Source organism: Capra hircus, chromosome 5 (genome assembly GCF_001704415.2).
Source record: "Capra hircus breed San Clemente chromosome 5, ASM170441v1, whole genome shotgun sequence".
Lineage (NCBI taxonomy): Eukaryota > Metazoa > Chordata > Mammalia > Artiodactyla > Bovidae > Capra > Capra hircus.
In genome coordinates, this window is record NC_030812.1 from 100,250,254 (window position 1) to 100,369,547 (window position 119,294).

Below are 119,294 nucleotides of genomic sequence, written 5' to 3' on the forward strand. Positions count from 1 at the left end.
TCCATGGATTATAGCCTGTTAGTCTCCTCTATGTGTGGAATTTTCCAGGCAAGAGTACTGGCATGGGTTGCCATTTCCTACTTCAGAGGATCCTCCCGATCCAGGGATTGAACCCATATCTCTTGTGTCTCCTGAACTGGTAGGCAGATTCTTTACAACTAGTACCACTTGGGAGTCCTGCCTTACACCCTGGTTGCCTGTTCAGTTGTTCAGTCATGTCCAACTCTTGGTGACGCCATGGACGGCAGCACGCCAGGCTTCCCTGTCCTTTACCATCTCTTGGAGTTTGCTCAAACTCATGTCCATTGAATCAGTGATCCGTCCAACCATCTCATCCTCTGTCAACCCATTCTCCTCCTCCCCTCAATCTTTCCCAGAATCAGGGTCTTTTCTAATGAGTGAGCTCTTTGCATCAGGTAGCCAAAGTATTGGAGCTTCAGCTTCAGTTTTTCCAATGAATGTTCAGGATTGATTTCCTTAAGGATTGACTGACTTGGCCTCCTTGCAGTCCAAGGGACTCTCAAGAGTCTTCTTCAGCAGCACAATTCAAAAGCAGCAGTTCTTTGGTGATCAGCCTTCTTTATGGTCCAATTCACATATAGCTACATGACTACAAGAAAAACCTTAGCTTGGACTGTATGGTCCTTTGTCAGCAATGTAATCAACTCTAATTGATAATTAATAATAAAATAACAATCAATATTTTTGGATACTTACCAAGGACAATCAATGGGCTGAATGAATACTATGCATTACCTAATTTTCACAACAATCCTGCAAGGTTGGTAGACCCCCCTCATTCTACAGATAAGGAGACTAAGACTCACAGTGGTTGTATTACATGCCCAGGACCATGTAAGTGACAGAACTAGCAGAACCAGGATCCAAACCCAGATCTCAGAGTTCATGCCCTCAACCACAGACTTAATATGTATACCTGACTTTATTTCCTAATTATATTGTTATTTGAAAATGAATGAATATTCTTATCCATTTTAATACATCAATAACATCTAGCACAATGCCTTAAATGAAGTAAATAATTAAATCACAGGAAATATTTACTAATTCTTTAAAGGGTGTTATGTTTGTGTAAAGAATTTTAGATTCAGGTATGTGAATTCAGGGTTTATAAGTGAGACATCTGAAGATTATTAGAATATGCCACTACAGGAAATTCCCTGGCAGTCCAGCTGGTTATGACTTGGTAACTGTGGCCCAGGTTCAATCCCTGGTCAGGGAACTAAGATCCCATGAGGTGTGTGGTGCAGCCAATAAAGAGAAAAAAGCAACACTATCAAAAGTGTGTCTTCTGTTGATAGTAATTATCTTTCTGTGGGAGTATAGCTTAATTTTAGTTAACTAGTGTCCACAGGAGATATGGTTTTTGTGTGTGTGTGGAAGTGAGTGGGATTGGTGGGTGTGTGTATGGAGGGTTAGAAAGGCAGAGAGAAAGAGAAAAAATTTAAAAGATAGGAAAAGAACTATAAAACTGCAAGGCTTAGATAAGAAGTCATCTAAAACTGAGGGCTTTTTTTAAAAAAAATCATTTTTCTACTTTACCATGAATAAGAGATGACATTTTACATGCCATCCTTGCACTTACTCATCTCTGTTAGGAGACCTAAGGTTATCTTTACTTCTGGCTTTCAGAATTAATCAATCCACTTAGCAAAATACGAGTGCAACCTCCATGGATAGCAATTTTGCTATAGTTACTAAAATATAAAATATGCATACAGTTTGACCTAACAACTGCACTTTAAGAAATTAATCTTAAAAAAGAAAGAAAGAAATTCATCTTAGGGACTTTCCTGGTGGTCCAGTGGCTGACTCCATACTCCCAATGCCAGGGGCTCGGGTTCAATCCCTGGTCAGGGAACTAGATCCCACATGCCACAACTAAGAGTTTGCCACAGCTACAGATTCCACACGCTGCAACTAAAAAAAAAAACAAAAAAACTCACATGCAGCAACCAAGATGGAAGATTCTACATGCTGCAAGATCAGCCAAATAAACAAATATATATTAAAAGAAGAAAAAAATTCATTTTACAGTTATGCTTATATCTATGTGTACTGATACATGTTTAAGGAAATTATTACAAATAGCAAAAATGTCTATGAAAATATTACAAGTAGCAAAAATGTCTATCAATGTGTCTATATTATAGAATGACAAAGATGTCTATTCAATGTAGCGACACAAGGGAATACAATGCAATCATTAAGGAAGAATATGGCAGCTCCATGCAGGCTGTTATAGAATAACCTCCAAGGTCTATTCTTAGGCCCCAAACCTTGGAGGTGCCTTTGTTTCTTTTTTTTTTCTCACATCCAACATCCATTACATCAGTAAATCCTACTGGCTCTAGCTTCAAAATATATCTGATACAGGAGCACTTTTCATCATTTTTACTCTTGTTACTCTAGTCTACTGCAAATTCCTCCTCACTGATCCTCATCCTTGTATCTCAAGCCTGCTCTTATCCTGGCAGCCAGAGCCATCCTGTTAAAAACATAAACCAGGGAATTCCCTGATGGTCCAGTGGTTAGGAACCCCCTCTGTCACTGCCAGAGGCCCAGGTTCAATCTCTGGTTGGGGAACTAAGAACCCACAAGCCTCGAAGCACGGCCAAAAAAAAAAAAGTAAGTCAGATCATATTACTCCTCTACTAAATCCTTCCAACATTTCTCAGCCAGAGTAAAAGCAGATCAGGTTTTACAATCATTACTTGTTTCCTCTCTCCCTCCCTCCCTCCTCCCCTGGCACGCTCACGCTTCTTTACACCTCTAACCCCATCTCCCATTCCTTTCCTCCTGCCTCACTCTGGTCCAGACACACTGTGCTTGCTATTCCTGTATCTGAGGAAAAAGCCTCCTGGCTGGATCTGAAAATTAAAATGACAAAGATAGGTTAACAGAAGAAAGTGTCAGTCACTCAGTCCTATACGACTCTTTGGGACCCCATAGACTGTAGCCTACCAGGCTCCTCTTTCCATGAGGATTCTCCAGGCAAGAATACTGGAGTGGGTTGCCATTTCCTAATCCAAAGCATACACATTTATTGAATATAATTTTGATGTGACCAGGGAGCCTTCATAAGGAAATGGAGACCTGTAGAAATGGTTAAACTCAAGTACTTTTATGCTAGGTGTGATGAAGAATGACTAGTCAAGGAGATCTGAAAGAAATCTGACAGGTCAAAGAGTATGAGAAGAATGTTGTCAACAGGGGGAAACTCAACAAGACCTGTACGTTAGGCTGTTTCTGGCCTCCCTGATTTCAGAGGTAAGGATGCCCCTTTCCTCCAGGTATAGGGAGAGGACCTCTCAGGTAAGAGTTTATAACTTGTTTCAAGGGAGAAGCGTGGGGAGAAGGTCACTCTGACCTTCTTGCTTCTGCTGTTTTCTCAGAAGCCTTCAGCTTAAAAGATTCAATATGCCAAGGTGTCTGGAGCCAATGGTAAAGAATCTGCCTGCCAATGCAGGAGATTTAAGAGACAAGGGTTTGATCCCTAAGTTGGGGAGATCCCCTGGAGTAGGAAATGGCAACCCACTCCAGTATTCTTACCTGGAAAATTCCATGGACAGAGGAGCCTGGCAGTTACAGTCCATGGGGTGGCAAAGAGTTGGACACGACTGAGCACGCATGCTCACAAGGTGCCATATTTTGGAGTATCGTGTCTGCCTCATTCTGTAACGCACTGGCACATGATGCCTCTGATGGGAGCAGATATACACATGGCTGCCTCTCTTCCTTCCTTCATCTCTCTCTCTCTTCTTTTTTTTCAGTTCAGTTCAGTTCAGTTGCTTAGTCATGTCCGACTCTTTGCAGCCCCATGGACTGCAGCACGCCAGGCCTCCCTGTCCACTCCCAACTCCCAGAGTTTATTTATTTAGCTGCACCAGGTCTTAGTTGTGGGATTCGGGCATGCATTTTAGTTGTGGGCATGTGAACTCTTAGTTGCTGCATGTGGGATCTAGTTCCCTGACTAGGAATCAAACTCAGACCCCCTGTACTGAGCCTGTTGCCACTGGAACACCAAGAAAGTCCCATCTCTATTCTCAAGTACCGCCTTCCCTGTGAAGTCTTCCCAGTCAACTGTATTTAGATTCTATCCCCATCTCCAAGTTCTCCCAACTTCTTTCCATTTAAGATTTTTTCTCTATTGTGTTTGTCATCATTAACATTCCATATATTTTAGATTTGGTTTCTTGTTTTCCTCCCCCACCAGAAAGCAAACTCCATGAAAGTAAGGATTCTTGTCTCTTTTGTCTACTAATAGACAAGCATGAGAGAAAAAAGTGACTGTCTAACGGTAGGTCCTCAAACTATTTTTGAATACCAAATATATTAGAGGTATTAGATGTAGGCTATGAACTAAAGAGAAGACCTGAGGTCGATTCCAAGGTGTCTTTGCTAGACATCAGGGATTGCTGTTTCCTGAGCTGAGGAAGTCTGAGAGAGGAACAGGCTTGCTGCACTTGTTGGGTGGTCTTCCATCCCCATCTCTAAAATGCAGGGAGGAAAACTCAGGCAGGGAGCTTAGGTGAGGAGAGCTATTCTCCCTGACTTTGCCAACTCTAACAGTTTCTTTTTCTTTCATTATTAAAAAAATTTTTTTCTTAAATTGTGGAAAAGTCACATGATATGAAGCATACTGTGTACAACTGTACCCTTGAGTGGCACTAAGTACATTCACACAGCTGTGCAACTCTTACCATCACCCATCTCCCCTGGCAGCTACCACTTTTGTAAAAAATTATTTTTAATTGAAGGATAATTACTTTACAATATTGTGTTGGTTTCTGCCATATATACATCAAAATGAATTAGCCATAGGTATACATATGTGAACCATGAACTTCCTGATGTTCAAGCTGGTTTTAGAAAAGGCAGAGGAACCAGAGATCAAATTGCCAACATCCGCTGGATCATGGAAAAAGCAAGAGAGTTCCAGAAAAACATCTATTTCTGCTTTATTGACTATGCCAAAGCCTTTGACTGTGTGGATCACAATAAACTGTGGAAAATTCTGAAAGAGATGGGAATACCAGACCACCTGACCTGCCTCTTGAGAAATCTGTATGCAGGTCAGGAAGCAACAGTTAGAACTGGACATGGAACAACAGACTGGTTCCAAATAGGAAAAGGAGTACGTCAAGGCTGTATATTGTCACCCTGCTTATTTAACTTCTATGCAGAGTACATCATGAGAAACGCTGGACTGGAAGAAACACAAGCTGGAATCAAGATTGCCGGGAGAAATACTAATAACCTCAGATATGCAGATGACATCACCCTTATGGCAGAAAGTAAAGAGGAAGTAAAGAGCCTCTTGATGAAAGTGAAAGAGGAGAGTGAAAAAGTTGTCTTTAAGCTCAACATTCAGAAAACTAAGATCATGGCATCCGGTCCCATTACTTCATGGAGAATAGTTGGGGAAACAGTGGAAACAGTTTCAGCCTTTATTTTTTTGGGCTCCAGAATCACTGCAGATGGTGATTGCAGCCATGAAATTAAAAGACGCTTACTCTTTGGAAGAAAAGTTATGACCAACCTAGATAGCATATTCAAAAGCAGAGACATTACTTTGCCGACTAAGGTCCGTCTAGTCAAGGCTATGGTTTTTCCTGTGGTCATGTATGGATGTGAGAGTTGGACTGTGAAGAAAGCTGAGCGCCGAAGAATTGATGCTTTTGAACTGTGGTGTTGGAGAAGACTCTCGAGGGTCCCTTGGACTGCAAGGAGAGGCAACCAGTCCATTCTGAATGAGATCAGCCCTGGGATTTCTTTGGAAGGAATGATGCTAAAGCTGAAACTCCAGTACTTTGGCCACCTCATGCAAAGAGTTGACTCATTGGAAAAGACTCTGATGCTGGGAGGGATTGGGGACAGGAAGAGAAGGGGATGACAGAAGATGAGATGGCTGGATGGCATCACTGACTCAATGGATGTGAGTCTGAGTGAACTCTGGGAGTTGGTGATGGACAGGGAGGCCTGGCGTGCTGCGATTCATGGGGTCGCAAAGAGTTCGACACGACTGAGTGACTGAACTGAACTGAGCTGATACATATGTCCCCGACTTCTTGAACCTCCCTCCCATCCCATCCCACCCCTCTAGGTTGTTACAGAGCCCTAGTTTGAGCTCCCCGAGTCATACAGCAAATTCCCATACCAATGCTCTTTCTGATTCTATGAATTTGACTATTCTAGGTGTCTTGTATAAATGGAATTAAACAGTATTTGTCTGCATCTAATGAATACTGAAATGCATTTTTAAGATTATATGTCTTACAAACAGATTGCACCTTTTTTTTTCCTTTATTCAGATTTATAGACTTCCTTGGTAGCTCAGATGGTAAAGCGTCTGTCTACAATGAGGGAGACCCAGGTTCGATCCCTGGGTAGGGAAGATCCCCTGGAAAAGGAAATGGCAACCCATTCCAGTACTTTTGCCTGGAAAATCCCATGGATGGAGGAGCCTGGTAGGCTATAGTCCGTGGGGTCGCAAAGAGTTAGATAAGACTGAGCAACATCACTTTCACTTTCACAGTTGTCAAAAAAAAAAAAAAAATCCAAAAACTAGAAATAGCAGGAAGAGGTTCCTAGGTGTTCTTTCAGTTTGATACTGAACTTGTGCCTTGCAATGATTACCTGTTGATTGAGTTACTTTACAGCCCTGAAGAGGCAGAGATGAACTCAAACCTCAAATAGTTCCTGTCCAGTAGTGAAAAAGATAATCTTTAAGGTATGGTTTATGGTCGGATATGACATTAACCAATTTTACATCCAACTCAGCAATCTTCTCTAACATTCCTTTATCAAGTTACCTTTAAACATCCAATTTCTCAAATTTACTTTTCAAGAGAAAATTTTTTTTGATGTGGACCATTTTTACAGTCTTTATTGAATCTGTTACAATATTTCATCTGTTTTATGTTTTGTTTTTTTGATTGTGAGGCATGTGGGATCTTAGCCCCCTGACCAGGGAATGAACCCATATCTGCTGTGTTGGAAGGCAGTCTTAACCAACGGACTGCCAGGGAAGTCCCTCAAATGTATTTTGAACTGATTTTAGCATCTCATCGATTCTTTCATCAATTAACGAGTTATATACAATCTTTGACACATGTTCATTTTATTTTTGTATGAGAGTTATGATTCTACTTCTTTTGAAAATATACTTGAATGGCATTTTCACAGAACTGAAAAGCTGCCACTCTAAATAATTCCTGAGCACTTTCTCATTGATTAGCTCAAGCATGTGATACGATAAAATTTTCAGTTGTTAGCAAACAAATAGTAAAGAAGTTGGCAACTGGCTGGACTTTTAGGCAGCAGGAAAGGTAGAAGATTAGCTTCTGCTTTTTGAAATAACAATTAGCTTATGTGTTCACGTTCCATTGCTGCTGTAACAACAATTTGTCACAAGCTTAGTGGTTGCAAATAATACAAATTTATTATATTATAGTTCTGTAGATCAGAAGTGGGGCATGCATCTCACTAGGTGAAAACCAAGGTGTTATCAGGAGGCTTTTCAGTATGCTATAGGGAAGAACCCATCCCCTTGTTTTTTTTTTTTTTTTTCAGCTTCTAGAGGCTTCCTGCATTGCTCAGCACATGGTACCCTTCCATCTTCAAAGCCGCCAATGGCAGGATGCATCTTTCTCCCATCATATGTCTCAACCTGTCTCTTCTCCCTCCCACTTATCATTTTAAAGAACTCATAATTACAATGGGCTCTTCCAGATAACGTAGGAGAATCTTCCTATGTTAAGGTCAGGTGATTAGACACTGTCAATCAATAAAATAATGTAGGAGGCTACAAATAAAAGTTCATTTGGGGGCTTCCCTGGTGGTCTAGTGGTTAAGAATCCGCCTTGCAATGCAAGGGACACCGGTTCAATCTCTGGCTTGGGATGATCCCATTTGCTCTGGGGCAACTAAGTCTGTGTGCCACAACTACTGAGACTGTGAACCTCCAGCCTGTGCTCTGCAACGAGAAGCCACCACAAGGAAAGGCTTGTGCACCGCGACTAGAGAGTGCCCCCAATTTACCACTTAAAAAATCTAGGGGCTTGAGTAAGTCTCTGTGTGTGTGTGCGCGCACTTGCTTTAGAAATACTTTATTGTTCAGTTGCTAAGTTGTGTCAGACTCTTTGTGACCCATGGACTGCAGCACACCAGGCTTCCCTGTCCTTCACTCTCTCCCAGAGTTTGCTCAGATTCATGTCCATTGAGTCAGTGATGCCATCCAGCCATCTCATTTTCTGCTGCCTTCTTCTCCTTTTGCCTTTAATCTTTCCCAGCATCAGGGTCTTTTCCAATGAGTTGGCTCTTCACATCAGGTGGCCAAAGTACTGGAGCTTCAGCTTCAGCATCAGTCCTTCCAATGAATATTCAGGGTTGATTTCCTTTAAGATTGACTGGTTTTGTTGTAGGAAAGGGGCTCCCCCCGCCTGGGCCCCAAGAGCAGGCTTTTGTCTAACACTGGGAAAAGAATTGTTCAAGGAGACACGTGCTGACAAAGCAAGAGACTTTATTGGAAGAAGGCACCTGGGCGGAGAGCAGCAGGGTAAGTGAACCCAGGAGAACTGCTCTACCACATGGCTCGAAGTCTCGGGTTTTATGGTGATGGGATTAGTTTCTGGTTGTCTTTGGCCAATCATTCTGACTCAGAGTCCTTCCTGGTGGCACATGCATCGCTCGGCCAAGATGGACGCTAGCGAGAGGGATTCTCGGAAGTGAATCAAAAGGTCTCCTTTTGACCTTTCCCGAACTCTTCAGGTTGGTGGTGGTTTATTAGTTCCATATTCCTTATCAGGACCTCCTGTTGTAAAACAACTCACTCGAATGGTTACTAGAGAGCCTGGCCAGGTGGGCGGTTTCAGTCAGTATGCTTCCCCTAACAGTTTGATATCCTTGCAATCCAAGGGGCTCTAAAGAGTCTTCTCCAGCGTCACAATTTGAAAGCAGCAATTCTTCGGCACTCAGCCTTCCTTATGGTCTAACCCTCATAACCGTACATGTCTACTGGAAAAAACATACTTCTGACTATACTTTCTCAGTAAAGTGATGTCCTTGCTTTTTAATATGCTGTCTAGGTTTGTCATAGCTTTCCTTCTAAGGAGCAAGTGTCTTTTAATTTCATAGCTGCAGTCACCATCTGCAGTCATTTTGGAGCCCAAGAAATCAAATCTGTCACTGCTTCCCCTTTTACCCCCATCTATATGCCATGAAGTGATGGGACCAGATGTTATTTTAGTTATATGAATGTTGAGTTTTAAGCAAATATAGGAGTCTATAAATCTTCTTAATCTTCATTTTCTCCCAACTAGGAGAATCCCAGGGACGGGGAAGCCTGGTGGGCTGCCGTCTATGGGGTCGTACAGAGTCAGACACGACTGAAGCGACTTAGCAGCAACAGACCTTGAAGTGGCATATAGAATCATGGTGGAATAAAATTGGTTAAAGCACAGGTTATGGGAGGGAGGTGGGAGGGGGGTTCAGGATGGGGAACACACGTACACCTGTGGTGGATTCATGTCAATGTATGGCAAAACCACTACAATACTGTAATTAGCCTCCAATTAAATAAATTTATATTAAAAAAATAAATCAAAACACTCAAAAAGTAAAGGTTATGTTTTTTCCCCCTACTTCTCTCCCATCCACATTTGCATAAAAATGTGATCACACATGCTTGCTTACTTACTTCGTTATTTGTAAATACTTGACACTAACACCTCTCTTGCTTCACAATTTATTGCACATTGCTGGGTTTAGAAGAGAAGCCTGATGAATTCAGTAGCTATGCAAAATCATATTCCTTTCTATTTGTTTTAGTTGCTGCCAAATGGTTGATTTCCTTCAAATCCTGATCTTTCTTTATTCAGACAAGTTTTGCAGGGGGAGGGCTTCAATTTCTACACACCAGGTAGAATGCATTTCCTTTTCACCCGTTTAGGTTAATGGCCTTCAGTGTTATGCAGAATAAAGAAATTATTTGGCCTCTATTCAGAAGACTATTTGGTTTGAAAAAGAAAAGGCTAATTTCAGCATAATCATTAAATGAAAATGAGACACTTTAGCACAAATTCAAAAAGACAAAAGGAAAGAAAGGAGTCAGTTGAGGATTTTCTAGGGATCACAGAGTGTTTTGCTCTGTTGAGGTTGAGGTAAGCATTTCAGTAGCAGTTCCCAAGCTGATTGAGCCTTTGATGAGGATTTTATCGGTGGAGGTTTCTCTAATACTTCACTTTGCTGTTAATACATCTCTTCTTTTAAGCGGAATTTGTCTTTGGAAAATTTGCTAGGCTTATGACCCTGGAAGTCTGGTCTGTCTTGGAGAGAGAAATGAACTTGAAAATAATTACTGTGACGTGCAGGATACAAGCCTTTAACATATGAAAATTAAACTAAAGGCCCATAATCAATATGGCATGCCCTGTGATGAGTATCTGTAGCCTAGATTTATACCAGAAATTCAACAAAATTATATAACATCACTACCTTATTCCCTAACGTTATCTAAATGTATAACTTTTAAATATATAACTGATATAGAGGGGTCCATGAGCCAGGAAAAAGAAAAAAAAATCTTTAGGGATGGAATAAAATTATATAAAAAGGTAGTGATTCTGTTCTATTTCTGTGTGTGCGTGCTAAGTCACTTCAGTCATGTCCAACTCTGTGCGACCCCATGGACTGTAGCCTGCCAGGCTCCTCTGTCCATGGGAGTCTCCTGGTAAGAATACTGGAGTGGATTGCCATGCCCTCCTCCAGGGGATCTGATGGCTTTGGAATAGCCAGGTACCCTCTAAGTACGAAATCCCACAGGTTATTGGAAAAATGAGTGCATGCACTCTGGCATCTGCATTCCTCTCCTTGGGATATATTACAGGCCTTCTTTAAACACTTCACAGTGATAATTCTGCCATGGAAACATGAATAACGTTTCTTGACCTGAATGCCTTAGAATCTAAAAACTGTCTATAGATAGAACTTTTTCATTGGTGCCAGGAAATTCAGCTTAGGCTCAATCTATTCATTCTAGGCCTCCGCAAGAGGCTTTTAAACTTCTTAGGCATGCCAAAAATCTAGGTTTGAATTAAATGACTAACGCTTTACCTAGTTTCTACCACCAGTTCTTTGCCAGAATCTTTTCAATTCATCCTCAGCCAAAGCTGTTACCCATCCTGACAACATAGCCTTTCACCTCCTCACACCTCCTGTCTTTGCTTTTCCGGTCCTTTGGCTGCCCTCCTTTTTCTTCCCTCACATACTTGTCTGACTGGTTCCTAGAAGCTTGGCTGAGATTTTTCTCTGACATAAGTCTGGCTACCACAAATTAAGCACCCCCCCCCCGCCCCCCAAACACTTCTCAATGCAAATCTAAATAGATCTAATTTATAAACAAAGAGAACACTTCTATTTTCTTTACAAAAATAAATCACGTCTTGGCTTTTAAAGGAGAATGAAGAGCTAGTTGACAGAACGGTGATTAGGAAAAGATAGGAGGTTAAAAAAAATAGCTACCCAACTATGATAACATCAGAAAAAGCATCAACTTCGTTATTTATCCACAGGGCAGCCTTGGCCCCATCCGTACAGGTTAATGAGTTATCTTTGTTCTGTGCTCCGATGTAATTTAAGCCTCCAAAACCGGACTGCACTTAGTCGGTGCTCTAGAAATGTGTTGAATGTTCAAAGGCTGAGAATTAAAAGCTGATTTTTAAAAAAGTGACAAAAGCCACAGCTTCATCAAATGTTTAGCCTTCGCAAACACAGCCCCATTGTTCTACTCTCTTTATACTCCTTGCCTTCTCCCTTGTTTTTGTCGTTCTTTCACACACACATTTAAATCTAAGAATAGAGACGAACACCAAACCCTGAAATAACAGACTTAAACATGTAATTCAAAGCAAGTTATATTAGGCGGAAGCTTTTGAAGGAATGTCAACTCCTAACGGGTTCACTGTTTGCCGTACAGCTTTTCCCGCCTTCTCCGAGTAGAGGTGAGGGGTGCGGAATTAAACCATCAACATTCTCTCTCCTTTGCCTCAATCGTTTTTTTTTCTTTTTTTCCTGTCCTTTTCTCTCCTTCCCCCGTCTACCGTTTCTCTATGGTCCTTGCTTGGCTTTCTCCCGCTCAGCCTGTTGGTCCCTTTGATCCTTTCTATCCCTTATTCCCAGAAGCTCCAGAAAATACCTTTTCCCCCCTTCTTCACGTCACTTCCCTCCCTTCTCCCATCTCCCTCTCCTTTTCTGAGAGGTGAGTTTTCCCCGCTAGAGGCCACCACTTTCTCGGTTTCTTCCCTCCCACCGACGAGCAGCGCTCAGAGAGAAAGAAGGGAAAAAAAGAGGAGAAAGAGCGAGAGAGGGAAAAAAAAACCCCGAGGCCTAGAGCGCGGAGGCCCGGCAGCGGCGTCGTCATGGCAACGGGCGCCGGCAGGAAACGAGGGACGCGCGGGAGGGAGGGGGGAGGCCACGGAGGGGAGGGGGAGGGACGGGGGAGGGGTCCGGCTGCCCCGGAAGCACCTCCCCGCCAGCCCCCTCCTCCAGCCGGGCCCGCAGCCCCCGGCCTGCCGCCCCCACCCTCTCCGCCCGGCAGGAAGTGACAGGCCCCGGAGCGAGCCCCGGAGGCCTGGCGGAGCCGCGGCCGGCCCGCACCCGGAGCGGCGGGAGGGGCGGGGAGCCGCGGCCGCGCCGGGCGCCTCCCACCCCGCCCTCGGCGCCCCCGCCCCTCCAGGAAGGGGAGGAGGCGAGGGGAGCCCGCCGCGGAGGCCGAGCGCGCCCCCCACCCGGCCCGGCGCCCGGGGACCCCGGCACGTGAGGTGGACGCCCCCCACCCCCTATCCCGGGAGCGCCCGGGTGCGGAGCCAGGCGCGGAGGTAAGCGGGCGGCCGCGGCGGGGCAGGGGCAGGACCTCCGGGGGCTTGGCCGCGCGGGGATGTTTCTGCAGCCGCCGCGGGCTGTGGAACGCCCCAGGTACCTCCCCCGGCGTCTTTCCCTGCCTACCTCTGGCGCTCGCCCTGCGGTCCTTCGCTCCGCCGCCCGAGCCTCTCACTCTTCTATTCATTTTCGCTGTGCTCACTGCTGTCCGTCCGTCACCCTAGTTGCTCCTAGCCGCTCCTTCTCTCATTCATTTTCCCTCCTCTGACTTTGACTCTCCCATCCAAGCGTGCGGTCTAGTTCTCTCCCTGCTTTTTTCTGGTCCCCTTGGTTCCTTAAGCCTCCCAATTCCTCGATTTCTGTCTCCCTCCTGCCTGTCTCCCCGCTATCAGTAAGCACACTTCTCTGCTCACTTGGGGTCAGTTCACTCCTGGCACCACCGCTCCGTGAGCCCCCCTTCTCCCGGTGGGGTTGATTTCCTTTTGGGAACTCGTTCTCATCAAGGTTCTAGATAGAGGGACCCCTGGGGGCGTCTACTCTCCTATTCTTCAGATGGCTTCGATTTCTGTGGCACAGTCTCCCCCGAACCCACCCCCTTCTCCTGCCCCCTTCCTATCTATGCCCCATCTTTTCTGGGAGGCAAGAGTTTCATGCTTGGGGAAATTGATTTCCTCCAACTCTTGGCTCAGGAGGCCCGGTACCTGGTCCACTTCATTATCTTCCTCTAGCTCCTTTCCAAAGATCTGCTCCAATCCAGCCACACACCCCCAAATACTATCTTTCAGAATGACCCCAGTTTAGTGATTCAGGGGACCTCTATGGTTCAGCTTTTCATGCTTTCTCTTCCAGTTAAATTCTGAAAATTTAAATTGACTGTGCCTCCCAGACTTTCTGTTGTCTTCATTTTCTGTATTTGATTTTACAGTCCCCACTCTGAGCACAAATGAATAGATTTATGTGCTTGGGATCCAGGAATCCTGGTTTTGATGACAGTTTCTCCTGGTTTTAAGACTTTAAACTGGTCTCTTTCCTCCTCTTTTCTATTTCACAGCCTGAAAAATTATTAAGACTTCCATTTTAGGGGGAGATGGGGATCATATAGTTTATTAGCCTTTTCATCTACGAAGGGAATTCATGTCCCCTCTAGCTAGTAAAGGGTGGGGGGGTCACCTCTCTCTCAGTCCAGTGAACTAGGTCCGGTTGTCTATACAGCTATGCTGTGCTGCCTCTAATGCTTACTCACTTTTTTTCCTCCGCATGCTGATAATGAGGATTCATGGGTCTGTATCTGTTTAGTGCTTTGATATTTTGGCAAAAGATGTGGGGTGAAGATAGACTAGACTTGAAGCCAGTGTGATTTCTCCTGTATACTTCATGAGTTGTATCCATGTTTGCAATGACATTTGCTCTTCCTGGACAACTGAATTCTTGGAGGATAAAGAGGCAATCAGATTATAACTGGGAATGGACCCATAAGAAATCTCCCCAACTCTAATTTCCAGGGCCAAGCAGTTTGATTTTATTTAGTTTCTTTGTTTTGGATGGTATCATTAAAATGGATTCACCTGAGTGAAACTATTGACACACCTTAGCAGATATTCTGATTTGATGTTTACATTCCTAAACCAAATTGTGCTGTGCTGACTTGGTATTTACAATGGCTCCTCCATGCCTCAAAAGTAGAGAGAAAATAGCAAAAGAAGGGGACAAAAAAAAAAAGTAAGAACCAAAGAAACTTATTGTCATTTAATGCTGCTTGGATGGCATGTTTCTTCTTACTTCTCATCTGTCTCTTTGCTGTGTTATTAGCAATGTTTTCATGTGTTCTTTGCAAATTTTAGAGTAGACCCCAGAGGATAAATTCTGGTTACTAAGTGGATGAAAACGTTGAATCTTACTTTCTTGAAGCTTTGATTGCTGTCTTTACTATGTTTAATACCTGTAAGTCATTTGTTACAATGATGTGTTACATTTACTTGGGAATCCTCTGCATCCAGAGGAACTGAGGTATAAGAAGATAAAGTAACATGGCCAAGGTGTTACTAGTAGCCCCAGCTCCAGCCAGGCAGCTCTTTGGGTGAGATGGGCTATAGGCTAGTTCTTCTACCTCCCAGTTTTGTGACTTTCTATGTTGCTTTGGTCCTTTCTGTAGCATAAGCCCCTCCTTCATAGAATGAAGACAATGGGTACTCAAAGTGAGTGACATGGCCTTAACCACAGATTGTTTTTGGTTTGAAGACCTGTGTCCTAGTGTAAAGATTTGATACTTAACTAGGACTACTTCCTTAACCTCTGAAAACCTCATTTCCACAATTGTAAAGTGAAGATAATTATATTTACCATAAATCACTGATAAATAATGGAGGTGAAGGGCCTAGCCCAGTGAGAGGAGGCCCCTAATGACTTCTCAGTACATGGTGGCCATTGTTAAAGTGAGGCTGATAATGATGTTGCATGTGCAGATAAAAATGAAGAAACAGTAAGTTTTAAATGGGATGATTTTAAACTGTTTAAAAGTGTGATGGGGATATAAAATAGCCTTACTCTTATAAGGAACCATCTTACATTTGGGCCATTTTCTGTTTAATAACAGCCAGGAGGGAATATGTAAAAGTTGTGTTTTTAGAGACATCGCTTAGTTTCAAAAGATGGTGTGGGGAAGATATGGTTATAAGTGTATTGAAGATTTGGTGATTATTAAAACAGAGCAATCATGGCTTCTGGAAGAAAAGGAAGGTTCTTAGGTAACTTGAATAAATAGTAACATGAAATAGTCATTGGAGATCAGGTGCACATTTTAACCCGTTGCTACTTCCATCTAGGTCTGGAGTCAGAGCGCCAGCTGTGGGGACCCTGGACCTCTATCATGGAGACTGAGAGTGAACAGAACTCCAACTCCACTAATGGGAGTTCTGGCTCTGGGGGCAGCTCTCGGCCCCAGATCGCTCAAATGTCACTGTATGAACGGCAGGCCGTGCAGGTGAGGCTCAGCACTGAGGGGCTGTGAGCATTGGCTTGGGGTGTGCAAAGATGCAGGAAGATAATCACTCTTGGTTTCTTTACAGCAAACTGGGCAAGTATGATCAGGTGATGACAAAGGTCCCTTGCAGGTCTGAGAACCTTTGGAGTTTACAACAGTTTGAGCAAGCAGGCAGAACAAGATATCAATCTTTAAGGTTTTTATATCATTCAGTTCATGTTGCTAGATTCTCACTAACCATTTCTCTTCAAGGATTGTCAGGTTTTTATTTTTGGGTCTTTCTTGAAAATCACCCTGGGTAGTGGAAGTTAAGAACCTCAACTATTTCGGCTCCTGGAAAGGAAAAAAAGAAATGTAGTTTTGGCTTTGAAGTTAATGCCAAAACTGAATTACTGATACTGTCTTTATAAACACCTGTTAGCATTATACTGTAGATGCTTAAAAATTCCAGTTACTTGAAAATTTTACCTGATACAGCCTTTCATAGTCACTGTTTATTTTATTTTTCATTATTTTCAACCCTTTAAGGCCCTGTCGGGCTTCCTAGGTGGCTCAGTGATAAAGAATCAGCCTTCCAGTGTAAGAGATGAAAGAGACCTGGGTTTGATCCCTGGGTTGATCCCCTGGAGAAAGAAATAGCAGCCCACTCCAGTATTCTTGCCTGGAGAATTCCATGGACAGGGGAGCCTGGAAGGTTGTAGTCCATGGGGTCGAAAAGAGTTGAATACGACTGAGCATGCACACAGGCAGGGCTCTATCACCTTTACTGTTCCCTAGAATATGGTCTTTTATTTTCTTCTCTTTACATTGATCAACATTGCATTTATTTTCAGCCAGTTTAGTCCTGCTTCTTCGTTATATCAGATATTTCCAGATTCCATTTTGGGAGATACAAGTTTATGTGAGATTATACTGATGTATTTTTCAATTAATTGTGTCCCTACTTTTTAAGGACTACATGAACTCACTGGTTCTAATATAAAAATGGACATATCAGATGTCGACGGGCTAACCAGATACCCATCTTTTCCTTTGTTTCTCTCCTCCCCATGTGTCCCTTTCCCAGGATCCCAGTGATTTCCATAGCATAGGAGTTAGGAGTGGTTCATCCCAAGTGGATTGATTGCCTTCTGTTTCTCCCTAGGCTCTGCAGGCACTGCAGCGTCAACCCAACGCGGCTCAGTATTTCCACCAGTTCATGCTCCAGCAGCAGCTCAGCAATGCCCAGCTGCATAGCCTGGCTGCCGTCCAGCAGGTGAGAGGTCAGCAGCCAGCTGGCCCAGGAGGGAGGGGACAGGCAGTACAGGTGGGTCGGGACACACCACACCCTCCACTGAGCCACGCTGGGAACAGTGTCCCATGCCTCCTGTCCTCCTGCAAGAGGATGAGTGGACCTCGGCGTGTGGGCTCACAGTAAGAACCGTGGGAGAACTGCCTTTTAGAGGTAGCAAGGCTGTGTGCTAGCCCTGCACTGTCCAGTGTAGTAGCTGTTAGCCACAGGCAGCTGTTGAGCACTTAAAGTACAGCTAGGACTTCCCTGGTGGTGTAGTGGTTGAGAATCTGCCTTGTAGTGCAAGAGACGAGGGTTCAGTCCCTGGTCGGGGAAGTAAGATATCATACCCCTTGCAGCAGCTAAGCCCATGCTGTAGTTTACTGATACCACATGCCACCACTAGAGAGTCTGGGCTGCAACGAAAGATCCCACGTGACACAATGAGGACTATGAGTACCGCACCTAAGACGGGACCCAGCCAAATATTTTAGAAAATCCATCTCCTTAAAAAACAGCAACAACAACAACAAATGCAGCTAGTCCAGATGGAGGTATGGGAGAAGATTTTGGATTTCAGAGACTTTTTACTTTGAAAAAGCTCAGTAGTTCGTTTATGTTGGCATGTATTAAAATGAGACAGATCAGCTTGAATAAAGTAAATTTTTAAAGTTTACTTCTCCTGTTTCTTTTTACTCTTTGAAAAATGTTCATATTAGAAAATGATATAGGTGGCTCACCTTACATTTGTATCGATAGGGCAGCTCTGGGCTGGACTTAGCAGTGACTTCTGATGTGACCTGACCAAAGGTTCTTCCAGCTAAAAGAACGCAGGAGAAGGAGCACGGGCTGCCAGCTGCCCTGGGCGGGTTATATGGGAATCGTGGGGTTAGCATATGTAGCAATATGAGGGTGATTGACATGGTGAACACACTTGTCCTTGCTCCATAGTAGAGGCTCACTGCTCTTACCTGAAATCTCAGTTATATTTTGTGCCTGTGATTTGTCCCTGGAAGATTCAGAGCCTTTGCCTTCGTTGTCTCTGCTCTCCCTTGTCTTCTTTGCCCCCTAACAGGCCACAATTGCTGCCAGTCGGCAGGCCAGCTCCCCAAACACCAGCACTGCACAGCAGCAGACCACCACCACCCAGGCCTCTGTGAGTACTGCCTGTCCCCACTGAGGGGCTTTCCTCCCTGGGTCTGGGTCTTTCAGTTAAATTCTTGGCTTTGCCAACATTCAGATTTTTCTGTAAGATATTTCAGGAAACCTGAGTGCACTTTTTAGCCAACCCAATATTTTGTGCCATTGATCTGAGAGTGTTTATTTCACCATTGATGATATTTACTGATTGTGTGTAGAGAATATCAGTAAAAGGAGAATAACCAGCGTGGATCTGTAGAGGTGTCTTAAGGAGGAAGAAAATCCTGGGCAGGAGGAATCAAAGGGTCCCAAGGGCTAATCGCTGGATCCTTGACTGAGAAGTAGAATCTATTCCATTTCGTCCTTTGCTCCTCAGCTCTTACACTGGTGATTAGGGCCTGGTTTCTGTACTTTGCTGATAGCCTTCAGAGGCCAGGATGACAGGTGTGGATGGTAAGGTGTTCATTTCCTCCTGACTCTGTGAAAGTGAGATACTCTGCTTTTGCTGGTGTCACTCTGAGTTTGTCAGTCATGTGTATTTCCTTGTGTCTCTTCCCCCATCCTTAAGTCCTGGTTCCCTTCTGTACCACACAGATCAATCTGGCCACCACATCGGCTGCCCAGCTCATCAGCCGGTCCCAGAGCGTGAGCTCTCCCACTGCTACCACTTTGACCCAGTCTGTGCTACTGGGGAACACCACCTCCCCACCCCTCAACCAGTCCCAGGCCCAGATGTATCTACGGGTAAGCCACAGCCACCATTGTCCCAGGGACATAATTGTTCTCTGACTTATTGAGTGAAAGCCTTTTTTTTTTTTCCTGGCTGCACCGTGCACCTTTTGGGGTGTTAGTTCCCCAACTAGGGATTGAACCCAGGCTCAAGTCTTAACCACTGGACCACCAGGGAATTTCCCAAAGTGAAAGCTGTTTTACGTCATCATGGTTGAAAGTGAAAGTTGCTCAGTTGTGTCCGACTCTTTGTGATACCGTGGGCTCTACAGTCCATGGAATTCTCCAGGCCAGAATACTGGAGCGGGTAGCCTTTCCCTTCTCCAGGGCATCTCCCCAGCCCAGGGATCAAACCCAAGTCTCTGGCACTGCAGGCGGATTCTTTACCAGCTGAGCCGCAAGGGAAGCCTGTGTCATCATGGTTACCCAGATGTTTTAGGACAAGCTGATCTGCTTCCTGTGCCTGACTTACCTCTAGATGCGATGCTCAGTGTTCACAGGTAGCTTACAAACAATTGAGATCCTAAGTTAGAAGATTTCACCTCAGTTTTAAAGAAATTTGCACCAGATATAGTCTAATCTTTAAAGCCATGGCTCACGTGCACAAATCCTAAGTGTTACCTCTTGGCCTGTCTGCTTAATATATATAAACCCTTGTTCCCAACTCATTGTCTCAGGCTCATTGATGTTTGACTCTTTGTTGTCAGCGTGTAGTTTATACACGTTCCAGGTTTTCTTCGGACGGTTCATCGCACGTGGAGGATGAGGGTCTCCTGGGTTGGTGTGGAAAGGGGCAGGGCCTAGTGGTTTCGTATCTTCTGTTTATTTTGTCTTGTGGTCCTTTCCTTCCGTTTCTTCTGTCTCTCTCCCCTTTCTCTTGTTCTGTTTCCTCTGCTCTTCCTCCTCTCCTTGCCAGCCACAGCTGGGAAACCTATTGCAGGTAAACCGGACCCTGGGCCGGAATGTGCCTCTAGCCTCCCAACTCATCCTGATGCCTAACGGGGCAGTGGCTGCAGTCCAGCAGGAGGCGCCATCTGCTCAGTCTCCTGGAGTCCACACAGATGCCGATCAGGTCAGTGGTGACCACTTGACCTGCGGACGGGCCCTGGGGAGGGCGAATGGAGTGGCCTTGGACCAGGGATCACCCTTCCACCCCATTACCACTTTTCAGAATCCTTCCCCCCTCAGCCCCCCTCAATTTCTGTAGAACTTGAATCCCTTACACCTTTTTAGCTGTTTGAATTAGGAAGGGAAGTAGACTTAACTGAAAACAGCCCTGGGGATATGGGAAGCCACCTCCTTTTTTTAAAAAAAAAACTTTTTATTTTATATTGGAGTATAGCTGATAATGGTGTGGTAATTTCAGGTGGACAGCAGAGGGACTCAGCCATACATATATGTGTATCCATTTACCCTCCAAACTCCCCTTATCCAGGGAAGCCTTATTCTTAATACAGGACTGGTGTTGCTGCCCTCCTTTTAGCCCTCCGTAGCTCAGTTTTATTCAGGAAGTCCTAGTTCCCTGTCCTTGCAGTACTCTCTGGAAGATAAGGGATGGTGGAGGGAATTCTGGTTAGACAGACATCAAGCTGAGTTGCTGGCAGAACACTTGATTTCTTCTCTATGAGTTACTATAGCTTTCAACCTTCAGCAGCCTGTTGCTGCTCAAAGGTGTTCCAGTATAATCTTTCTCACCAGTGTGTTTTCTGTGCCTTATCTGAAACAAAAAAATATAGAGAGCAATGTTTTAGCTTCTTTTGCATGGCATACAAACTGGAGTCTCATGGTACTTCTTTCATTCTTCTAGTTTTTATCAGTCAGCAAGTAAATATTGAGCTCTGCATTTCAGTGAACTTGAGCAGATTCTGAAAGGATGGGTGGCATTTGATTTGGAGTAGCATGAACACTAGAGAGAGAGAATAGCATGTGTCAAAGCCTGACTACTCAGCTATGTGACTGAATTGGAGATGAGTGAATAAAGTGGAGACAAGCCTGTGGCAGGAAAGGGCATTGTTAAGGACAAATCTGAAAGCCACGTGACTTCGTAGGTAGCAGTGGCACTGCTGACTTGAACAGCAGATTAAGAGGGTCAGGAAACTACTTGAGAAAGACTGATTTCGGGGCCTGTGCCTGGAGAAGGAAGAGAAATGAGGGAACTTGCTGAGAAACTGTTGGGGTCAGTTACAGATACGGCCTTTGGTTTAGACTACAGTAGGAGTGGTGGGGTCAGGATGAGGCAGAACCTGCTTCCATAGCAGTTCTTTCACTTATACGTCTATTCATCAGATGTTTGCGTGTTGGTCTGTGGACGGACAGAGTAGTGGTTGAAAGTGTGAATCTTCGTTAGGGTCAATTCCAACTCTGTGACTTACTGTGACCTCTGCAAATGGCCCAGCATCTTCTTGCCACAATTTCTTTGTCTATTAAATAGCCGTTATAAAATACTTGTCCCAGGGCATGTTGTGAGGACTCAGTGAGTTGATGTGTGTAAGTGTTTGAACAGTGCCTGGACACAGTGAGTGTTTGAGTTTGACTCTCTTTGTGATCAGACAGGCGACATTCCTCAGCCTTGAATGTAGGAACAGGAGAGGAGGGTGAAGCTGGGCCTGGGGAGGGGGTTCAGGCTTGGCGTTAGGAGGGAGCCAGCAGAGGAGAGGTGAATGAAGGGACAGGAAAGAATTGAGGAGGAGGGAACGAGATCCTGAGTCTAGTGAGCCTTTGGTAGGAGAAAGGAGAGAAGGCGGCCGGGGTGAGGGGAGAACGATGGAGGCTGATGGAGGTACAAGGCCAGGTTTGCGGTGGGACCAGGGTTGGTGTTATCATTTCTGGGAGTGAACAGTGAGAGGGGAAAGAGGAAGTGGTTCAGAGGTACAGGGAGAGAAGGAAAGTTTTAAACAGCTATAACGGGAAGGAAGCTGTTAGGAAGAATCTTCATGATTGCCAGGTAATACGTAAGTGGCCCAGTACCCAGTCCTGATGATTTTTGTAAATCTCTCCCAAAAGCTATTATCTGAATTTGGGTTCTTTTTATTTTTCACCTGAATTACTCTACTAGTTTCCTAACTGGCCTCTTAATTTCAGCCTTATTTGCTTCTGCCTCTAATCCTCTCCCATATTGCTATCAGGATAAGTTTTTTTAATAAGAAAATATGCATTGTTACTTAAAAAAAATTTTTATATTTTGTATCGGAGTACAGCCTGTTAACATCTGTTGTGATAATTCCAGGTGAGCAGCAGAGGGACTCAGGCATTCACTTACATATATTCATTCTCTCACAAACTTCCCTAACATTTTAATTACACCTCTGGCCTACAGAATTTGATGAATCATAATAATCCTTGGCTCATGGCATCCTCTCATCAATGGTTCATTCATGGTTCACTTTTTAAAACATTTACTCTGTAAGCTTTAATCATGTAATAAGCCACCCCCAGCTCCAGATGGAGCTCCCCTGCCTGCCCCTGCTCATCCATGGTGACGTTCATTCTGATTCATTCTTCCCTGTAACCCTTTTTGTATAGCTTTACTGCCTTTACTATATTTCTGAAATGTTCTTTTTAATATGGAACATTTCAAACAGATATAAAAACAGAAAGAAATATGGATCTGTAAGTGCTTAACCGTCCAGCTTTAGCATTTATTGACATGTGGTCAATTTCTCCAGGCCCTTTCCCTTCATCTGTGGATTATTTAGAAGCAAGTTCCAGATACTGTGTGGATATATATATATATATATATATATATATATAAAACACATATAAATTTGTATTTAAATCTGTAAGGTACTTACATTGTCTATAATCCTTTGGGGAGTGCCTTCATTAAACGACTTATTGTCAGAATCCATCTGTATTGTTGCATGTACCATTGTACTTGGTTTTGATTTCCATGTAATATTCCATTGTGTGAATATACTACAGTTCATTCATTCTCTCTTCTGGCGGTGGCCGTTTGGTTGGTTTTTAGGCTTTTGTTAGGATGACTAGTGCTGCTGTGACCGTTCTTACACATGCACTTCTCTTGTGGGGCTCCTGGGTTAGAGCATGTGTGAATATTTCAACTTTAGGACAAAATGCCAACTGTTTTCCAGAGTGGCTGCACTCAAAGAATGGTTTCGACGATAGAGTTGATCGTGGTCTTTCTGATGAATATTCTTTAGTGACTTCCTGTGATTTATTAAGAGCTCGTCATCCCTTCTCTCCATTGATACACTGGACTACTTGCGGTCTGTCAGGCACTGTGCTCGGTGCTGGGAATTTCTCATTTTAACATTCCAAGCCCTTCAAGATCTGGCCTCTTTCTAGCCTCCACCTACCTGCCCAGCTTCATTTCTTGCCACTCCCTCCAGCCTGCCCCAAGCTTAATGAAATATTTATCATTTCCAAAAACACGTTGCTCTTCCTTGGCTTGGTGGTCCTGCACTGTTGTTACCTGTGTCTTCACACCCTGTTGGTTCTCAGCTCAGACATCGCCTGTGTTAGAATGTCTTCCCTCACGCGCTTTGTGTGAGTTACTACTGTTCCTCCTCTGCACTCCCCTAGCACTGGGTGCATATCTGTGCATGGTGTAACTTGGTTTTCTTGTCTTCTCGAGTAGAAAGTACTCATTAAAAGCAGGGGCTTGTGTCTTTCATCTCTGCATTCCCAGTATCCAGTGCGGTACCTGCAGCATAGTTGGTAGTTGGTAGATGTTGAATGAATTAATGGGGAAGAAAGGGAAAGTCTGAGACATTTGGAAGGAATAAAATTACCAAACTTGATGACAGATTTTATACACAATGAAGGAGACTGAGAATCAGATATGACTTGAGAGCTCCTGTCTGGGAAGGCCTTCTCTGTGTTTGTACAGGTGAGGGTACAGCTGAGGGGGGCCGTGGAGTATCTGTAGCTGTCGTCACTGATTCTGACTCAGTAGTCTTTCGCTTTAGTGGCCCTTGCTCCCCCGGTTTCTCAATCTGCCTTTTGCTTCATATCTTTCAGGTGCAGAATTTGGCCGTCAGGAACCAGCAGGCCTCCGCCCAAGGACCCCAAATGCAAGGCTCTGCTCAGAAGGCCATCCCTCCTGGGGCCTCCTCTGTCTCCAGCCTCTCCCAGGCCTCTAGCCAGGCCCTTGCGGTGGCTCAGGCTTCCTCTGGGGCCTCAGGCCAGTCCCTCAACCTCAGTCAAGCTGGTGGAGGCAGTGGGACTAACATCCCAGGGTCCATGGGTCCTGGAGGAGGTGGCCAGGCTCCTGGGGGATTGGGGCAGTTGCCTTCCTCAGGAATGGGTGGTGGTGGGAGCTGCCCCAGGAAGGGCACCGGAGTGGTGCAGCCCTTGCCTGCAGCCCAGGCAGTGACTGTGAGTCAGGGCAGCCAGACAGAAGCAGAAAGCGCAGCAGCCAAGAAAGCAGAAGCAGACGGAACTGGTCAGCAGAACGTGGGCATGAACCTCACCCGGACTGCCACTCCTGCTCCCAGCCAGACCCTCATTAGCTCAGGTACTCTGTCTCCCATAATGTTCTTATTCCCTCAGGGCTAGCTTGAAGTCTTCAGGGTATGTGTCTTTGCCCTTGCTCGTTTTGGTCCTGAAATAGTGGAAGGAAAGAATCACATAAACCTTGTTCGTATTAGTCCAGGAGATAGGATGACAGGTAGCAGAGAGGGATCCTGTCTGTTTCTGCCAGGCAGCAGTCAGTTTACAAGTTGCCTTGTCTCCTTCTTAGGTCCTGACTTCTTCAATTTACTCCCTCTACACGTTCATTCACTAGGGTCTTTTCTTTCTTTTTTTAAAATTTGGTTGTTCTGCGTCTTAGTTGTAGCGCACAACTAAGCGCTACAGTCTTCGTTGTAGCATTTGGTTCTTCACTGCTGTGCACCGGCTTCTCTAGTTGTGGTGCAGTCTTAATTGTCCCAGGCATGTGGGATGTTAGTTCCCCGATCAGGGATCAGACCCCTGTTCCCTGCATTGGAAGGTGGGATCTTAACTACTAGACCACCAGGGAAGTTCCCACTCAGTTCTTTTTGAATAACTTGCTGTGTTCTAGGGATGGTACTGGAATACATCATTGAAAAACAGACTCTTCTGCTTATGGAGCTTGCAATGTATCATAAGGGATGACTTCTCTCCTCACACATTTACTGTTGGTCAGTTGGCAGTGTAGAGCAAAGACTGTGCCTTCGAGTGCTCAGGGTAAGCAGATAGAGCCCTGCTTAAATATGGTCCAACTTGTGATCGTCTCTATGATGGTAAGGACTTCCCTGGTGGCTCAGACGGTAAAGCGTCTGTCTAAAATGTGGGAGACCCGGGTTCAGTCCCTGGGTTGGGAAGATCCCCTGGAGAAGGAAATGGCAATCCACTCCAGTACTATTGCCTGGAAAATCCCATGGACAGAGGAGCCTGGTAGGCTACAGTCCCTGGGGTCGCAAAGAGTTGGACATGACTGAGCAACTTCACTCACTCACTCACTCAAAGGATGGTAAGGATTAAAAAAAATAATAGTAATAACCCAGGGTAGTGCTTGCTTTTAGGCTGTGGATAGAGTTAGATGTGTGAACCCTATCTGGTGGTGTTTATTTTTGCTTCCTTGTTTCTAGTACTTTTAAGTGTTACATGTTTGAATAATGTACTCCCCAAATTTATAAAGAATCTGCTTGCAGTGTGGGAGACCTGGGCTCAATCCCTGAGTTGGGAATGTCCCCTGGAGAAGGGAAAGGCTACCCACTCCAGTATTCTGACTTGGAGAATTCCATGGACTTTATATAGTCCATGGGGTCACAAAGAGTCAGATATGACTGAATGACTTAAAAAAAAAAAAAAAAAAGTGGACTTCCCTGGTGGCTCAGACGGTAAAGCATCTGCCTACAGTGCGGGAGACCTGGGTTCAAGCCCTGGATTGGGAAGATCCCCTGGAGAAGGAAATGGCAATCCACCCCAGGACTATTGCCTGGAAAATCCCATGGACAGAGGAGCCTGGTAGGCTACAGTCCCTGGGGTCGCAAAGAGTTGGACACGACTGAGCGACTTCACTACTATCAGTTGTTTTACTAACACCTAGTATGGCACTTTACAAACTGTGGCACTTATAATACCAAAGTGCTTTCATGTCACATACAGTCTCTGGGCACTCTGGTAGGGTGTGAAGCAGGGGAGATCACATCTCCAGTTTACAGTGGAGGGAACTGGGTCATGTCTGAGCCCACAGTGGCTGACTCTTTAAATTTCTCATGGGTGGTGACCTAAACTGATGAATCATGGAGACCCGAGGCAATCATGGGAAGATGTTGGTATCTTTACCTCTGTGGATATTTAGTCTTTCAGTGACAGCCTGTTAAGTGTTTCTCGTGTATCAGGCCCTGGGCTGAGTTCTAGGGATGCAAAAACGAATGAAATGTGGACTTTGTGCTTGAGGAGCAGAATCTAATCATGAATATGAGATTGGGCCCACCATTGTCCTTGCTAAGTGCCAAGTAACAGGATTTAAGTAAAGGAAAAAAAAAAAGTGTTAGATAAATGCAAGAAATTACTGAGGACTGTTACATGCTTGAGCAAAGGTGGTCTTTCTCTGACATCTTTATGGCTCGAGATGGTTGTTAACGTCCGACTCAGAGGAGAGAGTGTAAACCAGGCAGCCTGTTAGGCCCCTCCAGCTCGCTTTCCATTTGTAGTTTGAGTCTACAACTAGGTACACCATGGAAGGCTGCTTTGACTGGCGCCTTTGATGATGATGCTCACGTCTGCTCTTCCTTCCCTTTGTGCCTCCGGGGGCTCGTTCCTGCAGCTACCTACACGCAGATCCAGCCCCACTCCCTGATTCAGCAGCAGCAGCAGATCCACCTCCAGCAGAAGCAGGTGGTGATCCAGCAGCAGATTGCTATCCACCACCAGCAGCAGTTCCCGCACCGCCAGTCCCAGCTTCTACACACGGCCACGCACCTCCAGCTGGCCCAGCAGCAGCAGCAGCAGCAGCAGCAACAGCAGGCCACCACCCTCACTGCCCCGCAGCCTCCGCCGGGTCCCCCGACCCAGCCGGTTCCGCCGTCCCCGTCCCAGCAGCCAGCCCAGACCCTGGTTGTCCAGCCCATGCTGCAGTCTTCACCCCTGTCCCTGCCGCCAGACCCCGCCCCCAAGCCCCCCATCCCTATCCAGTCCAAACCGCCGGCAGCCCCTCTCAAGCCCCCTCAGCTAGGGGCTGCCAAGATGTCTGCCGCCCAGCAGCCCCCACCCCACATCCCTGTGCAGGTGGTGGGCACCCGGCAGCCGGGTACAGCCCAGGCCCAGGCTTTGGGGCTGGCCCAGCTGGCAGCTGCCGTCCCTACTTCCCGGGGGATGCCAGGCACAGTGCCGCCGGGCCAGGCCCACTTGGCCTCCTCGCCGCCTTCATCCCAGGCCCCGGGTGCGCTGCAGGAGTGCCCGCCCACGTTGGCCTCAGGGATGACCCTGGCCCCCGTGCAGGGGACGGCGCATGTGGTGAAGGGAGGGGCAACCACCTCCTCACCGGTGGTCGCGCAGGTCCCTGCCGCCTTCTACATGCAGTCTGTGCACCTGCCGGTGAGTGTTGCCCCGTGATTGTGAGCGCATGTCATTCTCAAGAGGACCTGAGCTAAATTTCGGAAGGGAATAAAGGGTTGAGAACGATAGGATATTAGTGCTTCTTTTGTAAGAGAGTTTAATGGAAAGTTAAGATCCTGGCATGTATTCATTCAGTCTTTCATAAGAGACATCAACGTATATAATACCTGAATCTTGTACTCCTACATGAAATTCTGTATTTTTGGATCTATACTAAGTTATATTAAGATACAGCTTTAACCATCAAAATCAATCTTTGAAAAAACAATTCTTGGTTGGGCTGTGATGAACCTGGGTCTCCAGGTCTAGGTCAGGACTAAATAATGTTGTATGTTCTTTTGTCTTGATGTAGAAATTACACTTGTTGGTAACAACCAGAAATTTTACTGTACCATGGGACATATACACACTGGGGAATCTAGAACTAAGAAAATTTTCTTGGACAGTGTGGAAGTAATTGCGTTTCCTCATTATCCTTTGCTCATAAATCTTGTTTTCCTTCCTATTCTTCACTTTATAGGGCAAACCCCAGACACTGGCTGCAAAGCGCAAAGCTGAGTCTGAGGAGGAGCGAGATGACGTCTCCACACTCAGTTCAATGATTCCCGCGAAGACATCTCCAGTGGTAGAGAGCCCGAAGGCCATGGAGGAGAAGGGCGGTCTTGGAGGTGAGGAACGGACTTCTGCAGGACTGCTGAGTGCACAGAAATGAGATGAAAGCTCTGAGTGAGCTAAGAGTTTAGTCTGATTCATTAGAATGTGGGCCTGAATTTGGTGGAGGAGAGCTGGACACAGGGAAGCCAGGATGACCGATCAGAGAGGAACATGTGTTACTGTGGAGGATCAGGCTGGCTTGGCTCATCGTTGGATCTCTTAGGTCATCCTCTCCCCATTCCTTAATCTCGTGTTTATTTTCTAGAGAAAGCTGAGCCAGTGACCAGCACGAACGCTAACACCCTGAGCAGTGACATTGTAGCTTTGGCTCCCGCCCCATCAGCGCCCCCTCCTTCGCTGGCCATGGTGTCCAGACAGATGGGTGACTCCAAGCCCCCCCAGGCCATTGTGAAGCCCCAGATCCTCACCCACATCATCGAAGGCTTCGTTATCCAGGAAGGAGCAGAGCCTTTCCCGGTGAGGGCAGGGCCAGAAGATGGGGTTTTCACGTGGGGACTTGGTCTGGTGGGCTGTCTTTTCAAACTCGAGACTCAGAAGGCTCAGAACTATTTAATTATTAGAGAACGGTTCAGTTCTGTTGTTTGTAGGATTAGCTTTGAAGAAGGAAGGGAAAAGAAGAAGAAAGACTATGTAGACCAGGAACTGAAAATAGTGGGGAGAGGAGAAGCAAAGGAAAGAAGTGACCTTTAAGGCTGTCATGGTGGGTCTTTGTTTGTTTTTGGGCCCCTTTGTACAGCATTCGGGCATTGTACAGCACTTGGGATCCTAGTTCCCTGACCAGGGACTAAACCTGGGCCTCCTGCATTGGGAGCTTGGAGTCTCAACCACTAGACCACCAGGGAAGTCTCTAATTAGGTTGTTTTCATAGTGAACAAAATTGTGGTGGAGAAGTTGAGAGACTTTTCTGGATACCATGAGTTGCAGAGCCAGGACTTAGAACACAGGTCTCTTGCTTCCAAGTGTGGTCCCTGCAGTTTAGGAAGGAAAAGGACAAAATAGGGAGCTGGGGTAGGAGCCCCTTCTCCAGCGGCTAATCTGAAAAGAGCAGTTAAGAGACTCTAGATTGCCATATTGAAAATGGTTCTGTCTGCGTCGGACTTGGCCATTAACTCTGAGATCCAGGCAAAGACTTGGTGGAGAAAAGTGGTGGGGAAAGCTGTAGAAAGGAGTGAGGCTAATGTAATTCACCTTTTTCTGGAACAGGTGGGTTGTTCTCAGTTATTGAAAGAGTCTGAGAAGCCCCTGCAGACTGGCCTCACCACAGGACTGAATGAGAATCAGTCAGGTGGTCCCTTGGGTGGGGACAGCCCATCTGCTGGTGAGTATTCATTTAGAGAGCCATCTAGGGACGAGGCTGCTGGAGATGTGTTTGAAGACTTAGCGTAAAATAGGAATTAGCTCTTTCAAGTTGGAATTATATGAAGTCCATCTACATCAGAATACGTAGAATTACACTGAAGTTGTTCCATAGGGTTAAGGGGAATTTTATCAAGCTGATCTGTTGGATTATTTACTATAAAGATATATTTTTCAAAGGATAATCTGAAATAGGCTGTTTCTTAATTTCCAGTTCTCCTTATTCTAGATTCTGTAATATATGTTAAGGAGTCTTGTTTATATTTCCCCTCCCCTGCTTTTGAAAACTTCTGTGTCTGTGTGTGGGGGGGCGCGGGGGAGGGAGAAATCTCGTGGCGGGGGAGGGAGAAATCTCGTATCTTTCCAGGCATTAGTAATTAGTTCCTCTCTCCTGTGGAAAAGTGCAGTCAAATCTGAGACTACGAATTATGAAGAAATTAGTCACTTAAAGTGGAGATCATCTGGCTTAAGGTTAGGAAGACTGTGACGTCTCGAGGGACAGGTCTTTATGGTTTTGGATTTTGAACTTTGTTTTCGGGATTCTCAGTTAGGCTGAGTAGGTCTTTGGGGGGAACGCTGAGAGTAATTAGAGTCCAGCGCTGGGCCTGAGGGTGGCCTGAGTGGCAGCAGGAACCCACGCAGCCCTGCCTTGTTTTCAGAGCTAGATAAGAAGGCAAACCTCCTGAAGTGCGAGTACTGTGGGAAGTACGCCCCCGCCGAGCAGTTCCGCGGCTCCAAGAGATTCTGCTCCATGACTTGCGCTAAGAGGTACAGTAGGCCCCCGTCTCGCCCTCCTCCCTCGGACACCCCTTGCCCAGGATCTGCTCGAGATAACGTCTTCGCCTTCATTCTCTTCCCCAAATTGGTCCCTAAAATCCTAGTTCACATGTAGAGCAGGGGAGAAAGGCGATTTTGCATAGCAGAACCCCTGACCTCCTGTACGTTCCCTGACCCACAGGTATAATGTGAGCTGTAGCCACCAATTCCGGCTGAAGAGGAAAAAAATGAAAGAATTTCAGGAAGCCAACTACGCCCGTGTTCGCCGGCGCGGACCCCGCCGTGGCTCCTCGGACATCGCCCGTGCCAAGATCCAGGGCAAGCGCCACCGAGTGAGCCACCAGTGTGGGGCGTGATGCTGCAAACTGGGCGTTTCCTTATGTTCCCCCGCAGGGCAGCTCCTTTCCCCAGGGAAAAAAGTGTGAGACCAGAACTCTGGTTTCACGTGGATCACATCACTCCAGATTCCGAAATCCTGATCTTTTTGTCTCTTCTGATCTGATTTACCTGTTGTTTCTGTTAATCCTTATGCCTTGTTAGAGGAGGAAAAATCTAGGGGAGTTGTTGGCAGAAGAGGGAACCAAGAGAGGGACACAGTTCACACTTGAAGGGCACTTGAGAGCAGACTCGTGACTTCGGGCATTTGCACATGAAGTACAGAGTGCTTTACTTGTGCTGGGATTAGTTTTTCCTCTGTGCCTCAAACCCAGGGTCGGGGGAGAGAGGGAGACCTCATGACGCTTACTTATGACCTCACTGTTTTTCCTGTAGGGTCAAGAGGACTCTAGCCGGGGTTCAGATAATTCCAGTTACGATGAAGCACTCTCTCCAACATCTCCCGGGCCTTTATCCGTGAGAGCAGGGCATGGAGAACGTGACCTGGGGAATCCCAACACAGCTCCACCCACCCCAGAATTACATGGCATCAACCCTGTGTTCCTATCCAGTAATCCTAGCCGCTGGAGCGTAGAGGAGGTCTATGAGTTCATTGCTTCTCTACAAGGTATCAAGGGCCTGTCCACCAGAACCTGGGTCATCTGTATTGCTTTCCTATGGTTTTTGTGAGGCCATCCCACAGGGCTTTGTAAATGGAAACGTAGAGGCTTAAGTATGGTATGATGAAGGTCCCCCAGAGAACCAGAGGCAATGCACTCCACTATTCTTGCCTGGAGAATCCCATGGACAGAGGACCCTGGTGGGCTATGGTCCATGGGGACAGATGGGACTGAACATATATATATATGCATGCATTTGACAAGGGGTAGTTTTCTCCAGAAAGGAAAACCATCCTACCCTCCTTGCTATTTTGTCTGAATTTTGGGCCCTTAAAGATGGCACGAATGCTGATTTTCTTGCCAGTGTCAAAGAAAACACTATATTTTACTCTCTCTCTTCTCTTCCCCAAGTTATCTGAATTGAACAGTTTAGTTGGTGGAACACCTTAGTTCTTTTATCTTGGCTTTAAAAAAAAAATAGTTGCTCTGGTTTCATTTTGTTTCCATGTCTTGCCATCTCGGGCCACTGTATCACTGGATTTAGGACAAGTACTTTTGGTGCTACCATGTAGCTTCTCATACATACCCCACCGTTTCCTCCTAGGTTGCCAAGAGATTGCAGAAGAGTTTCGTTCCCAGGAGATTGATGGACAGGCCCTCTTATTACTTAAAGAGGAACATCTCATGAGTGCCATGAACATCAAGCTGGGTCCTGCCCTCAAGATCTGTGCTAAGATAAATGTCCTCAAGGAGACCTAAGGTGGCCCTCTTGCACAAACTAGCCTAAGGCAGACACTCCCCACTGTCCAGGTTATAACCTGGGGCCAGCAGAGACTCCACGAGGAAGACAGAGCTGTGCTGTCTTCTGCAGGAGGGGATCAATGAGACAGGGAAGAACCGTGCAAGAACTGGTCGCTGGTGCTACATGGTGGCAGCTTTTGACGTTTCTCTGGGTTTTATTTTTAAAATCTTCACAATTCTCACCTACCCTAATCCAATCTTTGTGAAAAGAGGCAGTCTAGAGAACTAGGACTGCTCGGCCTTATCCCGGAGTGGAGTGTCTAGCAGGGTCTGAATTCTCCAGGAGGAGGAGGGATGTACAGTGTGGTGAGACAAGAAAATGGGTGGACTGTAGGTGTGCCTCGGCAGCGGTGGCGGGGGAATTTTCTAGCTGTGTGATACAAGCAAAACGTGGTCCTCCCTCTTCCCTCCGGCTCCTCCCGACTGTAGCTGTGGCCCAGACTTCTGTTGTCACTCCTGTAGTGTTGAACATTTTCTCCTGCATCCTCACTGGCCAGTGTAGGGACTGGGTTGCCATCATTCTGATTTGCTGCAGGAACTGAAAGTATTGGGTACATATGTGGCTGTCGTCATTTCTGCACCCCCTGCTCCCTTCCAATTTGTCTTCTACTCTACTCTTTTTTCCATTCCAACTCTGCTCTGTCCTATAGCTTTATAAAGCAGGAGCGCGTGGGGCTGAGGTCAGGAGTAGAAGGACCTGCCTTGGGCGCTATTCCTTATACAACAAAAATATTAAATATTTTTTTTCCTCCTCAGTAAAAGGATGAAAATTGGTCTCAGTTGTCTCTTAATCCATCATTCCAGTGTATGTTACAGGCTTCCACACAAATGACTAGGCCATTTTTTTTTAATCTTTTAAGTTTTTGTACAAAAAAATGTATATATATTTTTCGCATTTTTAAAACACCAGAGTATGCGGAGGAATGCAAACACGTAACAGAAAAATGCTTTTATAACATCATTTTCCCTGCTTAGAAAAGAAAAAATACCATTCCAATAGTATCTAAAAGTCCAAAGATGAAGTAATTTCATTTTCTTGCCTAAAGGCTAAAAAAGCCCCCTGCTTATTGATTCCGTCCTCATGTGGCCAGGGGAGCCACATTCCTCTTCAGTGCCCCAGGCTCCCTGTCTCTCAAAGATCAGGCCAGTTTTCTGGGCACGTAGCCTAAATGGAAGGGCGGAAGCATCAGAGGTTTAAGGCCCTCTCCCCACGGAGATAGGCTGGGCAAGAAGACACATCCCTGAGCCAGAAGCAAGGACAGGTGTGGCAGAAGCCTGCACCCAGGGCCGAAGATGGCAGAGCCCTGCGTGTCCCACTTCTGCTTCCATTCCCTTTTCAGGAGAAAGGAGGGCACACACACACACACACAAATGCCTGTGAAGGAAAGTTCAACATGTTTAGAAATACTGGTAGAGGGAACATTTTAGGAGTTAGAAAAGCTCTGCCAGCTTTGACTGCAAGCAGGAGAAGCAAGCCGTCAAGGATATCCCACTACAAGGTAAACAGACTTCCCGCTTCTGCAACCCTGTGGCACAGGAGGTCCATTTCAGTGTCCCTTCCAATGGACTGCACTTCTGGATTAGGTATTTTAGCTGCAGATGGACCAGTAACCCAAGATGACGACCCAGGGCCCAGTTCCAGCTGTAAGGTCACGCCAGGGCCAGCCAATGATGTTTGGTACCTCGTAATCCTGGGAAATTTCAGTTTCCATCCTGACCCGAGGTGGGAGAAGTTAAGTCTACAACCTCTCCGGCTCAGACCAAATGGCAGTCCTTGGATTGTGACCAAGTAATCACTGCAAAACAGTTCCCAGCAGCAAGTTACATCCAGACTCTCATGGAGACTACTGTAGGGCAGAGTAATAGCATGAAAGCAATCAAACCTATAAATAATGTTTCTTTTTAATTAAAGAAATCCAGTGTCTCAAAAACTTATGAAAACGTGTTTAAAAAAGAGTCAGGGAGCCTGCCACACCCTTTTGCTCACAGTAACTCCTCTACTTGTACTTTCTGGTTATGAAGACACAGTGCAACAGCCTCTGTTGTGATTGGCCCTGTTATATTATCTCTGTCCTGCAGCTGTACCTCTCAGGAGGGAAAACCAAACAGGGAACAAAGGGAAAGGCATTTCTTCTACTGACAGGTGGATGCAAACCAAAAGCAAACCAGAAAGCAAGACTGAGATTGAGGGTGAGATGAGGGACTGCTTCAGAAATCTGCCGGAGGACGCTTTGGTTTGGGGGCTGAAGAAGCTGGACATCTAAAGTGCAATCACATTGGTAACAAATGATCATCCCTTTCTTCTGACTCCTCCCCCAGCTGATCATCCCCCACACCACGATAGGCAGCAGGCACATTTCGGGGTTTAGAGCGGCATACAAAGTCACAGCCATCCTATAGAGGGAAGAGCAAAAGAAGTGATCATGTGAAATCAGCAACTTTCAGGTGGGCACAGCGTGTTTATGGTCTAAGAAGGTGGCAAGAACTTTCTCCAGGGATAATGAAGAGAAAACCCCAAAGCTCCAGTGATTGGCCTAAACTGGATTTGGGGAAACACCTTCTCCTCATGTAAGCCCCCAAATAGCTGGATCAGATTCATAAATCTAAGCAACAGTACCGTTCTTCCGGTCCGTCTGGAAGGTCAGACATTAAGGTGCTATGTTGCTTATTACCCTGTATTAGGGCAACCAATTGTCTTGGTTTGCTGGAACTTGGGATGGTTTTAGCACCCAAAAGTCCTTTCTCGCAGGAATCCCTCAAGTCTGGGCAAACCAGGACGGATGGTCAGTCATTTGTTTTGTCTCTCAGCTGCCCTGTTACTTACTGCTACCAGGTTTCCAAGATCCTGCCAGAAGGCCAAGTGAGGAAACTGCTCCATTCCTTTGGCTCCGACCACCAGTCGCTGGTACAGGAACCCCCCGATGATATAGACTGCGACCAGTGATGCAAACCTGTGAGGGAGAAAGACACCCATACTCAAAAACAGAATCAGTAAAGCTCATTCATTGTTGCCTGTTTCCTAAGCTCTGTTCCATAAAAATGGAAAAACAAAAAAGGGGTAGTCAGTTGAAAAAAAAGGGGCTGGTAGAGCCTGAGAAAACCAATTAGAGTGCTGTCTGCCTGAGAAAACCTTTGGATCAGAAAAAAGTAAGACAGTGTGTGACTCATTCAGGGTTGAGAACAGTCACCATTAGATAAACAGTCCAATTTCTTCAAAAGTTCTAATAATGGGAGAGTAAGTTGGCTTAAAGCTCAACATTCAGAAAATGAAGATCATGGCATCCGGTCCCATCACTTCATGGGAAATAGATGGGGAAGCAGTGGAAACAGTGTCAGCCTTTATTTTTTTGGGCTCCAAAATCACTGCAGATGGTGACTGCAGCCATGAAATTAAAAGACGCTTACTCCTTGGAAGAAAAGTTATGACCAACCTAGATAGCATATTCAAAAGCAGAGACATTACTTTGCCGACTAAGGTCCATCTAGTCAAGGCTATGGTTTTTCCTGTGGTCATGTATGGATGTGAGAGTTGGACTGTGAAGAAGGCAGAGCGCCGAAGAATTGTGAACTGTGTGTTGGAGAAGATTCTTGAGTCTCTTGGACTGCAAGGAGACCCAACCAGTCCATTCTGATGGAGATCAGCCCTGGGATTTCTTTGGAAGGAATGATGCTGAAGCTGAAACTCCGGTACTTTGGCCACCTCATGCGAAGAGTTGACTCACTGGAAAGGACTCTGATGCTGGGAGGGATTGGGGCCAGGAGAAGGGGACGACAGAGGATGAGATGGCTGGATGGCATCACGGACTCGATGGACGTGAGTCTGAGTGAACTCCAGGAGTTGGTGATGGACAGGGAGGCCTGGTGTGCTGCGAATCATGGGGTCGCAAAGAGTCGGACACGACTGAGTGACTGAACTGAACTGAACTGAATAAAAACTGTCTAGTACTCCAGTGGGGGAAAAACCCCATCTCCAAATGCATATATTTATTGGGAATATAACATTAAGTCTCATTTTTTTAAACTTGCAGAGTTTAAAGAGGATATTCACAGACTTCTTTCCCCTCCAATTATAATATAGCATACAAATGCACACACACTATCTGGACCCATATACTTCCAACTGATTGCTGAGTTAAAGAAAAGGTTTGAAAAAAAAAAAAAGGTTTGGACTGATAAAGGGAGGAGGACTCACGTGACAAGTAAGATAGAACCCACGCTAAGATGGGAGATCTCTGGGGAACACGCCAGGCTGCTGTCCATCTCAAAGAGGTAGAAACAATCTTGGACTTTGCCTCGCTCCTCAGACACAGGGTTAAAATTGTCCTGATGGCAAGAGGACAGACACAACATTTATGTGGTAAGGTGTTTGTTTCTGACGCCAGTCTGAAAAGGAGCACAAACCCACAAACCTCCCCCTAAACATTTGCTTCCTCCTGGTTTAAGAACTTATTTTCCATGTATGATGGAAGACGGACGCCTATGACTCAGGAAAAAACTGAACTTCTGGTTTTTTAAATTTTTTGGCTGCTACCAAATGGCATGTGGGATCCTAGTTCCCCAACCAGGGGTCGAACTCACGTCCCCTGCACTGGAAGTGGGGAGTCAACCACCGGACTGCCAGGGAAGTCCCTGAATGTCTAGTTTTCTCCCATCCACCCCAATTATCTTGTTCCCTCTGGACATTCTGTCCCACCTCAGGCCAGTCTTTTCATCTCCTCTCTAGGCTCCCAGGCCCTGGGGTGCCTCACCGCTAGAGTGTGTCGATTGCAGGAGATCATCACCACTGCCCTCCGCTGCTCCCTGCCACAGTGGTTGTCATATTCATCACCCCCTTTATAGATCAGCATGATCCAATTACCTGAGGACGGACAAGGAAAAAGGAGCTTTGGGGTGGGGGAAAAGCAGAGACAGACCTGGGCACTGTGGAAGCATGGAACCAAGTTCAATGAAGTTGGTTTTAGTTAACCCCTCAGGATAAGCTCTGGTGTACCAGAAATACCAACTAAAACCCGCCGCTTTACAACAGCTTGAGTTCTCGTGTTAAGACAACTAAGAACCAGATATGCATACAAGAATAATCTTGATTTCCCACACTAAAGGTAGGCAACCGATAGTGCAAATACAATTATGATCCACACTTAGTCATGACTCACGTTCTCTGAACACCTGCTAATATGAAGAGGCTCCATTCTATTACTGGGTGGCAAGGGAAAGCCTAAGATCTTAAATTAACCACAGATAAATTCAAAGTGGATGACTCTGAAGACTGGGGACACTTCCTTCTTCAGTATTTACTTGTTCAAATTTCTTTGCAAAATATCATTTGATTAATAATCATGTGAGGTAACCAAGCTAAGCATTATGCTTCCAATTTTGTGTATGAGAAAACAAAGTGTCAAATGATAGTTCGAAGTCACAGGCTAAGTAAATATGATCTGGATCAAAAATCTCGTCTTCTGACCCCAGCCCCAAACTCTTGACATTGTTTTTTATTATGTTATTTACAGAAACAACAATCTGCACTTATTTATTTATCTGCTTAAGGGTATAAAATAAACCATAGTTGCTCACATAGTCCTTTCCAGCAATGATTTTATGATTTTTGAGAAATATTATCAACATAACTCAAGTTGGTGGGGATTATAGACTGATTGGCTTTCAAGAAAGCTTAATCTCACTTTAACACAAACATATAAATGTCCTGCGCCCTGGCTGTGGAGGAGTGGCGGAGCTGGGTGCAGGTATCTCAGATGAGCTGAACCACACACACCCATATGACACAGCCTGGTTAGGGCTGAGACATACAGGGTTATCAGAGGGATTCAGTGAGCTGATCAACAGGGAGACTCTTACTTCCATTGAAGATCTGAGTCTCGTTGAATCTCCCAACTACTGTCTCCTTCCCGTTACTTTTGTTGATCTGCACCAGGCCTGCCCCAGAGGAGTGGTTGCCAGCTTCTCGGCACACCCGGAACACATAGCTGTACATATCTGGGCTCTGGCCCACGGTGCTCTCAAAGCTGAAAGCAGAAATGCAGAGAGGAGGAAAAGGACAGTTAGAGGGGTCAGCCTTAGAAACAGCAGCCTCTGTTCAAACAACGGTGTGTTCAACATATTTATCAAACATCATGGCTAAATGTCCTAGTGAATAGTATCTTTTGCATCATGAGGTTAACTATGACCCAGACAGACTAACTGTTGACGATGACTGATGAAAATACAGCCTCCAAGACAGATATTATTCTAGATATTTCTAGAATAATTGTTCTAGACTACGCTAAAGTATTAGCTAGTACCTCCCTGTGAATAAGGGTGTACGTTCATGATATATATCCTAGTTCCTTAAAGATTATCTTCAGATTTATATATCTGAAGATTCTTGACACTTATGATGACGTGGTGGTGTTGTTGTTTAGTCATGTTTAACCCAGGGATCAAACTCAGGTTTCCTGCATTGCAGGCAGATTCTTGACCGTCTGAGCCACCAAGAAAGCCCCCTTCACTTTCATTTTCAGCGTCCAGCTCTTTGTGACCCCATGGACTGTATTCTTCAGGCTCCTCTGTCCTGAGATTCTCCAGGCAAGAATACTGGAGTAGGTTGCCATTTCCTTCTCCAGGGGTTCTTTCCAACCCAGGGGCTGAACCCACATCTTCTGCTTGGCAGGCAGATTCTTTACCACTGAACCATCTTGGGAAGCCCTTACGATGATGCTGTAGTAGGCCTAAATATGTTCATCTGATACTTCTGAATATAAAGCTGGTCTCTTGGGTCCAATCTTACAAACAGCTACTCTTCTGTATAAAGTACCTGCACATCACTGCTGAACACTGGGCTAAGCACGTGCTCTCCATCATAGAGGAAAGAGAGACAGCATGGCCAAATAAGGCCAATATTGTTAAAGTACAGATTAGAACCATCTCTCAGAGGAGGTTATGATACATGTATCCCCTCTATATTCAGTAGTAATATATAAAAAATTAGTACAGTTAGTAAGAGAAGATTCTTTAATAAAGTTGTTTTCTCAAGGCCTTTAAGGTTCTTCTCATTTACCTTTTGTTAAATAGCGGTGTCAGCCTCTTCAGGAGAGCCAACTCTTTCTCTGATTCTTTACCCTTTTCTCCCACCAGGTCGCATGTTTTCTCTTCAGTCTGCCAAGATTCTCTGACTGCCATGGAGAAGAGCAGCAGCAGGAGCAGGCCAGTCCTCCAGGAGCTGTGGAGGGGGGACATCCTTTTGGGACAGGGAGTGTGTGTTTCGGGGGAGAGAGAGAGGATCAGGGAAAGAAACAGAGCACATCAATGTGTAATAAATGAATAGCATTTTTTTTTTAACCCGTTAGTCTTCCACTCACCACCTATTACTTTACACTGGCCAGTTTTCTTCATTATGATGATGCTGGGCTTTATTTTCTTGTCTCTGTTTCAAGTTCTTTTTTCCCCATTATCTAATATACAGAATTGGATGTTTAAGTCTCCAGGTTTCTTTTTCTTTTCAAAACTTTTATTTTTAAAAACAATTTCATTTATTTATTTTTGGCTGTGCTGGGTTTTCATTGCTGCATGGACTTCTCTCTAGTTGCAGCAAGCGGGGGTTACTCTCTAGTTGTGGTGCATAGGCTTCTCTTGTTGTGGAGCACGTGTTCTAGGGCTTGTGGGCTTCAGCAGTTGCGCCTCCTGGCCTCTAGAGCACAGGCTCAGCAGTCATGGCACATGGGATGAGCTGCTCCAGGGCATGGGACAATCTTCCTGGACCACAAATAGAACCTGTGTCTCCTGCATTGGCAAGTGGATTCTTTATCAGTGAGCAACTAGGGAAGCCTTAGAACATATTTTAAAAGACTCTTTCTATGCAACTCCCTCACCTGACACCCTAATTTCCTGTCCTTACTGTGCTCCTTTCCTGTGCAATCAACAAAGTGGACAGCAGAGTTAGTGGGGCAGTTAGTGTATACAGGCAGTTGTTGAGATTTCTGCAATGTGTGCATAAAACAAGAATATATTTTTGGTCCTAGAAATTGTCAGAAGAATCAATCAATGGTTTAGAAAATACTTAAGTGTCACCAATGAAGAGTATTTTGATCTTGCTGAACAGTAAGATTCTTTGGCACCTACGACAAATAGTACCTTTCAGTATCTCTGTGCCAAAGCACCTGTGTCAGGAAGCCCATACATCTATACACATACACACACACACATACACATACATATAACATATATAATTACCTATCACCTGTGTCAGGAAACCCATACATCTATACATATATATACACACATACATACATACATATACACATATTAATATCTATTACTTGTATCAGGAAACCCCAAAATACACACACACACTAATATCTACCTATCACCTGTGTCAGGAAACCCATACAACTACACACACACACACACACACACACACTCACACAGATATTAGTATCTACCTATCACCTGTGTCAGGAAACCCATACATCTATACATAAACACACACACATATTAATATCTGTATCAGAAAATCCATACATCTGTATATATACACACAAACATATACTAATAGTTATCTATCACCTGTGTCAAGAAACTATATAAATCAATCACTTTCAGTCTAATTCATAGGTAAGTCCTTCAGAACATAACTATAGGGCTGAGAAAAGGGAAAGTAGAGAACATAAAAGAATTACTTACGACAGCCTGATGGAGATATCCTTGCCTCCACCATTTGGTTAGAAGTTAGGTTGAGATGTCTCATTATTTAAAGTTTAATACTAGTTCATTAATACTACTTAAATCCTCAAGATAATACTTGAATTACAATGAACACTTGATAAGGGCTGAAAGTGAAAGTGAAGTCGCTCAGTCGTGTCCCATTCTTTGCGACCCCATGGACGGTAGCCTACCAGGCTCCTCTGTCCATGAGATTCTCCAGGCAAGAATACTGGAGTGGTTTGCCATTTCCTTCTCCAGGGGATCTTCCCGACCCAGGGATCGAACTTGGGTCTCCTGCATTGGAGTCAGACGCTTCCAGTTTAAAGTTATTAAGAAAGATGTAAAACAGAGAAAGAGACCTGAATACTTTGGGCCCTACATCCTTGTTTTAATATTCAGAAGCATCTAACAGTCTTTGTTCATACTTACCACAAAAATGATGAACAGAGATTAACATAACCACAGAACCTAAGATTTGACATCTATCTGTTCTGTCTCATCTCTGAAAAAATCATTCAACCATTTAAATGACAGGATGAACAAACTTCATGAGGTCCAGATCAGTGGTCTGAGTGAGTATTCTAAAACCCACTTCAAGCCATGAAATTCAACAGTTTCTTGATTTCTACTAAGTATAACTGTCTTCCTACATTCCAGTTGCTGATTACTCTTGAGAATCACCAAGTCACTTTCAATTAACGCACCCAATTCATATGATGCTTGAACTGTTTTAGGCATGGAAACATGTGGCTCTGTTTTCCAAACTCATTTTCTTTTCTCTAATCTCATTTGTACACCTATGCATGGACTGTAGTGAAACTGAAAGTCGCTCAGTCATGTCCGACTCTTTGCGACCCCACGGACTGTAGCCTGCCACTCCTCTTTCTATGGAATTCTCCAGGCCAGAATACTGGAGTGGGTAGTCTTCCCCTTCTCCAGGGGATATTCTCAACCCAGGAATTAAAACGGGGGTCTCCTTCATTGCAGGTGGATTCTTTACCAGCTGAGCTACCAGGGAAGCCCGTCAGGCTACTCTGTCCACAGGATTCTCCAACCAAGAATACTGGAATGGGTTGCCATGACCTCCTCTTGGGGAATCTTCCCGACCCAGGGATTGAACCCACGTCTCTTATGTCTCCTGCACAAGCAGGCAGGCTCTTTACCACAAGCGCCACCTGGGAAGCCCCTTTATACACCAAGATACACTGATTTACTTTGGAAGAATTCACTTTGGTATTCATTAATCATCCCTCAGGCCATTGCTACGTGTTAATTTTATAAAGTATCAACAATTTTCCTGATACAAAGATTCGATTCTTCCAACTTTTTCTCGCTTACCATAAAATATTTTCATACTAGAAGTCTAGACTTTGGCTTAAATACTCTTTCAGTTCAGTTGCTCAGTCATGTCTGACTCTTTGCGACTCCATGAACTGCAGCACGCCAGGCCTCCCTGTCCATCACCAACTCCCGGAGTTCACTCAAACTCATGTCCATCAAGTCCGTGATGCCATCCAGCCATCTCATCCTCTGTCGTCCCCTTCTCCTCCTGCCTCCAATCCCTCCCAGCATCAGAGTCTTTTCCATTGAGTTAACTCTTCGCATGAGGTAGCCAAAGTATTGGAGTTTCAGCTTTAGCATCATTCCTTCCAAAGAACACCCAGGACTGATCTCCTTTAGAATGGATTGGTTGGATCTCCTTGCAGTCCAAGGGACTCTCAAGAGTCTTCTCCAATACCACAGTTCAAAAGCATCAATTCTTTGGCAAGTCCTCTAATTCTTCTTCATGCTGGTCCACTGATTCCATTGATTCTATTTAAAACTTAAAATAAGCAGAATTTAATAGGTACTAATAGGTACCTGAATAAATTTTGTCCACTACCCTAAACATAGTTTTCTTTTTGATGTCTGATCTTACTTATTTGTTACTCTGAGACCATTTCTTTTTTTTTTTTTAAGAACATCTGATTTTTGACTGGACTCAAGACTCAGAGATAGAAGCTCTAAGAGAGGACAGCTTTTATCTCTTAGCAATCTGTTCCTGGAGTCTTTCTTTGGCCCACTTCATTCTCTTGGCCAAAAGTTGAGCATCTTCTGGAGCCTGTTCTTCATTTTTCTTAGTATGCTGTTTCTTCTGACAATACATTGACATTTGTGTTGCACAATACTGGAATAACGAGATGCTGAATCTTGGGAGCTCTGGTCCTAGGTTTCTCACTTTCTTTGTTTAGGGGCTATCTCACAGCATACTGGCGGCCACACAGAGAGACCACAGTGGATTCTGCTAGCTCTTCTGCTAACCCCAAGTGATGAGCCACAGTTGTATCAGTGAGGCCAGGCATATCCTTTTCTCTCTTTTATGATGACCAAATTGAGAACACTCAGACTGGCATCCATGTATAGATTTGTACTTTCTCCAGTCCTCCTTGGTCTGTAACAGAAATGCCCCTTACTCAGTAGCAGGTGCAGGCTCTGCCTTGGGTCCAGACATCTCCTTCATGGGGAAACCTTGTTTGCTGGTCCCACCACTGATTTGGACCACAAAACTCTTCTAGTCTTCACCCAGAGTGTCAATAGCAACTTCTGTGTCCATACGCTTCTCAGAAAAGATAGGAAGTTTTTGTTCATCGTCCATTTCAATGAGTTTCTGACAACCAGTGGCTGGGAAAGAGATGTTCAGCTTCATCATGAAGTGGGTCACCATACCTCCAAGGCACCACAAGAAAGAGTTATACAAAATTACACTTGATGTTCTGTTTCCCACATTCACTAGGGCAACCAATACTTGGGAAGTCATCTCCCTGACTTGGTGTTATCCAAACATCAATTCATTGTAGTAATATTAAAGTGTCTGCAGAGAGTAAGTATAGCTAACCCCAAAGTCTGAGCATGCATGTGTCCTAAGTCGCTTCAGTCTTGTCCAACTCTGTGACCCTATGGATGGTGGCCCGCCAGGCTCCTCTGTCCATGGAAGTCTCTGGGCAAGAGTACTGTAGTCGTTGCCATGCCATTCTCCAGGGGAACTTCTCAACCCAGCAATTGAACCCAAGTCTCTTATTAAGTCTCCTGCATTGGTAGGCAGGTTCTCTACCACTAGTACCACCTGAGAAGCCCCTCAAATTTAAGACTCTCATAAACACATTTAATTCTCATAAACACATTTAAAGCATCAATAGAAAATACTTAACAGAGTGCTTGCTTTTTGCTAGGAATTTAACATACATTAACCAGTTAAGCCTTACCAAAACCCTATGCAGCACATACAATTATTCTTATTTTACAGATGAGAAAACTAGACATAGTAAGCGAGCAGTGTGAACCAGGTAGTCAGGCTCTGAGCTCACTGTCTACACTTAACCACTATATGTACATCTTCTTTCACATTAATTTTTTGGGATGATCAGAGCAGGCAGCCAAAGTCTTGCTTTTTTTTTGACAAAGCAAGAAGGGGAAGTGACCTCTCACAATTCACAGAATAGAAGGCAGAATGAAGAACCCAGACCTCCAATTCCTATCTTCCCTAAATTAACTCACTGCTCAACTCGCAACACAACGTGACCAACTGACTAAAATGCAATGAGGCTCCTTTATTAGATTGATATTCTTTTTTTCTAGGACCAGTTTTCTGGAGGGATGCTCACACAGAAGGCTGTGTTGTTTGGCTTCAAAGTTAGTTCCTAATCTGTTAACAGTTGAGGATTTCTTTTCCCAAATTAGAACAAAGACTCTCACACAACTAGGAAAAGATGAAGAGCTAAACACCCTGCAGTCAGCATTAGGTGAGTTGATCTATCTTTTATTTGCTCATTGGTTCAAAAAGATAGGATAAGAACAAACTTATAGTCTTCTCTTTCTTGCTTAAGGTTTGGCTACATTTGAGCTGCTTCTCTTTGGTTCCGTGGTGTATGCACTAAGAGCTTTATCTAGATTATGTTTTATCTTCACAACCCAGAAAATCAGGTATAATTTCCCCCACTTTACAGATGAGGAAACTGATTCTTATAGAGCTGAAGTTACTTGCTTTAGGTTATACAAGTATTAAAAGGTGTGTAAAGTTATTAGTAAGGCAACTGGAATGAATCATGGCATAAAGATATTTTCTGAAAACTTCCTGATAAAAAAAGGAGTGCAACAATGTATCAGTAAGGGGATGAATTAGAGAAGGAAATCGCAAGCCACTCCAGTATTCCTGCTAGGAAAACCCCATGGACAGAGGAGCCCCGCAGGCTACAGCCCAAAGGGTCGCACGCGACTGAGCATTTAAGCAAGCACACACAAGGAAATGAAATTCAAGGGCTGGGTAGTCTCTTTTTGCTGCTGCTGCTAAGTCGCTTCAGTCGTGTCCGACTCTGTGCGACCCCAGAGACTGCAGCCCATCAGGCTCCCCGGTCCCTGGGATTCTGCAGGCAAGAACACTGGAGTGGGTTGTCATTTCCTTCTCCAATGCATGCAAGTGAAAAGTGAAAGTGAAGTCGCTCAGTCGTGTCCAACTCTTCCAGACCCCATGGACTGCAGCCTACCAGGCTCCTCCGTCCATGGGATTTTCAAGGCAAGAGTACTGGAGTGGGGTGCTATCGCTTTCTCCGAATCTCTTTTTAATGTGCTACAATTAAGATTCTCAAGGTGCGAGTTTAAGCAGCAAGGCTTAAAGATTTTGAAGCATCCCTTTCAATTTTCTTGTTCTATAATGATAGATTCATTTGGGTTAATGCTAAAAAATTCTCCTTCAATGGGATGACCAATGATGGAGCCGGGAACTGGAAAGAACTTTACATCCCTGGGCCCCTGTACCACTCACTTTCCCCAGTCCTTAAGATTAGCCATGAACATTTTCCGTTTGTAAATGGAATTTCTACTTTCTTCTCTTTGGCTCATTTTTGATACGGCGGCCTTATCTCCAGTCTCTAGCAGCTCACACTTTTGGAAGAGTAGCCCTAACTAGCTGAACCGCTCAACGTTGAAAAGCCTTAGAAAATCAGCTTTATGGACCAAGGGCGGAAGCTCCCTACAAAGAGGAACACAATTCATCTCCCTCAATTCATCTCCCTCAAACTTCTTCGAGGGCTCCAGACAATCGCGTTGCGTCTAGTCTCCCGACTTTCCAACTGCTGAGGGCCATACCCTTTACAAATGATGCCCCTTGACCTCCCTCCACGATGCGGGCCAAAACCCAGTCTACGGGTATGCGGTAACACCTAGAGCGGACTCCAGACTCCAGCGATCTTCCTTTCCCTGCCTTCCAAACACTTAAATCCCCTCACCAGTCTTGGAGATCCTTTCTCCCTCACACCCTTGGGCACGCTGTGACTCCCCAACCTCACGCCTCCGTTTTTCCGCCCTCGGGCTCCTTATATGGAGTTTTGGGCTAAAACCCGGTCAAGCGAGACTTAAGAGATCCCGGACCCCGTCACAGCCACGAGGGGTGAGCACTCTCCAGCCCCTCCTCCTCCACGCCCCTCATACTCACATGTCACGTGCAAAGACAGTAGGCAAAGCTCAGAATCCCCGGCCCAGTAGCTGCCCGTCGCTGGGAGACAGGGCCAGCGAGGGGCCGGCCACAGACCCGGGTCCCAGAGCTCGTGGCGGAGCCAGCGTCCCTCCTAGCGACTAGCTGAGCGCCACTCTGGGAACCGGAAACAGGAAGCTCTGGGCGGCCGCTGGGCAACTGCTCCTCCCACTAGACCCCCGCGGCATGTGACCGCAGAACCATTTGGCCCCTTTCCCCTTTCCGGCCTTGCAGATCATCCCGGACGCTGATTGGCCACGGTCGTGGGCGTTAGGCTCCCCCTCCACCGTAACAACTCCAATCCCTATCGAGAGTTGCAAGTTTAGTTCCACCTTTTCGGGTTGCCTTTCTACTAACGGGGGTCCCAGAGTCCCACCTCCAGGCTTCTTCGGCTCGGGCCCCCAGTCACGCGGGGTCACGCGCGGTCACGCTCCCTGGTAGGTTGGACGGAGGGGGCACGTGAGAGCGGTGGCGGCACTAGAGGGCGGTGGCGGAAGCGGAAGTGCGGGGCGGGGCCTGCCCCCCAGGCCGCGGCGGGAGCTGTAGTTTTCGCGCGCGACCGCTTCTCTCTGGTGCTGGCTCAGAGCGTCTGCCGCCTGAAGGGGACGCTGGTTCGCCGTGTGCCAGCCGCTAGTCGCTTGGTGTCCCACGTCGGCATCTAGACGATAGTGGAGAGCAGTGACTGGGTCGTCATCCTGACTTTCTTAACGTCACTTTACGTCCTGTCTACGGTTTAGTACTCTGAAGTGTGACGGTTGTTATTATTCGACTTAACCTTGTCACCCCTGTGGCATTTTGTGTGATGAACACTGTAACCAGTTCTGACCCGAGCAATTCCGTTTCGGTTTTTGCGCCTTGGCCGAGAGCCTTTGCGGTGTCTCTCACGTCTGACGTCTTAGCCGCGTGTTGAAGTCCTACCCGTTGTGAGAACTCGGTTCGGATCCCCAGTGACTCTGGGACTCACCTTCTTGAGAAGGAATCCCGTCGTCCCTGGGTTAGGAAGATCCCCTGGAGAAGGAAATGGTAACCCACTCCAGTACTCTTGCCTGGAAAATCCCATGGACAGAGAAGTCTAGTAGACTGCAGTCCATGGGATCGCAAAGAGTCGGACACGACTGAGCGACTTCACTTTCGAGTGCCCGCTGGTTGCTCCGATCAGCTTCAGGCTGGCTTCCTTCTGCTCGGATTCCTCCGTTGCATTTGCCTCCCTCCGTCTTGGCGGATGGGGACTAGATTTTGAGTTCTTATACTCACCGGAGCTTGAACAGCATTTGGAATGAAATAAAAGAAGCCAACACTTGCGTAGCCCCGCGGTGCCTGGCACTCTTGGAAGTGCTTTAGACGAGAATGAATTCACCTCCAAGCTCACCTTAATGAGGAAGTACCTTATCCCAAGCTTACAGATGAGTAAATTAAAGGCGATGGAGGTTAACTGACTTACCCTGGGCTCCCCAGCTCCTCTTAACTTGTGGAGTTAGCATTCAGTTTTCATCGTTTAGGGGTTAATTAGTTGTATAGGTGTATAGAATCCATCCTGAGTTGTTTTTTTTTTCAATTAACTGGGCATTCAGTTCAGGCTAGGTGGCATAATTGGGTTGGGTTTGGATGTGTCTTTAAAAAAAAAACAGTTGAAAGATGAGTTATTTTCTGGCAATAAAAGTGACTTGTAATCAGAAAACATAGAGAACTATATAAAATCCATAAAGTTACCACGAGGTTGTGTATTTCTTTCATGAGGGTTATTCCTTTCCTTTTAAAAAAAAACACAAACCCTTAAGTCAACTATTTCTCCATATCATGAAATTTACAAATACATTTAAAAATGGTTGTATAATTAGCTGCATGGATTGCCAGTCATTTAAGTCATTTCTATTGATTTGACATTATCAATTTATTCAATAAGATATTTATTGAGCAATGATACTGTTACAAGTTTGGGGGATACAGCAGGGAAAAAAAAGCAAAAATCCCTTTTACAATGAACTTTCATTCTAAAATTGATGTTCATTTGTTGGTCATTTCAGAAGTCTTCCTCTTGGTCATTTCCCAGAGTAGTGTTGGGGTGGAGGGAGAGAAGTGTACATGTGGGAGGTGGAGAAAGGTACTGAAATGCAATTGAGTAGGGCTTCCCAGTAGAGTAAAGAATCCGCCTGCCAATGCGGAGGACATGGGTTCAATCCCTGGTCGGCAAGATCCCCTGAGAAGGAAATGGCAACCCACTCTGATATTCTTGCCTGGAAAATCCCATGGACAGAGGAGCCTGGCAGACTACAGTCTATGGGATTGCAAAAGAGCTGGACAGAACTTAGGAACTAAACAACAACAAAAGTGGAATAATTTCTTCTTCAGGAGTGGGGGCAAGGGAGAACTTCCTTTTCCATCTAGTTGCAAATGATCTGGGTCACTCCCTGCTTCTCGGGCTCAGGGCCCTTTCTGGGAGCCATCTGTCAGAACTGATCTCAAGGTTCTTGTCAGAGGTAAAAGTTGAAGTTAGAGGTTATTTTTTGCCTTCCTGTTCTGGGCCTCTAGCCTCTTCATTAGCAAGGATGCTCCCCACACTGCACCATCCATCCCCTCCTCCCACATGCAAAGTAATGGGGTCTAAACCAAAGTGGTTCTATTCACATGTACACATGACTATATATAGAATAGATTACTAATAATAATCTACTGAATAGCACAGGAAGCTCTACTCAGCACTCTGTGATTCCCTATATATGCAGATGACAACAACCTTATGGCAGAAAGGGAAGAAGAACTAAAGAGCCTCTTGATGAAAGTTGAAAGAGTGAAAAAGTTGTCTTAAAGCTCAAAATTCAGAAAACTAAGATCATGGCATCGAGTCCCATCACTTCATGGCAAATAGATGGGGAAACAGTGGAAACAGTGGCTGACTTTATTTTTTGGGCTCCAAAATCACTGCAGGTGGTGATTGCAGCCATGAAATTAAAAGACACTTGTTCCTTGGAAGGAAAGTTATGACCAACCTAGACAGCATATGAAAAAGCAGAGACATTACTTTGCCAACAAAGGTCTGTCTAGTCAAGGCTATGGTTTTTCCAGTAGTCATGTATGAATGTGAGAGCTGGACTATAAGGAAAGCTGAGTGCCAAAGAATTGATGCTTTTGAACTGTGGTGTTGGAGGAGACTCTTGAGAGTCCCTTGGACTGCAAGGAGATCCAACCAGTCCATCCTAAAGGAGATGAGTCCTGGGTGTTCATTGGAAGGACTGATGTTGAAGCTGAAACTCCAATACTTTGGCCACCTGATGCGAAGAGCTGACTCATTGGAAAAGACTCTGATGCTGGGAAAGATTGAGGGCAGGAGGAGAAGGGGACAACAGAAAATGACATGGTTGGATGGCATCACCGACTCAATGGACATGAGTTTGGGTAAACTCCGGGAGTTGGTGATGGACAGGGAGGCCTGGCATGCTGCGGTTCATAGGGCCGCAAAGAGTCGGACACGACTGAGTGACTGAACTGAAGTGAACTGAACTGAATGACCTATATGGGAAAAGAATCTAAAAAAAGTGGATATATGTGTATGTATAACTGACACTTTGCTATATAGCAGAAACTAACACATTGTAAATCAACAATACTCTGGTAAAAAATATTAAGAAAATGATTCCAGTAGGGTCTTAAAATCAAATCCTAAGGATGCCTCTTCTTTCCTATATGCAGAAAAGGGAAGGATGCTTGAAAGAGCTAGGTATTCTGAATCCTTCCTTCAATTCATTGCTTTGAGGTCGTGTGTGTATGTCAATAGAACTGCTTTCTAAACAAAGTAAATTGAGATGGGAGCTTCACTGGGAATCCCTTTTTTTAAGCTCTCAACAGCTTTGTTCTGTATGAATTCTGTGTAATGGATTTTGCTGTGGTTTCACTGTCAAATATACTCTGTTATATTTTCTGATCTGCTCAGCAATCTTTCAAAATTTGTTTGGTAGTTTCTCAGTCCCATTATACATCATGTATTTAATTTGCCATCTTGAACCAGATTTCAATCTTGAACTTTTATTGATGCTATCCTTTTAAAAGTGATCATATTTAACATATTTCAAGAACTAAATATATTTTTGTCTTTGGTAATTTTCAACTTTAATATAACTTAAAATTTTTAGAAAAGATGCAAAAATAGTACAAAGAACTCTTGCATAGACTACCAGATTCACCAAGTGTTTACATGTTGCCCCATTTGCTTTGTTAGTCTCTCTCATGCTCTTCCATCCTCCCTCACACACAGGCATACACGTTTATTTTGAATATGAGGGTAAGTTCCCCATTACCACTAAGTATTACTGCTAAGTACATCAGTGTGTATTTCCTAAGAATAAAGACATTCTTATATTACTACAGTATAATTATCAAAATTAGGATCTATAGCACTTTTTTCCCTTTCCCAACCATGGAAACCAAGTCAGAGTCACACATTGCAATTAGTTGTCATTTTTCTTTATCGTATTTGACCTTGACATTTTGAAAAGTACAGGTCACTTATTTTGTAGAATGTCTCTCATTTTGGTTTGATCTGATATTGCCTCATGATTTAGGTATGCATTGCTTGATAGGACTAAGAGAGAAATGTTGTGTCCCACTCAGGATCCAATCAGAAGACAGATACCACATAAGGGATTTTTAAGGAAGAATTTAGTATAAAGAATTGTTTCTTAGTAAAAAATAATTACTAAAAGGGGTAAGAGAGGACTCTAATAAGTTGTGCAGAAGTCAGAACTACAAAATATAGCTACAGCCTTGAGGGCTGAAATTGAGTTAACAAGAAGGTGACTTAGAAACCTAAAGTAAGTGCTACCTTGCCAACCACATGGGAGAGATTCAGACCTTTGAAGAAAGAGTGTGGTTCCTGCCACAGGAACTTGCAGGTGGCTGATGATATGACAGAAAAATTGCCAGAGGGCTTGGGTCACTAGGTGAACTGTCAGTGGGAGCCTCTTTATGATGGCTTCTTTGTCCTTTCGACTGGTCCCTGTAATTTTTTGAGCAGTTTTTTTTTTTTTTTTTTTTTTTACTTTTGGGTATGTAGATGTTCCATGTGGATCTTGAACTTTTCTTACCCTAGTATCAGTCATATCTCAAAGGGGGCCTAGTTCCTTGTAGTGGAGAAGAGTATTGAGAACTGAGATCTGATTACAGTGTATGTTTATTGTTACTTGTGATCATTGGTTTTGCCTTTCTCAGCAGACAGGAAATCTATATATTTTGCCAAAGGTGAGAAATTATCCCCAATTATATTCAGTATATTTATATGTTTGTTCATACATGAGAAAAATACAGGAAGTAGTTTTATAGCTGGTAAAGAAAGCCTGCTAATTAGAATTCAATATTTGTTTAAAGTTTTATTTTTTGTTGTTGCAGTAAAATGTATAAATCATGAAATTCACAACTGTTAAGTATATAATTCAGTGAATCTTGATAAGTGCATCATAACTATCGGTTTAGTTCAGTCGGTCAGTCGTGTCCAACTCTTTGCAGCCCCATGAATCGCAGCACGCCAGGCCTCCCTGTCCATCACCTGCTCCCGGAGTTCACTCAGAGTCAGTGATGCCATCCAACCATCTCATCCTCTGTTGTCCCCTTCTCCTCCTGCCCCCAATCCCTCCCAGCATCAGGGTTTTTTTTCCAGTGAGTCAACTCTTCTCATGATGTGGCCAAAGTACTAGAGTTTCAGCTTTAGCATCAATCCTTCCAAAGAAATCCCAGGGCTGATCTCCTTTAGGATGGATTGGTTGGATTTTCTTGCAGTCCAAGGGACTCTCAAGAATCTTCTCCAACAACACAGTTCAAAAGCATCAATTCTTCAGCGCTCAGCTTTCTTCACAGTCCAACTCTCACATCCATACATGACCACTGGAAAACTATAACACCCTCTAATCAAGATTTAGCAAAATTTCATCACTCAAGATAATTTCTTCATGCCCCTTTCCAGTCATTTCTCCTAGCGCTAGAGGCTCTGAACTTTTTACCATAGATTAATTTTGTCTATTCCAGAATTTCATATGAAATTGAATTATATAGTGGATTGGCCAAAAGTTTCATTTGTTTTTTTTTCTGTAAGATGGCCCTAGTAGCACTTCAGTTCAGTTCAGTTCAGTTTAGTCTCTCAGTCATGTCCGACTCTGCGACCCCATGAATCGCAGCATGTCAGGCCTCTCTGTCCATCACCAACTCCCGGAGTTCACTCAGACTCATGTGCATCGATTCAGTGATGCCATCCAGCCATCTCATCCTCTGTCGTCCCCTTGTCCTCCTGCCCCCAATCCCTCCCAGCATCAGGGTCTTTTCCAGTGAGTCAGCTCTTCGCCTGAGGTGGCCAAAGTATTGGAGTTTCAGCCTCAGCATCAGTCCTTCCAATAAACACCCAGGACTGGTCTTTTTTAGGATGGACTGGTTGGATCTCCTTGAGGTCCAACGGACTTGCAAGAGTCTTCTCCAGCACCACAGTTGAAAAGCACCAATTCTTCGGCACTAAGCTTTCTTCGCAGTCCAACTCTCATATCCATACATGACCATTGGAAAAACCATAGCCTTGACTAGACAGACCTGTGTTCGCAAAGTAATATCTCTGCTTTTTAATATGATGTCTAGGTTGGTCATAACTTTCCTTCCAAGGAGTAAGCATCTTTTGATTTCATGGCTGCAATCACCATCTGCAGTGATTTTGGAGCCCCCCAAAATAAAGTCTGACACTGTTTCCACTGTTTCCCCATCTATTTCCCATGAAGTGATGGGACCAGATGCCATGATCTTAGTTTTCTGAATGTTGAGCTTTAAGCCAACTTTTTCACTCTCCTCTTTCACTTTCATCAAGAGGCTTTTTAGTTCTTCCTCAGTGTCTGCCATAAGGGTGGTGTCATCTGCATATCTGAGGTTATTGATATTTCTCCCGGCAGTCTTGATTGCAGCTTGTGCTTCTTGCAGCCCAGTGTTTCTCATGATGTCCTCTGCATAGAAGTTAAATAAGCAGGGTGACAATATACAGCCTTGACACACTCATTTTCCTATTTGGAACCAGTCTGTTGTTCCATGTCCAGTTCTAACTGTTGCTTCCCGATCTGCATACAGGTTTCTCAAGAGGCAGGTCAGGTGGTCTGGTATTCCCATCTCTTTCAGAATTTTCCACAGTTTATTGTGAACCACACAGTCAAAGGCTTTGGCATAGTCAATAAAGCAGAAATAGATGTTTTTCTGGAACTCTCTTGCTTTCTCAATGATCCAGCGGATGATGGCAATTTGATCTCTGGTTCCTCTGCCTTTTCTAAAGCCAGCCTGAACATCTGGAAGTTCACGGTTCACGTATTGCTGAAGCCTGGCTTGGAGAATTTTGAGCATTACTTTACTAGCATGTGAGATGAGTGCAATTGTGCGGTAGTTTGAGCATTCTTTGGCATTGCCTTTCTTTGGGATTGGAATGAAAACTGACCTTTTCCAGTCCTGTGGCCACTGCTGAGTTTTCCAAATTTGCTGGCATACTGAGTGCAGCACTTTCATAGCATCATCTTTCAGGATTTGAAATAGCTCAACTGGAATGCCATCACCTCCACTAGCTTTGTTCGTAGTGATGCTTCCCAAGGCCCACTTGACTTCACATTCCAGGATGCTGGCTCTAGGTGAGTGATCACACCATCATGGTTATCTGGGTCATGAAGATCTTTTTTGTACAGTTCTTCTGTGTATTCTTGCCACCTTTTCTTAATATCTTCTGCTTCTGTTAGGTCCCTACTATTTCTGTCCTTTATCGAGCCCATCCTTGCATGAATTGTTCCCTTGGTATCTCTAATTTTCTTGAAGAGATCTCTGGTCTTTCCCATTCTATTGTTTCCCTCTATTTCTTTGCATTAATTGCTGAGGGAGGCGTTCTTATCTCTTCTTGCTATTCTTTGGAACTCTGCATTCAAATGGGTGTATCTTTCCTTTTCTCCTTTGGCTTTAGCTTCTCTTCTTTTCTGAGCTATTTGTAAGGCCTTGTCAGAAAACCACTTTGCCTTTTTGCATTTCTTTTTCTTGGGGATGATCTTGATCACTGCCTCCTGTATAATATCACGAACCTCCGTGTCTATCAGATCGTATCCTTTGAATCTGTCCCTTCCACTGTATAATCATAAGAGATTTGATTTGGGTTATACCTGAATGGTCTAGTGGTTTTGCCTACTTTCTTCAATTTAAGCCAATTTTAAATTAATTTTTTTTTTGTATAGTTGGGTCAAGGTTAGTTTTTTTTTTTTCCCATGTTGATATATAGGTCTTCCAGTAACATTTGTTGACTTTTCTTTCTCCTTAAGTTGCTTTGGAACTTTGTTTAAAATCAGTTCACTATATAAATGTGTTTCTATTGCTGTACTTAATTCTGTTCCATTGATCTCCTTGTTTATTATTATGCCAACAATACACTGTCTTGATTCTTCTAGTTTTATAAGTCTTGAAGTAAGTTAGTGTAAATCTTCCTTTTATTTCAAGATACAGGAATATAATAGAATTCTATATCACCAAACTACCATTTAATAGAAAAATCTGTAATCCATATGTATATCAGAATTACCTTGGAATTTTTTTGAAAAATACAAATGCCCAAGTATTATAGCTTTTTTCCTCCCAAACTCTAGATATGTTTCTAATGAGCAGCCATGTTTAAAAACAGTAGGACTATATGATGATCTTTATTTTTATCTAGCTTATTTTGCTTTTTTATTTCATATTCAGTAATCCCATTTTTGTTTATGTTTTCCAGTTTCTCCATCTATTTTTTTTTGTTTTGATGTTCTTTCTCAAGACTTTATGAAGCATAGTAGAAAAGCTTTTGTATACATATATATAAATAGTATGTATAAGATATATTTTAGAAAACTTATGAATTTTTGCCTAACTAAAAAATTTATGATATTTTGATTCCACTTATTTGACTTAGTATGAATAGAATGCTAGATTTCTAATTCAAAAAATATATGCAAGAAGCAACAAAGATTTACTATATAGTACAGGGAACTATAGTCAATCTCTTGCAATAACCTGTAGTGGAAAATGATCTTAAAAATAATATATGTGTATATGTTTAATTGAATCACCTTGCTGTGCACCTGAAGCATTATAAGTCAACCATACTTCAATAAAATATATATATTAAGGAAAAAAAGTTTATCAGTCAATAATCTTATCAAAGAACCAAATTTTGGTTTTGTTAGTTTTTCTGTTGATTGGTTTTTTAAGTTTCTATTGCTTGGTTTCTATTGCTGCTTGATTTCAGATTTAAAAATTTTGACCTTTCTTCTGCTTACTTTGGTTTTCATTTGCCCTTCTTTTTCTATTTTCTTATACTTGATTATTTATTTAAAATCTTTCTGCTCTGTATTCACTTATAGCTTTAGAATTCCCTCTAAGCCTCTGTTTTAGCTGTGAAAGTGCTACACTCAATATGCCAGCAAATTTGGAAAACTCAACAGTGACCACAGGACTGGAAAAGGTCAGTTTTCATTCCAATCCCAAAGAAAGGCAATGCCAAAGAATGCCCAAACTACCACATAATTGTACTCATCTCACACGCTAGCAAAGTAATGCTCTAAATTCTCCAAGCCAGGCTTCAGCAATACATGAACTGTGAACTTCGAGATGTTCAGGCTGGCTTTAGAAAAGGCAGAGGAACCAGAGATCAAATTGCCATCATCCGCTGGATCATTGAGAAAGCAAGAGAGTTCCAGAAAAACATCAATTTCTGCTTTATTGACTATGCCAAAGCCTTTGCCTGTGTGGATCCTGATAAACTATGGAAAATTCTGAAAGAGATGGGAATACCAGACCACCTGACCTGCCTCTTGATAAACCTGTATGCAGGTCAGGAAGCACCAGTTAGAACAGTTAGAACAGACTGGTTCCAAATAGGAAAAGGAGTATGTCAAGGCTGTATATTGTCACCCTGTTTATTTAACTTATATGCAGAGTACATGAGAAACGCTGGGCTGGAAGAAGCACAAGCTGGAATCAAGATTTCCGGGAGAAATACTAATAACCTCAGATATGCAGATGACACCACCCTTATGGCAGAAAGGGAAGAAGAACTCAAGAGCCTCTTGATGAAAGTGAAAGAAGAGAGTGAAAAAGTTGTCTTAAAACTCAGCATTCAGAAAACTAAGATCATGACATCCAGTCACATCACTTCATGGCAAATAGATGGGGAAACAGTGGAAACAGTGGCTGACTTTATTTTTCTAGGCTCCAAAATCATTGCAGTTGGTGATTGCAGCCATGAAATTAGAAGACACTTACTCCTTGGAAGGAAAGTTATGACCAACCTAGACAGCATACTAAAAAACAGAGACATTACTTTGCCAACAGAGATCCGTCTAGTCAAGGCTATGGTTTTTCCAGTAGTCATGTATGAATGTGAAAGTTGGACTATAAAGAAAGCTGAGTGCCAAAGAATTGGTGCTTTTCAACTGTGGTATTGGAGAAGACTCTTGAGAGTCTGTTGGACTGCAAGGAGATCCAACCAGTCCATCCTAAAGGAGATGAGTCCTGGGTGTTCATTGGAAGGACTGATGTTGAAGCTGAAACTCCAATACTTTGGCTAACTGATGCGAAGAGCTGACTCAGTTGAAAAGACCCTGGTGCTGGGAAAGATTGAAGGCACAAGGAGAAGGGGACAACAGAGGATGAGATGGTTGGATGGCAACACCGACTCAATGGACATGAGTTTGGGTAAACTCCGGGAGTTGGTGATGGACAGGGAGGCCTGGCATGCTGCGGTTCGTGGGGTCACAAAGAGTCAGACAGGACTGAGGGACTAAACTGAACTGAACTGAACATACATGCATGATTACATATATGTATATATAAATGTGAGACAGATATATATGTCTTATATTTTCTTTAACCATTCATTAATTGATGGACACATGTTATTTCCATATCCTAACTTAAAAATAATGCTGCAGTGAACATGGAGGCACAGTATCTCTTTGAGAATGTGGCTTTATTTCCTTTGGATATGTCCCCAGAAATGGAATTTCTGGATCATATGGTAGTTTTATGTTTGATTTTTTGAGGATCCTCCATACTGTTTTTCGTAGTGGCTGAACCAGTACTGCTATTCTGTTACCTTTCTAAAAATGTCATTCTGTTGTCTTTCTCCTTTTTGGTTTCTGATGAAAATTCAGCTACCATTCATGTCATTGTTCTCCTTTGTTAATGTGTTATTTTTGTCTGACTGCTTGCAAACTTTTCTCTTTATCCTTGGTTTTCAGCAGTTTTATCACATTATTCTTTATGTGTGATATTCCTTTTATCCTCGTTGGGATTCATTTTCTCATAGATGTTAAGTTTTGCACTATATTTGGGGATTATTTGACCATTAATTCTTCAAATTCTTGTGCTCCTCCATTTTATTTCTCCTGTATTTCTAGAACCTCATACATATAGCACTTACGTTACACTACTTGACATTATCCTACAGGTCACTAAAACTCTGTGAACTCAAGAGAAGTTCATTTCTTCCTCTTTTCTTCGTATTAGATAATTCCTAGCAATAGATTTTCACATTCACTGACTTATTCTTTTGTTCTCTCAAATTTGCTGTTAATCTCATTAAAAAAAATGTTGAAGTAAAAATTTGTGGATTTTTTTTTTCTGTTTTAGAATATTCACTTGGTTCTATTTTATAGTTTCTACTTCTCTGCTGAAATTCTTCAAAGTTTCAAAGATAGTAGAAAGCATTCCTTTATACCCTTCACCCCACTCCCCCAATGTCAACATCTTAAATAATCATGGTACATTTGTCAAAGCCAAGAAATAAACATTGCTACATTATTATTAACTAACTCCAGGTTGTCTTTGAATCTCACCAGTTTTCCATTATTATTATTTTTTTCTCTTCTAGGATGTAACCCATTTACATTTAGTTTTTTACATTTGCATTTAGTTTTCCTTATTTTGTAGTTTTCTCTGGTGTTTTATGTGTTATGAACTTGATGAATTTGAAGAGTAGTGATTAGATATTCAGAATACTTCTCTTCCTGGGAAATAGATGGGGAAACAGTGGAAACAGTGTCAGACTTTATTATTTTGGGCTCCAAAATCACTGCAGATGGTGATTGCAGCCATGAAATTGAAAGATGCTTACTCCTTGAAGGAAAGTTATGACCAACCTAGACAGCATATTGAAAAGCAGAGACATTACCTTGCCAGCAAAGGTCTGTCTAGTCTATGGTTTTTCCATTGGTCATGTATGGATGTAAAAGTTGGGCTGTGAAGAAAGCTGAGCACTGAAGAATTGATGCTTTTAAACTGTGGTGTTGGGGAAGACTTTTGAGAGTCCCTTGGACTGCAAGGAGATCCAACCGGTCCATCCTAAAAGAGATCAGTCCTGGGTGTTCATTGGAAGGACTGATGCTAAAGCTGAAACTCCAATACTTTGGCCACCTCATGCAAAGAGTTTGCTCATTGGAAAAGACTCTGATGCTGGGAGGGATTGGGGGGCAGGAGGAGAAGGGGATGACAGAGGATAAGATGGCTGGATGGCATCACCGACTTGATGGACATGAGTTTGAGTAAACTCTAGGAGTTGGTGATGGACAGGGAGGCCAGGTGTATTGCGATCATGGGGTCGCAAAGAGCTGGACATGACTGAGCGACTGAACTGAACTGAACTGAACTGAGAATGCTTCTCAGACTGGAGTTATTTGATTATTTTTCACGCTTGTCTGATGTTAAGAGTTTTGGTGAAATATACTTTAGTGATTAGGTGTCTTTCTCATTGCATCTTGTTCAGGTGCATGATATCAACAAGACATCACTAGTAGTTCACACTTTTAACCCTGTTCATGGGTTTAAGTTGTATTTGCCAGGTTTCTCTGACATAAAATTACACATCCATACCTTATTGTTCAGAAGTGAGTCACTAAGTCTTACCAACACTCAAGGGAAGAAGGAGTAAATCGCACATCATGAGGCAGGAGTATCTCCATATATTGTTTGGAATCTCTGTAAGGAAAATTTAACTTCTCCCCTCCCCCCATTTATGTATTTATTCAGTCATTTATTTAAATCAGTACAGATTTAGAGGAGTGACATCAGCATGATGGCAGAGTAGCAGAGTCCAACCTCTGTCCCTCCCACAAAGAATAACAATTAGACAGGTATCTACTAACAAAAATTGCTCTGGGAGACCTCAGGAGTTCATTTAAGAAGCATTAACAACACAATAGAGCCAAAAACTTGAGAATAACTACGAAAGAAAAAAATGGTAGGAAGAACAGTTTCATTTTGCCTGCATCATTCCTTCTTAATGTATATGAAGAAAGTCAACTTCATGTTTATTAATCAACTAATTTCTGACAAAGAAATCAAGTCTGTACAATGGAGAAAGGATAGTCTCTTAAATAAATGATATTGGGAAAACTGGATTGTTTTTGTTGTTAGCTGCTAAGTCATGTCTGACTCTTCACAACCCCATGGACTATAACCTACCAGGCTTCTCTGTCCATGGGATTTCCACATTCAAAATAATGAAATTGCCCGCCCCCCCCCCCACCTTTTTTTTACACCATGCACAAAAACAACTCAAAATGGATTAAAAAAATTAAAAGTAAGATCTGAAACCATGAAACTCCTAGTAGAAAACATAGGGGAAAACCTCCTTGACCTTGGTCTTCACAATGAGTTTTTTGGAATATACACCAAAAGCACAGACAACTAAGCCAAAATAAATATGTAGGACTACAGCAGATCTACCTGGAGAAGGAAATGGCAACTCACTCCAGTACTCTTGCCTGGAAAATTCCATGGATGGGTGAGCCTGGGAGGCTACAGTCCATGGGGTTGCAAAGAGTCAGACACGACTGAGTGACTTCACTTTATTTCTTTCTATAGTTCCTTTTGGAGATGGAAATGGTAACCCACTCCAGTGTTCTTGCCTGGAGAATCCCATGGACAGAGGGGCCTGGTGGGGCTGTGGTCTATGGGGTTGCAGAGTCGGACACGACTAAGCAAATAACACACATACACACACAGCTAATAAACTGTTTCTACAGAGCAAAGGAAAAGCCAAAATGAATGGAAGTGTAAATTTGTATAATCACTATGAGAAAGAACATTGAGGCCCCTCAAAAAATGAAAAATAGAGCCACCATATGATGCAGCAATTCCACTTCTGGGTATGTATCCAAGAAAAAGTCACTATTTCAAAGAGATACCCGCACTATTATGTTCTTTGCAGCATTACGCAGAATGACTATGATATGGAAACAGCCTTTGTGTCTGGTGACAGATGAATGAATAAAGAAAATGTGAGATGTATGTATAAAAAGCAAAATTATTCAACTTTTAGAAGGAAGGGAATTCTGCCATTTTGCCACAACATAGATAAACCCAGAGGATATTATCTAAGTGAAACTGTCTGCAGAAAGACCAATCTCACATGATCTCACTATTTGAAACAACAAAAAAGGTTGAACTCATAGTAACACAGGGTAGAAAGGTTACCAGGGATTGGTGGGTGGAGGAAAATGGGAAATATTGATCAAGGGTATAAACTTTCAGTTATAAGATGAATAAGTTCTTGAGGCCTAATGTATATCATAGTGATGACCATTTACTTGAAGTTTTCTAAGAGAGCAGATTTCAAGTGTTACCGCCAGTACATATAACACACACACACACACACACACACACACACACACACAGATGGTAACTATTGGAGGTGATGGATATTTTTATTAATTTTATTGTGGTAATTATTTCACAATGATACTTATATCAAAAATTTCACATTGTATATCTTAAATGTATACAATCTTTATTTGTTGAGAATAAATAAAAATAAGTTGCTGTGGATTCATAAATTCTTTTTTTTTTTTAATTCCTGGGTTGTAATCCAATACATCCAATACTTACAATATAATCCAATTAATTTTGTTGCTCTTAATTGTTTTATTTTGGATTTCAGGAGCTTTTCCAGCACTAAAAGACTAAAAGATGCTCCAGGCTCATCTTATGTATTTTCCATCCTGGCCCTAGAATTAGTCTTTCCTCAAGGAGCCCTGGTTCCTATGTTGCCTTCCTTTTTTCCTTCTTCCTTTTTTTAAAAAAACATCTTAACCATTTTAAAGTTTGTTGGTTCAGTAGTGTTAAGTTATTGTTATGGACTGAATATTTGTGTCGCCTCCCACCCCCAAGTTCATATGCTGAAGGCTTAACCTCCAGTGTGGCTCTATTGGAGAAGGGCCTGTGAGGAAGTAATAATTAAGGTTAATGACTTCATAACGTTGGGGTCCTAATCTGAGCAGCTTAGTGTCCTTGTCAGAAGAGACAATACAGAGCTCCCTAGCTCTCTCTCTTTTGCATACCTGCACAGAGCAAAGGCCGTGTGAGACCACAGTGAGAAGGTAGCTGCTGCAACCCAAGGTGTATGGTCTCACCAGACCCCAGTTCTTCAGGCCTGTTAATTGTGGATTTCCAGTGTCCGTAACAGTGAGAAAATAAATTTCGATTATTTATGGCATTTTGCCATGACAGCCTAGGCAGACTAATACAAGTATATTCACATTGTTATGTAGCCAATCTCCAGAAGTTTTTCATGTTGCAAAACTGAAACTCTTTAGCCATTAAACAACACCCCATTTCTCTCCCTCCCCAGTTCCTGGCCATCACCAATCTACTTTCTGTTTGTATGAATTTGAATGTTTGAGATACTTCATACAAGTGGAAAGAATCACAAAGTGTTTGTCTTTTTGCAATCAGTGTGTTTCCTTTCCCCCTGCAATGCAGGAGAGGCAGGAGGTGTGGGTTCGATCTCTGGGTCAGGAAGATCCCCCTGAGGAGGAAATGGCAACCCACTTTTCTTGCCCGGAAAAATTCCATGGACAGAGGAGCCTGGCAGGCTATATAGTCCCTGAGGTCGCAAAGAGTTGGACAAGAGTGAAGCAGAAACTAAACTAAGGCCTTCAAGGTTTATCCATGTTATGGGATCTGACAGGATTTTCTTCATTTTAAAGACTGAATATTACTTCACTGTATGTGTTTGTTGGGGCCCAGGGTAGACTACCCCCAAATGTGCCTCAGTGGCACATTGATTATTCTCAATTAAAGTTACTTAAGAAATGGCCTATTCAAGAGTGACTCTGTGGCCTTCCTCTCTGTCTCCCTGAAAGCAGGAAGTAAGCCTCTTCTGTGAAAGGAGTGCTTCCCACCTCTGGAGGTATTAATAGAAGTCCACCCTTATCACCAAAGACAGAATTTGGGGCCAAGAAGCTTGTATAAACAAACCTTGTTACTTTTTTTATTTACTACCCCAGTGCCCAACTCTGTCTATATTCTTCACTTATTGGTCGCTCAAAACCCGTTTCTTTGCCTTGTCAGCTCCTCACAAATTTATTGTTTCTTTGTCTGCAAAGTATAAAAGCTACCTGCTTTAGTCACCTCTTAGGTCCCATTTCTATGAATCCTCCATGTTCATGAATTAAAATGTGTTTCTCTTTCTCCTGTTAATCTGTCTTGTGTCAATTTTATTATTAGTCCAGCCACAAGTACTCGAGAGGGGTATGTGTGGGGGATTTCCTCCTCCCCAACATAGACCACATTTTGTTTATGTTGTCTTCCTTTTAAGGGCATCAACATTTGTTCTCGAAGGCAGCTCAAGTATTGGTGGATCTTTTTGTCAGGTTGTGCTTTGTTTCTTTGTTTGCACTGGTCAGCACTGCACCGCTGCTGGTGCACGACCACAGCAGTTCATCTCAGCAGGGACCACAGAGTCCTATCTGTGCAGCTGGCTCTCGGCCAGGGACTTAGAGGGTGAGCTCACATGATGGCTTTTGGACACCTTTCTCTGTGCCACTCTCTCATGTCAGTCACCCTGATCTGCAAATTCCAGGTATGTGAAAGACTGAAGGCAGGAGGAGAAGGGGACGACAGAGGATAAGATGGTTGGATGGCATCACCGACTCAATGGACATTGAGTTTGAGCAAGCTCCAGAAGATGGTGAAGGACCAGGAAGCCTGGTGTGCTGCAGTCCATGGGGTCACAAAGAATCAAACACGACTGAGTGACTGAACAAAAACAAGCAGCTCAAAACTTGGATCTCTGCTTCCTCAGCTTCATGAGACTCCTGCTCTATTTTAGGATTCATTTTCCTGTTTTGGGCTGGAAAGCGGTCCTAGGCAGAGTACCAGTGACCATAGCACTTACCTTTGTGCGTTGTGTTCTCTCAAGGGTCACAGTGCTGCCTGATCCATCGTCCCTGAAAACAGCTGCCTCATGTATTTTGTCATTTGGGTGTTTTGGCTGAAGGCCAAGTCCAGTATCACTCTGTCACAGCTGGAAATAGAATTTTATTAGTTTTTAATTACTATGCTCTCCCTGTTTCTCTTTCCTCTCTTCTGTCTTTATACATTCTGACTTGGTGATCTTATCTATTCCTGGAATTTCAATTCCCTTTTATTTTCTTTAATTTTTTATTTCGATTTCACCTATTTGAAATAAATTACTGATACCAGTCAATCCTAAAGGAAATCAACACTGAATATTTATTGAAGGACTGATGCTGAAGCCGAAGCTCCAATACTTTGGCCACCTGATGCAAAGAGACAACTCTTTGGAAAAAACCCTGATTTTGGGAAAGACTGAAGGCAGGAGGAGAAGAGGGTAACAGAGGATGAGATTGTTGAATGGCATCATTGACTCAGTGGACATGAGTTTAAGCAAACTCTGTGAAATAGTGTAGGACAGGGAAGGCTGGCGTGCTGCAGTCCATGGGGTTGCAAAGAGTTGAACACGACTGAGCGACTGAACAATAGCAACTGACACCTTACTATGTGTTTACTTAATTTATTCCTCTTTGTGGTTGTCTCAGCATATAAAAATAAGAGAACAAGGAGAGAAAATGAAATGAAATTTCTTGCCTCTGAAGGGTAAAGACTAAATCATAATTGAGAGAATGTTTTGGGGAACACAGAGGTATAACACACTCACAGAACATATATCTGGGCAAGAGCTCATTTCTCCCATGATTCTAGCCACATGCAAACCAACCTCCTATTTCTCTATCGTATACCACTACCCAAAGCTCCAAGGAACAATGAGATCAGTCCCATTTGGCATGCATCTGTTTTCCTTTTATTTATTTATTTTTTCATCTGTTTTCTTAAAAGGGAACAAGCGAATATAAAATGTGAGATAAATTCATAGCTAGGAACCACTCTCATATTTTTATTCCAGTTTCCATAATTGAATTACCGAATTTAAGGGCAACGTTTCCTTGGTCAATAGAAAGGTGAGATGGGGAGTCAATTTAATTTGTACTTAATGAGCATCTAGAGAGTATGGTGAGGTTAAATAAATAAAACATCAAAAACCCAGAGTTTAGAATATTAATTTCTATAGGCAGCCCCAGAGTTTGAACCATTTCCTGAAAAATTACTTCTGCTTTTGTCATACTGGCCCATTTTTTTTTTTTTAAATAAAACCTTCAAGTTTCCTGCTAGCAGTTTAGAGATTGGGCTGTTTCCTCGCTTACACCTGTCTACTCATGCTTGTATAATTTTATTCTCTCAACTGAATGTGAAAGATATTAGACGAAGATGACTGACAATGTTACTTATTCCATAATAAAGTCTCCTGCTGCACCCCAAGCTCTGAAGGACAACCGACGGCAGCAAAAAGGTGAGTTAACCAATCAAGTGTGGAAAACTGTCCATAGTCACCATAGGCTAGGTGAATGAATGAGATGGAGAATACGTTTGGAGTAGAGGGTCATTTGGAGAAACGCTTTTGGTTCATTTTGAAGTCCAGATTTGGAATATGAAAATTTTGTATGTGGCTGAGGATCTGATCTTAGGTTTCAGGTAAATTGTTTTCTAACCCTTCACTTCTATCATCTTATCTGTGAAACACAAGCTGGGGCAATTTTGTTTGTCTTTATTGCTCCTGAACTAAAGCAAGAATTTTCTTGGGAGAACTTTATCTCTTTGTGAATGTTTGGGGCAACTGTGGACCAGCTGTGCAAATTCTAGGCATCTCTGTTTTTCTGGCTATGAAATGAAGAGAAGGACACCAATAATTTTGCCACAGGGTAATATTAAGATTTTGTCAGCAAATAAGTTATTTCATATAACTAGGTCCTCCCCACACCCTTGAGCCAGAATGGTGACAAGTGTAGGAAGAAGGTATTAAGAGCATTACAGATACTAGACCCTGTGACTCTGGGAATTTGAAGATGAAACAAACCATTCTTACATAGAACCCTGAGAAAACACTTTCTGAGAAGGCAGATAACTGTGTAAGTGCCAAAATTAATATTTGATTTTATATCTTGGGGAGCAAACTTCCATGAGGTGCGTTTTTTAGTGTAGCTCCATAAGCTTTCTTTTTTGCCTCATAGTCTTATTATTACAAGTAAATTACTGCTATAATTTGCTAAATCATTCTACTATACTTAGACATTTGATTTATTTCTATTACTGTAAATTATAGAGCATTTAATATTTTATTTGTACTTATTTTTCCTTCTTTGGGGTTATATCTGTGCTAATTTCTAAGGAATAGAAATGTTAAATCAAAAAGAATGGGCATTTTAAATTTTATGTATATGATCACACAATTCATGATAAGTTGAAACGACTATAATTTTAATTTCTAGGCAAGTGGTTTTTTATTTGTATCCAGTGGACACTGCACATTCTTATTTATTGCCAGTATGTTTATTTCTACACCAGCTTTCTGGGGTGTTCTGCTTGGGAATGGGAAAATAGGTTAAGAGCATTAAAACAATATTAAAAATCTCTTTAGGAAAGTATTGGTGGTGGTTTAGTTGCTAAGTCGTGTCCGACTCTTGCGACCCCACAGATTGTAGCCCGCCAGGCTCCTCTGTCCATAGGATTCTCCAGGCAAGAATACTGGAGTGGATTGCCATTTTCTTCTCCAGGGGAAATACAAAAAGCATTACATGCTCATTACAGGAATTAGAGAAACTATGAGAGCAGATATAATAAAATAAAATCACTAATAATTTTACAACATGGTGATCATCACTATTACTATTTTGACATATTTTTGCTTTTTTATACTGATGTTACTACAAGTACTTTACTAAGAGTCTTTTAATATAAAGTACATTAAAATATTAAATTTCAGTTAGTTTTTAAAAACTGAATTGTGGTTGCACATGTACAATTTATGCAATTATGTTTTGATACTTTTTTACACTTAGTGTAATATCTAAAATCAACATTTATTTCATTAAATATTCTTTTATAGTGCAAATGTATTTTTTATGTCACTAAAAAATCAAATGCTTTTGGATTTAACAGTCGAAATAGTTAAAATACAGAACTCTCTCATTTTAAGCTATCTTCACTATGAGTTTCTTTAAGAAGTTCAAAATACATCATAGATACCTACATCTACAGTATCATTTACCTAAAATTTAAATTTGAAAGTGAGGCCCAAATAAGCAGAATTATTTTCTCCATTTCCAAATTAAAGGTTATCAAATAAAGGAGTCAAAACTAGAATTTAAATGCCTTACTTTATAAATTTTTGCCTTTCACACTATCAGTCCTACACTATCAGGCTATGGGATCACTACCATTTTAAAATAAAAAATTGGTGTGAAAAATCTGTTATTTTCCAAATGAAAATAATGCCATTCTTAGGTATACATTGTATACAACATAGTTAATATGAAGTAATGTCCCATCCTTAAACAAATGATCAACCTAAACTGATCACTCTTCCAATTATGACAGGTTCCAAGGCACTTGTGAGGTGTCATTTTATTTTCATTTGTTTTATTTATCTCAATTTTGAATAAATAATACATTATATGGTTCAAAATTTAAAAAGTACAGAAAAAAAGAAAAAGTCTTTCTCCCATCTCTGTCCCCATTGACCTGTTTCCCCTCCCCTAGGCAAGCAACCTTATCAGATGCATGCGTCTATTTTCAGAAATGCCTATTAACATACAGCGTTTCACAGACTGTTTTGTTAACTGTTTCCCTTTATATTCCTTGAAAAAAATTACTCCATATCTATAAAAAAAGCTTGTCTTTTTTTTTTTGTTAGAAATTGCATATTGACTTTATGGCTACGTCAAAATGTATTTGAGTTATCTTTTATTGATAGACAGTTAGGTTGAATTTAGTCTTTTTGTCCTACAAATATTGTTGCTATGAGTGGCCTTAAAAATATGACATTTTATACATGTGTGAATGTCTGCACGAAAAATTTCTTGAAGAGAAATTGCTGAGTCAAAAGGAAAATTAATGCCTTTGTGATTTTGGGACACAGCCAAACTACTATCCAAAGAACTTGTTCCAATTTATATTCTCACCACTAAAGCATGAGACTGTGCAAGCCACAATTTCAAAACAAAAAGTATCTTTCACTGGATAAGTAAAATATGTTCCTTGATAAAGCTGACGGTGGCCACCCTCAACTTCAGAGCATGGACCTTGACAGATCTAGGAAAGGAAACTTTAAGGCCTGGATTGCAATTCCAACCAGGCCAAATTGCTTCCAGATCCCAGCTCTCCTTCCCTGACCTTTTCTCTTTAGACTTTTATTCTGACTCAGGATATTTTTTTGGATTCTATTCTTGCAGCTTCTTCCTCGAGATGCCCTCGCTCTTACCATGTGGCGATAGCTTTGGGGCTTCTGTCCACCATTCTAGCAAGTATGCTGCTATTGCAGTGGATTCTGTACCGGGGTAAGTGCTAACTTAAACCAAAATTTGTGTATAAAAGCAATATAACGTTACGGAAACCTTGAAAAATAGTCCCAGCAAAATAAATCACCAACATACACAAGAGTATCTCCCAGGCATAGTCTTCTAGTTTTTGAGTACATGACTTTGTGTTAAGTATTTATTCTTTTAACAGGATTTCAGTTAAGTCCTCTAAAATCCCCCTTGCCTTACTTTTTTTTTTTCAATAAGGCTGGATATAGTTCTGCTCACAATATGGTTATAATTTTGTGTATTGCTTTTTGGTTTGATATTGTGTCATAAACATTTTCCTACCTACTACCATATTTAGCATGAAAATAAAATTATAATTTTAATATTGTGTTTAACTTTTCATATGAGATATACTGTAATTTAATTAAGCATATTCTAATTTTTCCCATTTAATGAGCTTTCCCATTTTCTAAAATGGACTTTGCTAGATTTAGTTCTAGGTCCTTATATATGATGATCCAGAGAGCCTTCGGTTTCTGTTTCACAATCCAGAGTTCTAACTTAGGTTTCTGTTATTTGAGCATGATTGTTAGTGACAGGCTATTGCTGTTGTTTTGTTGCTAAGTTGTGTCTGACTCTTTCTGAGACCCTGTGGGCTATAGTCTGCCAGGTTCCTCTGTCCATGGGATTTCCCAGGCAAGAGTACTAGAGTGGATAACCACTCCCTTCTCCAGGGGATCTTCCAAATCCAGGGATCGAACCCAGGTCTCCTGTATTTCAGGTGGATCTTTACTGAGCCACTAGGGAAGCCCCAAGTGACAGGTTAGACAGACTTTATTAATTGGGATACTAAGGGTTCAGTCTTAGGACCTCTACGTCACATACAAGTTCAACTTTTGACAGAAGGAGACTCCGAGGCAAGTCAGGAATTTTTCCTTCAGGCTGGATACCATCACAGTTGTATGGAAAAAGCACAAATTATAAGGTGTCGACTTCATAGCTTGATCTCCAGAACCCTATGTTGTTCCCATGCCAGGCCTTCCTACAGAAAGGTTGTCTAAAGGTTGACTACTTCCTCCACTTTTTAACTTCAAATCTGGAATAGATATATAATCTACTCTGCAATTATGTATCCACACGTATGCTCACTGGATATAATGGTTCACACATGCCTATTGTGAGATTGTGTTTATGGAGACATACAAATATGTCTTGTGGAATAGAAAATCAATAGAATTTTGGAATTTTCATTGAAATGACCTTGAAAGTGTATTCAGTTCCCTTTCATTTTCACAGATCTATGGCACAACCATTTTAAAGGAATGAGAGTGTCTGTATATGAAAGAGCTCAGCGAGGAGAATGGCATGACTTTTTGCTTTAGCAGCTGATATCCTTCTCTGTCAGAAAATCTTTTTTTTTTTTAACATCTAGAATGAATTCTTTTTGATGAAGTATGTCTTTTATCCAATTTCCAGTGAATTTTTAGTGCATTTGTGATTAAAAAAAACAAACCCCAAACAGCCTTTCGTTCTAGATAAGTTTGTTCTTTCTAGTTTCTGTCCTTTTCTTTTGCACTATTATGGAGTGTCAGACTGAGGTTGCATATTCTGAAAGATTCTACCTGAGTTAAGCAATGTGCATTATGCAGTTACACAATGCATGCTCTGAGCCTATATAAATAGCACAGAGATGCATTCATGCAGATACACTGTTATGTTACCTGTTGTGTACATGTCACACGTGCATACTGATGTCTAGCACCAGCAAGGGACTCTCCTCCCAGTCCTCAGCCAGCTTGTATCCATTTCCTTCCCTGCCCCTTCACATCCTTGCTTAACAGAATGTTCAGTAGTAGTAATAGAGTTGGACATTGTGAGGTATTTAATTTGAGACCGTGCATTGTGGTACATTTCTCTAAACCTTAATCTGAAAGGCAGAGGGCAGGAAAGACAGTTTATCCCCAATTTCATTGCCAAGACCAAGTGATCCGTAAACATGTGACCCAAACCTCTTCTTTTCCAGGCTCCAAGTTGCCCACTTGTGCCGGCTGTCCTCACTGCCCAGACCTCTGGATGGGGCATGGTGACCACTGTTATTACTTTTCAGTGGAAAAAAAGAGCTGGAATTCTAGCCTGGAATTCTGCTTAGCCAAAGACGCACATCTCCTTATGTTTAAATACAGCAAGGAAATGGTAAGTGCAAACATTTAGTAAATGTAGAAGATTTTGTTGGCGAATGCTGTTCAAATATATCAAGTATCCTCTTTTGAGGAGCAAAAGGAATATTCTTTCCTTTTCCTCCCCCACCAACCCTCATTTATATACCTAGAGCTCCAACTGGTATGTATGCATGTGTGTGTGCATGTGTTGGAAGTGGCAAGATGGTGAGTATTACGGAGAAGAATTAGACCATAAATACAGGGCTTCCATTGTGGCTCAGCCGGTGAAGAATCCACCTGCAATGCAGGAGACCTGGGTTCAATCCCTGGATTGGGAAGATTCCCTGGATAAGGGAAAGGCTACCCAATCCAATATTCTAGCATGGAGAATTCCAAGGACTGTATAGTCCATGGGGTCTCAAAGAGTTAGACACGACTGAGCAACTTTCACTTTCACTTCACTTTCACAGATCTCATAAAAGGAATCATTAGATCCAGACACATATGAGTGTAACAGTAAAGAGGCACTTTACTCACTTTACGAGTTTCACCACCTCTCTCTCACCAGTAAGAGCTGGTGGAACTTGGGATGGAGGGAAAGAGGTAGCTTGGGGACTTAATGCCTTCTTCATAATATTTTGCCTTCATTTATTTGAATTCAGAAAGGTCTAGACGAGGAATCAGTTGGGATTGTGTTGAGGGCATGAGGAAGAAGCAGTTTCAGAAACTTGAGAAAGAAGGAAGGAAAGTATTGTGTGTGAATTTATACTCCTCGCAGAGTTGAACTGCTGGGCTCCTCTTCCTACTGGCCTCTCAGATCCTTCCTGTCCACCTAACTGTCAGGAAGCGAGTTCTTTATGAATCCTGGAGCATCTGAAAGTAACACAAGGAGTTGACATCCTGAGGTTACCTGGCATGAAAATAAATCAAATTCTAACTTGTCAACTTAAATAACATATGCAAAGAAAATAAGGAATCCTCCTTAGGATTTTGTGCTAATTTCATGGTGAGTTTTGTGTTTTGATATTGTTTTACATCTTCCTTTTGGGGTAGATTCACAGAGAAGAGTTTATTAAGAATTCAACAATATTAAACATCCCTTGGGGGAAATTCTGACAGGAAATGAATTACTCTGAAGCAGTTGGAGAAAACATATGGTCTATAAAGTCTGTAACTTCCTATTTTAAGAGAAGACTAAAGCGTCTGGATTCCTGTTGTCTGTCAAAAGAATACTCATTCCTTTGAAATTCTGCATACACTCTAACTTCAAATCAGTCCACTTCTGTGATTTACTTTTCCTTTATCCTTCCATAAACTAGGTGACAGAATGCACTGGGGTGTATTCTTTAGACCTACTGAATTGTGGTTTTGTGGCACCTAGTAATAATAACCTTGCTTTCTGGACCTTTTTGCAGCAACTCCTATTCTCATTCTGATACAACTGCATCTGAGTTCTTAGGCTGGGTGAAATCAATAGCAGAAGTGAGCAGACAGCTTGAAATACTGTTGAGCAAACACTGATAAACAGAGTAGTGAATCATAATACAAGACAGTGCCTTGGAGAATCGCAGAGAGGCAGCTACCATAATTGCAGTGTGATAATGACGGCTTCAGCCCAGGATAGCTGGGAGGTGGGCGTGGTTCTGTTTCTCTGAGGTCCCCTGGAAGAATGGATGAGTGTTAAAGGATTTCATCTTTCCATTCTTTCTCTACTTACTGTAAATCCCGATCTACCATTGAGTAAGCTGAACAGAGTTAGACTGGCTGCATTTCCAAAACTGGTTTATTTCCTTTTAAGGACCCTTGATTCAGACCAGTCCTGGAAAGGATATTCTATGCTCTCAGTAGAATATTCCTGAGAGATTGCATAGCAACTACAGATAAGTCTTATATCTGACTTTCCTGTGGAATTTTGCTTGGTTCTCTGGCCCGATTCTTTTTCTTGCCCTCAGCTTTTGTAAGATCTTGTAAAACCAACTTGACTTATATCTAGTCTATTGACTTTGTTGTACCAGTGTCATTATTCTTTTATTCTCATGGCAATATTTATATACTAATTTAAGATAAATGCTTGCTTTTCCTAGGATTGCACATGACAAGTTGCTTCAGTTGTATTCTACTCTTTGTGACCCTAGGGACTGTAGCCCGCCAGGCTCCATTACCCATGGAATTCTTTGGCTAAGAATACTGCAGTGGGTTGCCATGGCCCTCCTCCAAGGGATCTTCCCAACCCAGGGATCAAACTTGCATCTCTTGGGTCTCTTGGATTGGCAGGCAGATTCTTTACCGCTAGCACTACTTAGTTCTAAACAGCTACCAAAACAGCATAAAAATCTATGAGAACCAAAGTTTTCTCACATTCCAGTGGTGGAGAATACTGCTAGGGAATTAGTTTGCTCTATGCTAGAGGCTCCAAGGCAATCAGAAGTGTCCCTCTTACACTGTTAAATAGTTATCTTTCAGTAAGATATATAACTATAGTCCCTCTATTAGATCTGTTATAGATAGCCAAGCTTATAATGAAAATAATAAAAATAGAAACTACTGTGTGTTGAGCACCTGCTATGTGATAGGAATTCACTTCTATTTTATTATTCTTAATCTTCACAGCATATTCTATGAAGTAGAATTCAACCACTCTATTTCATTGAGCGAATAAAATTCAGAAGAGTTAGTGAGCAAGTCCAAGGCTACAATTCTGACAGAGCCAAACTTTCTTTACAGAGCCAGATTTTAAAGTCCATACCAACCTACCTTTTAAAGTCTTACAGAAATATTGTGTTTGACAGCTTTCAGAATCCATCTTGTGCACACTGAAAAATGAAATCACTTTTCCAGTTATTTGTCTTCTGGTTCCTTTTCTTTGCTGTACATGTTTAGAATATTATTTGAATTTGAATGTAGGATGTGTATTTTATGGCCCTTGGGATTTAAATATTTTTAAATAGTGAGGTGTTCACTTATTTTTTTTTTTACTATCCTTAAAAATTTATTTACATGAAAATTATATGCTGATGTGTTCACTTATTATCTTTTTTTTGTGCCTTGGACTTCAAGATTTGTTTTTGAGAAAATAAAAAAATTGAAGTTGGATTGTCCTATTATTTCCTCAGTGTTCTGTTTATCTTATAGCAACTACTCTTTTTTGCTCTTCCTGTTCTTTGAATTTATCTTTCAGTTCAGTCAGTTCAGTTGCTCAGTCGTGTCTGACTCTTTGCGACCCCATGAATCACAGCACGCCAGGCCTCTTTGTCCATCACCAACTCCCGAGTTCTTTCAGACTCACATCCATCGAGTCAGTGATGCCATCCAGCCATCTCATCCTCTGTCGTCCCCTTCTCCTCCTGCCCCCAATCCCTCCCAGCGTCAGAGTCTTTTCCAATGAGTCAACTCTTTGCATGAGGTCTCCAAAGTACTGGAGTTTCAGCTTTAGCATCATTCCTTCCTAAGAAATCTCAGGGCTGATCTCCTTTAGAATGGATTGGTTGGATCTCCTTGCAGTCCAAGGGACTCTCAAGAGTCTTCTCCAGCACCACAGTTCAAAAGCATGAATTCTTTGGCACTCAGCTTTCTTCATAGTCCAACTCTCACATCCATACATGACCACTGGAAAAACCATAGCTTTGACTAGAAGGACCTTTGTTGGCAAAGTAATGTCTCTGCTTTTCAGTATGGTATCTAGGTTGGTCATAACTTTTCTTCCAAGGAGTAAGCGTCGTTTAATTTCACGGCTGCAATCATCATCTGAAGAATTGATCTTTAGATATGTTCAAATTCTTGATTTTTGTTGTTGTTTTTTCTGCATATAGATAAGTTTATTTTGATCGTTAACTTTTGTTTCTTATAGTTGTTGGTGTGTTATTTTAAAATATATATTGACTAAAGAGTTTTCCCTGTGGAAATACTTTGGTTTCTTTCAACCTATCCTGATGCTCCTTGCTGCATAATGTCTTTCTTCCTCATTATCATAATTTGAGATTATATCTTCAGACTTTATTGCTTTAACAATCTCTCGTTCAACTTGAACTATCATCCCTGTTAGAGTTTATAACTTTGCGATTGTCCCTATCTTCTCCCTGAAATTTCAGTATTGGCTTTTCTTGTATTTAGGGAAGTGAAAGTGAAAGTGAAGTCGCTCAGTCGTGTCCGACTCTGCTACCCCATGGACTGTAGCCTACCAGGCTTGTCTGTCCACGGGATTTTCCAGGCAAGAGTACCGGAGTGGGTTGCCATTTCCTTCTCCAGGGGATATTCCTGACCCAGGGACTGAACCCAGGTCTCCCACATTGCAGGCAGACTCTTTACCCTTTGAGCCACGAGGGAAGCCATCTAATTATATCGAATTTCCTTCTGTGACTACAAACACTATGATAACATGGTCACTTTCCCCCATAATGTAAAGTAGATTCAGGTAATGAAAAGAGCTTAATTTCTTTCAGACAGACATGAGTTTGTTTTTACTAAATTGCTTACTAGCTATGTGAGCTTCAGCAAGTTTCTTAACCTCTTTGACTCTCAATTTCCTCATGTACCAAGTGGAGAAATTATTTTTTTCCAGAATCGTTACAAGTATTAATTGAGAACAATCTATGTGAAATTTTTTTTTAACGTAGGAGGAATCACTTCATTTTAGTTTTCCTTCTTTCCACTTTAATTCTCCTTGACACTTGAAATAAAGCCCAGATTTGAAATAACTTTTGTTTTTCTTTTCTGTCTCCCAGAGTGTAAAATTTCAGTAAAATATGTATCACAAAGTAAATTATGATTTGTTGAATCGAGTTTTTCCCTTCTGAGGAAATCTGAAATGATGTGTTAGAAGATAGAACTAAATGGCTGGAAGCAGATGGTAGATGATAGGAGAACTGTTTTGCTTGAGGTCTTTGTAGTCTGGGTAATGTGTGTGTATTTGTCACCCTTTCTTCATAACCAGATAAAGCAACCATTATGAACTTCGCCCCAAAGCATACCTTTGGTAGGTAGGTTAGGATACTTCTCACTCCTTTTTTTTTTTAACTTAAAAAGTGTGGTAAAGCATCAATAACATACAACTTACTATTTTGACAACTTTCAAGTATATAATTAAGTGGAATTAAGTATATTCAGATCGTTTTACAACTGTGACCACTGTTCATTTCCAGAACCTTTTATATCACCCCAAATAGAAACTCCACACCCATTTAACAGTAACTCCCCATAACCCCACCCCCCAGACCCTGGTGACTACTAGTCTAATCTTTATCTCTGAATTTTCCTCTTATATCCTTTTGTATCTGACTTATTTCATTTCACTGGCTTCTTTTGTTGGGCATGTTTCCAAGGTACGTCTGTGCTGTAGCAGGTATCAGAATTTCATTCCTTCTAAAGGCTGAATACTATTCTGTTACATGGATAGGACCACATTTTGTTTATCCATTCACCTGTTGATGGACAGTGTTTTACTATTTTTTTTCTTTCATAATTGAAACTGTACTGATGGTTTTGAAGATCAGTATTTTGCTGTGTTGTTCAGTCAGTAAGTCATGTCTGACTCTTTGTGAACCCATGGACTGTAGCCTGCCAACCTTCCCTGTCCATTACTATCTCCCAGAGTTTGCTCAAACTTATGTCCATTGAGTCACTGATGCCATCCAACCATCTCATCCTCTGTCGTCCCCTTCTCCTGCCTTCAGTCTTTCCCAGCATCAGGGTCTTTTCCAGTGAGTCAGTTCTTTGCATCAGGTGGCCAAAGTATTGGAGCTTCAGCTTCAGCACCAGTCCTTCCAATGAATATTCAGGGTTGATTTTCTTTATGATTTACCGGTATACAGAAGTTTAAATTTGTGTATAATTCTTAACATTTGTACCAAAAATCTAAGAAAAACCCCATGTAATTGTGATTCTTTTCTGAACAATTATCCAAGTTACTCTCCAGTTTAAAATGTGAAGGCAAACTTGTCTTAACAGTATGTTAAGTATGAATGCCTTAAGTGTTCATACGCTGTTATATCATATGTCCCACAGATTCACAATTTGAAAATTCATTAGTAGTGTATATGACATTAATCTTTCACAGCAGATGAAGAAAGTTAACTAGGAAAATGGTACTACCTGAACAAAGATGTTACAGAGTACACAAAATTCTGACAGGGAGAGCGGAGATCAAGGCATGGTTTTTCTTTAAGAAACAATTTCACCAAAACCAACATGGGAATAAAAGTAGTTCAAAGTGTCCAAGACATGTTAAACACACAACTGACTCCAAATTGCCATTTAGTGTGCTTTGCATTGGAGGATGTAAAATCTACCCCCTCTATGCAATGTTAAGCTGACACCCAAGACAGTCAAAGCCTCTGTATTCAATATCCCTCTATTTTCTGGTTGTACCAAAAAAAAAAAAAAAAAACAAAACAAAAAACCCCACAAAAAACCGGTAAATGATTTCACCTCTTAAAGAAAAGCAGTTAGCACTTAAAAAATGGAATAAGGTTGAATTTCCTCCTTCTTAAAAATGTTTCCAGAGCTACTCACAGTTTTGCATTTACAAAGTAGTTGATAAACGTATTGCCCTGTATTGTGCAAGAAGGGAGACAGGAACCACTAAGACAGGGCGGTGATTTGAATCAGATCTGGCTTCTTTTGTCTCCTGCTTCATCAGAGGCTGGGTTCTCCTCTCTCTTAGTTTCTGTTTTCTGCAGGTAAATCTTGTCTCTTGGTTAGCCTGTTTCCCTCGTTCTCCTTTTTCCCCTTTTGTTTGTGGGTTTTTTTTTGTTTTTTTTTTTTTTGATTTGAAATTTTATCCTTTCCTGCCGCCATTTTTTGGCTTCCACTCTGATTTCCTCTTTTTTGCAGGAGCAGGTTAGCCGAGAACCTCATCTCTTGGGCTCCTCCTTTGTTGCTCCCTGGGTGGAGCCGACGTCCCTCCTGGGCGTTGCAGGGAGCAAGAACGTGCCCGTTGCTGTGGGCAGGTGCGCCCTGGAGACTTAGGGAAGCGGGAGTGCGGGTCCTCCTGCCACCCCAGTTCGTGGGACCCCAGCGTTTCACTCTTTTAAAGAGAGTGCTCGGTTTCCCGAGCAAGGCTCACTAACTTTTAGTATTGTGCACGTACACAAAATTATAGGGGAAATTCTTGTCAATATTAAATTCTAGTAATTTTGTACCCTGTCAAGTTTCCCTTAAATCTCTTAAGGTATCTGCATGTTTTTATATGCTAGTAGTCAATGCTTCGGAGAACGCAATGGCACCCCTCTCCAGTACTCTTGCCTGGAAAATCCCATGGACGGAGGAGCCTGGTAGGCTGCAGTCCATGGGGTCCCTAAGAGTTGGACACGACTGAGCGACTTCACTTTCACTTTTCACTTTCATGTATAGGAAAAGGAAATGGCAACCCACTCCAGTGTTCTTGCTTGGAGAATCCCAGGGATGGGGGAGCCTGGTGGGCTGCCTTCTATGGGGTTGCACAGAGTCGGACACGACCGAAGCGACTTAGCAGCAGCAGCAGTCAGTGCTTACATTCTATAAGATTTATTTGAAAAGTCTGGAAACAGAGGATAAAGTTATTTTTAAATAGTATATTTGTTAAACTTTCACATAATATGCTCAATGTGTGTTTATTCAGCCTTCCAGACACATTTTCAAGTGAAGTAACTCTAAATTGAAAACAATAGATTTAAATAATTTTACGGGTACACTGTATTGTACTTTTTTTTTTCAAATTAAGAACTACATGTATTGTTTTACGTACTTCACCTGAAAAAGTGTCTGGAGATTGAAGAAAAATGTAAATTATATTATTTGAAAATATAACATACCTGTTATTTAAAATTACATGTTTACCCTTTGTAAATATCTAGGCTTTTTGGATACCATATGTTTATGTTTTGCTTTTCTAACGTAGCATAATTTCAGTCCTTTTTCCACACGTTAAATCATTACAGATACTTATCTTTTAAAATTCTGTATTATTATATTTTTGCTTAACTGTTTTCCTATTTCTAGAAAATAATCTGATTTCCAATTTTTAAGTAGCTACAAACATATTTATATGAATTATTTCCTTAAGGTTAGTTATTTAGTATATAGTCCCCGAAATTAAGTTAGCCAATCAAAGATATGTCCAATTTAGTAGCTTTGGTATTTTAGTAGTTTATCTCCATATGGGCCGAAATATCTTAGCTATATCCTGTAAACCATGTTCATTTTGGCAGTGTAAGGAGTATGTTCTATACCTTAGCAGTATTTTAATTATAATTTAAAAATATTGCCTGCAAAAGCATATGTGTGCGTGTGTAAGACATAAATATTGACCTTAAAAATAAAATGAAAAGGAAAGAAAAAAATGTATCTGGTTTCATTTGTGTTCTGTCTTCATCTTGCTTTTAGGTTTTGTACTTTTTCCTCTCTAAGGTATAACCAAACATTACTAGTTCTAAAGTGACATAGCACCTCATTGCTCTAGTTCACACCTTCTCCGCAAGATAAGCCTTCTGAGGTCACACTCTTGTTTATGCTTTTATGCTGCTTCTACAGTAACGCATACACATCATTCATGAGTCCGTAGAACCCAGAGATAATCGCACTCTGGTTCCAAAAGCTCCTTTCAAGTGGGATGTTGATTTTCAAGTGAGAGTGATCCAGTAAACATTTGCCCTGTCCAGTCTCATCAGGGAGAAGTAGTAAGCTGGCAGAATCATGTGACTTTGAATTGTATGGATCTTGAGAGTAGTGATCAAGTGTAGGATTGTAGTTTGTGAGTATTATCGAATCCCAGCTCTTCAGACTCTAATTGAGGTCTGTGTTTATTTATTTATTTAATGAATGAAGTCTATTCATTTTTGCGTTTCATTAGCTGTCATTCCTCCCAATGAAATGCGAGGAAGAAAGAGACGGACAGTTATTCTTATAATCCCATTGGAAGAATGAGGATAAACTCACTTTTTTTCCTAATTTAAATAATCATTTTAAGCAAATTGTTTAAATAATGCACAAAAGGTTTCCAGCTAATCTGGAAATTAGGATGTCATTTCATTTATCCTACCCTTCCTTTACACTTCAGACTCTGTCCCCCCCACCAGCATACACAATGAAGTACTTGCTGGGAATATAGGGCCATATCCAAGGTGGTAGTTTACTTGTTGCTAAATATATTTATTACACTAGCACCAAATCCTATACAAAATTAATCTTCTGGGATTTAACCTATATTTTAGTCCATTTTATTTCTAGAGACAATTCCATTAGGATATAAACTCCTTCATTTTCCTGTCAGACTCAACAGAGCAAAGAATCTTATTTGTATTCTAGTGGGTAGCTTGGGACATGTAAAGAGTATAACCAACTTAACCTTACCATCAGCTTTTTCCTTAAGAACTGTGTTTATTTTTTCTTGCCATATGCAAGATTGATGAGGACTTGGAGAATGGGAGTTTAGTAGGGGAAAAAATAACAATGCAAATACATTGTTGCAAGTTTAATAATAACATATATGTTAAATGATGATGTGAAATATGAGTGTGTTCACAGCAGTATTTAGCTTTTCTTCTTTCAAAGTTATCTGAATATGTATTTATCTGGTATTTATCTGAATACCTATTTGGTGCTCCATCTAATTAAGGAAGAAGTTGCGTTGGAAGGTAGAGATGTAATAGCTATCTTATCTGTCATGATCTCAGAATGTAATTATAGGCATGAAGTTCAATTCTAGGAAGTATTGCACTCTGCATCCAACACATCTCTAGAACGAAGGTTTGAAAGAGAGAGTAGTTATTTGCAGTAGGTGGTTGTTTCAGTCTGCTAGGACTGCTATAAACCATAGACAGGGTGGGGGAGCTTAGGCCGCAGACATTTCTTTCTCAGAGTTCTGGAGGCCAAGTCCAAGATCAAGATGCTGGTAGACTTGGTTTCTGGTGAGAAACTTCTTTCTGGCTTGCAGACAGCTGCCCTCTCATGTGGTGGTGAGAGACTGCATGCTAAGTCGCATCAGTCATGTCTGACTTTTTGTTATCCTATGGACTGTAGCCCACAAAGCTCGTCTGTCCATGAAATTCTCCAGACAAGAATACTGGAGTGGGTTGCCATGCCCTCCTCCAGTGGATCTTCCTGATCCAGGGATCAAACCCACATATGTCTTATGTCATTGGCAGGTGGATTCTTTACCACTAAGCCACCTGGGAAGCCTTCTCCTCTTCTTTAAGAGCATTAATCCCATTTTTTTTGGGGGGGTGCTTCCCTGGTGGCTCAGAGGTTAAAGCGTTTGGCTGCAAGGCGGGAGACCCGGGTTCAATCCCTGCGTTGGGAATATCCCCTGGAGAAGGAAATGGCAACCCACTCCAGTATTCTTGCCTGGAGAATCCCATGAATGGAGGAGCCTGGTAGGTTACAGTCCATGGGGTCGCAAAGAGCCGGACACTACTGAGAGACTTCACTTTCACTTTCAATCCCATTTTTAGTGTGGGTCCCACCCTGAAGACCGCATCTAAACCTAATTACTGCCCAGGCTACTTCCAAATGCCATCACTTTGTGATATCAGAGCTTCAACATAGCGCTCTGGGGAGGGAGGGGACACACACATTCAGTTCATAAATAACAGTGATGAGAGAGGGTGTAAGGAATAATGGTGTTACCATGACCCTACATCTCTTTTTAAACTTTCTGCATTTTTTCCTACCTTTTTTCATCTTCTGCAACCTCTCATTTAGATCTGGCTCCAAAATCTCCTCAGTCAGGAATTTTACTGGATTGGTCTGAGAAACAGTTCTGGCTGGAGGTGGGAAGATGGATCAGCCTTAAATGTCTCAAGGTAAGGGGCTTCAAAAGAGTGCAGAGAGAGAGAGAGAGAGAGAGGGAGAAGAGAAAAGAAAAGGGGAAAAGAAATTATATGTCTGGGGAAATAGATCAAGGATAATGGATGGAGAGGAGAGGAAAGGAAAAGGAAACAAGGACGGAAATCAATAGTTGATAAGGGCAAGAAAAAAAGAGAGGACATTTTCAAGAGAACAATGAGTAATTTTTATTCTCCAGTTTTGGGAGCTGAGAGAAGTGAGGTCTGAATGGGAGAAAGAATTTGCTCTTTTTTTTTTTTTTTTTCTCATGCTTGAGAACTCCTTTACTGCACGTCATCTTAAGTGATTGATTTTTTTGGTTCCTTACAGAATTGCTTCAAACAGCTTGGTACAGAAGTGTGGTACCATCAGCAAAGATGGTCTCCAAGCCTCTAGCTGTGAAGTTCCTTTGCCGTGGGTCTGTAAGAAGGTCAGACGTGGATAAATGTTTATTCTGTCCTGTGGCTCCCTAAAAAGAGGGAGATGACCTCTCGTGAGTACACCTTTAGTGAATGCTGCCCTTCTAGCACATAAATTAGATGTGAAATTAATGCCGCCTCCCTGGGATTGATGGCTTCTTGCTGGACTCTCTTTGCGAGAACTTAGATGTTATCTTAACACTTTAAAGAGTGTAGGCAAATTAGTGAAATAGATAAGGTTTTTAGTATCCCTCTCTCCAGTGACTAAGGTTGTTGGCTTAGTCATCCCCATCATCTCTGTCAAAAATGTACCTTTAAAATGTTATATTCTGAGCTAAGCTGATGAAATCTGTGCAAATATGTGCTATTGCCAGTGTACTACAGGATTTTTCTGTGTGCTAGTGGGTTGACATGCTACTCCTCCCCGATAATATGTTTTTATCCTAACAGTGCCTCTTTGCAGGTAAAGCTTGAGATAAGTTGTGGAAGGTGAATGAGAGAGAGCAGGGTGGTGCTTTGTGTCTCAGCTCTTCAGACTTCCATAAATAACTGGCCTTGACTGAATTTAGTTTTTTTCGAAAATGCATAGTTGTGGCTGAATAAACCAGTGTGTGACTATATTTTCCTTGTTATGACTGTGATTTGCGTATTAATCTCATAATGTGAAATGTGGGCAGTCTGGTAAGGCATTATTTTAGAGGAAAATTTACAGAAGCAGTTTATGTGGATTGATCTCCCAATTATTTTTGGCACAAATGACTAAAAAATAATAAAAACATTATTTATCCTTAATAGGGTTGGGCATAGATGAGAAACAAGGTGTCGTTTAGAGATAGAGAAGGGATTAGTAGGACCTAATGACAAATAAAATCAAAGGGAAAGAAGGCACAGCATTGTCAATAGAATCTTAGAGATAAAACAAGTGCTTATTGTAGGTCAGTAAAGCAAAGAGAAAGAAAAGATACAGGAGGGAAAGATGAGGAGATTGTAATTCTGTACTGTTGATGATATGGATTGTGATGTTTATTAAATTTCCCTTTTGTATTATTGTTAGGACAAAGACTGTATCAAATCCGACCTTGTATCCCAAACACCTAAAATAGTGCTTGCTTGTATCGTGAATATTCAATGCTTGAATAAAAAAAAATGGAATTTAAAATTTCTTATTCTAGTTGTTTCTATTAGCTCATGAATTGATTAGAGGAATTGAGCAAGAAACATGGTACATCTGAATCCTCGCTTAATCCTACACATTTGAGCAGAGGACTAGTTTAATCTAGAAATGGTGAATGCTACATACATATATTAATATATTTGGGAATAGCACCCTTTATTTGGCACTGAACACATACTGTATAGAGACCTAGTCATCAGGAAAAAATTAGAAACTATTTAAATATCTATCAATATTAAAATGATTAAATAACCAACTTACTTCCTTTATTTTTTCTTTTGTAGGATGAACTTTTAAAAATGAGAATGTTTTTATCTTTTACCTGTACAACTTGAAAACAATAGTAATTAAGACAAAACAAACCAGTCCACACCCTCTGACACCACAGTAGAGCTCTAATGTTGGTGAGGTGGCTTGGCCTTGACAGTGCATTCAAGGGTTCGCTGGCTAGGGCTTTTCTGAGCTCATCCCAGGTGAAAGACTAGTTTGGTTCTATTGCTCTGGAAAAGGAGAGTTAGCAATAGTTGTGTAGTCCCACTTGAGCTTTGAGTGACCTGCTTAATGCACCTTCTTCTCTTTTTTCCCTCTTTTAGATCAGCTTTCAAAAGTTGCATTTTCTGAGGCTTTCTTTCCAATGCAGGGAATGTGGGTTTGATCCCTGGTTGAGGAACTAAGATCCCACGTGCCCCATAGCTAGAGCCCGAATGCTACAACTAAGACCCGATGCAGCCAAATAAATTAAAAAAAAAAAAACAAACACAAACTTTTTAAAAAGTTGCACTTTCTCTGCCCCCTCAAAACAAGTCCTACCTGTCTTCAAAAGGGCCACATCTTTGGTTACGTGGAGATAGGGTCAGTGACCTCACTGGACAAATTTTGTCATGGATGCCAAGACTGCTCTTAGAGTTTTCTTGCCTTAGCTACGGTGATGTCCCAAGATGTTATGTATGTGATGTTTCTCCAAAGATGGGCTAGAATGTGCTCTCTAGATCACCAGTAAAGATCTAAAAGTTTTTTTCCCCTTAGTTCTTTCTATTTTCTGCTTAAACAGTTTTTCATGACTTGCAAGGCCCTGCATGACTTGTAAGCAACTATTTGCATCTAAATGCTGCTAGCTGTGACAGGTATGGAATGCTCAAATGCTTTCCTGAACACTGTTAGTTACACTGGTTCCTTGTATGTGTGTGTGTGCTCAGTTGCTCAGTTGTGTCCACCTCTTTTGTAACTCCGTGGATGGAGCCCCCTAGGCTCCTCTGTCCCTAGGTTTCTCCAGGCAAGAATACTGGAGTGGGTAGCCATTTCCTTCTTCAGGGCATCTTCCTAACCCAGGGATTGAACCTGTGTCTCCCACATTACAGGTGGATTCTTTACCCCTGAGCCACTGGGGTTCCTTCTATATATTTTTCCTTAGGAAATGCCTTGTCCCCTCTTGAGAGCCGCGGGAAGGCAGTGGGAAAAGCACTGATGCTGGAATCAATAAGACCAGCTTTTTAAGGGTTTTTTTTTTTGACATAGACCATTTTAAAAATCATTATTGAATTTGTTACAATACTGCTTCTGTTTTACGTTTGGTTTCCTGGCTGTCAGGCATGTGGGAATCTTAGCTTCCTGATCAGAGATTGAACCTGCACCCCCTGCATTGAAAGGTGAAATCTTAACCTCTGGATTGCCAGGGAGGTCCCCAAGAGTAACCTTTCCTCAAATCCTTTTTCAAATAATTGCTGTGTGACTTTAGGCAAAAACGCTTAACTTCGCTGAGCTTATATTGAGGCATACTATATGACTGTTCTGTCCAAAACAGCCAGTCTCCCAGGTCTCTGTGACATCCGCTTGTTTAGTTTCTTCAAAGCTCTTGTCACAGTCTTATTTTCTTTATATGTTACTTCTATCAAATTATTATTTACCATGTTTTGAAGATGTGCATGCACACAGTAGCCCTGAAAAAAGTCTCTGCTCCACCTCTGATTGCAAGCTCACCAGTTTCTTGCCCTGGAGAAAAATACTGTTGCCTTACATTCTTTCTTAGATATAAATTGTTCACAAACAAGCATTTGTGTACACGAGTGCACACACACACAAACACACACATACGCACACACACACACACACACACACACACACACACACACACACGGGCTTCCCAGATGGCTCAGTAGTAAAGAATCTGTCTGCTAATGCAAGGGATGCAGGAGATGCGGGTTCAGTCCCTGGGATGGTAGATCCCCTGGAGTAGTAAATGGCAACCTTCTCCAGTGTTCTTGCCTGGAAACGTCCATGGACAGAAGAACCTAGCGGACTGTAGTCTATGAGGTTACAAAGAATCGGACATGACTGAGCATGCATGCTCACACACACACAAACCTCAAGTTGTAGCATAGTATACACACTGTTCTGAACTGTACTTCCCACCCCCAATTAACAATGTATCTTGAATCTATGTTTATATACTCATTAGAACTGCCTTATTCTTTTTAGTGGCAGGATAGAATTCTATGTTATGGATTTAACAATTTATGTAACTGATCTATTAATGGAAGTTTAGATCATTTCCTTTCTTTTGCCTTTACAAACAATGCTGCAATGACTATATTTCTACAGATGTAATTTCTTGCTTTTTGAGTATTTGTAGACTTCCTCAATTGTACTGCTGGTTCAGTTGGTAAAGAATCCGCCTGCAATGTGGGAGACCTGGGTTCGATCCCTGGGTTGGGAAGATCCCCTGGAGAAGGGAAAGGCTACCCACTCCAGTATTCTGCCCTGGAGAATTCCATGGACTGTATAGTCCATGGGGTCGCAAAGAGTCGGACACGACTGAGCAGTTTTCACTTTCAATTGTACATAAATCTGCAGATTTGTACTCTCTCCAGCAATGCATGACAAGTTTAATTTTCCTTTACATCTTTACCAATGTAGTTTTTCATCAAACGTTTTGATCTTTGCTAGTTAGAGAGGTGAAAAATGGTTTCTCACTGTGGTTTTAATTTGTATTTCTCTTACTAAGCGTTATCTTTTTACATGCTTACAAGTCATTTGTATTTCCTTTTCTATGATCTGACAGTTCATAGCCTATATCCTTTTTTAAAAAAGAGATTGGGTGATTGATCTTTTCTTAAATAATGTGTGAGAGAAAGTTCTTTATATACTAAATAAATGAGCCATTTGTGTGTAATACAGGCTGAAAGTATTTTGTCTTAGTTTGTAATTTTTCTGTTTATGTCCTTTGAAATCCTTTATTCTCCATTCTAAGATTAAATTAGTTAAAGGAAAATATAAAACAACTGACCTCCAGTGAAAGGCGTAATCATAGAAATACCAGGAATTAACTGGAATTGACATTGTGTGTCAAGAAGGGTGGAAAATTGGTGCATTTGCTAGAGAAACAGGGGAATGAGTGTAGTAGTTATATGTGTGAAGGCTCAACCAGGAGGCTTTAAGAATCTGTAATGTACAGCACTATATACATTCACTGACAGACTTGGGGACTTAAGAAATATCTCTAGACTAAGAACAGAGTCAGTAGTAGACAATGCTGTTGAGAGCCAAGAGCAACCTGGGAATATTCTTTGAAGACACAAAATTCCAGATAGAAGATCACCTATGAATAATTGATTTTTTTTTGAGAGTGCAAGAACTTCCCCATTGATGAGAGAAATAGAATATCAGCAAGACCTGTTTTCCTGTGGTCTCAAAATTTTGGCTGAAACCTAAAGCTGAGAATCAGTTCAGTTCAGTTCAGTTCAGTCGCTCAGTCATGTCTGACTCTTTGCGACCCCATGAATCGCAGCACACCAGGCCTCCCTATCCATCACCAACTCCTGGAGTTCACTCAGACTCACGTCCATCGAGTTGGTGATGCCATCCAGCCATCTCATCCTCTGTTGTCCCCTTCTTCTCCTGCCCCCAATCCCTCCCAGCATCAGGGGCCTTTCCAATGAGTCAGTTGTTCACATGAGGTGGCCAAAGTATTGGAGTTTCAGCTTCAGCATCAGTCCTTCCAACGAACACCCAGGACTGATCTCCTTTAGGATGGACTAATTAGATCTCCTTGCAGTCCAAGGGACTCTCAAGAGTCTTCTCCAACACCACAGTTCAAAAGCATCAGTTCTTCAGTGCTCAGTTTTCTTTACAGTCCAGCTTTCACATCCATACATGACCACTGGGAAAACCATATCCTTGACTAGACAGACCTTTGCTGGCAAAGTAATGTCTCTGCTTTTGAATATGCTATCTAGGTTGGTCATAACTTTCCTTCCAAGAAGTAATCATCTTTTAATTTCATGGCTGCAATCACCATCTGAAGTGATTTTGGAGCCCCCAAAATAAAGTCTGACACTGTTTCCACTGTTTCCCCATCTATTCCCCATGAAGTGATGGGACCAGATGCCATGATCTTCGTTTTCTGAATGTTGAGCTTTAAGCCAACCTTTTCGCTTTCCTCTTTCACTTTCATCAATTTAATTCCTCTTCACTTTCTGCCATAAGGGTGGTGTCATCTGCATATCTGAGGTTTTTTATATTTCTCCCAGCAGTCTTGATTCCAGCTTGTGTTTCTTCCAGTCCAGTGTTTCTCATGATGTACGCTGCATATAAGTTAAATAAGCAGGGCGACATTATACAGCCTTGATGTACTCCTTTTCCTATTTGGAACCAGTCTGTTGTTCCATGTCCAGTTCTAACTGTTGCTTCCTGACCTGCATATAGGCAAACTAAGAATAGTAGGTGGTAAGAAATCTTGTGTTCCAAAGATAGTCCTTGGACACACCGCATAGGACTTTCTAAATGGGTCTGGGGACAGTTACCCACAGCCCATATAATGAAAAATTCAAAACCAATTACAGAGGCAAATTTTTTGAGGGTATCTGTGGATGATGAGATTGCTGGCGTGTTTCCCCTCCTTCAGCCCAGGCCAAGATGGGGAGGAACTAGGACGGCCTCTGCTTGCTGGAGGTGGACACAGTCCTTCCCAGTCTGTATGGCTCAGCTCTGGAAATTTGCAGACCCAGGGCTGACTGGAGAGCAAGAGAGTGATTGTAAGAACTCGACCTAAGTGCCCTGTTGTGGACGGCATAGACACTTCCATCTGAATGTTGCCTGGAGTGGTCTGGTGGCGGGAAGCTAGCTGAAATTGCCCCTCATGCCAGGGTAAGGAGGGGCAGGTGCAGTCGATGCCAGTTCAATTTCACCATTTGTTCAGTGGGTATAGGAGCACCCCAGGTCCAGAGGAAACAGAAGAAGTTAATGGGGTTTGAGTTGTCTACAAAGGGGACGCCAGGAGAAAGAGGTCCTGTGGAATGTTTGGCCATGAGTGAAGAGGCCCTCCAGAGAGCATATCACCTGTATCAGGAAATGATGCAGGGTGGAAATTCCTCAGGGGTGTGTCTGGCTGTGTGTGGGATCTCCTGAAACCCACTAGTATCTGGGGATCATATCAGTCCAGGTTCAACAAAAGAAGCAGAGCCAGTAGGAGATACATTTAAAAATATATATATTACAAGGAATTGGTTCAGGCAATTGTGGGGCCAACTAGGCAAGTCCAAAACTCAAAGGGCAGGCTATCAGGAAGGGCAGACTGGGGGGCACTGCTGTCCCCAGGAGGAATTTCTTCTTCATCAGGGAAACTTGAATTCTGCTCTTAAGGCCTGTCAACTGATTGAATCTATCCCACCTTGATTGTGGTAATCTCCCTTACTTAAAGTCAACTGGTTATATAGACTTTGCATATGTGTGTGTGTGCTGAGTTACTTCAGTTGTGTCCAACTTTTTGTGACTCTATGGACTATAGCCTGGCAGGCTCCTCTGTCCATGGAATTCTCCAGGCAAAAATACTGGAGTGGGTTGCCATACCCTCCACCAGGGGATCTTCCTGACTCAGGGATCAAACCTGTGTCTCCAGCATCTTCTGCATTGCCAGGGGGTTCTTTAACACTAATGCCACCTGGGAAGCACACCTTCACAGCAACATCTAGACTAGTGCGATGGACTTCCCTGGCAGTCCACTGGTTAAGACTGCGCTTCCAGTGTGGGGGGTGACGATTCAAACCCTGGTTGGGGAACCAAGATCCCACATACTGCAGGGTGCCACCCCCCCTCCAAAAAAAAAAAACAACAAAAAAACCAGTGTTTGATTGAATGACTGGGGACTGTTGCCTAGCTGAGATGACACATCACAGGACCACTATAGGTATCAGTCACACAAAGTGATAGCTAGCTAACAGAGCACCAGTAAAAAAGACTTTGTTCTTCCAATCCCCAACTCCAGAGGCCAGAGGGCTGCCTCACTTCCCCACCGCTGGTTTGTGAAAACAAGACTCAGAAGCCAGAGGAATGTAGCCAGAAATTTTATAAGATTGAAATTTTGTTTTAAATTGAATTAAACTTTTGGTATCAATTTGTGTACTCAGACATTGAGGAGTGACAGAAAGATTTTATTTGGTTTCTGCACATGTATAAACTTAGGTTTTTTTAAAAATTAAAATTCATTTTTTTTCTATCACATGACTTTGAGCAAACTCAGGGAGATAATGAAGGAAAGGCAAGCCTGGCATGCTGCAGGTCATGGGGTCACAAAGAGTTAAAGACGATTTAGAGATTGAACAACAACCACAATCCTTTCCTTCCTTCCTTCTCTTTCCCATCCACTTTAAAAAGATGGTGCTGAGGAGTTTACTTTCAGGGCAGCAATGGAGAAGCAGACATAGAGAACAGACCTATGGACACAGGGGTTGGGGGGGGGCGCAGAGGAGAGGAAGGAGAGGATGAGATGTATGGAGAGAGTAACATGGAAATTTACAATACCACATGTGAAATAGATAGCCAATGGGAATTTGCTGTATGACTCAGAGAACTCAAGCAGGGGCTCTGTGAGAATCTAGAAGGGCGGGATGGGAGGGAGGTGGGAGGGAGGTTCAGAAGAGAGGGGACATGGGTGTACCTATGGATGATTCTTGTTGATGTGTAGCAGCAAACGGCAAAATTCTGCAAGGGAAACATCCTTAAATTAAAAAACAAACTAAAAATATAATGAACTAGCTTATCTGAACAAGTTCAGTTTACATACCCAGATTTCGGATTTTTAATAAAACAAACAAACATGTATGATGATCTCTGGTGATTTTAACTGCCCTCTTGTGGTCAAAGTCGATGATTGCCCTGATCTAAGAATTGCTAAAGTACTCTGTCCAAGGTCATTCAGAGGGTATTGAGTTAAAGACTGCTCTTTCAGGTTTTTGTCTGTTTTATTTTTAAATGATCAATCATGGGTAGAATTCATTCCAAGGCCAAATTTGCCTGTTACTCCAGGTTTATCTTGACCTCCTACGTTTGCATTGCAGTCCCCTATAATGAAAAGGACATCTTTTTTGGATGTTAGTTCTAAAAGGTCTTGTAAGTCTTCATAAAACTGTTCAACTTCAGCTTCTTCAGCATTACTGGTTGGGGTATAGACTTGGATAACTATGATATTGAATGGTTTGCCTTGGAGATGAACAGAGATCATTCTGTCGTTTTTGAGATTGCATCCAGGTACTGCATTTTGGACTCTTTTGTTGACCATGATGGCTACTCCATTTCTTCTGAGGGATTCCTGCCCGCAGTAGTAGATATAATGGTCATCTGAGTTAAATTCACCCATTCCAGTCCATTTTAGTTCGCTGATTCCTAGAATGTCGACGTTCACCCTTGCCATCTCTTGTTCGACCACTTCCAATTTGCCTTGATTCATGGACCTGACATTCCAGGTTCCTATGCAATATTGCTCTTTACAATATCGGATCTTGCTTCTATCACCAGTCACATCCACAAGTGGGTATTGTTTTTGCTTTGGCTCCATCCCTTCGTTCTTTCTGTAGTTATTTGTCCTCTGATGTCCAGTAGCATATTGGGCACCTAATGACCTGGGGATTTCCTCTTTAGGTATCCTATCATTTTGCCTTTTCATACTGTTCATGGGGTTCTCAAGGCAAGAATACTGAAGTGGCTTGCCATTCCTTCTCCAGCGGACCACGTTCTGTCAGACCTCTCCACCATGACCCGCCCATCTTGGGTTGCCCCTCAGGCATGGCTTGGTTTCACTGAGTTAGGCAAGGCTGTGGTCCTAGTGTGATTAGATTGACTAGTTTTCTGTGAGTATGGTTTCAGTGTGTCTGCCCTCTGATGCCCTCTTGCAACACCTACCATCTTACTTGGGTTTCTCTTACCTTGGACGTGGGGATATCTCTTCACGGCTGCTCCAGCAAAGCACCACTGCTGCTCCTTACCTTGGACAAGGGGTATCTCCTTACCGTCACCGTTCCTGACCTTCAACTTGGGATAGCTCCTCTAGGCCCTCCTGCGCCTGCACAGCCACTGCTCCTCGGGTTGCTCCTCGCGGCTGTGGGCCCTGGCCTTGGGCATGGGTGGCTCCTTCCAGCTGCCGCCCCTGGCCTTGGGCTCCGGGTGGCTCCTCAGGGTCACTGCCCCTGGCCTCGGGCGCGAGGTGGCTTCTCCAGGCTGCCCCTGACATGGGACGTGGGGTGTTTCCTCCCGGCCGCCACCCCTGGTCATAGCAAACACCCTCTTCCAACAACACAAGAGAAGACTCTACACATGGACATCACCAGATGGTCAACACCGAAATCAGATTGATTATATTCTATGCAGCCAAAGATGGAGCTCTATACAGTTAACAAAAACAAGACCAGGAGCTGACTGTGGCTCAGATCATGAACTCCTTATTACCAAATTCAGACTTAAATTGAAGAAAGTAGGGAAAACCACTAGACCATTCAGGTTTGATCTAAATCAAATCCCTTATGATTATACATTGGAAGTGAGTAATAGATTTAAGGGCCTAGATCTGATCGATAGAGTGCCTGATGAACTATGGAATGAAGTTCGTGACACTGTGCAGGAGACAGGTATCAAGATCATCCCCATGGAAAAGAAATGCAAAAAAGCAAAATGGCTGTCTGGGGAGGCCTTACAAATAGCTGTGAAGAGAAGAGAGGCAAAAACAAAGGAGAAAAGGAAAGATATAGGCATCTAAATGCAGAGTTCCAAAGAATAGCAAGAAGAGATAAGAAAGCCTTCTTCAGCGATCAATGCAAAGAAATAGAGGAAAACAACAGATTGGGAAAGACTAGAGATCTCTTCAAGAAAATTAGAGATACCAAGGGAACATTTCATGCAAAGATGGGGTTGATAAAGGACAGAAATGGTCTGGATCTAAGAGAAGCAGAAGATATTAAGAAGAGGTGGCAAGAATACACAGAAGAACTGTACAAAAAAGATCTTCACGACCCAGATAGTCATGATGATGTGATCACTAATCTAGAACCAGACATCTTGGAATATGAAGTCAAGTGGGCCTTAGAAAGCATCACTATGAACAAAGCTAGTGGAGCTGATGGAATTCCACTTGAGCTGTTTCAATTCCTGAAAGATGATGCTGTGAAAGTGCTGCACTCAATATGCCAGCAAATTTGGAAAACTCAGCAGTGGCTACAGGACTGGAAAAGGTCAGTTTTCATTCCAATCCCAAAGAAAGGCAACGCCAAAGCATGCTCAAACTAAGGCACAATTGCACTCATCTGACATGCTAGAAAAGTAATGCTCAAAATTCTCCAAGCCAGGCTTCAGCAATACATGAACCGTGAACTCCCTGATGTTCAAGTAGGTTTTAGAATAGGCAGAGGAACCAGAGATCAAATTGCCAACATCCGCTGGATCATGGAAAAAACAAGAGAGTTCCAGAAAGACATTGATTTTTGCTTTATTGACTATGCCAAAGCCTTTAACTGTGTGGATTACAATAAACTGTGGAAAATTCTGAAAGAGATGGGAATACCAGACCACCTGACCTGCCTGTTAAGAAATCTGTATGCAGGTCAGGAAGCAACAGTTAGAACTGGACATGGAACAACAGACTGGTTTCAAATAGGAAAAGGAGTACCTCAAGGCTGTATATTGTCACCCTGCTTATTTAACTTATATGCAGAGTACGTCATGAAAAAGCTGGACTGGAAGAAACACAAGCTGGAATAAAACTGCCGGGAGAAATATCAATAACGTCAGATACGCAGATGACACCACCCTTATGGCAGAAAGTGAAGAGGAGCTAAAAAGGCTCTTGATGAAAGTGAAAGAGGAGAGCGAAAAAGTTGTCTTAAAGCTCAACATTCAGAAAATGAAGATCATGGCATCCGGTCCCATCACTTCAAGGGAAATAGATAGGGAAACAGTGGAAACAGTGTCAGACTTTATTTTGGGGGGCTGCAGAATCACTGCAGATTGTGATTGCAGCCATGAAATTAAAAGACGCTTACTCCTTGGAAGGAAAGTTATTTCCAACCTAGATAGCATATTGAAAAGTAGAGACATTACTTTGCCGATTAAGGTCCGTCTAGTCAAGGCTATGGTTTTTCCTGTGGTCATGTATGGATGTGAGAGTTGGGCTGTGAAGAAGGCTGAGTGCCAAAGAGTTGATGCTTTTGAACTGTGGTGTTGGAGAAGACTCTTGAGGGTCCCTTGAACTGCAAGGAGATCCAACCAGTCCATTCTGAAGGAGATCAACCCTGGGATTTCTTTGGAAGGAATGATGCTAAAGCTGAAACTCCAGTACTTTGGCCACCTCATGAGAATAGTTGACTCATTGGAAAAAACTCTGATGCTGGGAGGGATTGGGGGCAGGAGGAGAAGGGGACGACAAGGATGCGATGGCTGGATGGCATCACGGACTTGATGGACGTGAGTCTAAGTGAACTCTGAAGATGGTGATGAGCAGGGAGGCCTGGCATGCTGCGATTCATGGGGTCGCAAAGAGTCCGACACGACTGAGTGACTGAACTGAACTGAATGGGTAGAATCTATTATCCAATCACTTATCTTGTTTCTAGAAAAATTCGTGTGTCATTTTGACTATACTCAGATCCCCGAATAGTTCATTTGTGGTGAATCATTCCCTTTGTCACCAGACATTTTCAAACAGAAATCTAGGATCATTTGATTAGTCAGCCTGCTTGTACCCTGCCTTCAGGTCTTTGCCAGTTATCGACTCTAGTCCTAGAAAGATAGTGAGTGAATAAGAACAAAAAACATAACATTAAGTGGCAAGGAAAGTAAAGTATCAGCTGTAGCACGTGTCAGTAATGAAGAAAAGAACAAAAGAGGATAAAACAGAAACACATCATATTTTTAATAGAAAGGTGACAACTGATTACAGAAAATTAAGCTTTCCAAAAATTAAGAGAGAAAGGAGAAGATGCAGGTAGAATCAAGTGCTAATCTTGGTATCATTTTGGAATGGTTCACAGTCACATACACTATGTAATTTCACTGTATGGCACAGGGACTTTCCTGGTGGTCCACTGGTTAAGACTCTGTGCTCCCGATGCAGAGAGCCCAGGTTTGATTCCTGGCTGGGGAACTAAGATCCCACATGTCATTTGGCATGGCCAAAAGGTAAAAAAAAAAGTGCATCTAGTAGATGGCACAGAATTATCATAAAGCCCCTGATGTAGTGCTAGGTCCCCAGGCTGTTTCTGTCCTTAATAAACAAATGTCATCTAATCCCCTACCCCATTTGGAAAGACAAAAGCCATGCTGTCCATTTTCCTGTCTAAGTGCCTTCTGTGTTGGGTTATCCAAGTCAGGAGATCTTAGTGTTCTCCAGAGAACACTAGATTGGAAATCAAGAGCTTTTTCACTATTTGCCTGAAATGTAGCAATGATGTATTTGGAATGTTAGCTAGCTCTTCTGTTCTGTGCCTCCCTCCCAGGCCTAGATCCGGCATTCAATATTCCTAAAACTTACTTTCATTAGAGGGTATTTCATTTGAATCACTTTTTATATTCTGTGTCCTTTTGTATATCACGTGACTGCTGCCAATGCAGCATTTCCTAAAAGAGTGCCTCACCATTGCGACTTAGCAGCAGCAGCAGCAGCACCATTGTCTCTGAGATGGTTGCCAAGCTGACAACCATTTGGTCGGTCTTCAAGCTAACACTTTTTTGACCTGACTAGTAGTTGTCACGGGAGGGTTTCAAACAACAATCAGAATTCCAGTTCCTTTTTCAAATGACTCACTGACTAAAACACTGGGAGATTAAAGCTGTTTAATGGGAAGGTCAATGGGAAAGCAGCCAAGTTCATACATGAAGAAGGAATGTTGACTGCCTGACAGCTATTGTGTAAAACGCCATGTCAGACTTGTTTCCAAAGATGGCTGCCCGTCTCCCATCGCACATGATCTTTAAAAACAAAGAAGCAAATGCCTTCATTGCGTATAGCTGATGAACCATGCACTACACCTATTTGAAGTGTATATAATAATAAACCACAGGTTCTTTTGTCCTTGTCACTCCCCCATCAAGAACTAGAGTCCATTTTCCCTAGTCTTCATTCTGGACTGAATATTTATTGCACTCACCTTTCTTTGTCTCCTTATCATTTATTGAGTTTGTGTACAGATGTCTTGTAAGTTCAGATTTCTTTAGCAACTAGGGATTCCCTGGTGGTCCAATTTTTTGAGCTTGTGCTTTCCCTGCAGGAGCCTGAATTCAATCCGCAGTTAGGGAGCTAAAATCCTGCAAGCCATGTAGCATGGCTCCAAAAACCTCACAAAGAACCCCACCCCCCCAAAAAAACCCCACGAGATTTCTTCAGGATCTACACTTGAAGAGTCGTACTTAAGGAGCTTCACCCACAAACCATATTCACACCTGATTTTGATGCTGAGATCCTAGTGCATCCGTAATAAGGTGAGAATTTCTGGGGAGAGGCTAAAAATATTTTCTATGTGGGAGAAAAAGTGATTTTGTAATCAAATGGCAGATTTAGCAAAATATTTCCGAAGGTGGCTACAACAATTCCTTCATCTACATGGTCTTCTGTAACGTGATCTTACTACTTCACGACAGAGTCTGTTTCACTTTCTCTTGAATACAAGCTGGACCCTGTGATGCTCTTGATCAATGGAATGTAATAAAAGTGATTCTATGTGACTTCTGGGGTTGTTCATTAGTAATGTTTCAGCTTCTGTTTTGTTTCTTGGGAGCACTGAGTTGCCCTGTAACAGGTCCAGGAACCCTGTTGGAGAAGACACAAGGAGGAGCCCTGAGCTACATGGAGAGGGGGCAGACTCCAGCTGTCCAAGAATCCCAGTGAAGCTTTTGGAAAAGTCCAGTCCCAGCTCCTATCAGCCTGCAGTTCATGAGAGACCCCTGGCAGGACCATCTGAAGAACCCCCTGGAGAAGCTCAGTGAATCCATGAAACTAAAATACAATAAAATTGTTGCTTTTTAAGTTTATTGAATTTTGGAGTGATTTGTTATGCAATAATACATAAATAAAATAGAAATTATCCACTGTAGGATGTGTCCCAATTTCAGAGATGTTAAAGTGTGAAAAATGTGCCCCCTATACACACACACACGCGCACACACACACTCACTACTCCCGGAATGCAATTCTGTGGACCAGTAAGGACAATCTGTGTGCTGGTTACCTTGCTTTGTTATTTTCTTACTATAAAATTTCCGTAATTATTTTATTCCTCTCCTTCTCTCTTCCCTTGCCTAACTTTTAATTTTTTTGCCATTTGGCAGTACTCATATATTCTTAACCTCTGCTGCCACCCGGTGGCAGTTTCATTACTGTCCGTGAAAAGAGGGCATCTTGAGCTTTTGCTAAGGGATCAGATCAGGCACAAGTGTAGTGGAAGCACGTTAAAAAAAAAAAAGAAAACTAGCAGAATATCCACGATGGTCTTTTCACTATAATGCTCAGGATTGGAGGCACGAATTTAGTATATGTTATATATGTGCCTCCAGTATCAGTATGTATGCTTTAAAATCCTTTCAGTTTATGTCTAACCTTACCTAGTAGTTCCCCATTCTTCTTCTTAGTTCAAAGTTCAGTTCAGTTCAGTTCAGTTCAGTCCGTCAGTCGTCTCTGACTCTTTGCGACCCCATGAATCGCAGCATGCCAGGCCTCCCTGTCCATCACCAACTCCCGGAGTTCACTCAGATCGCATCCATCGAGTCAGTGATGCCATCCAGCCATCTCATCCTTGGTCGTCCCCTTTTCCTCCTGCCCCCAATCCCTCCCAGCACCAAGTCTTTTCCAATGAGTCAACTCTTCGCATGAGGTGGCCAAAGTACTGGAATTTCAGCTTCAGCATCATTCCTTCCGAAGAAATCCCAGGGTTGATCCCCTTCAGAATGGACTGGTTGGATCTCCTTGTAGTCCAAGGGACTCTCAAGAGTCTTCTCCAACACCACAGTTCAAAAGCATCAACTCTTTGGCACTCAGCCTTCTTCACAGTCCAACTCTCGCATCCATACATGACCACAGGAAAAACCATAGCCTTGACTAGATGGACCTTTGTTGGCAAAGTAATGTCTCTGCTTTTGAATATGCTATCTAGGTTGGTCATAACTTTTCTTCCAAGGGGGAAGCGTCTTTTAATTTCATGGCTGTAAGCACCATCAAAGTAAGATGCATAATTAATCACATTAATTGTTGATCCTGCCTTGCCATGACTGTCAATTACGGCTTTTAACGGACTTGGGAAAAGAACTGCATAGAAAGCTGAACCTCTTGATGGTAGACCCATACATTAAAATATCTTTGTAGACTTTCATGTTGGTCTAGAACTTGTCAGACTGGTGCAAAAATTTTGGCTTTCTTTAAGTGGTAAAAATGATAGAATCACTTTTAAGAAGTAGAATATATTCACATCCCATTTTCCAGAAAAATCAGTTCAGCTCAGTTCAGTTTAGTCACTCAGTCGTGTCTGACTCTTTGCCACCCCATGAACTGCAACATGCCAGGCCTCCCTGTCCATCACCAACTCCTGGAGTTCACTCAGACTCATGTCCATCAAGTTGGTGATGCCATCCAGCCATCTCATCATCTGTCATCCCCTTCTCCTCCTGCCCCCAATCCCTCCCAGCATCAAAGTCTTTTCCAGTGAGTCAACTCTTCGCGTGAGGTGGCCAAAGTCCTGGAGTTTCAGCTTTAGCATCATTCCTTCCAAAGAAATTCCAGGGCAGAACTCCTTCAGAAAGGACTGGTTGGATCTCCTGGCAGTCCAAGGGACTCTCAAGAGTTTATAATCTCCTTGTCACCTATGTTTACCTCTTTCACCCCCTTCTGTTGTTTGTTACTATCTCAAATTAAATCTCATTATGCTACTAAAAAGGAGGGCCGAGAGGAGCTACTCCATGATCGTCCAGAGGGGCGGCAGTGAGGAGATACCCCTCGTCCAAGGTAAGGAGCAGCGACTGTGCATTGCTGGAGCAGCCGCAAAGAGATACCCCACATCCAAGGTAAGAGAAACCCCAGTAAGACGGTAGGTGTTGCAAGGGGGCATCAGAGGGCAGACACACTGAAACCATACTCACAACAAACTAGTCAATCTGATCACATGGACCACAGCCTTGTCTAACTCAATGAAACTAAGCCATGCTGTGTGGGGCCACCCAAGACGGGCCAGTCATGGTGGAGAGGTCTGACAGAATGTGGTCCACTGGAGAAGGGAATGGAAAACCACTTCAATATTCTTGTCTTGAGAACCCTATGAACAGTATGAAACAGTAAAATGATAAGATACTGAAAGAGGAACTCCACAGGTTGGTAGGGGCCCAATATGCTACTGGAGATCAGTGGAGAAATAACTCCAGAAAGAATGAAGGGATGGAGCCAAAGCAAAAACAATGCCCAGCTGTGGAAGTGACGGGTGATAGAAGCAAGATCCGATGCTATAAAGAGCAATATTGCATAGGAATCTGGAATGTCAGGTCCATGAATCAAGGAAAATTGGAAGTGGTCAAACAGGAGACAGCAATGGTGAACATTGATGTTCTAGGAATCAGTGAGCTAAAATGGACTGGAATGAGTGAATTTAACTCAGATGACCATTATATTTACTACTGTGGGCAGGAATCCCTTAGAAGAAATGGAGTAGCCATCATGGTCAACAAAAGAGTCCAAAATGCAGTACTTGGATGCAATCTCAAAAATGACAGAATGATCTCTGTTCGTTTCCAAGGCAAACCATTCAATATCACAGTAATCCAAGCCTATGCCCCAACCAGTAACGCTGAAGAAGCTGTATGAAGACCTACAAGACCTTTTAGAACTAACACCCAAAAAAGATGTCCTTTTCATTATAGGAGACTAGAATGCAAAAGTAGGAAGTCAAGAAACACCTGGAGTAACAGGCAATTTGGCCTTGGAATATGGAATGAAGCAAGGCAAAGGCTAATAGAGTTTTGCCAAGAGAACGCACTGGTCATAGCAAACACCCTCTTCCAACAACACAAGAAAAGACTCTACGCATGGACATCACCAGATGGTCAACACCAAAATCAGATTGATTATATTCTTTGCAACCAAAGATGGAGAAACTCTACATAGTCATAAAAAGTGAGACCAGGAGCTGGCTGTGGCTCAGATCATGAGCTCCTTATTGCCAAATTCAGATTTAAATGGAAGAAAGTAGGGAAAACCACTAGACCATTCAGGTATGACCTAAATCAAATCCCTTATGATTACACAGTGGAAGTGAGAAATAGATTTAAGGGCCTAGATCTGATAGATGGAGTGCCTGATGAACTATGGAATGAGGTTCGTGACATTGTACAGGAGATAGGGATCAAGACCATCCCCATGGAAAAGAAATGCAAAAAAGCGAAATGGCTGTCTGGGGAGGCCCTACAAATAGCTGTGAAAAGAAGAGAAGTGAAAAGCAAAGGAGAAAAGGAAAGATATAGGCATCTAAATGCAGAGTTCCAAAGAATAGCAAGGAGAGATAAGAAAGCCTTCCTCAGTTATCAGTGCAAAGAAATAGAGGAAAGCAACAGAATGGGAAAGACTAGAGATCTCTTCAAGAAAATTAGAGATACCAAGGGAACATTTCATGCAAAGATGGGCTCGATAAAGGACAGAAATGGTCTGGATCTAAGAGAAGCAGAAGATATTAAGAAGAGGTGGCAAGAATACACAGAAGAACTGTACAAAAAAGATCCTCATGACCCAGGTAATCATGATGGTGTGCTCACTCATCTAGAGCCAGACATCCTGGAATATGAAGTCCAGTGGGCCTTAGGAAGCATCACTATGAACAAAGCTAGTGGAGGTGATGGCATTCCAGTTGAGCTATTTCAAATCGTGAAAGACGATGCTGTGAAAGTGCTGCACTCAACATACTAGCAAATTTGGAAAACTCAGCAGTGGCCACAGGACTGGAAAAGTTCAGTTTTCATTCTAATCCCAAAGAAAGGCAATGTCAAAGAATGCTCAAACTACCACACAATTGCACTCATCTCACATGCTAGTAAAGTAATGCTCAAAATTCTCCAAGCCAGGCTTCAGCAATACGTGAACTGTGAACTTCCAGATGTTCAAGCTAGTTTTAGAAAAGGCTGAGGAACCAGAGATCTAATTGCCAACATCCGCTGGATCATCAAAAAAGCAAGAGAGTTCCAGAAAAACATCAATTTCTGCTTTACTGACTATGCCAAAGCCTTTGACTGTGTGGATCACAATGAACTGTGGAAAATTCTGAAAGAGATGGGAATACCAGACCACCTGACCTGCCTCTTGAGAAATCTGTATGCAGGTCAGGAAGCAACAGTTAGAATTGGACATGGAACAACAGACTGGTTCCAAATAGGAAAAGGAGTACGTCAAGGCTGTATATTGTCACCCTGCTTATTTTCTTTGCAGAGTACATCATGAGAAACGCTGGGCTGAAAGAAGCACAAGCTTGAATCAAGATTCCTGGGAGAAATATCAATAACCTCAGATATGCAGATGACACCACCCTTATGGCACAAAGTGAAGAGGAGCTAAAAAGGCTCTTGATGAAAGTGAAAGAGGAGAGTGAAAAAGTTGGCTTAAAGCTCAACATTCAGAAAACTAAGATCATGGCATTTGCTCCCATCACTTCATGGGAAATAGATGGGGAAACAGTGGAAACAGTGTCAGACTTTATTTTTTTGGGCTCCAAAATCACTGCAGATGGTGATTGCAGCCATAAAATTTGATGCTTACTCCTCAGAGGGAAAGTGGTGACCAACCTAGATAGCATATTGAAAAGCAGAGACATTACTTTGCCACCAAAGTCCGTCTAGTCAAGGATATGGCTTTTCCTGTGGTCATGTATGGATGTGAAAGTTGGACTGTGAAGAAAGCTGAGCACTGAATAATTGATGCTTTTGAACTGTGGTGTTGGAGAAGACTCTTGAGAGTCCCTTGGACTGCAAGGAGATCCAACAGGTCCATTCTTAAGGAAGATCAGTCCTGGGTGTTCATTGGAAGGACTGATGCTGAAGCTGAAACTCCAATACTTTGGCCACCTCATGCGAACAGTTGGCTCACTGGAAAAGACTCTGATGCTGCGAGGGACTGGGGGCAGGAGAAGAAGTGGACGACAGGATGAGATGACTGGATGACATCACTGACTTGATGGACGTGAGTTTGTGTGAACTCCAGGAGTTGGTGATGTACAGGGAGGCCTGGCGTGCTGCAATTCATGGGGTCGCAAAGAGTTGGACATGACTGAGCCAATGAACTGAACTGAACTGAACTGATGCTACTAAGAAGAACTAAAGAGCCTCTTGATGAAAGTGAAAGAAGAAAGTGAAAAATTTGGCTTAAAACTCAACATTTAGAAAACTGAGATCATGGCATCAGGTCCCATCACTTCACAGGAAATAGATAGGCAAACAATGGAAACAGTGACAGACTTTAATTTTTTGAGCTCCAAAATCACTGCAGATGGTGACTACAGCCATGAATTCAAAGATGCTTGTTCCTTGGAAGAAAAGTTATGACCAACTTAGACAGCATATTAAAAAGCAGAGACGTGACTTTGCCAACAAAGTTCCGTCTAGTCAAGGCTATGGTTTTTCCAGTAGTCAATCATGGATGTGAGAGTTGGACTATAAAGAAAGCTGAGCGCTGAAGAATTGATGCTTTTGAACTGTGGTGTTGGAGAAGACTCTTGAGAGTCCCTTGGACTGCAAGAAGGTCCAACCAGTCCATCCTAAAGGAAATCAGTCCTGAATGTTCATTGGAAGTACTGATGTTGAAGCTGAAACTTTACCTGATGCGAAGGGCTGACTCATTTGAAAAGACCCTGATGCTGGGGAAGATTGAATATGGCGAGAAGAAGGGATGACAGTGGATGAGATGGCTGGATGGCATCACCGACTCGATGAACATGAGTTTGAGTGAACTCCGGAAGTTGGTGATGGACAAGGAGGCCTGGTGTGCTGCAGTCATGGGGTCGCAATGAGTCAGACACGACTGAGCGACTGAACTGAAATGAACTGAACTGATGCTACTCTCCTCAAATATTTCCTAGTTCTGTGTCTATAAAGAGAAGAAAGTGAACAGGCTGATTTAGGGCTTGAGAGGTTTGGATGCACTTCTAATTGGATCTGAAGGACAGGTCTTGCTAAAGGAAGCCAAACTGGCTGTGGCTGAGATCGAGATTCATCAAATATCCACCGTATAACAAATACAGACTCTTCTGGTAAAGAAATTAGAAAGAAATCTTTCAGAGAGTTAGCACTCTTCTCCCTAGTGTATACTTCTGTGTTATTATGTGGCATGAGGAATCTGAGATCAAGTGAAAAAAGATATAGATGATTCTGTATTTAGGAGGACTGGCTTTAGGAACAAAATAAAGACTTGATACTTGGAACACAGACTGTTTACCTGTGTTGCAGGGACCTCTGTACTCAGCAAAAGCTGCTTCATCTGAAAGACACGATGCGGGGAAAACCTTGAGAAATGGGAGCTTCAATGGGACAGGATTTCATGGAGAGGTTTTCACAGATAAGAACTGTACACTTGACTGAAGCAGGAATTGTATCATTGCAGAAATACCAGCTAATTGGGGAAATAGACAAAAATGTCGAGGGATTTCCTCTCTTGATATCATTGAAGGAATCCCCTTTTCTGGGGGAGAAGTGAAGGGCTGCCCACACTGCAGTTGTTCAAGCAAAGTACAGGATGCGGCTAAATGTGGCGTGCGTCCTGTCAGTTCTGCTTTGATATTTGCTTCTTTCTCCCTTCATGATATTTTCTCATCCTTCTTTCCAAGTCTGCAACATTCAGCATGTTCATCTCCACTAATCAGAAGAGTATTCACCCTCTATCTTCCAATTAAATTTTTATTTTCTTTATTCTTATATTAAAAAAATTTTTTTTGCAATACTGCATGGCAGGCGGAATCTTAGGTTCCTGAGCGGGAATAGAACCCAAGCCCCCTTCAGTGGAAATGTAGAGTCTTAACCACTGGACCGCCAGGGAAGTCCCCGACTTTTTTTTTTTGGATTGGTCTTCATTGACCATTCAAGGGGTTGTTCTTTTCCTAGCTCTAATTTTCTCCTATAAATATCTGTATAATTCTCCCAACTTTTTATTACTTTGCATTGTTGAAGTATCTTTTAAAGAAGATTTATATATCTCCTTATCTGTAAACATTTCTTCATAAAACTCTGAGTCCCTTGGAAATCATTGCATGATTGGCAGATTATGTTGTAGCTAGTTTTTATAGTAGTTTTATAGGCCAAGGTAGCAGGAATAAGGTAATAGAATATGTCGAAAACAAGAATTATCTATACATGTCTGTCACACTCTAATTCCTTTATTATGGATTGAGGTAACTTAGGGTCCTTGCTGTTGTTGTTTAGTCGCTAAGCTGTGTCTGACTCTTTGCAACCCTACGGACTGTAGCCCAGCAGGCTCCTCTGTCCATGGATAATACCAGACAAGAGTACTGGAGCAGGTTGCCATTTCCTTCTCCAACTTAGGGTCTTAGTCCTCTGTTACTCACCGGTCTCATAGTAATCATAGACTTTCATGATAGCAGGTTGCAGGTTTCCTACAGGGATGTCTTGTAGAACACAGAAGGAAAAGCTCAGTGTCTGATTGGTACCTGAAAAAAGACAGGGAGGATAATCCAGAATCAAGGAGTCCTCACCTCTTTTTCTTTAGCTACATTCAGTCTTCATCCTTTGAGGAACAGTCCTGTTGGTGCTGGTGTTTAATCTCAAGGCAGCTGTGCTCCCTCACTGCTCTTGTAGGAGGACGGTGATGAAGATTTTAGAGTAGGAACCCGAGGAGTTAGAGAAGAGATCCTTAGAGTAATGAAACTTTCCCAGACTTTTAAACAATTAAAACAATTCAGGGACTTCCCTGGTGGTCTGACAGCTAAGATTCCACACTCTCAATGCAGGGGGCCCAGGTTCCATTCCTGATCAGGGACCTAGATCCCACACACTGCAACTGAGTTTGCATACTGCAACTAAAGATTCTGCATGCTGCAAGGAAGATGGAAGATCCTGAGTGCTGCAACTAAGACCTGGTACAGCCAAATAAATAAATATTTAGAAAAAAACGGTCCATGTATCTCCATAATGTCCAATATATGGTTTTGCTCGGAGTGAGAGAGAATTTTTTCTTTTTAATTAAAAAAATTCTTTTCTTGGCCATGCCATTCAGAATGCGGGATCTTGGTTCCCTGATCAGGACAAACCCACATCATCTCATTGGAAGCTCAGAATCCTAACCACTGGACTGCCAGTAAGTGCCTAGAAATTCTTTTTACTGGTGGACTGACTCTATCCATACAAGTGTTTCCGAATATTTAGAAAACACTTTTCAAAGTATAAACATTCATGTACAAAATCAAGTGGTTTCTTGCGTTGCTAATGAAATTGATTACATTATGATGAAAGTAACTATGATTAACACTTCTAGACTGACAACATATCTCTCTGTCTATATCTATCTATGTATATATCTATCTATGTACCTATCTATCTATTTACCAATATCTAATTTTTGGTATATATTTATGTTAAGGTGAGGTTGGCATAATCATTGGCCAACTCCTGGGAACACTTCCTACCCTTGATCAGCAACTTTCAACTAAGCTTTTAGATGATCGAGCCTGTCTGTGGAAGTGTGTCTAGAACTCACATAGAACTCACATTCGACACCTGAGTAAACATGTGCCTTTGGTAAGTTTCTTCATTTATAAAATAGAAATAATAAAACCTATCTTCCTAGAATTGTTATGGAGACTGAATGTCTACCTGAAGCAGACAGAAATACTCATATTCCCATTTAAGTACGAATAAATCCATAGTTTCTGAAATGCTCATATTCCCCCCACTCCCCTTGCTTCTGACACTCCAAATTGCAGGGAAGACTGCAGTGAGGAAAGAGACTTTATAAATGTTATCTAATGGAACTGGAAGGATGTGCTTTTCAAGGAGGCTTCCCTTATTGCTTTTCTCATATCAGGTACCTCCCAGGTGAAGAGACCCAGGTAAGAGGAATGTCCACCTGCCTGTGTCTAGCAAGGCTGCAGGGCTCTTACCTGTTCCATCTAAATGGGGACATTGTTGTTGCTCACTTCTATCTTGCTCACGTGGTGCGAGTTATCAAGCTGAGGCAAATGAGAGAAATCACCAGTGTTCCTGAATAAATGAATGAGGAATTGAGAGATTGTGATTGGCCCATATACACTGCTACATTATGTATAAAATAGGTAACTAGTGCGAACATACTGTACAGCTCAGGGAGCTTTACTTAATGCACTGTGGTGACCTGAGTGGAAAGGAAACCCAACAGGGAGTGAATATATATATATGTGTGTGTGGCTCATTCACTTTGTTGTACAGTAGAAACTAACACAACATTATACAGCAAGTATAAATAAGTAAATGCTTGTCATTCACTTGTGTCCAACTCTTTATGACCCCATGGACTGTAGCCTACCAGACTCTTCTGTCCATGGAATTCTCCAAGCAAGAATACTAGAGTGGGTTGCCATTTCCTTCTCCAGGGAAAGCAATTATACTCCAATAAAAATTAATTTAAAAATACTTTTTTTGCCTGAAGACTACAGGCAGCCAATATTGTTACCATTCTCTGGACCTTGTAGAGCTCTCAAGCAAGTCAGGCTCACTCAGCTCAACTAAAAGAAGTTTGACAACTGTGTCTTTCCTCCCAATTTCAGGAACTGTAGCCACCTGAGTACTACAGAGCTCCAAGGAGTGCACTGTTTCTGTACTCACTGAGAAATCTATATTCCCTGAAAGAAAGGGTGTGTTGATCTGAGCTTAGAGGTCCCAGGACCTCTGCACATCATGTCCAATCTGGTGCTCTTGAAATCCCCAGAATCCACATGGTGTCCTAGGTTTTGTGAGCAATTCAAAAGCTTTTGTTGTTGTTCAATTGTTCAGTTGTGTCCAACTCCTTGTGACCCCATGGACTGCAGCATGGCAGGCTTCCCTGTCCTTCACCATCTCACAGAGGTTTCTCAAACTCATGTCCATTGAGTCAGTGATGCCACTCAACCATCTAGTCCTCTGTCATCCCCTTTTCCTCCTGTCTTCTATCTTTCCCAGCATCAGGGTCTTTTCCAAGGAGAAAAGCTTGCCCCTAATTTTAAGGAGCTTGCAAGTGCAGGGACGTGTATAGCATCCAATGAAGTCTTTGGCTTGTGGGGCCCAAAGAGGCAAGCCCAATTTGAGGAACCTTCCCATTTTTTACCATCTTTGAGTGGAGGAGTCTCTTCAGAGAACTCTCACTCACCTAGTGATTTGGCAGTAACCAAGCAGGACACTAATTGCCTCTTGTTTGCTCAGAGGCAGGAAGAATATTGGTCTTTCTCCATGGGGACGGTTGTGAAGTCAGGAGAGGCTTCCAGCTGCATAGCTACCTGTAGCCCCCCAGGGGACAAAGTGACACCAGAGAGGGGCATTAAGGTAACAAGATGACACATGAGATAGGCAAGTGAGAAAACCTGGAGTGAATCTGAGGTGTTAAAAGAGACAGATGGAATTGAGAGAGTAGCATTGACATAAACAGACTAACGTGTATAAAATGAATTAAAACACTTTGCATACAAAGGTCCATATAGTCAAAGCTATGTTTTTTCCAGTAGTCATGTACGGATGTGACAGTTGGACTGTAAAGAAGGCTGAGTGTAGAAGAACTGATGCTTTTGACTGTGGTGCTGGAGAAGACTCTTGACAGTCCCTTGGACTGCAAGGAATCCGACCAGTCAATCCTAAAGGAAATCAATCCTGAATATTTTACTGGAAGGACTGATGCTGAAGCTGAAGCTCCAGTACTTTGGCCACCTGATGCAAAGAGCCAACTCATTTGAAAAGACCCTGATGCTGGAAAAGATTGAAGGCAGGAGGAGAAGGGGACGACAGAGGATGAGATGGTTGGATGGCATCCGTGACTCAATGGGCATGATTTTGAGCAAACTCTGGAACTTGGTGAAGGACAGGGAAGCCTGGTGGGCTGCAACCCATGGGGTCACAAGGAGTCAGACATGACTGAGTGACTAAAAGACAAAGTGGGAAGCTGCTGCATAGCACAGGGAGCTCAGCTCGGTGCTCTCTTTTGACCTATCTTTTGACCTAGAGAAGTGGGATTGTGGGTGGCATGGGATGGAGGCTCAAGAGGAGGGGATATATGTGAACATAGAGCTGACTGAAGGCAGGAGGAGAAGGGGGCGACAGAGAATGAGATGGTTGGATGACGTCACCGACTCAGTGGACATGACTTCATCATCTCTCCAGGAACTAGTGAAGGACAGGGAAGCCTGGTGTGCTGCAGCCCATGGATTGCAAAGAGTTGGACACAACTTACAACTGAACAGCAACATATTTACATTAAAAATTTGTATCAACTACATATAGAACATATGTACTTGTAAATATGTTTAATATAAATATGTATTTGTTTACTAATTTTTTGTACCAGTACTAGAGGGACAAGGAAAGTGAAAATAGCATGTTGTCCTGAGGAAATTTAGGTACTGGCTTAGACTCATGAGAATTCTCCCAGCTAAATTTGTAGCGATAGTCCATTTGGAGCTCCATCTTTCAATCATTTCCTTCCTTCATTTTTTTTTTTAATCCACACACTCATCTGCTCATTCAGTTAAAAACATTTATTCCTTTATGGTAAACTATATGCATATAAGCACTTCTATGATATAAGTGCCTCCTGTCCTCAATATGGTTTTGGTTGCAGGACATAAACAATGCCAGAGAGAAGAATTACATTACATATGGTTAAATGCAATGTGTGTTAGAAGAAAGGTACAAAGTAAGTCGTAGGAATTTAGAGGAATACTTAGAATATCCAAATAATGGGATTGAATGGTATTGACTCATGTCATTTTTGGACACTCGGCCGGGGTTATAATAAAATATTTTTTGTAAGCTTGAGAAATGAAAGAAGATCTAGAGTATGTAAGTTATAGTTTCACAGCCAATGTTTAATTTAATTTTGGAAAAAAATGCTACTTATGCCTTTTAACCTAGGACCTGATTATTAGTGGCATGGTATGCTTGAGAACCCCATGAACAGTATGAAAAGCCAAAATGATAGGATACTGAAAGAGGAACTCCCCAGGTCAGTAAATGCCCAACACGCTACTGGAGATCAGTGGAGAAATAACTCCAGAAAGAATGAAGGGATGGAGCCAAAGCAAAAACAATACCCAGCTGTGGATGTGACTGGTAATAGAAGCAAGATCTGATGCTGTAAAAGACAATATTGCATAGGAACCTGGAATGTCAGGTCCATGAATCTAGGCAAATTGGAAGTGGTCGAACAAGAGATGGCAAGAATGAACATTGACATTCTAGGAATCAGCGAACTAAAATGGACTGGAATGGGTGAATTTAACTCAGATGACCATTATATCTACTACTGCGGGCAGGAATCCCTCAGAAGAAATGGAGTAGCCATCATGGTCAACAAAAGAGTCTGAAATGCAGTACTTGGATGCAATCTCAAAAACGACAGAATGACCTCTGTTCGTTTCCAAGGCAAACCATTCAATATCACAGTAATCCTAGTCTATGCCCCAACTAGTAATGCTGAAGAAGCTGAAGTTGAACGGTCTATGAAGACCTACAAGACCTTTTAGAACTAACACCCAAAAAAGATATCCTTTTCACTATAGGGGACTGGAATGCAAAAGTAGGAAGTCAAGAAACACCTGGAGTAACAGGAATATTTGGCCTTGGAATGCAGAATGAAGCAGGGCAAAGACTAATAGAGTTTTGCCAAAAAAATGCACTGGTCATAGCAAACACCCTCTTCCAACAACACAAGAGAAGACTCTACACAGGGACATCACCAGATGGTCAACACCGAAATCAGATTGATTATATTCTTTGCAGACAAAGATGGAAAAGCTCTATCCTGGCAACAAAAACAAGACCAGGAGCTGACTGTGGCTCAGATCATGAACTCCTTATTACCAAATTCAGACTTATATTGAAGAAAGTAGGGAAAACCACTAGACCATTCAGGTATGACCTAAATCAAATCCCTTATGATTATACAGTGGAAGTGAGAAATAGATTTAAGGGCCTCGATCTGATAGTTGGAGTGCCTGATGAACTATGGAATGAGGTTTGTGACATTGTACAGGAGATAGGGATCACGTCCCCATGGAAAAGAAATGCAAGAAAGCAAAATGGCTGTCTGGGGAAGCCTTTCAAATAGCTGTGAAAAGAAGAGAGGTGAAAAACAAAGGAGAAAAGGAAAGATATAGGCATCTGAATGCAGCGTTCCAGAGAATAGCAAGAAGAGATAAGAAAGCCTTCCTCAGCGATCAGTGCAAAGAAATAGAGGCAAACAACAGAATGGGAAAGACTAGAGATCTCTTCAAGAAAATTAGAGATACCAAGGGAACATTTCATGCAAGGATGGGCTCGATAAAGAACAGAAATGGTATGGACCTAACTGAAGTAGAAAATATTAAGAAGAGGTGGCAAGAATACACAGAAGAACTGTACAAAAAAGATCTTCATGACCCAGATAATCATGGTGGTGTGATCACTCATCTAGAGCCAGACATCTGGAATGTGAAGTCAAGTGGGCCTTGGAAAGCATCGCTACGAACAAAGCTAGTGGAGGTGATGGAATTCCAGTTGAGTTATTTCAAATCCTGAAAGATGATGCTGTGAAAGTGCTGCACTCAATATGCCAACAAATTTGGAAAACAAATTTGGCCACAGGACTGGAAAAGGTCAGTTTTCATTCCAATCCCAAAGAAAGGCAATGCCAAAGAATGTTCAAACTACTGCACAATTGCAATCATCTGGCATGCTAGTAAAGTAATGCTCAATATTCTCCAAGCCAGGCTTCAGCAATACGTGAACCGTGAACTTCCAGATGTTCAAGCTGGTTTTAGAAAAGGCAGAGGAACCAGAGATCAATTGCCAACATCTGCTGGATCATGGAAAAAGCAAGAGAGTTCCAGAAAAACATCGATTTCTGCTTTATTGACTATGCCAAAGCCTTTGACTGTGTGGTTCACAATAAACTGTGGAAAATTCTGAGAGAGATGGGAATACCAGACCACCTGACCTGCCTCTTGAGAAATCTGTATGCAGGTCAGGAAGTAACAGTTGGAACTGGATATGGAACAACAGACTGGTTTCAAATAGGAAAAGGAGTACATCAAGGCTATACATTGTCACCCTGCTTATTTAACTTCTATGCAGAGTACATCATAAGAAATGCTGGACTGGAAGAAATACAACCTGGAATCAAGACTGCTGGGAGAAATATAAAAAACCTCAGATATGCAGATGACACCACCCTTATGGCAGAAAGTGAAGAGGAACTAAAAAGCCTCTTGATGGAAGTGAAAGAAGAGAGTGAAAAAGTTGGCTTAAAGCTCAACATTCAGAAAATGAAGATCATGGCATTTGGTCCCATCACTTCATGGGAAATAGATAGGGAAACAGTGGAAACAGTGTCAGAATTTATTTTGGGGGGCTGCAAAATCACTGCAGATGGTGATTGCAGCCATGAAATTAAAAGATGGTTACTCCTTGGAAGGAAAGTTATTTCCAACCTAGATAGCATATTGAAAAGCAGAGATATTACTTTGCCGATTAAGGTCCATCTAGTCAAGGCTACGGTTTTTCCTGTGATCACATATGAATGTGAGAGTTGGACTGTGAAGAAGCCTGAGCACCAAATAATTGATGCTTTTGAACTGTGGTGTTGGAGAAGACTCTTGAGAGTCCCTTGGAGTGCAAGGAGATCCACCAATCCATTCTGAAAGAGATCAGCCCTGGGATTTCTTTGGAAGGAATGATGCTAAAGCTGAAACTCCAGTACTTTGGCCACCTCTTGTGAAGAGATGACTCATTGGAAAAGACTCTGATGCTGGGAGGGATTGGGGGCAGGAGGAGAAGGGGATGATCGAGGATGAGATGGCTGGATGACATCACTGAGTCGATGGACGTGAGTCTGAATGAACTCCAGGAGTTGGTGATCGACAGGGAGGCCTGGCATGCTGTGATTCGTGACGTCGCAAAGAGTCAGGCACGAATTAGCGACTGAACTGAACAGAACTGAATATATGTAATTGGAATCATGGGTACTTCAGTGATCTGGAAGAGGATGTTATGGCAAAAAGCAATTTTAAATTCACACTTAATTTGGGAATGTCCTTACCCAAATATACTTGGGAAGATAGTTTAACACTGTGACTTGAGTGTGAAGGCTTCTCTGTGGATCACAGATTATGGCATCATGACCTCCAAGAAGAAGGGCTGGAAGGCTCAGAGAGAGGCAGTTGAGAGAGAGACCAAGTCCAGTGTCACTGTACAGACACAGGACCCCTGCCTTCCACTCAGTGATGGTATCAGAGACTGTTACTCACTCCTACTTCAGTTACACCCAAGGAGCTGCAGAGGACAGCCATGTGAAGAACAAAAAGCAAGCAAGTAACTGGTTATTCTAAAATGGTAACTGGGCTTCCCAGGTGGCTCAGTGGTAAAGAATCCAGCTGAGCGACTGAGCACTCACGCACAAGCTGATAACTGATGAGTGTGACCCAATATCATACTTTTGAGTTCTCTCAAAAGAGTTAGGGGCTTCCCAGGTGGCTTGGTGTAGAAGGCAATGGCAACCCACTCCGGACAGAGGAAGCTGGTGGGCTACAGTCCATGGGGTTGAGAAGTGTTTTTCACGATTGAATGACTTCACTTCCTCTTTTCACTTCCATGCTTTGCGAAGGAAATGGCAACCCACTCTAGTATTCTTGCCTGGAGAATCCCAGGGACAGCGGAGCCTGGTGGACTGCCGTCTATGGGGTCGCACAGAGTCAGACACAACTGTCCCAACTTAGCAGCAGCAGCAGTAGCAGCAGCCGGTGGCTCAGCTGGCAAAGAATCTGCCTGCAATATGGAAGACCTGGGTTTGATCCCTGAGTTGGGAAGATCCTTGGAGGATCTCCAAGGATCCTTTCCTTGGAGAAAGGAAAGGCTACCCACTCCATTATTCTGGCCTGGAGAATCCCAAGGACTCTATAGTCCATGGGGTCTCAAAGAGTTGGACACGACTGAACAACTTTCACTTTCAAAAGAATTATAGAAATTAACAATATAATCAAAGCCCAAGATGGAAAAATAGAAGGCATTTCAGTGATTCAACTTCCCCCAACATGGTCATGCCTCCCACAAGTCTGTACAATCATTAGAAATCTGACTATAGGGACTCCTCTGTTGGCCCAGTGTTAAGACTCTGAGCTCCCAGTGCAGGGGCCCCAGGTTCGATCCATGGTCAGGGAACTAGATCTTGTATGCTACAACTAAGACCTGGGGCAGCCAAATAAATAAAATTAAAAAAAAATCTGACTATAGACTTGAAACTGTCATTGAGCTTCCCTCTCTAAAATACTCTCTGACAACTTTATAATTCTAAAAGTGGTTTATTCCACTTGCTTGCAGGATTGCTTCAGGTTTGCTCTTCAACATGGCATTCGTGCTTGGTAAACATTAGAAAACTTGATTATAATTGGCTTCCCTGATAGCTCAGTTGGTAAAGAATCCACCTGCAATGCAGAAGACCCGAGTTTGATTCCTGGGTCAGGAAGATCCACTGCAGCAGGGATGGGCTACCCTATCCTGTATTCCTGGGCTTCCCTTGTGGCTCAGCTGATAAAGACTCTGCCTGCAATGGGGGAGACCTGACTTCAATCCCTGGGTTGGGAAGATCCCCTGGAGAAGAGAAAGGCTACCCACTCTAGTATTCTGGCCTGGAGAATTCCATAATTAGTCATCTCTTTCATTTTTCAGAAGTGCCAGGAATACATACATATCTACAATTGTTGAATTGATATAGTTAGACCAAAGTTTTATAAATTAGCCTAGTCCTGTTTTGAAATGACAGATAATTAAAGAAATGGTTGGAAATAATGAAGTCATGTTTTTTACATCCAAAGCAAATGTGGTTGAGTGGAAGTTACTCGCTTTATTATCACCAAGTCCTAGATCCAGGCTTCAGGGAAGTAGCTTCACACAGTCTTAGTGATTGGTTTGAGTGGATCTCTCCCATTACCGTGGTATCTTCCTCAGTGGCAAGGGCCACTGTGAATATTACAGTGGGAAGAAGAAGATGCTGCTTGAGAAAGTTATTTCCATACAATGTGACATAAATGAATAATGCAGCTAAATATTTAGTTTTCCTGCTAAAATTAAAATGTTAAAACAGTTGCACTGGAAACCATGTTCAGCCACTCATTTTCCAAATGGATAGAATCTTTGTCAAAAGTAGAAATGAGTGGATTTCTCTGATGGCATAGTGGATGGGAATCCACCTGCCAGTGCAGGGGATAGGGTTCTGAGATCCCTGGTTTGGGAAGATTCCACATCCCGAGGGGCAACTAAGCCTGTGGGCAACAACTCCTGAGCCCGAGTACTGTACTACTGAAGCCTGTGTGCCTACAGCCTGTGGCCTGCAACGGGAGAAGCTACCACAATGAAAAGTAGCCCCCACCCACCGCAGTCCAGTGCAGACAAAACCTTTTTTAAAAAGTAGAAATGACAAAATCCTGAAGAAAGCCTAACCTAGTGTAAGAGAGACTAGAAGGAAAGTGAAAGTCACTCAGTCATTTGCAACCCCATGGACTGTCCAGTCAGTGGAATTCTCCAGAACAGAATACTGGAGTGAGTAGCCATTCCCTTCTCCAGGGGATCTTAACAACCCACAGATTGAACTCAGGTCTCCCACATTGCAGGTGGATTCTTTATCAGTTGAACCACCAGAGAATGGTGTATATTTTGAGAGTGAGGGTAGTTGGGGAGGGCTTCCAAAAAACAGAACTTTCACATTAGACAGAAGCAGGAACCTTAAGCTGCCCTTTAGGTAAGATATCTCCAGCTATAAGAAGAGTCATTTCAATTATGAATGGCAAGAGCTGAACAGTGTCAAAGTTATTAGTAGAGAGATTCTTGCAATGATTTTCTTTCTATAGATCCATAAAAGCAAATTAATGTTTTGACTTACCTGTTTTTAATTTGTGAAAAAAGGCAAGAAACGGAAAAGTATAAACTTCTGAACTAGAAAGGGATGAAAGGGAACATTCCCTCTCTGGTATGTATATATATATTTTTGGATGGGGCAAAGGAAAATCAGGACACAAGAATCATAGCATTTGCTTGGAGTTAAAGTGGCAGGAAATAAAAATCTTACAACTAGTAGCAGAGGTTCTTTGGTCTGCATTTTCTTAGAACAGGAATACAGATAGATTCAGAGTTAAGGCTTTCAGAAATAACTGTTGAAAAACTGATAAATGAGGAGACTGTACAGAAATTGTTTATCCTTCCCTCGTGGATTTTTTCCCTGCATTATACAGTTTCATTTTCTGGGTTTTTGTTTGCCATGGCCATGGACTTCCTTACTTGGCCTCTGACTTTCTTTTTAACTTTCATTCCTCAAGTTTTGTAAGGTCTCAGTTTTCTACTTCCGGATCTGCTGGTCTGCATGACCAGTTTTTCTAGCAGGTGCAGTAGAGCTTTCCTGGTGACTCAGTGGTAAAGAATCTGCCTGCCAATGCAGGAGACTTCGGTTCGATCCCTGGGTTGCAAACAAGTTGGATACAACTCAGCGACTAAACAACAACAACAAATAGGAAATAGAGTGACCATAGTTCATTTATAGTGCTGTTTAGTTGCTAAGTTGCCTCTGACTCTTTACAACTCCTTGGACTGCAGCATGCCAAGCTTCCCTATCCTTCACTATTTCCCGGAGTTTGCTTGAAGTCATGTCTGATTGAGTCAGTGATGCCTTCCAACCATCATTTAACTTAAAAATTATTTCTCTTTGTTTGATAGTATTCCCTTTGCTTAAATGGTCTTTTTTCTTTTGTTCTATCTCTCATACACTCACTAAAATGCTCTTCATTTCATATGATACCTCTCCTATATGAAAAAACATCCAGAATTCTCAGAATTATTCTCTTCTGATGTACACTTCATCCACCTGCTATAGGAATAATTATATTTTATCTTACTGTTTATTTTTTTACTTATTGAATGACAGCATAATGTCCAATGCAATAAAAATGTGGCTCCCACCATGGCTGTTTTTATTTTACCTGAAAGATAGAAACTTATAGGATCAGGACAGAATTTGGGATGTTTGAGCTTCAAGTTGGTGAATACCTTTAGTCTATGTCCTGGAAAGAAAATAATTACCAAATCAAGCACAAATATTTAAATATTGTATAAAAACCCCACTCTGTGTTAAAAATCATAATATCTAATAAGTGAATTACATTATTGTTTTACATAACCAAGAAAAGTTCAAAATACTCAGTGCAGCAGTGGAATAATAACATTTTTTCCAATTTTTTCCCCTTGTATACTTTTGCATAGCAAAGCTGAGTATTGTAGAATTAGTTATAAAGCCACAGACCACGTTAAAAGGAACATAGCCATGTGAACACACATTCCTACTCAGCCGTGTGTCCTGCCTTGGCTCTGTTACAATGAGCTATGTTCCTTAAGCAAGTCCCTTAACCTCTTTATGACCCTGTTTCCTCTGGAGAAAAGCAACGATCCAGACTGGGTACTTTCTAGTATTTTTTTATTCATATAGTGTTCTATTAATCCTAATAATTCACAAGGCAGACTATTAATGGATATATGGGCTTTATTGTCCCCTGACAATTCCCCCTTTTTTATTTTTTCATAATTGGGGGTGACTGTAGATACTTTGGTGAGAAAGGTCCTGACCAAATGAGTTTGTTTAGTTTGAACAATTTTAGTTGAAAGGCATTGGTATAATATGCATATAACCATTAGGACAATTATGAGTGTTATAATTTCAGATCCAATACTATGTATAATGCTTTGTAACCATCCTTGAGGGTCTGGCCCAGATAATTGATCAGCCAGTTGTTCAGCTAGTTTCCAAATTAGTGGAAGAGGGCAGACTTTTAGAAAAGGTTTCAGAGATTTCTTTTTGTAATAACTGTACATTCAGAGAGGCATTATCATGTATGTTTTGTAAATGAAATTTGATCCGTTCCCAGTTGTAGGCACAATGATTGAATTGAACAGGAGTAACACAAAATTGAGTAGACCTCCAATCACATTTTAGTATCATTTGTTTTTGTAAATCTGTTAATTGATCTCCAACCCATTTGATGGCTGTTTTTAGTTCCTGTATTTCATCTTGAATTTCCTTATCTATCTGAGCCTGAGTGGCCCACATAGTATGAGCACCTTTAGTCCAATTTTGGATAAAATTATGTGTTTGAACTGAAGTTTGTAAAGCAACGCCAGTGATGGCAGCAGTGGTGCAAATAGCTATTAATCCCCAAATGCCAAGAATCAGCCAACCAATGAATCATTAGATCATCAGAGTATTTTAGTAAGTAACTGGGAAGTGAGCCCGGCCATGGGGCCTCCTTCCCAGGGCCGTTGGAGATTTACTGGTAACCATAAATTACATCAAGATCGAAGAATCAAAAGGTGCCAGAGTCCAGCTCCAGCAGCCAAGGAATCAGCCTGAAGGGATGGGTGGTGTTGGTGAGTTATGATGCAGCCTCTCATCTAGTTTTCTTGGGCTGCATCTTTATTTCAAGCTTAAGATTTTCTTTTATACTTTTACAAAAGCATTAGGTCAGAGGTTTGACATTTTCAGTTCCCCCTGGCCCAGATTTGTTGTCTTCATAAATCATTGTTGCCCCTCAAAAGGAGTTCCTGCCTCAGTGATTCTCTTATTCACTTCTTCTCATGTGTCCTTGTGAATACATTGTAACTCATGCTAATGTCTGGGCTGCATACACATTCCTCAGTTTATTTCTAATCTTTTAAAATCCTGTTTGCCCCTCGTATCCTGAGCTTACTTTCTCTAAAAAGGATTCTAACTACTAATATCACCAAAATTCCTAATCTCTATAAGCTATAGTAAAATATGCTAACATTACAACATTCCTTAAATCTTTAGCTTCTAACTATTTTAATTATTCCTAAGCCTTAAATTCAGCAAACTCCTTTGCCATAAACATTTCCCTCACAAATAGGTTTCTGATAGCAATCCTTCCCATGGCCTCAAGCTGCAGCCTACGTGCTCATCCTGCAACACCCTTTTGTAAAGGTCCTTGAACGAATGTCAGTGATTAACTTTATGAATTATTCTCTGAGCACAGCTGCAGAAGGCTTTGTGTCTTCTCATGATCCTCTAAAGAACAATAAGCACCTTAATACTCTTTTCAGTCAACCCAGCCGAGGAGAGGAAAAAACAAGTCAGAATCACAAGGCCTAACTCCTTCATCCTGGGTCCGTGCCTGCGGGACAAGGAGAGGGAGTTGGGGCCATTCCTCCATTTTGTCAGTAATGCCTAATGTGGCTGCCGACAAAAAATGATTCATTTCTTAAGGAAATAGGAGTTAAGACAGGTATATAATTTGCAATTTATAGACGTTAAAGAACATAAAATCTTATTGAATTGTAAGTTTCCTATAGCTATAACAAAAGGAAGGGGAACACAAGCTTGTATGACAAATGACTGATTCCAATGAAAGGGATAATGACTAGAACTGCGACTAGTCTCTGTGAAATATCCAGTCCAAGTTACAAGTTCTTTCGGTGCTCGTGGAAAGCTTCCAAATGTCTCATCGTTTAGGTTCAATCCATTTATTGAGGACGATTCGAGGGCAAGGGGGAGCTGTTCTACCGTCAAGCCAGCCAAGAAGTCCTTTGTCATGGTAATATTTCATCATAATATTGGTAATCTTCCATGCTACTTGAGCAGCATAATCACATATAGTGCTATTAATATCATCTGAACAGTCAGATAACCACATACCATGGGGTCCCCAATCAACAATGTTGTAATTGGCCACAAACATTAATTTTCCTGATTTGGCTTAACACCTGTACCAATGAACAGGAATATACTTAAAGTTTTTATAAGTAAACCTTTTGCATAATGTTTTTTGTCCTTTCCCTAGAGTTTCAGTAGTGTTGACATGGTTCTTATAAAAAGAAAGGGCAGTAAATAATCCAAGCAATGTCCAAAAGTCCTTTTTTGGAGGCAGGATGAAAGCCCAAGTTTGTCGGCTAACATTTATGCATAATTCTGCTGGGCCCATGCATAAAGGAAGGATTTCATAACCTAGAGAGATACTAATTAGTCTCTCTTCCTCCTCAGAGTGTGAGGGCCCTTTCATGCTCCAGGGAGAAGGCATATGTATGGAATCATTGGTTGATATGATCGGTCCGGTTTCTGTCCATTCTACAACCTGTAATAAAAGGGGTTGGGTATATAAGCCCAATAAGTGTGATTCATTAATTCAGCTTGAGCAGGGGAAGGAAAACAAGCAAAGCAAGCATAGCAACAAAAATGTTTTCTGGACTCTGAGGCATTGCCTGTTGAGAAACCAGATTTTCAGCTTGATTAGTAAGGGTTTTTATCTGTCCCCAAGAAGGGAGATCATAAGGTTGATGCCGCCAAGGGCAGTGCTTTCTGGAGATCTTTAGAGCAGCCATGGCTCTTATTGGAACTTCTTCCTCCTGGGGTTTTTGCTGTTTCGTCTCTAGTTTGAATGCTGGGGGCCCTCTTAGGTCGAATCTTCTGAAGAGGAAGCCATTTCTCCATCTGGAGAAATACAAGCATACCGCTTTCCCTGTAAGAATAGTTTTCCAGATTTCCATTGATTAGTTAACACATCTTGGTACCAAATGGATAGTGGAAGAGAAGTGACCTTCAGTTTCTCGAGATGTTTTTCTCTCTGTGGTAAGTTTAAAAAATTTAAAACAAATAAAGTTGTATTAACAATAGTTATAGGTTTAACGAATAGCTTATTTTGGAATCTAGTAAAGTCTGTTTTAGATAAGGAAGATAGTATTGTTCCTGTGTATTCCCCCCCTTTTAAATTAATTTTTTAAATTTGTAGTTTCAGTATGTGACATTCTTGTTTGATTATATCTTGTGCTTGTGGATTAAAAAGAATACCTGTAATATGTTTAATAGAAAATGATTGCAAAAATTGTTTGAAATAACTTGAAGTATAGAAAGGGTCATTGTCTGTTTTTGTAGAACTAAGAGTTTTTATTATAGCAAAACAAGCTAATAGGTGAGTTATAACGTGCTGTGTAGCTTCACTGCGAAGAGGTGTGGCTCAGATAAAAGAAGAATTTATGTTGATACAGACGTGTAGGAGAGAAGAAGGAGAAAGTTTAGGGCAATGAGTTACATCTATTTGTCATAGTTTATTAGGTTGTAATCTCTGAGGATTAATACCTTGGGTAATGGGTCGAAGATGTAGGGGTCTACAAGTAGAGCAATTATATATATAATATATATATTATATATATATATATATAAACAGATGGAGCTGAAAACA

At 42.3% G+C, this 119,294-nt stretch overlaps 3 protein-coding genes across 8 annotated transcripts; 2 read left to right on the top strand and 1 right to left on the bottom strand.

The window, feature by feature from the left end:
* On the top strand, positions 12,719–32,945 carry PHC1 (polyhomeotic homolog 1). Of its 3 annotated transcripts, none has more exons than XM_018048523.1 (15): positions 12,719–12,899; positions 15,723–15,880; positions 17,025–17,135; positions 18,226–18,306; positions 18,885–19,034; positions 19,936–20,091; positions 24,000–24,495; positions 26,776–27,545; positions 28,087–28,234; positions 28,486–28,697; positions 29,445–29,559; positions 30,257–30,365; positions 30,556–30,706; positions 31,146–31,377; positions 31,974–32,945. In XM_018048523.1, exons 2-15 carry the CDS (start codon positions 15,767–15,769, stop codon positions 32,126–32,128), a joined length of 3,000 nt encoding a protein of 999 aa, XP_017904012.1. In that variant the 5' UTR covers positions 12,719–12,899; positions 15,723–15,766; the 3' UTR covers positions 32,129–32,945. The 3 variants fall into 3 exon arrangements, with proteins under 3 accessions (XP_017904012.1, XP_017904013.1, XP_017904014.1); XM_018048524.1 differs by having other exon boundaries at positions 19,960–20,091; XM_018048525.1 differs by lacking the exon at positions 18,885–19,034 and having other exon boundaries at positions 19,960–20,091.
* Positions 33,002–46,863, bottom strand: M6PR (mannose-6-phosphate receptor, cation dependent). Of its 3 annotated transcripts, none has more exons than XM_005680886.3 (7): positions 46,747–46,863; positions 39,222–39,401; positions 38,024–38,190; positions 36,919–37,028; positions 36,363–36,493; positions 34,995–35,121; positions 33,002–34,564 (listed from the first exon to the last, which is right to left on the bottom strand). In XM_005680886.3, exons 2-7 carry the CDS (start codon positions 39,398–39,400, stop codon positions 34,442–34,444), a joined length of 837 nt encoding a protein of 278 aa, XP_005680943.1. In that variant the 5' UTR covers position 39,401; positions 46,747–46,863; the 3' UTR covers positions 33,002–34,441. The 3 variants fall into 3 exon arrangements, with proteins under 3 accessions (XP_005680943.1, XP_005680942.1, XP_013819671.1); XM_005680885.3 differs by having other exon boundaries at positions 46,332–46,763; XM_013964217.2 differs by lacking the exon at positions 46,747–46,863 and adding an exon at positions 46,332–46,489 and having other exon boundaries at positions 39,222–39,416.
* KLRG1 (killer cell lectin like receptor G1) lies at positions 46,731–82,564 on the top strand. Of its 2 annotated transcripts, none has more exons than XM_018048526.1 (5): positions 46,731–46,807; positions 67,973–68,077; positions 70,071–70,240; positions 80,881–80,981; positions 81,334–82,564. In XM_018048526.1, exons 2-5 carry the CDS (start codon positions 68,047–68,049, stop codon positions 81,446–81,448), a joined length of 417 nt encoding a protein of 138 aa, XP_017904015.1. In that variant the 5' UTR covers positions 46,731–46,807; positions 67,973–68,046; the 3' UTR covers positions 81,449–82,564. The 2 variants fall into 2 exon arrangements, with proteins under 2 accessions (XP_017904015.1, XP_005680944.2); XM_005680887.3 differs by lacking the exon at positions 46,731–46,807 and adding an exon at positions 64,527–65,034.

Bases quoted from the DNA above. Each gene is read 5' to 3' on its own strand.
- PHC1 (XM_018048523.1), top strand. From the start codon at position 15,767: ATGGAGACTGAGAGTGAACAGAACTCCAACTCCACTAATGGGAGTTCT. The intron at 15,881-17,024 runs GTGAGGCTCAGC...GTTTCTCCCTAG, and splicing joins ATGAACGGCAGGCCGTGCAG to GCTCTGCAGGCACTGCAGCG. The intron at 19,035-19,935 runs GTAAGCCACAGC...TCTCCTTGCCAG, and splicing joins AGGCCCAGATGTATCTACGG to CCACAGCTGGGAAACCTATT.
- M6PR (XM_005680885.3), bottom strand. The intron at 36,494-36,918 runs GTGAGGCACCCC...TCTTGCCATCAG, and splicing joins GCAATCGACACACTCTAGCG to GACAATTTTAACCCTGTGTC. The intron at 35,122-36,362 runs GTGAGTCCTCCT...TCTCCCTCACAG, and splicing joins GGTTCTATCTTACTTGTCAC to GTTTGCATCACTGGTCGCAG.
- KLRG1 (XM_005680887.3), top strand. From the start codon at position 64,953: ATGACTGACAATGTTACTTATTCCATAATAAAGTCTCCTGCTGCACCC. The intron at 65,035-67,972 runs GTGAGTTAACCA...CTATTCTTGCAG, and splicing joins CAACCGACGGCAGCAAAAAG to CTTCTTCCTCGAGATGCCCT. The intron at 70,241-80,880 runs GTAAGTGCAAAC...CCTCTCATTTAG, and splicing joins TTAAATACAGCAAGGAAATG to ATCTGGCTCCAAAATCTCCT.